The 144,179-nt window shown below is 41.4% G+C and overlaps 2 protein-coding genes, 2 long non-coding RNA genes, 1 other non-coding gene and 1 pseudogene across 21 annotated transcripts; 2 read left to right on the forward strand and 4 right to left on the reverse strand.

Annotated features, from left to right (window-relative positions):
* Positions 1–284: 284 nt before the first annotated feature.
* Positions 285–30,446, reverse strand: TMEM165 (transmembrane protein 165). Its single transcript, XM_002814783.6, has 6 exons — positions 29,941–30,446; positions 14,581–14,806; positions 9,144–9,319; positions 8,406–8,588; positions 1,817–1,922; positions 285–1,084 (listed from the first exon to the last, which is right to left on the reverse strand). The coding sequence occupies exons 1-6, from the start codon at positions 30,145–30,147 to the stop codon at positions 1,008–1,010; spliced, it is 975 nt and encodes a 324-aa protein (XP_002814829.1). The 5' UTR covers positions 30,148–30,446; the 3' UTR covers positions 285–1,007.
* On the reverse strand, positions 15,254–23,557 carry LOC129058991 (uncharacterized). Its single transcript, XR_008524527.2, has 2 exons — positions 22,685–23,557; positions 15,254–20,294 (listed from the first exon to the last, which is right to left on the reverse strand). It is a non-coding gene; the product is annotated as an uncharacterized LOC129058991 (long non-coding RNA).
* Positions 30,447–38,880: 8,434 nt separating the features above from the next.
* SRD5A3 (steroid 5 alpha-reductase 3) lies at positions 38,881–79,157 on the reverse strand. 11 transcript variants are annotated; one of them, XM_063723442.1, is made up of 8 exons: positions 78,803–79,107; positions 74,443–74,558; positions 74,136–74,253; positions 66,369–66,511; positions 61,483–61,680; positions 58,005–58,139; positions 43,307–43,370; positions 38,881–39,898 (listed from the first exon to the last, which is right to left on the reverse strand). In XM_063723442.1, exons 1-8 carry the CDS (start codon positions 79,021–79,023, stop codon positions 39,814–39,816), a joined length of 1,080 nt encoding a protein of 359 aa, XP_063579512.1. In that variant the 5' UTR covers positions 79,024–79,107; the 3' UTR covers positions 38,881–39,813. The 11 variants fall into 11 exon arrangements, with proteins under 11 accessions (XP_063579512.1, XP_063579517.1, XP_063579515.1 ...); XM_063723447.1 differs by lacking the exon at positions 74,443–74,558 and having other exon boundaries at positions 78,803–79,114; XM_063723445.1 differs by lacking the exon at positions 58,005–58,139 and having other exon boundaries at positions 78,803–79,111.
* LOC103890420 (uncharacterized) lies at positions 40,606–59,124 on the forward strand. 7 transcript variants are annotated; one of them, XR_008524528.2, is made up of 6 exons: positions 40,606–40,693; positions 42,402–42,519; positions 45,338–45,421; positions 47,988–48,150; positions 50,727–50,888; positions 58,564–59,124. It is a non-coding gene; the product is annotated as an uncharacterized LOC103890420 (long non-coding RNA). The 7 variants fall into 7 exon arrangements; XR_008524530.2 differs by having other exon boundaries at positions 40,607–40,693; positions 42,422–42,519; XR_008524532.2 differs by lacking the exon at positions 45,338–45,421 and having other exon boundaries at positions 40,609–40,693.
* LOC100462081 (rRNA-processing protein FCF1 homolog) lies at positions 72,825–73,700 on the forward strand (annotated as a pseudogene).
* Positions 79,158–130,697: 51,540 nt separating the features above from the next.
* Positions 130,698–130,806, reverse strand: LOC112133200 (U6 spliceosomal RNA). Its single transcript, XR_002914886.1, has one exon. It is a non-coding gene; the product is annotated as a U6 spliceosomal RNA (small nuclear RNA).
* Between the last annotated feature and the right edge of the window lie 13,373 nt (positions 130,807–144,179).

Below are 144,179 nucleotides of genomic sequence, written 5' to 3' on the forward strand. Positions count from 1 at the left end.
GCATAATGAATGACGTTAGGCTCTGGAATTAAACAGCCTGGTGTGACTACCATGTAACCTTTGGTGAGTGAATTTTTTTCTTTCTTAACCTTATATTAGTACCTACTACCTCACAGAACTGTAAGGGTGACGACAGTGCTTTCGAACAATGCCTGGCTCCTGTTTAGCTACTTTAGGCGTATCTCAAGTATCTCAAATATTTAATATGTTAGTGTTTTTACATCAGCTTTAGAAATTGGCCTATCAATACTGATAATTGTATACGACACACAAGGAAAAACAAGCACTGGTCATACCACTTTTATTTATATTGTTATCTATGTTACATTGTTTATTCAATATAGAAAAAATATGAATACATTCATAGTATTCTCTTTTAATTTGGTAATTCCACATTGTCAAATATTGACTGTTTTTATATTGGGTGTCCTACCCAATTAAAAAAAAAAGAGGAAGAATGACCTGGCAGACAGTTCTTGTTGTGCCATGTTATTGATATAACAGTAATATCATATATGTCTCTTTTTTTAAACACCTAATTTTGAAAAGACCAATGATTAAACTACTGCTTACTGGCTCAGGGAAATGTTTTAAGAAATAGAAATTAATTCATTCTTTCCCCAAGAAAAGCTTTAAGGTAAACATCTTAAAACACCTAAGTGATGAAGGAGAAAATTTGTATTCCTTAACAAGGGGTCAGTGCTGAAAGAAAATTGCATGGTAGACCCCACTGTACAACGGTTCTGCACCAAAAGAAAAATGAGGACCATATTAACATAATTATGCTGGAGAGAAGAAAAACCCACACTTAGAAGTCAGGTTTCTTTTAAAACTCCTTGTTACAAATAGAATCAATGAGTATATCTCAGACATAATAATGGGTCAAACTCACAAAATCAGTGCTACAAAATACAGTATTTTTCCATCACTTTTAGTTGTAATGTACACTATGTACAGAAAGATAATATTACCTATTTTAAACTAAATACAGATGAGCAAACAGCTTGTTAAAAACCAGAATCAGGGCTTATAAATAGTGCAGAAAATGCAAACGCCAAAAAAACGATGCCTCCTATGATTGTCACTGGAAGAGAGAGAGAAAAAAAGTCAAATACAGCAAAATTCCTATACCTTGATACTGTACAGAATGAAAAGGGAGCCGATGAGGCAGCCAATTATTCTTCCAATCTATTAAACTAACCTTGAAAACAAATTAGAATCACTTCAACCCCTTTTACATAGCAAGGAACAATACTTAACATGCTTGACTGTGAACACTAAGAATCAGGTTTTTCTCCAGCACTGTTTTGAGAAATGACAGGATTGTATTAAATCCAGGCAGTGCTGGCAAGCAACAGTAGAACTATAACTCATGTTAAAATCCAGTCATAAAAGAAAATGTTCAAGTCTTCTGACTAGCAAAGAGACAATTCTTCCATCTCTAGACCTAACTGTGGCTTCACAGGACATACTCAGCAGAATCAGTACATATGGTCTCCACATGATTCCAGTCTTGTAAGACACATTTTTAGAGCCAAAAACTTCTCATACTTCCAAATGACAATTGTTTTACTAAGATAATATGTTAAGAAGCAACTATGAATTCAATAAAAATGACCTTGTATTTTGCTAACTTCTACACAGGTGAAAAAAGTCCGTATTTGCAATACCAGGAGTAATACCTCTATAAGAGATGGTAGGTAATTACAAAAACCAAGTATACTTCAGCAGCAGAAATTTAAATAATCAAAGCTAACACCCTTTAATCTCTCAGTGATTCTACAATGTTATCTGATTTGTAATTTTCAAAACTTACCAGTTCTGACAGAGATTTTCTGTGCTATCATTCTTCCTCCAATTACTGCCAATCCCGTGCACAGGCAGTGCCCCACAGTTCCACCCACGGCTACACCATAGGGGTCCTGGAAGCAAGCGTCACAGCATTAATTCAAAACCAAGGTGACAACTGCTGCTTGAGAACCATAACAATTCAGAAGCATTAAAAATGGTGGCCAACGATTAAAAAGTATAATAGTTATAAAAATGCAGGTGTATAAATTTATGAAAGGTGTAATGGCTGCTTGAAGGAATACGTACCAGTTATACTTAAGACTAGACCTAAAAGTTGAAATAAAATCCTGATGAAATAAAGCTAATCGAACCTTTCAGCAGTTATTAAACTTCCTTCACAGTCAATACGTAGCACTGCTATGACAAGTGCTAGGGAGGATTTTAAGCTAGACATCCGTTCCCTCAGGTACTGCTTGGTATTATGAGAAACTCAGTCAATCCTTTACAGAATAGTATGCCTCTGCTTCCTGGGAACAGAAACCCTGCCTCAGTGCCAGGAACCAAGGATTTATCCAGTGAACACATGCTACCTGAGCAAAGCAGGCACTCAGATTAGGGGGAGAGGGGTATTTAGTAAAAGTTTCCCAGAAGACAGCCCTGAAGAATGAGCAGGGGGTAGTGAGAATGTGATTTTGTTTTGTGGGAGAAGGAACATGTAAATAGAAAGCAGAGGCCAGCAGTACCAGACAACCAGCTGCAGAGCCCTTCAGCATTTCACAAAAGGAGGTCATGAGGGTAGGTGGGAGCCCAGGTCAGGGAGGACCCTATCATCTTGGAGTTTAAACTGTGTCCTCAGACACTTGTTGGTTTTTAGCTGGAAAGTAACAGAACAGATTTATGCTTTAGAAGTCCACTAGGCCAGGTACAGTGGCTCATGCCTGTAATCCCAACACTTTGGGAGGTTTGAAGCAAGAGGATTGCTTGAGCCTGGCAGTTTGAGACTAGCCTAGGCAACATAGTGAGACCTCATCTCTACAAAAAAATTAAAAATTAGCCAGGCATCCTAGCAAGCACAAGTGGTCCCAGCTGCTCGGGAGGCTGAGGTGGGAGGATCATTTGAGCCCAGGAAGTCGTGGCTGCAGTGAGCTGTGATTGTTCTCCATCCTGGGCAACAAAGCAAGACCCTATCTCAAAAAATTTTTAAAGTCTAGTGGAGAGAAAGAACCAGAGGGGAACAAGACTAAAGGAAGGGTGATCCACTGCGATGCTACAGCAACAGCGCTGGGAAGAAACTGCATTGCCCCAGATCAGGGTAGATGACCGTAGGCAAAGAGCAGGTGAATTTGAGAGAAATTAAGAAGGCAAAATTAACATACCTCCATGATAAATGAATGATAGGCTTTATGGAAAAATATCAGAGCCAAGCATAGTGGAGCCAGCCACTCAGGAGGCTAAGGCAGAAGGATCACTTGAGGCCAGGAGTTCAAGACTAGCCTGAGAAGTACAGCGAGATCCTGTCTCTTAAAAATAAAATAATGGTGCAGTGGTTCATGCATGTAGTTCCAGCTATTCAGGAGGCTGAGATGAGAGGATCACTTGAGCCTGAGTTTGAAGCTACAGTGAGCTATGATCATACTACTATGCTACAAATTCCATCCTGGGTGACAAAGCAAGACTCCCATCTCTTATTAAAAAAAGAAAAATTGGCTGGGTGCAGTGGCTCACGCCTGTAATCCCAGCACTTTGGGAGGCCGAGGAGGGCGGATCACAAGGTCAGGAGACTGAAACATGGTGAAACTCCGTCTCTACTAAAAATACAAAAAATTAGCCGGGTGTGGTGGCAGGCACCTGTAGTTCCAACTACTGGGCAGGCTGAGGCAGGAGAACTGGCTTGAATCCAGGAGGTTGAGGTTGCAGTGAGCTGAGATCATGCCACTGCACTCCAGCCTGGGTGACAGAGTGAGACTCCATCTCAAAAAAAAAAAATTAAGCATGACACCCTAGTTTCTCTTCCACAATTCTTTGGATGAACTATGGTAAGACCAATGTGATTTTTAAAGTTAAGAGTCAGTTGAATCAGGGTGGGCAGACGGTTCACACATGTAATCTCACCACTTTGGGAGGCCGAGGCAGGCAGATCACCTGAGGTTGGGAGTTTGAGACCAGGCTGGACAACATGGTGAAACCCCATCTTTACTAAAAATACAAAAACTAGCCAGGCTTGGTGGCACATGTCTCTAATCCCAGCTACTCGGGAGGCTGAGGCAGAAGAATCGCTTGAACCCAGGAAGCAGAGGTTGCAGCAAGCCAAGATTGTGCCACCACACTCCAGCCTGGGTGACAGAGCAAGACTCTCAAAAAAAAGAGTCAATAACCCTGTTATAGAGAAAGCAGAAAGAGAAGAATGTTGAAGGCATAATCATGAGGGACAAAGGCAGCATTCAAGGAAGGACAGAGAAAGAAGGGTCCACAGGAGAAAGCAAGTGAGGTGGCCAGCCAATCACCTCTTGTAAGGACCAACGGAGGCACCATCGAAGGCCACGGGGAGCTCAAAGCACAACAACGTTCCTGGTGAGGCCAGAAATTGGGTTCCCATGGGCTAAGTATGCAAGGAGAACAGAGCCAAGGCTTATTCCCATCACAGCCAAGCCCTCTGACACTGCAGGAGGGAAAGAGTGGGATTTGCGATGTAGAATTGAGAAAAGGGGCTTTTTTTTTCTTTTTAAAGGATGAGAAAAAATTGGTACACAGAAACACTGCTCACAAAATGGCTGGGAGAAAGGCGAAATCTAAGCATATTATAAGGGTGGGATTCAGAATACAGGAGGGCAGAGGGGGCTGCCACTGTGATGGGTGGGAATGAAGAAAGGGAACTGCTGCTGCTCTGAAGAAGAGAAAGCCCGCTGTCGGGCAGTGTGTGTGCAGAGACAGGAAACTGGCTGAAGCATCCACTGTGAAGAATGGAAGACTGGGACTACATTTCCCAAATTCTACTTGTGTATTATAAACTGCTACCCACGAAGATGGTTCTATTTGAAAGTAATATTTAGGCTGGGCGTAATCTCAGCACTTTGGGAGGCCAAGGTGGGCAGATTGCTTGAGCTCAGGAGTTCGAGATCAGCCTGGGCAACATGGCAAAACCCCATCTCTACAAAAAATACAAAATTAGCCAGGCGTGGTGGTGGGAACCTGTAGTCCCAGACTCGGAAGGCTGAGGTGGGAGGACAGCTTGAGCCCAGGAGGTGGACGTTGAGGTGAGCTGAGATTGTGCCACTGCACTCCAGCCTGGTTGACAGAGCCAGACCCTATCTCAAAAAAAAAAAAAAAGAAAGAAAATATTTAAAAATTCACTAGATTAAGTAAAATAAACTAGTATTTAACTAGTTGCTTTAATACAGGATTTTTCAGTCTTTATTTGTATACTGAGTCGTCGTTTTTTTTTTTTTTTTTTTTTTGAGATGGAATCTAGCTAGCTCTGTCGCCCAAAGTGGAGTGCAGTGGCGCGATCTCGGCTCACCCGGGTTCAAGAGATTCTCCTGCCTCAGCCTCCCGAGTAGCTAGGACTACAGGCATGTGCCACCACGCCCGGATAATTTTTGTATTTTTCGCCATGTTGGCCAGGCTGGTCTCGAACTCCTGACCTCAGGTGACCTGCCCACCTCAGCCTCCCAAAGTGCTGGGATTAAACGCGTGAGCCACCACACCCGGCCCGAGTCTTAAAAAGAAAAAACAAAACACCAGGGATATATTATTTGCCAAATTTGACTCTGAATTTCTTCCTTCCCCCTCACCCTTTTTTGGCCTAGAACCAATTCAAGTCTCAAAGGACACTAGGATTATATGAAATCCAATTTGGGAACATTAAATCATGTTGGAAGCAAAGATAAAACTGCATACTAAAATGGCCTGAACTAGACAACTGCATGGTTCATAAGAAAAATTACCAACAAAAATAGGAATACTAAGGGAACAGGAAAAGACACAACATTTCTGCCATTTAAGAGCTCATTAAATATCCCTGCAGTGCAGTTAGTATGGAAGTGTGGCTAACACTGAATGTGCCATATCGGGGACCGTGCTAGATACCCTGCGTGTGTTATTCCATCTGCAAACCAATCCACAAAGCAGGTAATCCCCATTTTTGGATGAGAAAATGAAGGGAAGTGCAGTAATGTGATTATACAGCAAGAGACTCAAACCCAGTCAGCACGTGCCATACTGCTAGAAGGGACCAGGGTGTCTCGTAGGTAAGGAGCCTCAAGCCTTTCACACGTCACTCTATGGCATAGAGTCTATGCCATAGAGTATAGAGAAAAACGCACTGATTCTGCTGTCGTGATAACTCACGCTGGTAGAACCACTACCACCTCAACAAACTGGTTACTTACTTTTGAGTCCCAACTGGCAATCTGAGAGCCAATAAAAGGCTAGAAATCAAGAAGAATATAGGGTACAGCCATTAAATAAATAAATATATATATATATGTATATATGTATTTTTAAGATAGTGTCTCACTCTGTCACCTAGGCTGGAGAGCAGTGGTACCATCTTGGCTTACTGCAACCTCTGCCTCCTGGTTTCAAGTGATTCTCCTGCCTCAGCCTCCCTAGCAGCTAGGATTACAGGCACCCGCTACCACGCCCAGCTAATTAAAGTGATATTTTTAAACAAAGTTTGTTTTATGAGAATCAAATGAAAATCAGAGTTCCATTTTTTTTCCCAAAATACAGCATTTTTGAAGCTTCTCTGACAAAATAGCCTTTCCCATCTATCTTAGTCCTGGCCTTCAACTGTCTTATATTTTAAACCACAGCCTATAATTAAAGAACTTGTTCTTTTATGATAGTTCCAAGGAATTAGAAACAATCTTAATCTTATAAAAAGAGAATCTGATATAAACACAGATAAGAAATAATACTAGTTAAGATGAAAAAGAGGTTGAAAAGTGGCAGCAGTATTCCATTCCATAACCGTCTCCACGGGAAATCTTAATAAATCCGTGTGAACAATGACAAGTGCCTCATATAAAACCTCGCTATTCCCCTCAAAAGAAAAATTAAAAAATAAAAAACCAATGGGCATGTTTTAAATAAATGGCATTGAACATCTGAAGAAGGCCACAGCCAGCCAGCTTACTCCCTCACACAAGTCACCCGATCTCTCTGGGGGTCAGGTTCTTCATCTGAAGAGTAAAAGCTACAAGATGAGCTGAGGTCTCTAGCTTCCCACTCCAGAACTTAGGATTCTTGGGCTACTTAGGATTCTTGGGCTAAGACTCAACAAAAAGTTCCTACACAGAAACAAACAAGTCACCTAGGCCAGAGCAGTGACTCTCACCTACAATCCCAGAAGGATTATTTGCAAGGCTGAGGCAGGAAGTTTCAGGCCAGGAGTTCAAAACCAGCTGGACAACATGGTGAGACCCCACCCCTACCAAAAAGTAAATAAATAAATTACCCATAATAGCAGTACACAACGATAGATAAGCACTGAAATAAAAATAATGTTTTCATTTCGTTAAGTCTTTTTTGTTCTTTTTATATATTATTTATTTAATTTTTTGAGACAGCGTCTCGTTCTGCTGCCCAGGCTGGAGTGCAGTGGTGCAATCTAGGCTCACTGTAACCTCTGACTCCCCGGTTCAAGCAATTCTCCTGCCTCAGCCTCCTGAGTAGCTAAGATTACAGGCATGAGCCACCTTGCCCGGCTAATTGTATTTTTAGTAGTAGGGGGTTCTCCATGCTGGTCAGGCTGGTCTCAAACTCCTGACCTCAGGTGATCCGCCCACCTTGGCCTCCCAAAGTGCTGGGATTACAGGCGTGAGGGACGGCGCCCGGCCTTCTTTTTATATTTTAAAAGTAAACCTCCTTTAAAAATTTTTCCATGTCACTGAAATGATGTTGAAGAGTGAATATTCTAAGAGCTACACAGAGATTTGTAAACAGTTGAACCAATTTTCTGCTGGATTATTAGGCTGTTTCTAAATTTTTACTAAGTTACAATAATTATAAGTAGTCTGTGCAACACTCAATTTTAGTGTAACAGATGAACCAAAAGCTATACACTTTTTTTTTTTTTTTCCAGACTGGGTCTCCCTGTCACTAAGGCTGGAGTGCAGTGGCGCGAACACAGCTCACTGGAGCCTCAACCTCCCGGGCTCAAGCAATCCTCCCACCTCAATCCTCCTGAGTAGCTGGGACTACAGGTGCATACCACCACGCCCGGCTAGCTACACATTTTTAAGGCTTTAGATGTGAAACACCAAAATGGCCTTCAATAATATTATACTGATTTATATTCTCAATAACTATAAAAAAGTTCTATGATAAGAAAACCAAGCTAAGATGACAAGTACCACGGCATCATCTTGGCAAAACCAAAGGGAAAAGAATGAGTAAAAAGAGCCCAACTGAGCTTGGTTACAAGAATTTCACCTGCAGGTAGCAGGAACTGGGAGGAGGCCAATTTTAGAGAGCAGCAGAATTATCAGATGTAAAACAGTCTTGCCTATGAAGGAATGCTGTGGCCCACTTGAGTGTGTCCAGTGTTTTCTGGAACAAAGTAGTATTAATTACGTTTCATTTTAAACAGTCTCCTCTCAAACATCACTCACCTCTCTAGCTGCCAATACAATTGTAGTTAGTTGAGAGCGATCACCCCATTCTGCTAAGAATGTTAATGTAAGAGCTTGAACAAAAATGGGTGAAATAAAATGCAACCACTTTTTCTGAGGTACTGTTATGCTTGTACCCGTTTCGACATCTCCCGGTCCATTTAAAAGTTTGGTTCGTTGAAACTAAAATAAATAATAAACGAATGAAAGTAAGCACAGGAAGCAAATCAAAATAGCACACAAATCACTTAATTTTTCTAAGTGTTTAAATTCTATGAAATATGCTCCAAAAAAACTACGTTTATGTGACCTCCAAACCTCCCCTCTGAACCACTGGTCTCACACAGCAACAAATGCTATAGTCTCAATTCTTCCGTTTCTCCTCAGCAGAACGAACCAAACAGTATTTACTGCTCTGCTCACTTACTATCCTAGACACTACGGGAGAAACATGTAAAATTATAAAATACAGTTCCTGCTTTTCAGGAGCTTATAATCAACCTAATTAAGGAAATTGATTACCTGTGTTCAGTATTCATCTGTCAGCTTCCTTTCTCTACTACATTCACACCAACCCCAAGTCAGATCACAAACAGGTATAAGAAAAGAACAAAGCAAAAGAAGCTATTTTTGTGTAGCCCCGCATATCACACAGATGGGGCCACTGAGAAACCTCTGTAGAGTGTTTATTCCTAGTTGAGTGCCTTTTTGGTCCAGATCAACAGTGCCATGGCTTACTTCTTCATCTTTCTTCTTTAATTCAGCTTGAACTTCTTCCAGTTCCTCTTGACCCTCATCAGGGCTCATCTTTAAGCCTTCCCGAAGCATTCTAATGCCAAAAATGGCAAATAATACAGTTGAAACATAGTATGTATAGACCCTGGGGATGACTGTGGTGGCATAGCCAAACAAAACTGGAAAAAATAACAACAGTATGTTTGTTAATCGAGTGTGTATCACCACCAACTAAAGGAACAGTTAACTTCAGAAACAATAATTTATCACTGTTAAAAGAAAAATGGTTCACATTAGAAGCTAATCTAGTATGTAATAAACTCAAGTATTTCCAGATCTTTCTCTCCACCAATAATAAACCATTAGGTCTAGCCCAGGCCTAACACAGCTTACTCAGAAGCCAATGGTCCAGTTGAAGATGGCACATCTTCCTGAGAGATGTTAAGTAAGATATTGAACTCCTTTCCAGGCATGTTCAGTCAGAGGCTGGCTTGCCTTATGTTGTGCAAGGCACAGTACCTGGGGTAGAAGTTAGCTCTGAGGCCCTCTCAAGAGCTGAGATTTTATAACTGGGAAGTCACGCCACTTGCATAGTGGTATTTCTTCATCACAAATCTTTGAATTACAAACTTCTAGTGAAGAATCATGACAAGATTCTCACATAGCAAGATTCAAACTCTGCTCCTTTGTAACTATTTAAAATAAGTACATTTTATGAAAAAAATCTAAAAATTTCTTATAATATATATTAAAGTAATGTTACAACAGGCTCACACATTCAGTTCCACTCTTTCCCACTGATAAGGAAAGACATCTGTGTAAGTTATATAAAAAATGATGCCTGGAACTATATCAAGAACTCAAATCCTAATGGTGAAACACAAGTACATCAGTAATACTAATTCAGTAATTAAAACTTAAAAATTTGGCTGGGCAAAGTGGCATAATCCCAGCACTCTGGGAGGCCACGGTGGAAGGATTGCTTGAGTCTAGAAGTTCAAAACCAGCCTGGGAAACATAGTGACACCCTGTCTCATAAACAAACAAAAACAAATATGTAAGGAACAGAGGACACGACCATACGTATAATAAATACAATTACTCTGGCCAGGCACGGTGGCTCATGCCTGTAATCCCAGCACTTTGGGAGACTGAGTCGGGTGGATTACTTGAGCCCAGGAGCTTGAGACCACTGGTCAACATGGCAAAATCCTGTCTCTACAAAAAAAATACAAAAATTAGCCTGACGGGGTGACACACGCCTGTGGTCCCAGCCTACTTGAGGGGCAGAGGTAGGGGGATCACTTGAGCCCAGGAGGTCAAAGCTGCAGTGAGCTGCGATCATGCCACTGCATCCCAGCTTGGGCAACAGAGTGAGACCCCATCTCAGAAAAAAAAAAAAGAAAGACAGAAAGAAAGAAAAATACAATTACTCTTTAATTCACCAGCTCTTTTTATAAAATGGGTGCAACACTTAAAAATCTGCCTGAAAATTAAATGTATAACCTGTACGTAAATAATTCCCTACATTACAAAACTGAAAAGATGTTAAAATCATGGTTAGAAATGTAGCAAACCTATGTTTGTGTGCACATCTGTATTTAAATTATTGTGTGTGTGTATATGTATGGATGTAAATTTGTATATATGTATGTGTACACACAAGACACAAGCATATATTTTCTAGCTCTGTCCACTGAAAAAGACAAGAGGCAAAGACATCTCAGTAACAAGGAACTCAGTAACCTTGCACCTAGATCTTGGGTTATAATACCATTCTCCCCTAAAAAGCTCCTCAAAGCTCCGCTGAGAAATGGCCAGTTCCAGGACTGGGCAGAGCAGGTGCATGATCAACCTGTAATATCTTGTTGTACTAGAAAGTGAGGAGCAAAAACAAATGGGAGCATGCCACAAAGACACAGGACACAGTTTGGAGAGGCTCTCACTGCCCTAACATCGGATAATTTAATCAGCAAAACAGTTAAATAATTAATTATAAACCACTGAAAAAAGGAATCCATGAGTTTGTACTGCTAGTAAAAAGACAAACAAACGGGAAAGGAATGAGAGCTCTTGCTGGCAGTAGAATACCAAGGCTCACTGGTGAATAGGCAAGAAGTATTAGAATTAAAAGCATCATTTTGCAAGCATCAAGGAAAGATTTAATTATGCAAGAATCATCAATTGATGCAAAATCTTTGGAGAAATTTTGATGAGGAAGAGGGTATTTGTACTGTCTTTAAGTATATCCCTACAGATTAGATATTAGTTGCAAGGGAAGACAAAGACAACACAGAAAAGAAATACTGACTGGGTCACCAAAATTAATGTCACCAATGAGGAATAAATGGACACCATGTGCTTCCAGATAAGACATTCTTGGAGAGACAAAGTATCACCTATGCAATTTTCTAGTCAGGAATGCCTACCTCAATCTAACCATGAGGAAACATCAGACAAACAAAAAATGGGGAACAGTCCATTCCTGGGGTAGGGGGAGGAGGGATACACTGTATTCTCCCAAAAAAGTTGATGACAGAAAACATTTTAAAAAAAAGGCTATGGATATATTTCAGATTAAAAGACTAAAAAGATAATAAATAACTAAATGCAATATCTGACCTAGACCAAAGGGAAAAACACTGATATAAAGGACATTACTGAGGGGTCGGAGGCAAGGGGAGGGAGAGCATTAGGACCAATACCTAGTGCATGCAGGGCTTAAAACCTAGATGATGGTTTGATGAGTGCAACAAATCACCATGGCACATGTATACCTTGTGTAACAAACCTGCACGTTCTGCACATGTATCCCAGAACATAAAGTATTAAAAAAAAAGTGGTTAAATCTATAAAACTAAATAAAGCTGTAAAAGAGAAGGAAGATGTAGAAATAAAGACATATGATTTAACAGTTGAGGCAAAATAATAACATAAAGACTGTTAAACCCACTTAAATTACATAAAACTGATATCACAAGTGAAATATTTAATAAATTTTATGTCCTTTCTTTTTTTTTTTTTTGAGACAGAGTCTCACTCTGTCACCCAGGCTGGAGTGCTGTGGCACGATCTCGGCTCACTGCAAGCTCTGCCTCCTGGGTTCACGCCATTCTCCTGCCTCAGCCTCCCAAGGAGCTGGGACTACAGATGCCCGCCACCAAGCCCGGCCATTTTTTGGGATTTTTTTTTAGTAGAGACGGGGTTTCGCCGTGTTAGCCAGGATGGTCTCGATCTCCTGACCTCGTGATCCGCCTGCCTCAGCCTCCCAAAGTGCTGGGATCACAGGCGTGAGCCACCGTGCCTGGCCTATGTCCTTTCAAAAAACAAGAAAGGACATTAGGTCATTGAAAATTAAAATATGGATGACAGATTCAAGTACTGTATCAATACATAATATATATTAAATGTTGTGATTACATGTGTGCATTATGTCGCTTATAAATAATGTATGTATATGTACACACTATAGACAGGTATTTAAACAATGTGTATATACACACATTTACAATTTTATTTAGATAGAGTACAAATGCTAAAACAAATGGGATAAAATGTTAACAACAGGTGAATCTAGGCAAAAGGTATTTAAGTGTTCTTCGTACTATTTTATTTTTGCTGCTTTGTAAACTTAAAATTATTTCTATAAAATGTTTAAAAATTGTAAAATGATGGGCCAGGGGCCAGGCGCGGTAGCTCACGCCTGTAATCCCAGCACTTTGGGAGGCCAAGGCAGGCAATCACTTGAGGTCAGGAGTTTGAGACCAGCCTGGCCAACATGGTAAAACTCTATCTCTACCAAAACATACAATAAGTAGCCAGGCGTGATGGCACGTGCCTGTAGTCTCAGCTACTTGGGAGGCTGAGGCAGGAAAATTGCCTGAGCCTGGGAGGTGGAGGTTTAAGTGAGCCGGGATCATGCCACTGCACTTCGGCCTGGGTGACAGAGCGAGAGTCTGTCTCAAAATAAATAAAAAGATAAATAAATAAAAATTTAAAAAATAAATACAAGGTAAAAGAATGGGCAGGCACACATACTTATAATATCAGTACACTGGGAGGCTAAGGTGGAAAGATAGCTTGAGCCCAGGAGTTCAAGATCAGCCTGGGCAACACAACCAGACCCTGTCTCTACAAAAAACAAAAAATTTAGCTGGGCATGGTGGCATGAGCCTACGGTCCCAGCTACTCAGGAGGCTGAGGTGGAAGGATCACTTGACCCCAGGAGTTCCAGGTCTCAGTGAGCTATGATCATGCCACTGCACTCCAGCCTGAGTGATAGAGCAAGACCCAGTCTCTAAAAAAAAAAAAATAAATAAATAAATAAAAAATAGCCCTATCATCTCATTAAGAGATGTATTTCCAATTTTTTAAAATGATTATTTAAATTTGTAATATATTCTCTTTGAGTACTAATAACTATTAACAACTCAAGTCATGGAGTTAACACTTGAGAGATTTACTAGGAGAAATTTACAATATCTTTGAAAATTCAATGATATTAAATGCTTATTTTTATTGCAGGCAGATATGATGGGGTGATCCATACGTATATTTCTTTAGGCTCGTAACGTGAAGCAGTGAGGGTGGACAAGGAAGAAAGAAATCTGTAACTGGTTTGTCATCGATTAGCTGTAAACACCATCGCACTTGGACCAGCTTTGTAATAAATTTTGAAGCAAAAATTTATAATCATTAGAGTAAAATTAAGGAAAGTAATGAAAATATAAATTATAGGAAGAAAGAAATGAAAATTTCCAACTGTTAAAAAAGTATATTCACATTTGTTTTAAAGGAATGATGGTGATAGTGGGTATCAAATTGCTAATGGTATTTAGAGTCACTGGGTATATTTTAAAAACACCCTAAGTCTCTTTTTTTTTTTTTTTTGAGATGGAGTCTTTATCACCCAGGCTGGAGCGCAGTGGCGCGATCTTGGCTCACTGCAACCTCTGCCTCCTGGGTTCAAGCGATTCTCCTGCCTCAGCCTCCTGAGTTGCTGGGATTACAGGTGCACACTACCATGCCCAGCTAATTTTTGTATTTTCAGTAGAGATGGGGTTTCACCACGTTGGTCAGGCTGGTCTCGGAACTCCTGACCTCATGATCCGTCCACCTCGGCCTCCCAAAGTGCTGGGATTACAGGCGTGAGCGACTGTGCCCAGCCCTAACTGTCTTACTTTATACAATATAACAGAAATTAGATCTTTGCAATTCCTTAAATTTAAGATGAAAAATTTTAGACAACTATGCGAGAGGGGGTACAAAATTATTTTAGAGGCTACACAAGGAAAGGATACACAAGGAAAAGGTTGGAAGACCACAAATATGGTGTAAGCCAAATTCCCATATGACTAGGTTAATGACTCAAGGACTCCACGTCACACAACATGTTTTCCCTTTAATTCAGCGAATTCATGAGGGGGAAAAGCACACTCACCTGACAAGCATGTCATTAGTCCCAAGGCAAGCATTGCACCAGCCAGCACGGTCAGGCGGTTATAGCGCATTGCCATGATGGCTGCTATAAAAAAGGTCTTATCACCCAATTCAGATACAATGATAACTGATATGGCAGCGACAAATGCATGGATAAATCCCAGATTAGTTTGGGTAGCAGGATCTTCTTTATTGGTATGAACTGGAGCTGCTGGTGTAAATATTTTCTGGAAAAAAAAAATCAGTTACTTCTTAAAATCATTATTCAAAATTATTTTATTTTGCATGTAAATAAGATTTAGTTTTTTTGAAAATTTTCTTGTCACGGTCATTACACTTATTTACTGTCTAATCACTCTGAAAGCCATCAGTAATGACAGTAACCTCCGATGATGGTTGCTACAATTTGAGTATCCCTTACCTGAAATGCCTGGGACCAGAAGTATTTGGAATTTTGGATTTTTTTAGATTTTGGAATATTTATATCATAGTTGAGTACCCCTAATCCAGAAATCCAAAATGTTCCACTGAGCATTTCATGTGAGTATGTCAGTGCTCAAGTTTCAGATTTTGGAGCACTGTGGGTTTTAGATTGAGGACACTAAACATGTATAATGCAGATTTACATATAATTCTCCAAAACAATTTTAAGAACAGAGTACAGACCTGCTATATCCATGCATTAAAATTCCCTTTTTTTTTTTTTTGAGACAAAATCTCACTGTCACTCAGGCTGGAGTGCAGTGGTGTGATCTTGGCTCACTGCAACCTCCACCTCCCTGGTTCAAGCGATTCTCCTGCCTCAGCCTCACAAGTAGCTGGGATTATAGGTATGCACCACCAAGCCCAGCTAATTTTTGTATTTTTAGTCAAAACGGGGTTTCTCATCATGTTGGCCAGGCTGGTCTCGAACTCCTGACCTCAAGTGATCCACCCACCTCAGCCTCCCAAAGTGCTGCGATTACAGGTGTGAGCCACCATGCCTGGCCAAAATTACTTTATTTGTTAGGCATTTGTGATTTCAGATTTAGTTCTTAGCTACATCTCATTCAAATTTGTATTAGTAACTTGCATGAAGGACCCAGGTATGTTTAAAAAACACTTGAATGACAGGAAGCTAAGAAAAATTTCATTAACACTCTAAAGGACAAAGTAAGACCCACAAACCTCAGCAGGGTATAGAGAGTTGGTTCCAGCTAAGACAAGTTTAATACAGCTGTTTACACCGACGGTCCTACGCTGAAGTCTAAAAATATCTTAGAAGGTAAAGTGGCACGGTGGTGGAAGCCTATAATCCCAGCTACTTGGGAGGCTGAGACAGGAGAATTGCTTCAACCTGGGAGGCGGAGGTTGCAGTGAGCTGAGACTGAGCCATTGCGCGATGGGCAATGAGTGAAACTCTGTCTCAAAAAAAAAGAAGGTAAAGTGGCCTAATGAAAAAGGCAAACCAGTGTCTTGGCTGTCATTACACTGTAAATGTGACAAAGCTCCAAAAAAGCAGTAAGCTCTTCGCTTGAAGGAGTTAATGACAAGTCCAACGTTATTCTGTGCTGCTCAGATGTTCCCCAAAGTTCTATATACAGTTCTAAAGCACTGTACTGCCCTCTGAAGATTAGCAGATGTCAAAGACTCTAAAACCAGGGACGGCAAGTTACTGAAGCCAAAACCCAGCCTATAAGAGCAAAAAAATGTTTTTTACATTTTTAAGAAGTTACAAGAAATAAGAAGAAAGAGAAAGGGAGGGAAGGCTGGTGGGAGGCAAGGAGGGAGGGAAGGAAAGGAAGATTATGCATCAGAGATTGGTAGCCTGCAAATACATGGCAACTACAAAAAGTTTGCTGACTTGGCTCTAAAACAATCCCATGATGGACCAGGAAGGACGGGGTATCATGTTCCAATAATTGGGAAAGTTTATATGTGAATCTATCCAATCTATACGGTCCTAAGAGGCAGAACTAAAAAGTTAGAGATGGCAGGTTTTAACTTAACAGAGAGGAGAGATTTCTATCTCCAAAGACGCACCCAAAGTTGGAATAGACTGCTAGAGGAGGTGGTAAATACCCTTCTCTTCTCAACATCTGAGTTCCAGACAAGGGAACCACCACTCCCAGGAAATGGGCTAGAAAAGCGGTTCTCAACCAGGGCGATTTTGTCTCCCAGGGGACATCTGACAATGCCTGGGGACATTTTTAGTCGTCACAATCAAAGGGGAACTACTGGCACCTAGTGGGTAGAGGCCAGAAATGCTGCTAAACATCCTACAATGCATAGGACAGCCCTTCCACAACCAAGAATTATGTATCCAAAATGTCAACAGTTCCCAGACTGAGACGCCCTGGGCTAGATAAGCCACTTCCAAAGGTCTCTTCCAATCCTAATAACTTATTTTTAATTTTTAAAGCTTATGAATCTCTAGAAACCCAAGAGATAACAAAACAACAACTTCCTTTCTCTTCCAATATTAAGAATCCTTATATTAAAAAAAAAAAAAAAAAAAAAGGCATTTCAAATGCCAACTTGGCTCTGACACATTTTCCTCCTGAAAATGCTTTTTAAAGGTTCGTATAAAATTTCAGGATCTGAAATCCCAGAAAAATTTTAGGAATAAATATACACCATTTATGATCACTTAGCTCTAAGCTCAAACACAAAATGTTTACTTTTTAAATCAAACACAATAGTGATCAAAGCTACATAGTCTCATGGTTTTATAATTGCCAGCCACAAAACCTCAGCCACATTATTTAATCTCTGTTCCTCTGCAAAATGTAGGGATAAAATAAAATTTGCTTTAACATACAGACATGCACCACATGATGACATTTTGATCAATGATGGGCCGAATATACAGCAGCAGTCCCATAAGATTATAGTACCAAATTTTTTACTGTACCTTTTCTATGTTTTTTTACATATATAATGTTACAACTGCCTACAGTATTTAATATAGTAACACACTGTACAGATTTGTAGCCTAGAAGCCATATGCTATACCATTTAGCCTAGGTGTATAGCAGGTTATACATCTAGGTTTGTGTTGAGTACACTCTAGGACGTCTGCACAACAATGAAATTGCCTGATAATGCGTTTCTCAGAACACATCCCCATCATTAAGCGATGCATGACTGTAAAACAAAACAAAATTTTAAAAAACTACATATTCTTAAAACCTTCCTATACACAAAACACAAGAAAAATAAACTTAAAGCTTGTTACATACTAAGCTGGTCCTGGGTGGCCAAAATCATACAACCAATCATGGTGACAAGAACTTAAAACGAAAAGTATCAGGGTACTGTGAAGATAGAAGATCTTTTTTAATTAAAATATTAACAGGATTAAAAAGCGATCCATTACCATTCCTTCACTGCTATGTGCAAAGATCATCTTCTTTGTCTAATTCACCTTCACAGGGACACAGTGTAGTGGTTAAGTGTATAGGCTCTGGAATCAGACTGCCAGTTCATAGCCAAGGCATTATCAGTTACGGCGTGACCTTGGGCCAATAGGTACACCTCCCTGTGACTCAAATTCACCTGTAACTTAAGGGCTACCTATGTCTCAAAGGGTTGCTGTGAGGATTAAATGAATAAAGCCCTTTAGGACAGTGCTCAGTACACAGTAAGTGCTCAATTAGTTTTTGTAGTGCCACAAAATATGAACAGTTGAATCTTCCTGAAACTAATTTCATGTTACTTCACCGTTTTAAGAAACGTAATGGTCTTTTCATACCAAATACTTGATTCCGGTAACTATCCAACAGTTCTCACTGAAACACATACCAGGTTCCCCAAATGAACCTGCTTCTCCATCCTGAAGGATGAGCCAGAGCAGAGTCTAACAAAAAATCATGCAGCCACAAAGGTAGGCCACATAACACAATTTTACATTTTCTGGTAGCCATATATTTAAAAGTAAAACCAGGTAAAAATTTTAATAACATTTTACTTAACCCTATATATCCAAAATGCTATTTAAATTATAAGCAATATTTTTAAAACTACTGAGACATTTTAACATTCTTTTTTTCATACTAAATCTTCAGACCCTGGTAGGTATTTACTCACCGCACACCTCAACTCTGGACTAGCCATATATCAAGTGCTCACAGCCACACGTACTCATGGCTCATGGTTACAGTGCTGGGCAGTGCAGCTCGAAAGCATGACACGCTTTTGCTAATCACAAGCCTTCAGCCACACAGTCCTTTTTCCCTTCCCACCTCCTTTTCATTATCCCCCTCTTCATCCAGATTCCTCAAGGTCCAACTCAAGTAGAACCTCTTGAGAAAGGCCTATCCCAGCAACTCCAGCTCTTAATGATCCTGACCCACTACAATAAAACTGAATGCAAACTGTGGGCAACGAGTATGGGAGGCCTATTACAGAAAAAAGTTCAAGATAGGAACACTCAAGGAATTGACCTTTTCGGATTACAAATATGTATAAATGTAATGCTATCATTTGTAATAAAGAGACAAAATAACTAAATGTCGGCTGGGCTCGGTGGCTCATGCCTGTAATCCCAGCACTTTGGGAGATGGGTGGAGCCCTTGGCCCAGGAGTTCAAGACCAGCCTGGGCAACAAAGTGAGACCCTATCTCTACAAAAAATACAAAATTAGCTGGGTGTGGTGGCACACACCTGTAGTTCCCAGCTATTTGGGAGGCTGTGAGGTGAGAGGATCGCTTGAGCCCAGGAGGTACAAGTTGCGGTGAGCAGAGATCACATCACTGCACTCCAGCCTGGGCAACAGAGTGAGACCCTGTCTCAAAACAAAGAGAAAGAAAAAAACAACTAAATGTCCATTGATAGAAAACTAGTTAAATAAATGGTAGATCCACATAACGGAATATTATAGAGCTAAAAGAATAATAAGAATGTTCTATACACTAATATAGAAAATCACTAAGATATTTTGAAGTTGAGAAAAAGTATATACTAAGTATGTGTGTATGTGGATGGTGTATTATAAATACACACCAAGTCTCAAGAAACAAGTTAATGATGAATGTTTCCAGGAAAGGAACCAGAATGACTAGAACAGGGGTTGGCAAACTTCTTCTAGAATAAAAAAAGGAAAAGAGACATAACTTCTCACTCTACATTCTTCTGTATCTTCTGGAATTTTTAACTTTCACACCATTATAGACACATGCTATGTACCATTTCAAAAACCTCTTGACCCAATATCTTATGCCAGCTATGGAGGATCAATTTCTTGTAAGCTGTGACTGACTTCAGGCAGGTCCAACCAAAAAGCACTGCTCTGTATTTACTCATTCACTACCTGGAAGTGTGGGGAGTCAATAGTTGTGGGGCAACCAATATGGAAGCTGGGTTCTAAGATTCATTTCATAAGCCTCCTGGGAAGTTTCAGTGGGATTCAGTACTAGTCACTTATGGAGTGGCTAACTTGAAAATACATCACTCCTTTTCTGCATATACTATCTCTTTTCTGTACTGACAATGGGAAAGAATACAGGCATGTTCTGAGAACAAGAAGTAAACCATCAGAAGAATGGTTGGGGCAAGATGAGACAGATAAACTGGGCCTGAAATCCATTATGTTTGTGGACAAGCTCAGAGGCAAGAGGGAAGTCCTTACATATTTTTGTGTAACACATAAACACCATCAAGGTACTGTGACCAATTATCAGGGCAGAGTGGAGAGTATCAGCCACTGGATCAATCAGGAGGTCAGCTGCATGAAACCTGTGTTAAGACAAATAAGAGAAGGAAAAAATTCTGCACACGATGGAAAGAAAAATCACTAGACCTTTAAAAAAGGTAGGCGGGGTGGGGGGAATCAAAGATGGTGGTGAGGTTTTCTGGTTGGCAGAAATATTAGTACTCTTAAAATGCTATTATGTATTTAGTACTCTTAAAAGGTATGTGGGAAAGGGGAATAAAAACAAGGGGTTTGGTTTCATATACATTCCACTTGGGGTGATAAAAAGCATTTCAAATGAAGGTTTGAAAGAGGTTATTGGAAATGAATCACCACAGTTTAACCTAGGACAGCCTCAAGGTATGTAGCCTCAAGGTATGTAGCCTCAAGGTTGACAGCCTCCGTGTCCTCAATAGGTTCTTGGAAACTGCAACTTTAAGTGAAATGATGTAAAAGAAAACCAAATTTTTTCTCTCATCAATGTTATAATAAAACAACACTGAATTAAAATGACATCATTGATGTCATTTCAGTTAAAGTGACAATTTCCAAGAATCTATTCATAACATTAAGTGAGGATGTACTCTATCTGGTTGCTGGCAGCCCAAATTTATCAGCTAAAGCTCTTCAAGTAGATGAGATTTCCAACACATAAGGCAAAGAGATAAAGTTCAAAGAATGCACCTTAGAGAATGTCTTTATTTAAAGAAGGTGGAGGGAGGAAAAAATAGGAAAAAAAACTATCTTAGATATTTCGAGAGCCAGGCAGCAACTAAAGCATCACAGACCGTCAGGTTAGGGTGAGCGACTAACTAGATGCCAGATATTTTCAGACATATTGTTGCATTTGATACTCAAAAACACTTAGGAGCTGTTTTAAGTTTTAACACAAGAAAACTGAGGTCAAACAGGCTTCATTATTCTGCCAAGTTCATACACCTGAGATGGATTCTTAAAAAGTAGAGAATTAACAGTGTCAAATGAGAACTGAAAAAGATCCCTGGATTTAGCAATTTGCTAACTTACAAGATTCTTTCAAAAAATGGAATTTGTGGTGGCTCATGCCTATAATCCCAGCACTTTGGGAGGCCGAGGCAGGAGGACTGCTTGAGGCCAAGAGTTTGACGCCAGCCTGGCCAACATAGTGAGACCTCATCTCCACAAAAAAAATAAAATAAAATAAATAAAATTAGACAGGTGTGGTGGCATGCACCTGTAGTCCCAGCTACTTGGGAGGCTTAGGTGGGAGGATCACTTGAGCCCACTTGTTCCAGGCTGCAGTAAGCTATGATTGTGCCACTGAACTCCAGCCTGGGCGACAGAGCAAGACTCTGTCTTTAAAATTAAAAAAAGAATTTCAAGAAAAAGGCAAGGACTGAAGCCAGATAACAACATACTAAAGTAAAGTGAAAAAGCAGCAAATCCCCTAGTTAGAAGTTTGGTTTATAAAACTGAAGAAACTAATATGGCTGGGCACGGTGGCTAACGCCTGTCATCCCAGCACTTTGGGAGGCCGGGGTGGGCAGATCTGAGGTCAGGAATTCAAGAGCTGCCTGGCAAACATGATGAAACCCCGTCTATACTAAAAGTACAAAAAAAAAAAAAAAAAAAAAAATAGCCAGGCATGGTGGCGCACATCTGTAGTCCTAGCTACTCGGAAGGCTGAGGTTGCAGTGTGCCAAGATTGTGCCACTGTACTCCAGGCTGGGCAACAGAGCGAGACACCGTCAAAAAAAGAAAGAAAGAAGGAAGGAAGGAAGGAAGGAAAAAAAGAAAACAAAACAAAACTAATAGTCAAGTTAAGATTAAATGAATGACCTTTTTTTTCTTTTCCAAAATAGGAGAAACATATGAACATGTGTAAGCAGATATAAAGGAAGCAATGGGAAGGGAGAGAATAAAGGCACTGAGGGAGGAGAACAGGAACGTGGACACAGAGAGGAGGTACACAAAGGATGACAGTTTTGTCCAAAACATGAAAAAGGCAGAAAGTACAGGCACAGAAGAATATACTTAGATGCATACAGGATTAGATGCAGTGTGCAATTCCAATTTTGGTATTCCACTATTCAGTTATACAGTGTTATATATCACGGTAAGTAATGAGATACTAGTGTTTTGGTACAAATACCACTATTTCAGTATTTTAATAATGTCTGAAACACACCTTACTTACATCTTGAGAGCAGAATTAACAACTTAGATTTTTTTTAAAAAACTTGCTTAATAAAAACTCTTTTCTAGTTAAAATTTTAATTCCAAATTTAAAAATTGTAAAAAAAAAATTAAAAAAGCACCCTCATTTAGAAAGTATTCTTTTATACTTTCATGATCCTCAAGAGAAGGAAGAAAAAGAAAATCAAAGAAAAAAGTAATTCCTATTCTAGAGTTCAAATAAACACAAATGTGACTGTATTGAAATTGATACAGATACCTGCATCGGAATCTCCATCTATACATGATGAAACTAGAGAAGATGAAAATGCTTTCTTTGAAACAAAATCTACAGCTTGCTACCAAGAAAAAAACTGATGTCCCTGCAAAAAAACAAAAACAAAGTTGCTCAATAAGTTATCAAACAAGAGGTGAGATTATCTGAAGACAAAGGAGTCAGAAGAAAATGCTTACAATTTGCTTAACTGTCTCCTGGGCACTACTAAGTCAAAAAAAGCTTTTTTTTAGGGGCCGGGTGTGGTGGCTCATTCCTGTAATCCCAGCACTTTGGGAGGCCGAGGCGGGGGCAGATCACGAGGTCAGGAGATTGAGACCATCCTGGCTAACATGGTGAAACCCCGTCTCTACTAAAAATACAAAAAATTAGCTGGGCGTGTGGCGGGCACCTGTAGTCCCAGCTACTTGGGAGGCTGAGGCAGGAGAATGGCGTGAACCCAAGGCAGAGCTTGCAGTGAGCCGAGATCACGCCACTGCACTCCAGCCTGGGCGACAGAGCAAGCCTCCATCTCAAAAAAAAAAAAAAAAAAGGCTTTTTTTAAAAGTTGTAAAAATGTGCACAAAAATATATATGCACTTAGGCCGGGCATGGTGGCTCATGCCTGTAATCCCAGCAACTTGGGAGGTGTGGTAGGTGGATCACTTGAGGTTGGGAACTTGAGACCAGCCTGGCCAACGTGGCAAAACCCCATCTCTACTAAAAATACAAAAATCAGCTGGGCGTGGTGGCATGCACCTGTAGTCTCAGCTACTCTGGAGGCTGAGGCATGAGAACTGCATGAACCCAGGAGACAGAGGTTGAAGCGAACCAAGATCTCACCACTGCACTCCAGCCTGGGTAACAGTGAGACTCTGTCTCAAAAAAAAAAAAAAAAAAAAAACATATATATATATATATATATATATATACACACACACACACACGCACATAAACAATGACACCACAGATAAACCTGATTTCAAAAGATGTCATTAAAGATAAAATATTTTAATTTTCATTATTATGTATTTTTGTGAATGGTTTCACTATTTTTAAATACTTTATTAATGTTACTTGTTAATTTATTAGAATTTATATGTAATATTTTGTTATAAAATTATCTTTTTTGTTCTAATGAAAGTTTATTTTTATGAATGTTGTTTTGTAATGTATTTATGCACTTGAAATTTATTAAGTGTGTTTAGTTTGATTTTTTTTTTTTTTTTGAGACAGAGTTTTGCTTTTGTTGCCCAGGCTGGAGTGCAGTGGCACGATCTTGGTTCACTGCAACCTCCACCTCCCGGGTTCAAGCGATTCTCCTGCCTCAGCCTCCTGAGTAGCTGGGATTACAGGTGTGCACAACCACGCCCAGCTAATTTTTTGTATTTTCAGTAGAGATGGGGTTTCATCATGTTGGCCAGGCTGGTCTAGAACTCCTGACTTCAGGTGATCCGCCCACCTTGGCCTCCCAAAGTGGAGGGATTACAAGCGTGAGCCACTGCGCCCAGCCTTCATTGATTTTTTTTTTTAATGAATTTTTTTTGATGACAGAATACCACTAAATAAATTCAGTATTAATACAATTACCTTCTGAGAAGGTAATTATGAGCAGGCGTCCTTATAACTGATGGCCTCAATCTTAGCTGTATAGAGGCTAGAATTAGGAGGCTGGACTGGGTGGAGTAGGACTGCAACTTAATGAAAACAGAAAAAAGTTTAAAATGTTTTGTAGAAGGTACTCTCACAGCTGAAACATAATAAATAAATGAAATACCAAAAACAGTAAAGTAAAAATATGATAACAAGAACTGGCACTGAGTCAGGTAATGATTTTGTGGCTTTATTAAAAGTGCTATGCAACCAGAGTCATTCTTCTTCGGACTTCCAGAATATGCAATAAAGCATAAATGACTTTTATTAAATCTATCTGATCTCCCTCAACTCAAAGGACTTATGTTTCTTATATTACATATTCTGCCCAGGGAAGGAGTAAGAAAAAACTATTGAGTAAGTCACTAGAAACATAAACTGCAGAAAAGAATAGGATCCAAGTAATCAACAACACTTTTTATCATGGGTTTGTAAATTGGGGGTTAATCATGATTGTAAGCTTCATATTACCAACTTTTTTTTAGCCTAATTATAGAGAAAAGTACATACTCAATGTAGAATGCCCTGTTAGAAGTTCAGTCACCTTGCTTTTAGCACCCTATAAGATACAACTAGGTTTTTATAACATATCTTCCACTTGAATGTCTACTAACCAAGGAGAGATGCTTCCCCCCTCCATTTTCAGAAGCCCACTCTCACACAGTGGCACAAAAAGGTTAAATTTAAATATCCTACCCTCTTAAAAGATCTACTGCATGTAGTTGCAAAGCAAATCCGTTGAAACTTACATATTCAGCAAGGCTCAACTCTTGCTAATACTGCTGTTAAACTGTACTTTGATCATTTCTTACCTCCATCAGGTGGATAAAAATAGCAAATGACACTTACATTACATAGTTTAGAAAACATGTCCAGCATAGTACCGTAGAGGAAAAAATACTTGAGTAGTATCAAAAAGTTTCATAAAAATATAATTAAGGCCAGGCGCGGTGGCTCACGCCTGTAATCCCAGCACTTTGGGAGGCCAAGGCGGGCAGATCACGAGGTCAGGAGATGGAGACCTCCTGGCTAACACGGTAAAACCCCATCTCTACTAAAAATACAAAAAATTAGCCGGGCCTGGTGGCGGGCGCCTGTAGTCCCAATTACTCCGGAGGCTGAGGCAGGAGAATGGCATGAACCCAGGAGGCAGAGCTTGCAGTGAGCCAAAATCGCGCCACTGCACTCCAGCCTCGGCGACAGAGCGAGACAAAAAAATATATATATATATATAATATATATAATATATACACAATATATAATATATATAATATATACACAATATATAATATATACACAATATATAATATATATAATATATACACAATATATAATATATATAATATATACACTATATAATATATATATAATATATACACTATATAATATATATAATATATACACTATATAATATATATTATATATACACTATATAATATATATTATATACACTATATAATATATATTATATATACACTATATAATATATATTATATATACACTATATAATATATATTATATATACACTATATAATATATATTATATATACACTATATAATATATATTATATATACACTATATAATATATATTATATATACACTATATAATATATATTATATATACACTATATAATATATATTATATATACACTATATAATATATATTATATATACACTATATAATATATATTATATATACACTATATAATATATATTATATATACACTATATAATATATATTATATAATATATATTTTATATATACAATATATTTTATATATATATTACATATATAATATATAATATATAATACATATTACATATATTATATGTAATATATATATTTTATATATATATTATATGTAATATATTATATATATAAAATAAAAACAAGACAAGGCCAGGCATGATGGCTCATACCTGTAATCCCACCACTTTGGCAGGCCAAGAAGGGAAGATCCCTTGAGCCCAGGAGTTTGGAGCAGGCTGGGCAACATAGTGAAACCCTGTCTCTAAAAAAAAAAAAAAGGGGGGAAGAAAAGAAGACAATTATACTCTATTATAATACAAAATTAGAATAAACAATAATAAATAAATGCCTAACTAAAATGAATCACCAAGAATATATGAAAATATTAAACGGAAAAATCATATTATATTATACCCGCCCTTCTCTCCACACCCCTAGTTTTAAAGACAAGGATCCCTTCCCAGCTACTCAGAAGGCTGAGGCAGGAGGATGGCCTGAGTCCAGGAGCTGGAGGCTGCAATGAGTTATGAGCTATAAGAAGACCTTGTCTTCATAAAAAAAATTAAATAAAACTTTAAAAGACAAGAATCCTAAAGACCATTTAATATGTTTACTGGACACTGTTGCTACCACTGTGGCATTCTGCATGGCTGGATTTTTCCCAGCTTCTTAAAAAGGATATTAGTAGCTCTACACCTACCATCATTTCTATCTTAAAAATTCCAATATGACTAAAACTTCAACAAAATACCTGCAAAGTTACATATTCATAATCTCTCACTCACACAATTAATCCAAAATAGTTATTGTTTTAAAATAAACGTCATACTGGGGTAAATGACAGGGCTAAAAGATGAACACTAAGAATTAAGTTCATGAATCAGCGTTTCAGTTCAATTACTGAAGTGGACATGTCAAGTAGGGTCAGCTGAGCCCAGGAGTGACAAGCAGGGCAGTGTTAATGGGAGCCCCACTCCTAAGCATATGGCTGGGGGCAGCAGGGCAGGCAGAGGGAAAAAGATGGAGAAGCCCACTCACTACTTTGCTCTCCCCAAGTGGACTAAAGACCCTGGCTTCACATGTTAAATGATTCACACTTCTTGTACACCTTTGACATCACTGCATTATATCTCTCTGTTACTATGGGTTATTTACTCGTGAGTTCCAGTGCTTTTGATCTTCTCTTTTTCTCTTTTTTAAAAAAACTTTATAAGAGTCCCAGAATTAACTATACAGTCAGCTGAAACTAAATTGTCTAAACCAACACCAATCCAATAATGGTTACAAAATCACATTATATCCAGCAGATGATAAAAGCTTAGTTTTCTTAATTCCATCTGGTGGATCCCTTGCAACTTAAAAAAAAAAAAAAAGGTTGGATAGACACTATTAAAAATCGAGGTTTTTTTTTTTTTTCCTGGTTGAGTTTATTTTACAGCCAGTTTTTCCATAAAGGTATTTAACAGCTGATATAAACTTGACATGCAACTATTTCAACCCAGTCTTAGAAAATTACTTAATAAATGCCAAGAACAGACAAGGTCTTCTGGAATAGACAAAGATGAGTAAGCCAGAGTCATGCTCTCAAGACACCTAAAAGCTAGTAGGGGCAGATAAAACATGCACACAACTTGCAAGAACCCAAGGCAGCAAGATGTATGTGTAAACATGCCACAACATACACAATAAAGCTCCCCAAAAAAGGAGAAAGAGAAAGCTAGGCTCAAGATCAAAGAACTGCACCAGCATACAATCCAATAAACCATTAAAATCCATTAGTGAATTAAATAAATCAAAAGAGTAAGACACAATGAACGCTAATAAAACTTAGTAAGGCACAGAAGTCCAGATTCTAATTCTGGTTCTGCTGAAACTAGCTTCTAGCTCTGTGATATTAAACCATTATTCCTTCCAAACCTCCTCTACCTGTTTAACGTGCTGTTGTGAGGATTAAATCGGCTCACACAATCTTCACTTCCCAGTAACTTTATCGTCCAGCTTCCCTCCCATACCAGAATCTCCTCATAGGCAGTTAATTATTCAACTCCTTCCTGAGTACTTCCAGTAAGGGGAACTTCATTATTTCTCAATATCGATTACTACATCTGGGACAGCACTGATTCTTACAAATGTTCTTGCTTAGTGAAACCAAGATCAGTCTCTCAGAAAGTTCTATCCTATGGTCTTACACAGAAAAACAACAGAAAACTGGAAAAGCCTAAGAAAGTAACATGTAATGAAAACATGAAACACGAAAACAATGCACCGGTGTGAGAGCTCACCAGCACTTGGGAGGCCAAGGCCGGAGAAGAGCTTGAGCCCAGGAGTTTGAGACCAGACTCGGCAACATAGTGAGACCTCCTCTCTAAAAAAAAAATAAAAATTAGCCGGGCGTGTTAGCACACGCATGCAGTCCCAGCTACTCAGGAGGCTGAGGTGGGAGGATCAATTAGAGGTTGCAGTGAGCCAAGACGGGGCCACTGCACTCCAGCCTGGGCGACAGAGCGAGACCCTGTCTCAACAAACAAAAAGGAAAAAGGAAAGGAAAGGAGAAAGGAAGGGAGAAAGGAAAAGACAAAGGAAAGGAAAGGAGAAATGAAAGGAATGGAAAGGAAAAAGGAAAAAGGAGAGGAAAGGAAAGGAAAGGGTTAGAGATAAATCACCCTTAACCAAGAAATTTTAGGGAAAGCTTCAGAGTAGGTATCTGCTGGTTCTCCAAGGTGGGAAGAGTTGATCCGTGGCTTCAAACTCCAGGTCTTTTTTTTTTTCTTTGAAAAGGTCTTGTGTTAGGGAGGAACTGGCAAGAGAGCACAAAGCCTGTCCCAAAGGGCTCTTGAAGAACATTCTTTTTTGCAGATGAGCATATCCCTTTAGCATATGAGCAAGAAAGCGGTGGCTAAAAAGCCTGGAGGTGAGCTGGAGCCAGATCAGCAGAAACCTGAACATCACTCTCCTAAAAAGGCTGGACTGAAAATTAGTGGAGGCAACTCACCGACGACTTCTGACAAGATGGCAGAATTCAATGTTCGGGAAGATTAGTTACGTGGAGATGGGCTGGATGTGGCCTGGGTGGGAGTGGGGGTTTGAGTGCCACACTGGCCGGGATTCAGGGAGCAGATACTGGAAATGACGACAAAGCCCACGACTGGGAGAAGGGAGAAATATTAAAAAACTGCCAAGTGACTAAGGACTGATTCTATTAACAGATTAAAAAGTTGATTTATAGTATCTCTTAAGGGAAGGACAAAGTACAGGATTCTGTTTTACTTATAAATGTAGTTTTGGCAACCCACATCGCTGCAGCACGCTGTACTGCCGGAGACTAATCCCTCTGCGTTCCTAAAGGCTACTTCCTGCTAGCCAAAGCACATTTTAAAAAAGTGACAGTCATGGTTCATAATCCATATTTATTTGGCAAAAAGCACAGGCAGTGCCAAGTTGAATTTGGGTAAGCAGTTTGGGATAAGCTATTTCAACAATGAAATGGCCGATGTGATGATCCTCAGGGAACACAAAAAGCCTCCTAGCAGTCTTCTGTTAAAAACTTTTTGGTAGGGATAAGTCTTTCTAGCTACTCTAAGACACATCTGATCAACAAAACGCCCATCCCTGAGCAGCATCTTGGTCCTCCGGAGATCAACGTTTATAGCGGGCTCCTCTTGGACTCTCCCTCTCCCTTTCCCTAAAGGAGCTGGCAAGACCAGGCCTCACCGGAAAACAGCGCAGCCGACCGCCCTCCACCCCGGGAGCAGGGGCCGGGATCCCCTCCCCCAGCCGAGGATGGCGGAGTGCGGCGCTCTCAGAGGCCTGGAGCCTGGTACCCCCGCAGCCTCGCCCGCCCCATCCCGGCTCGCTCACCTCGACCCGGGCCGGCTCGGGGCCCTGCACAGCCACCGGCTGCGGCTGCAGCTGCTGGGCAGGCACCGGCGGTTCTTTGTTCCGGTGGCTAAGGTCTTCATCTGGGCCGGCCCGGACCGCAGCCGGGGCCCACAGCAGCGGAACCAGAAAGAGCAGTAGCAGCCGGGGCGCCGATGCGCGGCCGTTCCCCGGAGCCACGGCCGCCATCCCGCCTGCCGGGCCGGCCGCGCACGGGCGCCGCAAGAGGAAGTGCCGGCGACGGGAAGCCTAGACCCCGAACAGCCTCCGCGGCTCGTCCTCACGAGTCGCCGCCGCCGCCGCTTAGGGAGCAGTCAGCACCATCCGGGAGGTGCAAGCAGCGGGAGTGAGTTGAGGGGCAAGCCGGAGTCCGCAGCCCGGGGTCAGCGCCCGTCCTCTCCCGCGGCGGCTGAACTGGAGTCAGCCAACCGCCTCGGCGCGGCCCAGCCCCGACTCCTCCTGGCCCCGTCCCTGCCCGCGACGGCCTCCCATTGGCCCGGCGTCCGCCTTGGCGTCGTGACGTCCTCTGCCAGGTTGAGGTGCGGCGCGCGCCCTCCTCCCATTGGACCCGGCGCTCCCGGCAGGTACCCGGCGCCGCGTGTCCTTCCTCTGCTCGCATCCTCACCGCGCCGCGCCCGGGGCTCTCTTTCTCTCTCTGTGCCCCACCGTCCCAGGACTGCGGGGCCCTTCACTTCTGCTTCCTCCTGAGCCTTCCGCCGTAATGTCCGCACCCGCTGTTCCCTGCGCTTAGTCTCTCTTAGAGGTCAAATTAGTGCCAGCGCCTCTGGTTACGTGGCGCTGAGTCGCAGGCACTGCCACGCCCAGCTCTGTTCCGCTCTCCCCCGCCGAGCCTCTGTGCCACCCCTCCATGTGGCCACCTACCGCCAAAAACGTTCTTAGGAGCTCAAAATGCTGTTTTTTTTTTTAAGTTCTGAAATGGGATTTGGAAATAACATGAAATTTTTCAAGCCTTGTTTTAAGATACTGCCTGTAATTACCCCAGACCAAAAATGGCTAACGTTGCCCTTGTCCAGTATGGCCTTGACGTTTTGGGTGCATCTTGTTTTGTGCTATTCCTTAGACCCTTTAAAAATGCTGGGCTTTTGAAAAGACTTTTGCAGGATGGAGCTTTGAGTGGGCAAGACTAGAAGACAGGAAAGGATGGTTAGTTAGGCTTGAGAATATTTTTACGTCTTCCCAAAAGAAAAAGTGAGCTACTTAATTACCATAAGTTTGAGACCTAGTCCCTAATAAAAATCGATAGTGCTAACCATGTGCCAGGCACTAATCTTACACATATTTACATACAGTAAATCTGTACTCAGTAAAGAGCTAAGGAAGTTTATCACTAACTGAAACAAAAAATTAATTCACCAAAACAATCTGTGGGAAAGTGGGCAAACCTACTTTGAGTTTACCGAAGATAACAGTGTTTGTCATAGGATAATAAAATTTCCGTCTGTTTTTTTGTTTTGTTTTGTTTTGTTTTTTGTTTTTGTTTTTGAGACGGAGTTTCGCTCTTGTTGCTCAGGATGGAGTGCAATGTCGAGATCTCGGCTCACTGCAACCTCTGCCTCCCGGGTACAAGCGATTCTCCTGCCTCAGCTTCCCGAGTAGCTGGGATTACAGGCATGCTCCACCATACCCGGCTAATTTTGTATTTTTAGTGGAGATGGGGTTTCTCCATGTTGGTCAGGCTGGTCTCGAACTCCAGACCTCAGGTGATCCGCCGGCCTCGTCCTCTCAAAGTGCTGGGATTACAGGCATGAGCCACTGCGGCCAGCCTCCGTCCATGTTGTTCTGTCCGTAATTCCCCTTCTTCCATTCTCTCCTTGTAAACTCCTACTCAGACTTCCAAAACCTATTCAAACCTCCACTCTCAGAAGTTTTCCGCAACACATGGCGTTACAGAATTTGTCACTTGTTCCTTCATGTTATAGCTTTATGCATTCTTCTATTATTGTGTAAGTAGGATGCCTCCACTTACAGTTTGGGGTGTGTTAAAAGAAAAACCTTAGACAAATTAAACTTAACAGCGTTTAATCAAGCAAAGAACCCAAAGAATGATTTGCAAATCAAAAAGACCGCAAACCAAAGTAAGTTCAGAGAGGCTCCAGTCTTGCCGAGTGGTCGGAAAAAATAAAGTGACTTATAGAAAACATAATTGAGGGACAGAAACAGCTAGATTGGTTGTAGCTCGGGTTTGCCTTATTTGAACACGGTTTAAACAGTTGGCCACTTGTGATTGGCCAGAACTCTGTGATTGGTACAAGAATAGGTTACAGTCTGTTTACATACCCGATTAGGCTACAGTTCACTATGTATGGGGAAACCTTGAGGCTGAACTTAAAATACGTAAGGAGGCAGCTTTACACTAAATTTAACAGATGCAAGTATCATCCCTGGAGTGCAAATGTTTGAGCTTTCATAAGCCAGTAATAACATAAAACCCAGAAGCCCAAACTTCTTCAACTACCTCCCCTTAATGCATACAGGATTTGCTGTGCTTAAAAGGGGCCTGAAAGGGAGGCTTGAGGTCCCAAGGGAGGGACCTGAAAGGAGCAGCTTAGGCAGAAGACAGAGCCAGAAGGGTGAATGTAGCAAAACTGGCTGTGTGTCCCTCATTGCTGAAAGCTGCTTTGTTTATTTTCTAGGATGGGCTGCCCACACTCCAGGGCTTTCTCACAGGAAGGACTCCTGGCCAAATTCAGTCATCTCAACATATGAGGCAGTGAGGACTTCTGGGCTACAGCTGCAGGATGCTGAAGCACTAGCTGCTGAGCGTGCAGTGGCTCAGGGGCAAGGCAGCAAAGCTATTTGGCAGAAGATGTAACATAAATGGAGATGAAGCATTGGCGAACTGGCACAGTGGTGTCAGCAAAGCATCAGAATCTGGGCCAGAGTGAGACCTTTCTAGCCTGCCCCAGTGTCACCCTGATCCAAGGGCCTTCAGGTGCTGCCAGGCTAGGCTCTAGGAGTCTGATTCTCATGGGATCTGGTATTTCTGTTTCCACATACATCTACCTCCTGGGGTCCGTGCTCAGGCATGCTAAATCAAGGCTGGTTCCAGTTTTCACCACCTTGAGGGTTTAGAGCCATGATCCTTCTAGTCCTCATTGGTGACTAACTCCCTTAAAAAAAACAATTAAAAAACTATAGGAGCTTTCCTGTAACCTTTCTTGAAGGGCAACTGAAGCTACTTATTTGACCCCCTACCCAATAAGGATGTGGGTGGCTCAACAATTCCAAGATGATTTTTTTTTTAATCATAGCCTACACCGATACACTCTTACTAAAATGTAACCACTGTCAGGCATCCTATGGAAAGAAACCCTACTACATGTGCATTACATTGTATTTTATTTTATTTATTTATTTATTTATTTTTGAGGTGGAGTCTCGCTCTGTTGCCCAGGCTGGAGTGCAGTGGCAAGATCTCGGCTTATTGCAACCTCCGCCTCTTGGGTTCAAGCAATTCTCCTGCCTCAGCCTCCTGAGTAGCTGGGATTACAAGCATGTGCTACCACGCCCTGCTAATTTTTTGTATTTTTAGTAGAGACGGGTTCACCGTGTTAGCCAGGATGGTCTTGATCTCCTGACCTCGTGATCCGCCCGCCTTGGCCTCCCAAAAGTGCTGGGATTATAGGCGTGAGCCACTGTGCCCAACCTATATTTTATTTTTTATTTATTTATGTACAGATGGAGTCTTGCTCTGTCACCCAGGCTGGAGTGCAGTGGTGCGATCTCGGCTCACTGCAACCTCCACCTCCCAGATTCAAGCGATTCTCCTGCTGCAGCCTCCAAAGTAGCTGGGACTCTAGGCGCCCGCCACCATGCCTGGCTAATTTTTGTATTTTTAGTAGAGACAGGGTTTCACCATGTTAGCAAGGCAGGTCTCGAACTCCTGACCTCAAGTGATCCATCCACCTCGGCCTCCCAAAGTGCTGGGATTGCAGGTGTGAGCCACTGAGCCGGGCCTGCCTTGTATTTTAATGTCTTTTATTCCAACATCCTTACTAAGCCTTAAGCTTCTAGATGGTAAGGTTATGCCTTTTATCTTTATATTCCTAGCACCTAGTAGATTATATAAGAAGGTAATGGGAATGGTTATCATTAAAGTAGTAGTAAAACTTTATTGAATGCTATTCTGATCCAGTCAGAGCACTAAGTGTGTTACATGAATTATTTCTATCCTCCTTTTTGCAAATGAGAAATCTGAGACTTAGGTCAAGGAACTTTCCCCAAATTACACAGCTAGTAAGTAGCAGAATTATGCCTCATACCCGTTTGTTGAATTCACCTATGCTCCACTTACTGAAAATCTACTTTATGAAAATTTAAACATATAAGACCAGCCAATTAATTAATGGTGAACATTTTCATTAACTGTTAGAGATTGCTGTTTCTCCACTCTAGGGTTCTATGAAAAGGACTGTTTCCTGCCGGGTGCGGTGGCTTATGCCTGTAATCCCAGCACTTTGGGAGGCTGAGGCGGGTGGATCATGAGGTCAGGAGTTTGAGACCAGCCTAGCCAATGTGGTGAAACCTCGTCTCTACTAAAAATACAAAAGTTAGCCAGGCGTAGTAGTGTGTGCCTGTAGTCCCAGCCACTTGGGAGGCTGAGGCAGAAGAAGCGCTTGAACCCGGGAATTGGAAGTTGCAGTGAGCCAAGACCCCACCACTACACTCCTGCCTGGGCGACAGAGAGATGCTCTGTCTCAAAAAAAAAAAAAAAAAAAAAAAAAAAAAGAAAGAAAAGGACTATTTCCTGGCCTCTCTCAGTGCCTTCGTCATTCCCCTCTGATGATGTAGAGTCCATCTGAGCAGGGTAACTGAGCATATTGGGCTCAGCTTCATTGCCTTCTTCCTCTGGGGAGACAGACCCCTAAGGGAAAAACATTATCTGCTGTTCTCTCCGGGGCTTGCCCCTAGCCCAGTGCAGCCTGCAACTCAACAGCTCTTGATTCTGAACTTCAGTATTAGCCCAGCCCACCTGGCCACCAGACCTAAAACTATTCCTTCCAACCCGGCCTCCTGTCTGTGTCACTCTCTGTTTTCATCCTCAATGTTTCAGAAATAGGGAGAAGTGAGCTATTTCCTGAGCTCTGCTAGAGAACCCTCCTTCCCCATAATCAGCAAAGGGCCGATTAAAGTTTTTTGCCTTAAATAGTCCACAGAGCAAAGGTTGGTTAAAGAAGCCAGGGCAGGGAGATATGAGGAAAGAGGAGAAGCAAAAACCAGAAACTTCACGCTAAGAGTCAACTGAAGATCATTCAAATTTAAAGCACTCAGGCTGGGCACGGTGGCTCACACCTGTAATCCCAGCACTTTGGGAGGCCGAGGCAGGTGGATCACCTGAGGTCAGGAGTTCGAGACCAGCCTGACCAATGTGGTGAAACCTTATCTCTACTGAACATACAAAAATTAGCCGGGTGTGGTGCCGTGCGCTTGTGGTCCCCACTACTTGGGAGGCTGAGGCAGGAGATGGCTTGAACCCGGGAGATGGAGTTTGCAGTGAGCTGAGATCACACCACTGCACTCCAGCCTGGGCAACAGAGCAAGACTCTGTCTCAAAAAAAAAAAAAAAAAAAAATTAAAGCACTCAGCAAATGTAAGTGAATGACGAATACCAATTTGCGACTTGCTTGACCTTCTCAACTCTTTAAAGCTCATGAAACGAGGCACACTGCTACCCATCAGCTTGCTAAACCCCTTTAAATGATGGGGATCTGGACCCTTGTATGCGAACTTTGCTGGTGCAGGGGAAAGGGAGGGCAGCCCTTTCCCTACATTCTTGGGCTTTCCTAGGTTTCCACAAGCAGGCTGAAAATTCCAAAAAGAATGCTAAATACATGCTCCAGGTTCATTTATCCAACTGTTTCCTTGCATCTCCTTCTGGATGTTTCACAGGCATTTCCAACAGAGCAAGGGCAAAACAGGTCTTTTGATATCCCTCCAAAAACCTGTTCCTCCTTCAGGCTTTCCATCTTAGTAAATGGAACCAACATCCATCATATTAGATTACTCCATTAGATTCCCCATACCCCACATCCAATCCACCAGCAAATTTTGTCTCTAATTTTAAAATCTATCTGAATCTGTTCACCTCTATCTCCACTGTTACCACCTTGTACAAACCAGGTGTCATTTCTCACCTGGACAATTAAATGGGCTCCTAATTGGTCTCCCTGCCTCTGCCAATCTAGAATCTAACCAGCAGCCAGAATGAGCTTTCAAAATTAAAATAATTTCATTCCACTGCTTAAAAGTAATGACTTCTAAATGGACAGAGAATAAAGTCCAAAGCCCCTATCTCTGAATGAAAGTTTAATGTGAGCTAGGCTGAGTGCGTTGGCTCACGCCTGTAATCCCAGCACTTTGGGAGGCCAAGGGAGGTGGATCACCTGAGGTCAGGAGTTCGAGACCAGCCTGGCCAACATGGCAAAAACCCATCTCTACTAAAAATACAAAAATTAGCTGGGCATGGTGGCAGGCGCCTGTAATCCCAGTTACTCGGGAGGCTGATGCAGGAGAATTGCTTGAACCCGGGAGGTAGAGGTTGCAGTGAGCCAAGATTACGCCATTGCACTCCAGCCTGGGTGTCAAGAGTGAAACTCTGTCTCAAAACAAAAAAAAAAGAAAAGAAAGTTTAATGTGAGCTACTCCTGCCTCCCTGTGTGACCTTGTCTCTTGGCTTTCTCCACCTCATGTGCCATGCCCAACCAAGAGCTTATTTCCACCTCAGACTCTTCATACTTCTGGTTTTCTCTTCTGAGAACACTCTTTTTTTTTTAGATCTTACTCTGGTCATTTAGGTTAAAGTTCACTTCCTCAAGAGCAGCCTTCCCAGACCACCCATCTAAAATAGACTCTTCCATTCACCCTTGTCACTCTGTCTCATTGTTGGTTCTTTTTAAGTTTGGGGATTTTTGTAAGTTTTTTCATAGCACTTATCACTATCTGAAATTATCTTTTTTTTTTTTTGAGACAGAATCTAGCTCTGTTGCCCAGGCTGGAGTGCAGTGGTACGATCTCGGCTCAATGCAACCTCTTCCTCCTGGGTTCAAGCAATTCTCCTGCCTCAGCCTCCTGAGTAACTGGGACTACAGGCATATGCCACCACACCTGGCTAATTTTTGTATTTTTAGTAGGGAGGGTTTCGCCATGTTGGCCAGGCTGGTCTCAAACTTTTGACCTCAAGTGATCTGCCCATCTTGGCCTCCCAAAGTGCTGGGATAAAGATGTGAGCCACCACACCTGGCCATCCTGATTATCTAATTGTTTACTTCTTTTTTTGTTTTGTTTTGTTTTTCAAGACAGAGTCTCACTCTGTAGCCCAGGCTGGAGTGCAGTGTCGTGATCTCCACTCACTGCAACCTCCATCTCCCAAGTCCCAGTTGAGCACGTCTCCTCCCTCAGCCTCCTGAGTAGCTGGGATTACAGGCACGCACCACTGTGCCCAGCTAACTTTTGTATTTTTAGTAGAGACGGGGTTTCACCATGTTGGCCAGGCTGGTCTTGAACTCCTGGCCTCAAGTGATCCACCCGCCTTGGCCTCCCAAAGTGCTGGGATTACAGGCGTTAGCCACTGCGCCCAGCCTGTTTTTTTTTTTTTGAGACAGGGTCATGCTCTGTCACCCAGGCTGGAGTGCAATGGTGCGATCTCAGCTTACTGCAACCTCCGCCTGCTGAGTTCAAGCAATTCTCATGCCTCTGCCTCCCGAGTAGCTGGGATTACAGGCATGTGTCATCATGCCAGCTCTTTTTTTTTTTTTTTTTTTTGTATTTTTAGTAAAGACAGGATTTCACCATACTGGCCAGGCTGGTCTTGAACTCCTGACCTCAAACGGTCTGCCCTCCTCAGCCTCCTAAAGTGCTGGGATTACAGGTGTGAGCCAGCATGCCCGGCCTTTGTTTACTTCTTATATTTATTATCTGTATTGGCAACTAAAATGTAAGTGTCATCAGGGCCAGAATCTTGTCTAAAGAGTTCCTGGCTGTAGAAGACACTCATACATGAATGAATAATTAGTTTAATGAAATTCTGACAACAAAAAGACAAAGGCAAATCTAGACACAGACATAGTCTGGCTCAAAAATACAGATTTCTGATCTGTCACAGCTTCATCTTTGAAAGTCAGCCTCATTCCATACCCACCCCTTCCTCCCAAAAGGCCTGAAAGTTTTGAAGTGGCTTCTGTGCCTTCTTTGCCCTTGGCCTGCCTCCGACAGACAGAATTCATCTGACTTTCCACTCACTTCCTAGTGACCTTGAGTTCATTTACAGCCAAAGACAATAATGGGTCTTTAACTCACCAAGAATCCTTCAACCCAGGGCACTCCACCTCCCCCAGTTATTGCCAAGTCTGGTTTAGGTCTGACAGCAACTGAGGCTATACCCTCCATCCCCTCCATCCTCCCCCAGGTTAGGTGAAATCCTCTCTCCATTGTCAAGTCAAGGTGTGAATTTTGATGAAGCTACTCAGGGCAGAGAGGTGGTTGGAAATTAGGTGGGGGTGATACTCTTTCATCAAATTAAGGCTCGGGTATTACCAAGAAGTAGGGTCAAAATTACGTCAGCCAGAGAAATATAAATCCATTAGACTAGAGGAGGATCTTTAAAATGAGAAAAAGTTGCAGCCATGGAGTAGAAGACCGTCTGATTCCCTCTTCCCAAGCGTTGATACTAGAGCTTCACCGCCATGAAAAGTCTATGGATGCTGAGACCTGTGCTCCCCTTCTCTCTGAGGCAGGCCTACAGAATTGGGCGTGAAACAGCAAAGGATGGCCTCTGCTTCCACCACCATCAGAAATGTTACATTTTCACCAGTGCACCATAATGTAGCAGTCTCTTATTGTGAGGTATCACCTGGAGTTCTTTGTCTCATGACCAAGAAAATTAAGGAGCGTGGATGCAAATGGTGAAGTTGCAGCGAAAGTTTAATAAGCAAAAGAAGAAAGCTCTCCACAGTGGAGAGGGGACCCGGAGGAGGGTTGCTGTTTTTACAGGTGACTGCAAAGGCTTTTATAAGAACGGGTGAGGGCTGGGCATCTCATTTGCATAAGGCATGAATTTCTGGTAGCTCCACCTCATCCTTCTAGTGTGCATGTGGGCCCTTAGCTTAAGTTTTATTCCATATTGCTTTGTTCCCCTTACTGTGCATGTGTCAGGGGATGGAATTTTCCACTGCAGAAATATCTGGGCAAGTCATCTGTGTAGACTTTCATATCTGTGCGGCTGTGGGAATGTCTTAGGCAAGGCCACCTGTGCAGATCCCCTTATCTGTGCCTGCAGCTTGATTTTTCAGGCTATTCTTTTGTTTGAAAGAATTTAACCAAGGACGTACCCTAACTGATGCCTGAAAGGTTTCTTCCTTTCTCCTCTCTCAGTATCTTCCCTTGTGGACTACACCAATGTCGAAATGTTCTTGCTAAAAATGATGCAGGGAGAAAGACAAAGTTATAAAGTTGGCATCCACAATTTTTCCATCTTGCCTCGCTCCCCAATTTAAATGAAGGAAAAAAAATTGGTGAGGTCTCCAGCCCTGTCTGAAGCAGGCATCCATTATCCTGCTCAGGTCAGTTGCTGCAATGGGAAGCATGACCTCATGTTTTGTCAGATGCACCAAATTTTCAAGAGAAAAGCCAGAGAGCTGAATATTTGTGTGAAATTTCCTAATTTTTAAAAGTTGGCAATTATATCAAATTAGGATTATACTCCACTAAACATAACATAAAATCGAAAAGAACATGCAGCGTAAATGAGAGAGAAATGTTTTCCTTCATTAGAGGCAGTTCAGTGGCTCCACAGAGATCAGGGATCCAGGTTCCTTCCAGCTTTCTGCTCTATCATTCCTAGGGGGTGACCTTTATCTTCATGGCCCAGTGTGGCTGCAAGAGCTCTAGCATCCAAGTTCCCAGCAGAAGGATGGAGGACTGGCTGGAAAAACAAGGACACACAGGGTATGCATCAGGTATGTTTCAAGGGAGCTGCCACAAAACACATCTGCTTACACCTTATTGGCTAGAACTTAGCTGCATGGTGACAGCTAATTGCAAGGGAAGCTGGGAAATGTAGTCTCTATTTCAGAGGCACTTACTATAGGGGAAAAAAGGGAGAAAGGCTCTTGGGGTCAGCAATTAATAGTCTGTGTCATAGTAACTATATCAGTCAGGGTTCTCCAGAGAAACAGAACCAGTAGGAGGCATACAACAAGTCTGAAATCTTAGAAAACACCAGCAGGCTGGAAACTCAAGCCAGATTTTTACGTTACAGTCCTGGGGCAGAAGTCCTTCTCCAGGAAATCTCGGATTTTGCTCTTGAGGCTTTTAACTAATTAGATGAGGCCTACCCACATTATTGAAAGTAGACTCCTTTACTTAAAGTCAACTGGTTGTAGATATTAACTATATCTGCAAAATATCTTCACAGCCACATTGTTATTAGTGTTGTAACGAAAAACTGAGCCCCATAGCCTAACCAAGTTGACACATATAATTAACCATTACACTAATTCACAATTTTAAAAACTGTGCATACAAAACAGTAGCTATGAGCAGAGTATGACCTGCAGCCTGCCAGTTTGCAATCCTTTCTTTGCATGTCAGAGCAAGGGGCTTGGCCCTTTATAGACCTACGATGTAATAATACCCTAACCACATACCCACCATACGACTGGAATCACACATACACCGCCACAAGAGGTCTGCAGTGAAGGTCCCAGAGTCCCAGACAGTATGTAGAGAAATAGTCCTGTTTTTTGTTTGTTTTGCTTTTACCACTGTGGAATGCTATCTGATAACACACTTTTCTCACTCCTTTCTGACTCATAAAATTATTTTCACTGTAAAACCCAAACCTCAGTTGCTAGGTAGTGATTTGGAGTCACAGGAGGGGGCAGTGAGGGGAGAAGACAGGGAGCTGGGGCTAAGAAAAAGCCTAGGGCTTTGTCAGCCTATAATCACCAACCATTCCACTCACCCAGTACCACTCAGACAGAGGAATGAGACTCTTCTATGCTCGCCCCAGACAGTTCTTATCTGGTGTTCCTCTTTCAAAGTTGTCATGCTCTAAAGTTGTGTTGTCACTGATTTGTAAGAGCAGTTTATATATTGTGAATATTTATTTTTTCTTTCTTACGTGTATTGCAATTGGTTTTTCTAATTTTTAAAACATTGTTTATGATGTCTTACACTGTAATTCTTTACAGGCATACAGCTTTTCTGAGTCTATTTGAATAATATAAGTACTAGAAATGTGGCTAAAATTGGCCCATTAAAAGGATTGGGCCAGGCACAGTGGCTCATGCCTGCAATCCCGGCACTTTGGGAGGCTGAGGTGGGCAGATTGCTTGAGCTCAGGAATTTGAGACCAGCCTGGGCAACATGGTGAAATTCCATCTCCACAAAAAATTAAAAAAAAAAATAGCTGAGTATGGTGGCATGTGCCTGTAGTCTCTGCTACTCGGGAGGCTGAGGCAGGAAGATCACCTAAGCCCAGGAGATAGAGGCTGCAGTGAGGTATAATTGCACCACTGCCCTCCAGCCTACGTGACAGAGTGAGGAAAAAATAAAAATAAAAAGGAGGAAAAAAAAAGCATTGACATACTTTTTTTTTTTTTTTTTTTTTTTTTTGAGACAGGGTCTAACTCTGTCATGTAGGCTGGAGGGCAGTGGCGTGATCACAGCTCACTCCCAGGGTCAAGTGATCCTCCTGCCTCAGCCTCCCGAGTAGCTGGGACTACACACGTGCACCACCATGCCCAGCTAATTTTTACATTCCTTGTAGAGACACAGTCTCACCCTATTGCCCAGGCTGGTATTGAACTCCTGGGTTCAAGTGATCTTCCTGCCTTCACCTCCCAAAGTGTTAGGATTACGGGTGTGAGCCACTGTGCCCAGCCAGCACACAAATTATATCACCTAGAAATCGATCATTTCACTAAAAGCCAGGAGATAGAACTAAAATTATTTAGGGTAAATATGTCTTATGTTTCTTAATTCAGCAACAAATTAGTTTTATGCAACAATCATCATATAAAAATAAAAACAATTAAAATTCAGTGGATCTTTTTTCACTTTATGGGAAGCAGATTTGGTTTATCTGGCTTCAGTGCTTTTCCCTGCTGTTTACTTTTCACAAGTAAGTCATCTTTATTGTCATTTTGTTTTTACTGCAAAGTTCATTGGAGTCATCATTTTTGAAGAAACCAAAAATAGATGAGGTGGGCCCATATTGTGGTGGCCATTTCTCTGATCTTTGGAAAAATAGTTCTCCATATTTGAAAACTAAGAATGCTCATAGAAGGACAATCTAATAGGCTTGCTATTTATAAGATACCTGAATTTGACTCCCATTTGAATGGATGTTTATCACTGTCAAACTTCTGCTTTGGACAGTAAAACACATAATTTTTAAATTATTATTATTATTTTTGAAACAGAGTCCCCTCTTGTTGCCCAGGCTGGAGTGCAGCAGCATGATTACAGCTCACATCAGCCTCGACCTCCCGGGCTCAAGCTATCCTCCTACCTCAGCCTCCCAAGTAGCTGGGACTATAGGTACGTACCACCATACCCAGCTAATTTTTTTCTATTTTTTGTAGAGATGAGGGTCTCACTACATTGCCGAGGCTGGTCTTGAACTCCTGGGTTCAAGCAATCCTCCTGCCTTGGCCTCCCCACATGCTGGGATTACAGCCATGAGCCACTGTGTCCAGCCAAAACTCCTAATTTTAATGAGAATGGCATCCATTGAAGGCATTGTCCCCAATTGCTTTGTGACATCAGTCCTGGATCAAATGCAAACATATTTTTCCTTATGACAAATTCTGCACTAAAGCCCACAGTATTATTTACTCTTTTTTTCTTTCTTTCTTTTTTTTTTTTTTTTGAGACGGAGTCTCTCTCTGTCGCCCAGGGTAGAGTGCAGTGGTGCAATCCTGGCTCACTGCAACCTCTGCCTCCCGGGTTCAAGCGATTCTCCTGCCTCAGCTTCCCGAGTAGCTGGGACTACAGGCATGTGCCACCACGCCCAGCTAATTTTTGTATTTTTAGTAGAGACAGGGTTTCATCATATCAGTCAGGCCGGTCTTGAACTCCTGACCTCGTGATCCTCCTGCCTTGGCCTCCCAAAGTGCTGGGATTACAGGTGTGAGCCACTGCGCCTGGCTATATTGCTTTACTCTTAACATAGATTAAATGCCTATTACCTGATAGATTTTGTATGGCACACATTAAGAACACGCATTTTCTTGCATTTCTTGCTCTTTTTCTACCCTCCTTAAGCATTCATAGGCATGCATTGTCTACTATGATGGCTTATAACAAAAATCTGTAACACTCTTACTTGTGGTCATTGCTGGCTATATAATTCGCTGAGCCCAGTGCAAAATGAAAATATGGGACCTCCTCTGTAAAAAACAGGAAAAAAGTACAGTTAAAGATACTAATGTAATGGGATAATAGTGATACTGGAGTAACTACATGAACTTAAACATTGCAAAACTAATAGTTGTGATGTCATAATTTTATATAATACAATAAACAATAATCATTCATTAATGTGACGTCCTATTATATTTTTCTGGCTCACTTTTCTGCAAATTCATCAAAATGTATTCTTTTCATTTCACTTTCATTTTCAACAGATATGAAATTTATGTCATACAATTTCTTTACCAATAGATAAGACTGAAAGCAACACCAGCCAGTCTTGGGAAATATAAAATTGCAAATAAATTTTGATAATTTTTCATTTTGTAAAGGATCTTTCTGCTGATGCAGCTGTTAAGAGTGTTTCATAAACTGTGACACTGAGATACATTTCTGATAAATTATTTTGAAATATAAATTTTAGTACTTCTAGAGTTGTTGGTTCTTGTGGAATGATTTTTCTAAAGGGACTTAACTCCTTAGACAACTCAGTTTTATGTAAAAGTTTGAATTTAATTTTAAATATAAATTTACACAATGATATTTTAATGTTTCTGCAGACATAAGGAAATATTTCCTGAAACTTGTGGAGGTTTTACAAGAAACTGAAAGTGGCTTCATAATTTGCATATAATTCATAAGGCCTGTTTATGTATTCTGTCACTGACTCTTCAATTACAAGAAAAAACATGTTTAATTATCTTTCTGCTAAACAATTGGTTTGTACTTCCTAGGAAAATAGCATTCTTTTCTGTAGAATGTGACAATCTTTAAACTTAATTTCTGTTTCTAAGCCTGAGGTTATTTGTTTTGCCATGTTGTAGTAGTTTTCAAAACTAGACATTCTAAATCCTTTAAGAATTCTAATAACCCCCTGCTATGCTATGACAATATTCATGTATACACTTTTATTGTATACATGTTGTACTAATTTACTGAGAAGTTAGCAGAATGAGTTCCTGTCCCAGTACTCAGTGTGGAGAGTTACTATTTGTGCAGATGATGCAGGCCCAAGCTCTGGGAACGGACATGTGAGCTGGTCTCCCACTGCTGGTCCTGGTAATGTCGATATGCAGAGCCCTTTCCTGTCTTTGGAGCCACAGCCATTGCTGTCCTGACTATTACTCCTGCTGCCCGCCACCATCACCACTGCAACTGGGCCCAGGTACTGGCTCAGCTGCACTCTGGACTGCCCTGAATCATGCACACATGCATGCATTCCCAGCTGGGGTGTTTCCACTGCTCATGTGCATGCTTCATTGTCTCACTGGCTTCACTTACCAAACACAAATTCAAAGATAAAATCACTAAGAATTCCAAGACAGCAACAGCAGAGGATTAAACCAAGCATGGGCCCTTTCTGAGAGTGCAACTGCACAGCATATGGTCCTATAGATAGTCTATTAGGTGTCAGGATTTGGGCTTTGTGTAGAAGAGAGGATAAGGTGGTGAGGAAATGATGGGCACTGACAGATTTCCTCCATGATCTTAACTTAAAACAATAGGTTGTTGATAAATCTACATCATCTTCATACTGAAATGAATGCTCTTTGAGAGCAAGAATCTTGTCTTATGCAGCCCTGTATTCCCCATGGGACTGACCTCTGTGCCTTCCATATAGCAGATGTTAAGTACGTTAGGTTGAACACATAAATTGCTATTCTTCTGTTTCAGAAGGGTAACGTGTAAAGAGTTGGAAACAGGTGGTCCTTTTATATAAGGCATTAAACTGATCAAAACTGGTATAAAAAAATCTGATCTTCTTGTCTGATCCAGGAGGAGAAATATCATTAGTAAGCATTGTGTTTTCTGTGTTCTTTCCACAAATGTGCCCTGTATAAACTTCCTGAGTTTGGTAAAGGAGAATCCTTCTGGTTTTGCTTGCACATACAGAGAATCGCATGATGGATTTCATTTTTTCCCTTTTGTTTCCATGTCTTAAAAGCAAAATCATAGAAGGAAACTCTATGGACAATTTCAGATGGAGAAGAAGAAAGGATTGGAAGTTCAATTTGGCCATGACAATTAGGTGGGAAAGGGTGATGAAACTTATTAACCTAATAAGCTAAAGTACTTAAAGTAATAAGAAGTAACTTATTAAACTAATAAGCTAAAGTCCATCCTTTTCCATCTATTACTATGGGCTACATTTTGCACTGAACATTATTTACGTTCACTGCATAAGGACAGAAAGGAGGGATAACATTATAGAGGAATGAGTTATTTCCCATTTACTGGATTACATGGTTCCTGTAGCATGAATTTTTTTTAACCTCAAAGATTTTACACAATCTACATGTCAAACATTCATGATTGGCTGGGCGTGGTGACTCACGCCGGTAATGCCAGCACTTCGGGAGGCCGAGGCGGGCGGATCACCTGAGGTCAGGAGTTCGAGGCCAGCCTGGCCAACATAGTGAAACCCTGTCTCTACTGATACAAAAATTAGCCGGGCACGGTGGCAAGTGCCTGTTAATCTCAGTTACTCAGGAGGCTGACGCAGAAGAATCGCTTGAACCCGGGAGACAGAGGTTGCACTGAGCCGAGATCGCACCACTGCACTCCAGTCTGGGCAACAGAGTGAAATTCTGTCTTGGGGAAAAAAAAAAAAATCATAATCACTAGTCATGCTATTAGTTAATAGCAGATCACAGGATTATAGGTCTAGACGTGAGGAAGCAAGAAATCTCAAGGTGCTGATTTTTTTTTAAGTTTATGGGAAGAACAAATATTAAAGATCTAAGTCTCTAAGTTAAAGACTAATCACTGTCCTCTTCACCAACAGGTCTTAATCTTAATATTTTGAAGAGTAGATATATTTATTCCAATTCCCACAAATGCTGCATTTCTCTAATAAAACCTGATAAAGGCCGGGTGTGGTGGCCTGTGCCTATAGTCCTAGCTACTTGGGAGGCTGAAGTAGGAGGATAGCTTGAGCCCAGGAGGTCGAGGCTGGTGTGAGCCGTAATCATGCCATTGCACTCCAGCCTGGGTGACAGAGTGAGACCCTGTCTCAAAGAAAAAAACAAAACAAAAATCGAAAAACCTGACAAAAAGATGTGGATAAGATTGTAACAGTTTATGGATTCCTAAACATCTATTTTGCCTTTCATTTTACTTCCTCCTTGTGAGAATTGTTACCAGATTCTTGGTAATATAAATGCACAATTGGATGCATTTCACACATGTCAATATAAACTGCATTCAATCTTTGAAAGAAAGATATTGCAATTCTGCAACAGAGTAAAGTAAGCCAGGGGACCTCGTTACTTACGCAGATAATGGTAACGGAGTCATACATTTAATAAATGTTGAGTGTCTACTATATATCAGGCACTTTACTAGTGCTGGGGATATATCTGTGAACAAAACCATAAAAACAAAACCAAAAATTTTTGCCCTCATGTAGCTCACATTACATTGAGGAAACACAGGCAAAAAATAATGTACCGAAGTGTGTTGGGGGCCGAAAGATTGAGGGTCGTGATCAACTCAGTATACCACTGGAGGCTATATGAGTAAACAGCAGACTGTTCTCATAAACACAGAATGTTGGCAAACTGACAAACTGCGTCTGCCACCAGAAGGAAAGCTGAGGGCAGTCACGCCCCACGTGCTGTGTTTCTTGTGATTAGGTACATCTGAAGCCTGTTAGTAATAATATGCACCTGTGACCAATTAAGCAGCTGACCAATCGTTACCTCCTCCTCTCTGCTCTTTCTACCCAATAAATAAGAAGGGCTGTGGAAACTCAGGGGCTGCCTTTGCTCACTAGAAGCGGGGAGCTCTCTTCTTTCCTGATTCCCTTCCTTTAAAATAGTTTCTTTTGTCTTAAGTTTACATTTCTACGTCCGTCCCTTCCTTCAGTCTTGTAATGACGGTCTCAAGCAGTAGCAGTGGCAGTCAGTCACATAAGTGAAAAAGTACATTGTAGAGGTTTATTTCTACAGAACAATCCACCTCAAAACCAGGTGACTCAAAACAATAAGTATTTATTATTGCTCACCAGAGCAAAGGGAAAGGAAAATGGAAATGTGTGTGTGATAGAGAGAGAAAGAGAAAGAGGAAGAGAGAAGGAGAGGTACAAGGGGGTTGGGTTGCAATTTTAAATAAGGGGATCACCTTATTGAGAAGGCAGCTGTGGTATGCAGCCTCTTTGATGGTCCCCAATAGTTTGAATTTCCTGGGCTTCCTTGAGGTTTTGCCATGTTGCCCAGGCTGGTCTTGAACTCCTGAGCTCAAGCAGTCCACCTTCCTTGGTCTCCGAAAGTGCTGAAATTACAGGTGTGAGCCACTGTGCCTGGCCTGGAACTAGGGCCTTTAGTTCAAGAGCCCGTGGGGAATTGAATCCTGCTAACAACTATGTGAGTGGGCTTGAAGGTGGGTCCTCCCTCAGTAGAGCTTAAAGATGAGACAACAGCCCTGGGGACATCTTGACTGCAGAGAATCCTTGAGGCAGAGGCACCCAGCTAAGTTGTACCTGGAATTCTGACCCCCGAAACAATGAGATAATAGATGTTTGTTTTTAGCTCCTAAGACTTGGAGTACTTTGTTACACAGCAGTAAATAACTAATACAGTGATGTTTGAACAAAGACTTGAAGAAGCTGAGTGAGAAGGCCATGCGGATATCTTGGAGAAGTGCATTCCAGGAAGAGGAAAAGCCAGTGCAGAGACACTGAAGCAGGGCATGACTGATGTGTGTAAGGAGCTCATATATATGATCATCTACAGTCCACTGAGGAGAATAGCAGACGAGGTAATGTGTGTGACTGGGAGCCACAACATATTGGGCCTAGTGGGTTGTTAGAAGAACTTTAGCCTTACTCCGAGAGAAATTGGCAGCTGTGTTGCAGGGTTTGGGACAGTAGTGGCATGATCTCATTTATGTTTGTGAAAGATCACTTTAGCTTGTGTTGAGAATTCTCTGTACGGTATAAGGGGGAAAGCAGGGAGCTCACTTAGTTGCAATAATCTAGGCAAGAAATGAACGAAAATCATGATGGTAGTTTGTAGAAAGATGATAACAGAGGTAGATTCTGGACATGCTCTAACTGGAGACCCACTGATTTCTGGATTGTGAAAGAAAAAGAAGAATCAAGGAAGACTCCATGGCTTTTGGTTTGAGTAAGTGAAAAAACAGGAAAAATGTAGGTGGATCAGGTGTGGGGAAGAGGAAAATCAGAAATTCATGTTTAATCATGTCAAACTTGAGAACAGCTAGTGCTGTTCAAGTCAAGTAGAGCTGTTAAGTAGGCAACTAGATATATGAGTCTAGAGGTCAGGGTGATGTCTGGGCTGAATATATAAATTTAGGAGTTGTCAGCATATAAATAGTATTTAAAGTTATGAGACTGGATGAGATCACCAAGTATTGATAAAGAAAGGGACCCAGGACTGAGAACTGGGGCAAGTCAACATTCAGACATCAGGAAACAGAAGAGATCAGCAGAGGAAGCTGGGAAGGAACAGCCAGGGAGGCAGGAGGAAAATCCACAGTGTAGTGTCTCAGAACCAATTAAAGAACGCATCTCAAATGAGGTAACCAACTGCTACCATGCTGGGATGAACACTGAGAAACAACTGTAGGGTTTAGCAGCGTGGTCGTTGGAGACCTTTTCAAGAGCAGTTTAGTAAAGTTCTGAGAGCTAAAAAAAATAAAATAAAAATTAAAAAAGTGACTGTAGGAGATTTAGCGGTGGGAGGGAAAGAACCGATGTTAGTAAGAATAGACTAATCTTTCCAGGAGCTTTGCTGCCAAGGAACCAGTGAAATCAGGTGGTGTCTGGTAAGGGAAATGGAGTTAGGTTTTAAAAAGATATTTGGGGCCAGGTGCAGTGGCTCATGCCTGTAATCCCAGCACTTTGGGAGGCCAAGGCAGGTGGATTACTTGAGGTCAGGAGTTTGAGACCAACATGGTACAAACATGGTGAAACCCCGTCTCTACTAAAAATATGAAAATTAGCTGGGCGTGGTGGCACACGCCTGTAATCTCAGTTAGTCGGGAGGCTGAGGCAGGAGAATTGCTTGAACCTGGGAGTGGAGGTTGCAGTGAGCCGAGATCACACCACTGCACTCCAGCCTGGGTGACATAATGAGACTCTGTCTCAAAAAAATAAATAAGTAAAATAAATATGAAGATATTTGGGCCTGGTGCGGTGGCTCACACCTGTAATCCCAGCACTTTGAGAGGCCGAGGTGGGCGGATCACCTGAAGTCGGGAGTTCGAGACCAGCCTGACCAACATGGAGAACCTCATCTCTATTAAAAACACAAAATTAGCTGGGCATGGTGGCGCATGCCTGTAATCCCAGCTACTCGGGAGGCTGAGGCAGGAGAATCGCTTGAACCCAGGAGGCAGAGGTTGCAATGAGTCAGGATCATGCCATTGCACTCCAGCCTGGGCAACAAGAGCAAAACTCCATCTCAAAAACAAACAAACAAACAAACAAAAACACATTTGGGTCAGGCGCAGTGGCTCATGCCTGTAATCCCAGCACTTTGGGAGGCCAAGGCGGCCCAATTGCTTGAGCCCAGGAATTCAAGACCAGCCTGGGCAACATGGTGAAACCCCGTCTCTACAAAAAATACAAAAATTAGCATGATGGTGTGCACCTGTAATTCCAGCCACTCAGGAAGGTGAAGCAGGAGGATCACCTGAACCCAGAGAGGTCAAGGCTGCAGTGAGTCGTGATCATGCCACTGCACTCCAGCCTGGGTGACAGAAGGGGACCCTGCCTCAAAAAGAGATTTGTCTTCTGATGAGAAAGTGGGAATGTTGAGAAGAGGGCAAAAAATTGATGTAATAGAGGGAAGAATGGCCAATGTCCTTAGGTGAGTGAAACGGAATCCAATCTAGTGCTCAAGAGGGCTGAGTTTTGGGTATAAATTCCAAGTTTCTTTACAGTTTCAGGAAAAAAAATGTAAACGGCTGAAATGAACAAGAAATATTACTGGTGTCTTATATAGTAGTCTCTTCAAGTTATTATCTGTGTCTTTCATTGTCTTTCTGGTATTTTACAACTCTGTAAATGGCAGACAACTGATAGAAATGCAAATAATTCTCTTCCATAGACATACAAGTGAATTTTGCCCAGTGGAGGCAGTTGATTCCCCTCCCCCATTATAGAGGCCAGTTGTGCATCTATTAAGCAAATTCATTTTGACTGCCTCATACCTATACATGTATCTGTTTCTAGGATTATTTTTTAAACTGGTTCCAACATCTGAGTGGTTCCTTTGCGAGTTAAGTAAAATCTTTGGCACATGTTCATTTTATATTTACATGAGAATTTATATGAGAAACTTTTTTTTTTTTTTTTTTTTTTTTTAAAGAGGCCAGGTGCAGTGCATGTAATCCCAGCACTTTGGGAGACTGAGATGGGAAGATCGCTTGAGGCCAGGAGTGCAAGACCAGCCTGGGCAACATAGCAAGAACTTGACTCTACTAAAAAAAAAAAGGATCCTTCAACTTCAACAATAACAACACGAGGGAAGGTAATGCACACACAGATGCTTAGGTGGGTGGAAGTGGTGGTGCCAACCGGTGCAAGTTCTTTCCAATAGCTTCACTTTTCTGAGAAAAGAAAAGATGTAAAATAGGAGAGTGGCAAATGGACTAGAGAATTTTATTATGACTGCAGCATTAAACGCCACTTGAGGCCAGGCAAAGTGGCTCATGCCTGTAATCCCAGCACTATGGGAGGCCGAGGCAGGCGGATCACCTAAGGTCAGGAGTTTGAGACCAGTCTGGCCAAAATGGTGAAACCCGTCTCTACTAAAAATACAAAAATTAGCCAGGCGTTGTGACGCTCGCCTGTAATCCTAGCTACTTGGGAGGCTGAGGCAGGAGAACTACTTGAACCTTGGAGGCAGAGGCTGCAGTGAGCTGAGATCACACCACTGCACTCCAGCCTGGGTGACAGAGGGAGACTGTCTCCAAAAGAAAAAAAAAAAAAGCCATTTGAGGTTAGTGGTCATGAATTTAAAGTGCGCTGTTAATGGATTGAATTTCTCCAGGCACAGTTCAACTGCATAGGTGCACACGCAAAGGAGGGAGGGTTGAATTTAACCAGGATTTTCACTTTGCTAAGTGAGTAGGCAAAAGCAATGTAAGGAGGCAAGAGAGTTGGGGATATATATAAAGGACTGATTATAATGATTTACTAGGAATTTAATCCAGGTAAGGAGGTAAGAGAAGACTCATGAGAAATGAATGACAGTGAAAATGTGATGAGATCAAAAGACTGGAGATCCCAGTAGAGTTGAGAGATTGTTGGAGTTGCAGTACTAAAACAATGAGCTGGAAAGGCAGGTGTTAGTAGTCAGAAAGGAAGAAAACAACACTATTTCCGTTTAGGGTCAGCATTCTAGCATCTGAACAGACATCCTACTGTGCGAGGATCACTTACCTGCCAACCACCACACTCCCCTTTCTGTGTGTAGGAGGACAGGTGTTTTCCATGGAGTGCTTACTTCTTCCTCCTTCTAGTCTCTTTCAATGTGATGATTCCATGCAATCAAGTTTTTTGTTTTTTTTTCAAGAGTGAACAAAATCTGCAGACAGGCAGGCAGCATGATGAGCAGGGTCTCTGTGGAAGGTTGTGCAGTTTGTACACTGCACAAGGGACACTGGGCTGAGATCCATCCTGAGCTCTGCTCACTGACTGTGGCCCCATCACCAGCTGACTTTTTTGGCCCACAAAGGCTCATGCCCTGCCACCATGGGGCTGTTCCTTGGGTCGTGCCTTTTCTACTTCCCAGAAAGGTGCTGTGTAGGCCAGGGAGCTCTGATAAAGACTGCATATGCACCATGGGGTTTAAGCCAGAGGGCTGAACTTGAGAGAGATGTGCCCTTTTGTTGAAAAACCCCTTGTGGACTGGTATCCTCAAATTGCTTCAAGCATTCAGTCTTTTTGAAGGAAGAGACCCGATATTATACTTTCTCAATTATATGCATAAAGTAGCTCTTGACATATAGTTTCATTTGGATAATTAGGTTTGACTTCTCCCAAAACCAATACTTGGCTTTCTAAGAGATCACTGCTATTTGAGAAAAACGATGAGGTATCATATGCATTATTAATGGATCACTGGCCTCTCCACTGTTTCTTGTCTATTTATCAGGAAAATCTTAGATTAGACTAATATATTTATGAAAAACCAGTTGTATGTTGTTTTTTTTCCCCCCGATAAGTAATGTGAAAGAGTGGGCAGAAGTTGCTTAGATAGGTTACAGGGGTAAAGAAATTCGACTTGCTCATTTACTGTTTTAAGGTCTTCTTTAATATATCAGCTCATTTTGAGTGATCTCACTTATCAATGGTTCTTGAGTTTTCAGGCACCTTATGCAAATGTTGCAGTCTCCTTAAACCAAATATCTATTAAGCTACATACACAAATATCTGCGACGGTTTTTTTTTTTTTTGTAGGAATTCTAGCAATAATCACTTGAAGTAAAAATCGAATACAAGGCATAGCTTTGTAGAGACAAAATAATCCATGGTTAGAGTAAGTAAATGTTAGTGTGTAGGATGAGCTTCACAAAAACAAAGGCCATTTTCAGCACACTTTTAGTCAGCAGTTAATCCAGGGAAGGCTGCTAATGAGGTAGTTCAATGTCAATTCCCCTGACTTAATGGTAGTAGAAAATGAAAGATTAAGGCTATTTAACTAAGCCAACAGGAAAATCATGAATCTCTACCTTGAAGCTATTTCTGGGTCCTTGTGAAGAATTTGCAAAGTCCCTGATGCTCTCCCATTATGCACATGGAATATTTTCACCAACACAAAGAACAGTGCTGATTCTGACACTGCAAGCACCGCACAATTCTCAATTATTTCCCATCGGTGACGCTTTCATCAAAGGCCATGCTATGTTGTTCTGAACCCCTTTCAGGACATCACTATTTTCTCTTTTATCTTTGCCTAGAAATGTGACGTTTGGGCAAAGAAGGAAAAGGGATGAGTAAGAAACAGGGATGAGTGGGAGAGAGACAGCAGGAAACAGGGGTGGGAAACTGGACACTGCAGCTTTCTCACAACCCCTGACAGGGTGTGTCATGGGATGCTCATTATTTTACTTAAGAGTACAATGAGATTCCAGAACATCAGCCAAATCTCTAGTCTAACCTGGGCATAAAACTGCATGCTAAAATAAAATAAATTTTTCTCCAAATAATTTATTAAAAATTACACTTGATATTCATATGGAAATTAAGACCAAATTGCAATATGTTTTCCATTTCCAATGTACAAAGAGTTTTGTTCCTGAGAATGGCAAATTCTAAATGATAAGTAAAATAAATATGGCATTTATTTAAGTAGACTGATCCACAGGTTAATCTTAAGTGGTGTTTGGTTGATGGGAGAGAAAATGCTCCATCAGAATTGTTGTAAGAACTTTTGAATGTGCTTGACATGCATCTAGGAGCAGTGCCTTACACCTGTAATCCCAGCACTTTGGGAGGCTGAAGCAGGTGGATCACCTGAGGTCAGGAGTTCGAGACCAGCCTGGCCAACATGGTGAAACTCCATCTCTACTAAAAATACAACAATTACCTGGTCATGGTGGCATGTGCCTGTAATCCCAGCTACTTGGGAGGCTGAGGCAGGAGAATCGCTGGAACCCAGAAGGTGGAGGTTGCAGTGAGCCAGGATCCCACCACTGCACTCCAGTCTGGGCGACAGAGTGAGACTCCATCTCAAAAAAACAAAAAACAAAGGAATCTTAGTTTAACAGTTTCGGGTTACAGCTCCAGGGATGGGGGTGGTAATGATTGACTATGCATTTGATATGTGTCTTATTAATCATAAGGTTCTTTCCCCCATAGCAAAGTACATATAAATGCAAAGCTTTAGTGCTTAGCTGACTATAATAGGACATCTTCATAAAAGGAATAAACTTAACACCTCAGCCAATAAGCCAGAGAATCTTATGCTGCACAAGTGTGCAGTTTTAATATGCTGCTCAGGCTATAGCATTATTTTTTAAGTTTTTGGTTTTCTTTTATACCATGCATTTATTTCCTTCTGAATTAATCACAGGTATTTTCTTTAACATAAGCTATTTTAAATGTAAACTTTATTCCTGAATATCTTCAGATACATTCTGCTAGTTCAAATAAACTCACACAGACATTAATCCAATTTGAATAACTACATATGAATGAGGCTACAGTATTATTCAATCGAGTGTGTCACTTCCGTTCATGAAGGCTTGCTATGCATAAATATAAAAATATTTTATCTTCTGATGCTTTCGGTTTTGAAGCACTCCCTTCAAAGGATGTAAAAAAATATTAAATAAAAGAGCTTTCAAAGTGTTCTGTTAGGCTATGATTTGAGGGGGAGATGAATGGAAATGGCTATTGATAGTTATTTAACTGGAGATCTTTGTGGTAATATGTGAAAGTATAAACTAACTCCAACAAACTCATTTTCCCCTGAAACTTTTGGTGTAAAATTATATATTATTATTATTTTGAGACAGGGTCTTGCTCTGTTGCCCAGGCCAGGCTGGAGTGCAGTGGCGTGACCTCCTAGTGTTACCACTGTACCCTTGACCTCCTGGGCTCAAGCGATGCTCCCATCTCAGCCCACTCCCAAGTATCTGGGACTACAGGCATGTGCCACCACTCTTGGCTAATTTTTATATTTTTTCATGGAGATAGGGTTTCACCATATTGCCCAGGCTGTTCTCGAACTCTTGGGCCCAAGCGATCTGCCCACCTTGGCCTTCCAAAGTGCTGGGATTACAGGTGTGAGCCATTGTACCCAGCCTGTTATTATTTTGAAAGGTTATTCTGCTTTTACTGAAATGCAACAAAGTTATTGAGAACCTGCTATATTATTATATAGTCCATTCCTACTAGGCTACCGCAGCCATTGATGATCTTCCTTTGTGTGTGTGTGTTTGTGTGTGTGAAGCTGTTTGTATATTTTCGGTTAGTCTGCTTGTGAAGCAGCTTGGAGAAGTCTCATCTACTTTTTATCAGTTGGTTGGTTTTATAAAGCATCTCAGAAAGTGGACCCAGAAATCGCAGATCTACCATTAGTATTTATTCTTTGAAGATACTTTGGAGATTCATTTTCTTGAGTGGCACTGCCATGCTCATTCAGTGAAAACTTGTGGGGTATAGAAATGGAATGGAGAGTTTCAAACAGCTTTGCCGAAACTGTACTTTGGGCTCCAGACTTCCTTAGGCATTGAAACCATCACCTCATTCTTCATGACTGAGGTTAACTTAAAACAAAAATGGTAGGAAAGCTTTCCTACGCTTCGGGTAAGAGACAAATTTGCTTTTGTAGAATTGGTGGCTGAGAAAGGCAGACAGGGCCTGATTAAAGAAGACATTTGTCACCACTAGCCACCAAGTTAAGTTGTGGAACCCAAAGGTAACAGCCATGGAAACATAGATCATCAGCTCTGCTAAGTAGTTAGGGGAAGAAACATATTCAAACCAGTCTCCAAATGGGATCCTGTGGTTACAGTGAATGATCACTCCTGAAAGGGTAAAAGAAGATCTCATAAGCATTTAAAGGTTTGAAAAGAAAGTTTCACCACTTCACTCCCAAATCATTTACAGATTTTTCTTTTTTTTTTTTTTTTTGAGGCAAAGTCTTGCTCTGTTGTCCAGGCTGGGGTGCAGTAGTGCAGTCATGGCTCATTGTAGTCTCAACCTTCCAGGCCCAGGCAATCCTCCCATCTCAAACTCCCCAGTAGCTAGTACCACAGGTATGCATCACCATGCCTGGCTCATTTTTTGAATTTTTTGTAGAGATAGGGTCTGCCTCTGTTGCCCAGGTTGGTCTCAAACTGCTGGGCTCAAGTGATCCTCCCACCTCAGCCTCCCAAAGTGCTGGGATTACCAGTGTGAGCCAACCTGCCCAGCCCAGAAACTCTTACTTAGAAAAGAGTATCATACATGTGTGTAAACCACCATCCTGTCACACTTCTACTGTCAGTCTATTACATATTGAAAAGTCATATGCTTAGGTTAAATTGTCAACTGTCAATAGCACAAGAGAAAAGCCAGTTACTCCAGCAATCCCCCAAGCTAGTAATTAAGAGCTCAGACTACTCCAGAGTCAGACTGCACAAGTTTAAATCCTGGCTCTCCCACTTACTAGCTGTGTAACATTAGATAAGTTGCTTAACCTCTTGTGCCTTAGTTTCGTCATCTGTAAAATGAAGACTGGACCGTAGTCATCTCATGTTGGCATTCTGAAGCTATATGTAAAGCACTCAGAACACGGCCTGGGACAAAATAAGTACTTGATAAATATTAAAACTATTCAATTTTTTGGCTGGGCGCAGTAGCTCATGCTTGTAATCCTAGCACTTTGGGAGACTGAGGTGGGCGGATCACCTGAGTTCAGGAGTTCAAAACCAGCCTGGCCAACATGGTGAAACCCCATCTCTACTAAAAATATAAAAATTAGTCAGATGTGGTGGCACACGCCTGTAATCCCAACTACTTGGGAGGCTGAGGCATGAGAATTGCTTGAATCCAGGAGGTGGAGGTTGCAGTGAGCTGAGATGGTGCCACTGCACTCCAGCCTGGATGACAGAGTGAGACTCTGTCTCAAAAATAAATAAATAAAATAAATAAGTAATAGGCCAGGTGCAGTGGCACACGCCTGTAATCCCAGCACTTTGGGAGGCCGAGGTGGGTGGATCACCTGAGGTCAGGATTTCGAGACCACCCTGGCTAACATGGCGAAACCTTGTCTGTACTAAAAAATACAAAAATTAGCTGGGCGTGGTAGTGTGCACCTGTAGTCCCAGCTACTTGAGAGACTGAGGTGGGAGAATCACTTGAACCCAGGAGGCGGAGGTTGCAGTGAGCTGAGATTGTGCCATTGCACTACAGCCTGGGTGACAGAGCGAGACTCCGTCTCAAAAATAAAATAAAATAAATAAATAAATAAATACAACTATTCAATTTTTTTTTTTTTGAGACAGAGTCTAGCTCTGTCACCCAAGCTGGAGCGCAGTGGCGTGATCTCAGCTCACTGCAACCTCCACCTCCCAGGTTCAAGTGATTCTAGTGCCTCAGCCTCCCAAGTAGCTGGGACTACAGGCACCCACACCACCACACCCAGCTAAGTTTTGTATTTTTAGAAGATACGGGGTTTCGCCATGTTGGTCAGGCTGGTCTTGAGCTCCTGACCTCTAGTGATCCTCCTACCTTGGCTTCCCAAAGTGTGGAATTACAGGCGTGAGCCACTGCGCCTGGCCTATTCAATTTTTAATATTTCAAAAACCTAATGGAAACTATACCTGTGATAAGTCAACACAAGCTAACTTAAAGGTGAAGTTTCTATGCCGTGGCTGGTACTAACTCCATGGTAACACTAGCTCTCACATGCTGATCAGACGCAAAACGTAGAATCACAGAATGTCAGGGCTACTCGAGTCTAGAGAGGTCTTTCAGTGTAAGGCTCTCATTTTCACAGATGGGAAGATCAAGGCCCAGAGAAGTGTCTTGCCAAAAATCAATATTTGATACAGTCAACTAACTAGGGCAGGAAGGAAAAGCATGCAGGACCATGGAGAACTAACTTCTGAGGGTTAAAATCCATATGCGGAGGCTCTAAAAGAGGTCTCACCTGCTTTATTTTTCCTGAGATTGCCGAGAATAACATGGCACTTATACTGATGGGCAGATGACCAGATGAACATCATCATCCCAAGAATATGGAACCACCGTGCTTGCATCAATAGATTTTTCCCTGTTACGTAGGCTATAGGAATGAGAATTGTTAGCCAACACTAAACAATTTCACAGGCTCAGGGAATTAAACATATCATTTAGTTAGCAGAAACACAATTATCCACTTATTCCGTTCCTCAATATCCTAATATAATTTCCCAAGTACAAAGAGGGGAACCTGTTCCTCAATATCCCGATGTAATTTCCTGATGTAATTTCCCAATTACAGAGGGAAAAGCCCTGTCTCTCTGGACAAAGGAGATATGTTCCTCAGCTACGGGCAGCTTCAGTTCCCCTGGCAGAGAATTCCACACAGACACATTGTCTTGCTTCTTCTCTAAATGGTTCAAGCACAAAGTTCAGCTCCCCTACTGTGATCTACTTTCGCATGGTAAGACTCCTTTGTGTTTCCCTTGCTAAGTCCAGTTTTAAGTCTTCTTTCTTATGTTTTACAGTGAAGAAAAACACTTTCTAAGGAAATCTCTCTCTGAGCTACCATCCGGCTAGGGAGAGCCTGAAAGCAGAATGCTGACTTGACTAGCTCTGGCCAATAAAGGAAATCACCAGTGGAAAGGCTACCAGGGGGCTTCCTCAAAAGAGAGGGACGGTAAACTGCAAGACGAACAACTCGATGCCATCCAGGTCTGGATGAGAAAGAAGAGTCGAGAGACTGAGTTTCAGGAGTGGAAACACTCAAAGCATCATCTTCCACTTTCTTCTCTGGCTGCTAGGAGGAAGGGAAAAACAGACCTTCTGAGGACCTGCGGAGCAAACCACTGGCTTCAGAAAAGCAAACAGGGACTTCCCTCTGAGCAGCAGGAAGCAGTTAGCCTAGTCGGAGGCTTGACTGAAGAAACAAATGTATCCACTGATAATGGGCAAGAGCCTGAGGCTCTGGAGCCAAGGGGGAACCCTAAAAAGCTGATTCAAGTAAGAGAACCAAGGATCATGCAATTCCACATGGCCACCTCGAAGCAGGAATCCGTTAATGATACTTAAGGACTGATGAAAATCCACCGGTCTACCTGTGTCAGTTTATTTTAAAAGCTTATTTTATATAATCAATCTACTATAGTCTTTTATTGTTTACAAGTTTAGCCATTTAACTACTAGGTTATATTTTTATAAGTTCAAAACAGGCTAGGTACAGTGGCTCACACCTGTAATCTCAGCACTTTGCGGGGGCCAAGGCAGGAGGATCACTTGAGGCCAGGGGTTTGAGACCAGCCTGCCAACATAGCGAGAACCTGTCTCTACAAAAATGAAATAAGCAAAATACTAAAAATACAGTTTTAAATCTGACAGACTTCAAGAGCAAGTCAACAGGATGAAAACTTACAGTGTCTGGAAGTTCAAATCACTAAGTCCCTTACGCTAAATGCAGAGAATTTACCTACAGGAAAAAGGATTTGTTAAGGGTAATGCCAGAATTATAATGCAGGAAAAGGGAGGCAGGTGGAAGGCTCACATTTCCTCAGTTCTACTCAGTATTTAATTATTTGTTTATTCACTAGTTACTTAAGGAGTGCCTCCTAAGCCTGGCCCTGCTGAAGGCACAAAGGATAAAGCAGGGAATAAGTCAGGCAAGATCCCAGTCCTTATAGAGCTTACATCCTAGTTTACAGATAGTCTTCTTTTCACTTTAAGAAGAACCCTGTGAAATCAGTATGTGTCAGTAATTACTAATGAAGGCTCTGAGGCTCAGAGTTGCTCAATGAGCTGGACGCAGGCCCATCAGACTCCGGAGCCCATGTTATTTCTATCACACCCTTTGGTTGGCAAATGCCCCAATGTGTTTTCTCTCAATGAATTACTGAAACCAACTTTCCCCATATTGTCCCAAATGATCCCAGATGACCCTTGAAGGACAAGGAGGTGAAACAGAAAACAGCTTCCGAAAGGAGTGCTTAGAAAGCTATTTTTGTGGGCTCCTCCTCCTCGACTGTCTACGCAGGAGGGAAGGCAGAAGCTGAGATGCAGCCAGTAGAGGAAACTCCGGGAGAGGCAGGTAATGCCAACAGTCACAAACACGCTGAAAGCTAGCAGCCACCAAGCGCTCTGCAAAGTTCCTTTAGGGGGAGAACCAGCACTGCCCACCAGGAATGACAGCCCCTTCCATGGTACTGGCTGGCAGAATGCCACCACAGATATGCCGGGGAGGAATAAGTTCAGAGGAATCAGAGAGATGCTAGCTAAGTGGCTGGAGCCAATCAAATAATTCATGAATTGAGAAAGATCGTCAATAAATTCTCCTTTAAAATCACTCCTCTAGTCAGAGGCCTTAGGTTGAGCTACGGCAATAGGGAGACGACTTTCACGGGGCACTCATACCAAAATCTAACCTGAGGAGGAAGCTCACTCACAGATTGTTGGAAATCGCTAGACCTCAGCCTGAGTTTACAGGGATGGACAGGGCAGCTGGAAACACGGAGCCCTGGGTTTAGAGACAATGGTCATTACAGACCTACAGGGTCTAGACTGACAGATACTAAGGCTGCAAGGTCAGGTTAACCTCAGCACTATAAACTCATTCCCATCACCCCAAGTGACTTGAATTCTTTATAATCATGCACTGTTTTTACAAAAATGGTAGTCGTATGTGTTAGGTAATGTCCCCTTCTCTCCCCATAAAACAAAAATCCATTTCATTTGCTTCTCATAAACAAGGTCATGGTTTGGCTTCCCTCTTCCTGGCTAGTGAGAGCTGAGACTAAAACACAATTTTCACTACCACAGTAGTCTTTGTCCTCTCCTCTCGGGCAGCCTCACTTGAAGAAAAGCTCTGTTGTGATGGGAACAATCACAGGAACTAAGTGGCAACAAAATGGCTCCCCACCCCCTCTGCAAATCCCAACTCCATGCAAGCACCCCTCCCTTCCCTCATTTTCTTTTTGTTTCTTTTTTTTTTTTTTTTTTTTTTTGAGATGGAGTCTCGCTCAGTTGCCCAGGCTGGAGTGCAGTGGCACGATCTCGGCTCACTGCAACCTCTGCCTTCTGGTTTCAAGCAATTCTCCTGCCTCAGCCTCCCCAGTAGCTGGGACTACAGGCGTGTGCCACCACGCCCGGCTAATTTTTTTTTTATTTTTAGTAGAGACAGAGTTTCACCATGTTGGCCAGGCTGGTCTCGAACTCCTGGCCTCAAGTGATCCACCTGCCTCAGCCTCCCAAAGTGTGGGATTACAGGTGTGAGCTACCACGCCCGGCCTTTTAAAATCGATTTTAAAAGATGATTTAAAATCATCTCCTCAAATGCAAAATGCACTGGGGCTGTCTCTTACTTTTGCATGTCTCATAATGCTTAGCAGAGCACAAGCCCCGAGAGCACATCATACACCCTGGGGTGGGGAGCTCCTGGCAGGGCTGGATCCACTCACCATTCCTGCCATCCATTGGCACTTGGCTCAGCACAGTTAGGCCAACAAGGACATAATAGACAAGTCCAAAACAGTACTGCACGACGTGAATCATGACATTGGAGAAGACACTGACGTAGAGGCACTCGAAGAGTCTTCGTAAGCTGTGCAGCCACAGAAATACTAGCACTAAGAATGCAGACAGTGCCAGCTCCCCTCCTACAATTCAGAAGGTGACAGGGTCAGCATTTCTCTTCTGGGATTAATCCAAAGTTTTGTTTTTCCCTACTGTTAAGCAGAGTATTAAATCCCGTCTAACATCTTCCTTTTTGATAGTAAGGAAGAAATGGGCCAAATGAAGTCAAGGAATTTGACTTCACTCAAATTACAGTTATACAGTAAGCTAGTGACAGGGCTGGCCCAAACACCCATCCCTCAATTCTGCTTCATTGTGTGACAGCCTTCCAGGCTTCAGGGACATCATGGTCAGGAGGTCTGTGAAGAGGTCTGTGGGTTTCTGGTCCCTGGCACTAACAGCCAGATGCAAACTGGAAGAGCTCCCGGTAGCCTCTGAGTGGCCCCAGCTGTGGGATCCCCAGCATCTCAGGCACCACAGAGGCAGAGAGGGGGACAGGAACAGAAACAGAGTTATGCATTTCTTTCCACATTAAAAAAAAGAAATTATCCTTTTAGAAGGATGGTGAGCCCAAGATCTACTTCCCCACCTGTCTTTCACGACCTGCCCACCAAAAAATCTGAAGAAAAGCTGGCTTAAAAAAAACACACTTAGTTTCTCTTTTTTTCTTTTATTTTTTGTTTTTTATTTTTTGGTTAATTTTATGTGTCAACTTCTTTATTTTTGAGACAGGGTCTTGCTCTGTCACCCAGGCTGGAGTGCAGTGGCACAGTCAGGCCTCACTGCAGCTTTGAATTTCTAAGCTCAAGTGATCCTCCTGTCTCAGCCTCCTGAGTGGCTAGAACTATAGTCATGTGCCACCACACCTGACTAATTAAAAATTTTTTTTTTTTTTGTAGAGACAGGTCTCCCTATGTTGCCCAGGCTGGTCTCGAACTCCGGGCCTCAAGCCATCCTCCAGCCTCAGCCTCCCAAAGTGCTGGGATTTTAGGTGTGAGATACCACGCCCAGTCACTTAAAAAAAAAATGGGCCACGGCCGGGGGCGGTGGCTCACGCCTGTAATCCTACCACTTTGGGAGTTGGAGGCGGGTGGATTGCCCGAGCTCAGGAGTTCGAGACCAGCCTGGGCAACATGGTGAAAACCTGTCTCTACTAAAAATACAAAAAATTAGCCAGGCGTGGTGGTGTGCGCCTGTAGTCCCAGCTTCTTGGCAGGCTGAGGTAGTAGAACTGCTTGAACCTGGGAGGTGGAGGTTGCAGTGAGCCAAGATTGGGTCACTGCAATCAGCCTGGGAGATAGAGCGAGACTCTGTCTCCATTAAAAAAAAAAAAAAAAAAAAAAGAGTCTCACATACACACACACACACACACACACACACACACACACACGCATGTACACCATAAAGATGCAACTTAATTAACTTTTACAAATTAAGCCAACCAATCCCACCCATATAACAGCACCCAGATCCAGAAACAGAACACTTTAGGAAGCCAAGGTTGGAGGATCGCTTGAGACCAGGAGTTTGAGACCAGCCTGGGCAACATAGCAGGTCCCCCATCTCTAAAAACATTAAAAAAAAATTAGCTGGGCATAGTGGCGTGCACCTGTAGTCCCAACTACTCAAGAGGTGGAGGAGGGAGGATTGCTTGAGCCCAGGAGTTAAAGGCTGCAGTGAGCTATGATCATGCCACAGCACTCCAGCCTGGACAATAAATAGAGTGAGACCCTCTCTCTTAAAAAAAAAAAAAAGAAAAAAAAGAAAAACACGAAACAAAGAAAAGAAACAGGCCGGGTGCGGTGGCTCACGCTTGTAATCCCAGCACTTTGAGAGGCCAAGGCCGGCGGATCACAAGGTCAGGAGTTCAAGACCAGCCTGGTCAACATAGTGAAACCCTGTCTCTACTAAAAATACAAAAATTAGCCAGGCATGGTGGCACATGCCTGTAGTCCCAGCTACTCAGGAGGCTGAGGCAGGAGAATCACTTGAACCCGGGATGGGTAGGTTGCGGTGAGCTGAGATCAGGCCACTGCACTCCAGCCTGGGCAACAGAGCAAGACTCCAGCTCAAAAAAAAAAAAAAAAAAAAAAGAAACAGAACACAACCAGCACCCCCTAGTGTTCCCTTCCAGGCACTACCCCTCCCCCAAACTTCCCATGGGGAACAACCCCTATCCTGACCTCTATCAGCACAGATTAGCTTTGACTGTTTTTGTATTTTAAATGAACTAAAACTTAGTTTTAACTCCTTAGGAACAAGTTAAAGCAAACAAATAGAATTCCTCATATCCTCACAACCAACCCTCCAAATACCAAAACACCCCAGTCAGTCTCACAGTAAACAAACGAAGAGATGAAGTTTTAATGAGTGCAGTGAGATCCGCTGACGTAGCCTACCCTCCCAAAGAGGATGTCCACGGGTTTGCTCTTTTTTTTTTAGACGGAGTCTCACTCTGTTGCCCAGGCTGGAGTGCAGTGGCATGATCTCAGCTTACTACAACCTTTGCCTCCTGGGTTCAAGCCATTCTCCTGCCTCAGCCTCCTGAGTAAGTGGGATTACAGGCATATGCCACCACGTCCAGCTAATTTTTTGTATTTTTAGTAGAGACAGGGGTTTCACCATGTTGGCCAGGCTGGTCTTGAACTCCTGACCTCAAGTGATCTACCTGCTTCAGCCTCCCAAAGTGCTGGGGTTATAGGCATGAGTCACTGCCCACTGTGCCTGGCAGGGTTTGTTCTTTTTTTTTTTTTTTTTTGAGACGGAGTCTCGCTCTGTCCTCTTAGGCTAGAGTGCAACGGCACGATCTTGGCTCACTGCAACCTCCGCCTCTTGGGTTCAAGCTATTCTCTCTCCTCAGCCTACCGAGTAGCTGGGGTTACAGGCATGCGCCAGCACACCCAGCTAATTTTTGTATTTTTAGTAGAAACAGGATTTCATCATGTTGGCTAAAGTGGTCTTGAACTCTTGACCTCAAGTGATCTGCCCACCTCGGCCTCCCAAAGTGCTGGGATAACAGGCATGAACCACCACACCCGGCCGGGGTTTGCTCTTCTGTTTGTCATCTTTTGCAACCAGTTTCTCTGGTTATACAGAAAAGGATTGCTTCTAGGTGGTTTGGCTACTGGAACAAAGGACAGAGATGAGACTAGAACAATTTGTTTCTAATTCTGCCCCTCACACTCTGCCTGACCTATTAATTGAGGACATTTCATTGTTTTCACCTTCAATTCTTTATTTTAAAAACTGTTCTGGCCAGGTGCGGTGGCTCATGCATGTAATCCCAGCACTTTCGGAGGCCAAGGCGGGCGGATCACCTGAGGTCAGGAATTCGAGACCAGCCTGACCAACATGGAGAAACCCCATCTCTCTACCAAAAATACAAAATTAGCTGGGCGTGATGGCGCATGCCTGTAATCCCAGCCACTCAGGAGGCTGAGGCAGGAGAATCGCTTGAACCTGGGAGGCAGAGGTTGTGGTGAGCCAAGATCGCACCATTGCACTCCAGCCTGGGCAAGAAGAGCGAAACTCCATCTCAGAAAAAAAACAACAACAAAAAAAACTGTTCCACATATTCTTCATCCTGATGCTGAGGATGGCAAACTTAAAGGCTATTTTGTAATCGTCTGTTCAACAACTGTTTAGTCAATTTTATTATACTACCAAAGCCTCACAGCATAACTTTTTTTTCCATGTTTATCAAAAAGTAATTTTTATTTATTTTACTCATTTATTTATTTATTTTTTTGAGACGAAGTCTCCCTCTGTTGCCCAGGCCTGGAGTGCAGTAGCTCAATCTTAGCTCATGGCAACCTCTGCCTCCCAGGTTCAAGTCAAGCGATTCTCTTGCCTCAGCCTCCCGAGTAGCTGGGATTACAAGCGCCTGCCACCACACCCAGCTAATTTTTGTATTTTTAGTAGAGTCGGGGTTTCACCACATTGGCCAGGCTGGTCTCGAACTCCTGATCTCAAGTGATCTGCCCGCCTTGGCCTCCCAAAGTGCTGGGATTACAGGTATGAATTAAAAAGTAATTTTTTTTTTTTTTTGAGACAGAGTCTTGCTCTGTTGCCCAGGCTGGAGTGCAGTGGCCCGATCTCGGCTCACTGCAAGCTCTGCCTCTCGGGTTCATGCCATTCTCCTGCCTGAGCCTCCCGAGTAGCTGGGGCTACAGGCGCCCGCCACCATGCCCAGCTAACTTTTTGTATTTTTAGTAGAGACAGGGTTTCACTGTGTTAGCCAGGATGGTCTCGATCTCCTGACCTTGTGATCTGCCCGCCTTGGCCTCCCAAAGTGCTGGGATTACAGGCATGAGCCACTGCACCTGACCGAAAAAGTAATTTTTAAATCACATTTCTGGAGTTCTAAGTCACGATTTTTGTTGGAACGGTATAAATGATAAATGTTTCCAGACAAACCTGACAGATCCTAAAAGCTTTACCCCTTTTGTGTAAAGACTTCTTTATAAATTTATCAACAGTACTAAAAATACCAGAGGGAGGACAGCCAGTTCTGCACACAGCACAGCACTTGCTGGGAAGTCAGGAGCGCTAACTCTTGGCTCTGTCTCCTTCTCAGGGAAGGGCTTAGGGACATCCCTTTGGCCATCCAGCAATGAACCGTGCAAAGCTCTTTTTTGCCCTCATCCTCCACTTCCCAGGCCCTTCTGAGGAGGCGCCTGAGAGGGGTGACAAAATACCAAAAACTGCTCCCTTGCAGACAGGAATGACAGAAACAGGATGCAGCGTTGTCATAAGCCCAGGGAGTCCTTACCCTGGAACTGTGCTGCCCCGAGAATTCTGAGCAAACCATGAAGCCAGCTTGGAAAAGGTGCTCCCAGGAACAGAGATTGAGTAAGGCACCAAAGCAGGAAGCCATTCCACAGCACTGAGATTATATAAAAGTGGGAAAAATATCTGCAAAAGGAAAACAAGTGAGGCAATAATTAGGGTAGATCCACTAAGCTGTTATACGGGAAGATTATTTTTAGTTTCTCTGCCTTTCCCCACCCCTCCATTCCCAAAGTATACTTTTGCTTTTTAATAGAATCTGAATCCTGTAGGTGTTCAGGTTCTTAAAATTTCCTTTCAAATAATGGGACCAGTTAACTTTCAGGAAAAAGAGGCCTCTCTGAGGTTAACAAGAACACAACCAACTGTGTTAAAGTTTAGTTAGCAATCTCTCTGATTGCTGGGTAACAGAATTGGACTCAAGTTCCCAAAACGGAGGCCGCAGGCCCTTGCAAAGAGAACCTAGACTGTGCTAAAACAAGCTAAATCTGTGAAAGATTTCGATTTCTGTATCCCAAACAATATTGCAGTAATAGCCACACAACTGTTACACATGATTTGCATAATCGCAGACACTTGGGGCTAGAGGAAGTAAAAGATCTTCAGGCATGACTCAGTGTTTTTCCAAATTGGGTTGACCTAAATTACTTTTATTATAACATGACTAATACTACAATCATAAAACTAAGTATTAACTCCTTATGGTTATAATTCTCAGACAACTACAGGGCCTATTTTGCAATCAACACATCTACAAACTAAATACAAATAGGACCACAAAACCAATGCAATTGAAATTAGCAATGTTAATTTAATGTGAAAGATGATGTTGATTTGCTGAAACAAAAAAATCACCTAATATGGCACAAGGGCCTAGGGCCTAGCAGTTTCTTCTTCTTCTTTTTTCTTTTTTTTTTTTTTTTTGAGACAGGGTCTTGCTGTGTTGTCCAGGCTGGAGTGCAGTGTCGTGATCACCACTCACTGCAACATTGACCTCCCAGGCTCAAGTGATCCTCGCGCCTCAGCTTTCCAAGTAGCTGGGACCACAGGCGTGTAGTAGTCCACCATGCCTGGCTAATGTTTAAATTTTTTATAGAGATGTGATCTCCCTATGTTGCCCAGGCAGGTCTCAAACTCCTGGGCTCAAGAGATCCCTCCCACATTGGCTTCCCAAAGTGCTGGGATTACAGGTGTAAGCCACCATGTCCAGCCCCTCATAGGTTCTTTTGAGGTCTGTTTATGTATACTTTTCTATTTTTTTCTATTCAATCTGAAACCTTTCTGACTCTATTGAGCGCCTGGTGGTCATCTGGCTTTCCCTGGTCTTCAATGCTCGTGTATATATTAAATCCCACTCCTCCTTTTCTTTTTCTCATTAGTCTGTGACAATAAAAGACAACCTGGAGCCAAAAGAGGATTAAACATAATCTCAGGGGCTCCTCCAGATGATCCAGAATATGCTTGTAAGAGAATGCGCAGCCCCTGAGATCATCCCTACAAACTCAGTCTGATAAACTCTGATCCAACCTGATCATTCCATGGCAACCCACTCCACTCTGCCAATTACTATTAGCAAATCCTATCACTGGCCAGGCACGATGACACATGCCTGTAATCCCAGGGCTTTGGGAGGCCAAGGTGAGAGGATCCCTTGAGGCCAGGAGTTTGAGGTTATAGTGAGCTATGATCCTGCCTCTGCAACTCCAGCCTGGGCAATAGAGCAAGACACTGTGTCTTAGAAAATAAATAAATAAAATTCTATCACTGGATTTGCCATCTCTGGCCACACAGAACGAGAATTTTAATTCCACACAACACCTCTTAAACTATTTGAAGAGAGCCATCCTGTGATTCCCAGTTGGGATCTTCTCCAGGCTCAAGAGCCTACTTTTCACAGAAGTTCATGCATCAAGGTCAATCGCCACCCGTGGCTACTGATCTTTGGTTATACCACAGGGTCTTCCTTAAGACACACTTCCCACAACTGACCCCAGGTATAGTCTGAGCCTCGTGGAGCAGAGTGGAAGGTCAAGAACATGCTGTTCTGCAGGCTCCCAGGGAAAGGCAGGAGGGATAGCTTCTGAAGGACAATTTCTGGACCAGCCACTTTACGTACTTAATTTTTTCACAAATATTTACTGAGCACTTCGAATGTGTTGGGCAATATTCTAGAAGCTGGGGACTCAGCAGGGAGTAAACAGACTAGGTCTCTGCCTTGATGGAGTTTACCTTACAGTGGAGAGTCAGACGGTCAACAACTAAACCTGCAGACATCTAGCATAATGCTGGGTCAGGGGACAGAGGGTGCAGAGGGGAGGCTGTTCTGGATGGGCGGTCAAGGATGGCTTCTCTGGAAGTGACATTTGGCTAGAATGAGTCATCCTTGTGGATTTCTAGGGGAAGAACTTTCTAGGCAGAAGAAATAACAACTGCAAAGGCGATGAGGTGTGTGTATATTAGGGGTGTTCAAGGAACATTAAAAGACATCTGTACATTGGCATGGCCAAGGGCGAGGGTAGAAGGTGAGGCAGGAGTGGGGAGAGGACATGAAGCCTTGTAAGGCCACTAGCTTTTATAATGGGGAGCCATTTGGGCAGATGAGTGACTTGAGGTAGCAACTTATGTTTTAAAAATCCCTCTAGCCTACCCGGGAGACGGAGGTTACAGTGAGCCAAGATCGTGCCATTGCTCTCCAGCCCGGGCAACAGAGCGAGACTCTATCTCAAATAAATAAATAAATAAATAAATAAATAATCCCTCTAGCCTGAGCAACATAATGAGGCCCCATCTCTACTAAAAAAAAAAAAAAAAAAAAAAAAAAGAAATAAAAAAATTAGCTGGGTGTGATGATGCATGCCTGTAGTTCCAGCTACCTGGGAGGCTCAGGCTGAGGCTGCAGTAAGTGGTGATCATGCCGCCACAGCACTCCAGCCTGGGTGACAAAGCGAGATTCTGTCTCAAAACAAACAAACAAACAAAACCCTAAAAATCTCTCTGGCTGATGGACAAGTTCTGGAGATATGTGGTGGTGATAGTTGGATAACAAGATGAATGTATTTAAAGCTACTTAACTATATATTTAAAAAACATTAAAAAGGCAAAATTTAAGTTATGTGTATTTTACCACAATAAAAACATTTTAAAAGGCAGCAAAAGAGGCCAGGTGCAGGGGCTCAGGCCTGTAATCCCAGCACTTTAGGAGGCCGAGGTGGGCTGATTACCTGAGGTCAGGAGTTCGAAACCAGCCTGGCCAACATGGTGAAACCCTGTTTCTACTAAAAATACAAAAATTAGCCAGGCATGCTGGCATACACCTGTAATCCTAGCTACTTGGGAGGCTGAGATAGGAGAATAGCTTAAACCCAGGAGGCAGAGGTTGTAGTGAGCCGAGATTGCACCACTGCACTCCAGCCTGGAAGACTGAGCAAGACTTTGTCTCAAAAAAAAAAAAAAAAAAAAAAAAAAATGGAGGCAAAAGAAAGCATTGGTCATATATTTCATTATTCTTTAAGTGAAAAAATATCCCTCTGGTAACGAGGTAGAGAATAGTCTAGTTGTGGGGGTAAGGGGTGCCAGGTAGAGCATGGCAAAACAGTTAAGATTATTTAATTCATCTTCATAACAATCCTGTGAAGCTTATGTGGTTATCTTTGTGTGGCAGATGAGAACCCCAAGGCTCAGAGAGGTTAAGTTACTTATTCAATGTCACACACTAAGTGACAGCCCTGATGACTGTGAAGTTAAAATCATACTATTGTGCTCTCATTCATGCAACCTAGGCGTGCCTGAACCTGCTTTTCCAGCCTTATGTTACACGTTCCAATTTATATCAAGCCTAAAGTCAAGCACATCACTCAAGTGGGTTTTGTGTAAGTTGCTAGGCTACACCGTGCTGTGCTCTACTCGTGTCATGGTGTCTTTAATTCACAAGCATATTGTGTTGCTTTTCATTCCCACATTTTGTTTTGCTTGCCTGATTTCCCTCTACACATTTTCTATTCTTTTTTTTTTTTTTTTTTTTTTCAGACGGACTCTCGCTCTGTTGCCCAGGCTGGAGTGCAGTGGCACGATCTTGGTTCATTGCAAACTCTGTCTCCCGGGTTCATGCCATTCTCCTGCCTCAGCCTCCCCAGTAGCTGGAACTACAGGCGCCTGCCACCACGCCCAGCTAATTTTTTGTATTTTTAGTAGAGACGGGGTTTCACCGTGTTAGCCAGGATGGTCTCGATCTCCTGACCTCATGATCCACCCGCCTCAGCCTCCCAAAGTGCTGGGATTACAGGCGTGAGCCACCGCACCCGGCCTATACATTTTCTGTTCTTTAGAGCAAGTCATAGCTCTTGTTTGTTTTTAAAGACCCAAGTTGAGCCTCCAAAAGCCGATCTAAAATCTCCACTGCCTTCTGTTTTGGACACACTCCTTTTTTCCTCCTTTGGCACTTTGCTTACTTGTAGCACTGTTGTCCAAGCCCTTGTAAGCAGGGGTAAGGTGATCTTTATAGGATAATACAAGGTGCTGAGTGAGCACTCCCTTGCTTAACAAACATTTGAGTGCTTACTTTAAGTCACAACTGCTCCAGGCTCTGAGGATACAACAGCAAACACAACAGACAATTCCTGCCCTCATGGAGCTTACACATGCGTATGCGCACACGCACGCGCACACACGCACACGCACGCGCACACACGCACACGCACGCGCACACACACACAGTAAATTTTATAGCATGTCAGGTGATAATTGCTACTGAGAAAACTAATGCAGAAAAGAGGAAGGAGGAATGCTGGGATGGCAGAATTATAATATCAAACACAATAGACAGGGAGGGGTGTCTCATTGAAAAGGTAATATTTGAGTAGAATTACAGGAAGTGAGGGGATAAACCATGCGGCTATCTGGGGAAAGGCCTTTCCAGGTAGAGGGAAACAGGCAGTGCAGGTAGGAGAGAGAACTAGCAGAGAGGCCCTCAAACCTGGAATAGAGCCAGATGGGACAAACTAGAGACAAAGTCAGTAAGGTAGTGGGAATGAGACCATATGAGGTCTTGGGCTTTTACTGTGAGTTAGAAGCTACTCTATGGTTTGGGGCCTAAAACACAATCTATTTTTAATAATACATATTTGCTGGCCGAGCGCAGTGCGTCAGGCCTGCAATCCCGGCACTCTGAAAGGCTGAGGGTGGATCACCTGAGGTCAGGAGTTCAAGACCAGCCTGGCCAACATGGTAAAACCCCATCTCTACTAAAAATACAAAAATTAGCCAGGTGTGGTGGCACACCCCTGTAGTCCCAGCTCCTTGGGAGGCTGAGACATGACAATCACTTGAACCCAGGAGATGGGAGGCTGCAGTGAGCCCAGACTGTGCCACTGCACTCCAGCCTGGGCAACAGAGCGAGACTCCATCTCAAAACAAACAAACAAACAAAAACTATTTGCTGACTGCTGGAACAGACTCCAGGCCCCAGTCAGAGGCGTTATGGGGTTAAGAAGGGGAATTAATGTTTACTGAGTTCTGGCTAGATCCCTGGCCCTGTGGCCAGCTTTTAGTCCTTTATTTGGCCCCGCCCACATCCTGCTGATTGGTCCATTTTACAGAGTGCTGATTGGTCCGTTTTTACAGAGTGCTGATTGGTGCATTTACAAACCTTTAGCTACACAGAGCGCTGATTGGTGCATTTTTACAGAGTACTATTGGTACGTTTACAAACCTTTAGCTAGACACAGAGTGCTGATTGGTGCATTTACAAACCTTTAGCTAGACAGAAAAGTTCCCTAAGTGCCCACTCGACCCAGGAAGTCCAGCTGGCTTCACCTCTCACTATTATGCTAATAATCTAATGCACACCATCACCATCTCTTGCCTGGACCACCACAGTAGCCTCTTATCCAGTCTTTTCCACATGATGGCCAATCATCCTTTAAAACATAAATCACACAATGCAATGCCTCCCCCTCCCACACAAAGCCCTCAGTAGCTTCCACTCACTCAGAATAACATCCAAATTCTAGCATAGGCTGCAAGGCCCTGGCGAGCTGCTGTTTCCCCCACCCCATCCATCCTTCTATGTTGTCACTCACGCCCACTTCAGTCTTGCTCATGATCAAATAACCCTGCTGGATTTCCTCTAAAGCACTTACAGTCATCTGAAATTATCTGGCTGGTTTTACAATATTTATTGACATGTTACTGTCTGCCTTCCTAGAAGATAAGCTCTAAGGAGCCTAGAATGATTCCTGGCACACAGTAGGTATCTATAAACACTGGTTAAATAAATGAATGAGAGAAGGTAAGCATCTCTTCCAAAGTTACTCTCAGAGTAGGCATCCAGTTAATCAACAAACAAATTAAACCTCAAACACACTGACCGAGGTCCTTATTACCAGTCAGGTGTTAAGCTAGGGATATGGTAGCAAACAAGACAAATATAAACTCATGAAACGTTTACAGTCTAGAGCAGGGGTTCTCACCATTTCTCCATCATGGACCCCTTTGGCAGTTTGGTGAAGGCTACAGCCTTCTCAAAATATTATACAAGCACAGGAGTGTGGTGTGACCATGGGGAAGCAAAAGAAAACAAGGAAGTATGCGACCATGAAGCGAATGCTTAGTCTCAGAGATCAGAGGCTTACAGAAAAGGATAAATTAAAACCTAAAAAGAAAGAAAAGAAGGATCCCAGCATGTTAAAGGAAAGAGAAATTCCCCAACACCCTACCTGCTTATTTTTCCAATATAATACACAGCTAGGCCCACCTTACCACATCCTCATTGATACCAACCTTTATCAACTTTTCCATAAAAGCCAAACCAGACTTAGTGCAGTCAATGATGGACTGTCTGTATACCAAGTATATTCCTTGTATAACTGATTGTGTAATGCCTGAAATTGAGAAATTGGAGCAGAAGTATGGAGTGGCTCTAAGGATCACCAAGGATCCAACATTTGAAGGATAACCATGTACACACAAAGGAACCTACGCAGATGACTGCTTAGTACAGACAGTAATTCAGCATAAGTGTTATATTGTGGCCACAGTTGACCGGGACCTTAAAAGAAGAATCCCTAAGATTCCTGGAGTTCCTATCATGTACATTTCTAACCATAGATACAACATTGAATAAATGCCAGATGATTATGGAGCCCCTTGATTCTAATTCTTATAAGACACAGTTCCTCTGCCTTTCTTCAACCAGCTTTCTCTTGTTGCCAGTTCATTACACATGCAAGAGCATGAATTATTATTCTGTTGACCTATTTGCTCTATTATGAGTTGAGGATGGTTAAATATGCTCACCCTCTTTTTTTTTGAGATGAAGTTTCGCTCTTGTTGCCCAGGCTGGAGTGCAGTGGCACAGTCTCGGCTCAATGCAGCCTCTGCCTCACAGGTTCGGGCAATTGTCCTGCCTCAGCCTCCCAAGTGGCCAGCTAATTTTTTTTTTTTGTATTTTTTGTATTTTACATCTTTTCAGTACAGAAAAATATGCCTCAGCCTCCCACGGTGCTGGGATTGCAGGTGTGAGCCAACATGCTTGCCCTGCTCACTTTTTGATGCTGTTTTGAAATTGATATTTTGTCTCATAAAAATGTTAGGCCAGGCCAGACACGGTGGCTCACGCCTGTGGTCCTGGCGCTTTGGGAGGCCGAGGTGGGTGGATCATCTGAGGTCAGGAGTTCAAGACTAGCCTGGCCAATATGGTGAAACTCCGTTTCTACTAAAAATGCAAAAACTGTCCGGGCATGGTGGCGCGTACCTGTGTTCCCTGCTGCTGGGCGGCTTAGGCAGGAGAATCGCTTGAACCTGGGAGGTGGAGGTTGCAGTGAGCCGATATTGCGCCATTGCACTCCGGCCTGGGCAACAAGAGTGAAACCCTGTCTCAAGAAAAAAAAAAAAAATTAGGCCAGGCACACGGTGACTCACACCTATAATCCCAACACTATGGGAGGCCAAGGTGGGCGGATCATCTGAGGTCAGGAGTTCCAGGCCAGCTTGGACAACATGGCGAAACCCCATCTCTACTAAAAAAACAAAAAAAATTAGCTGGGTGTGGTGTCACATGCCTGTAATCCCAGCTACTGGGGGTGCTGAGGCAGGAGAATTGCTTGAACCCAGGAGGTGGAGGTTGCAGTGAGCGGAGACTGCGCCATGGCATTCCAGCGTAGGTGACAGAGTAAGACTGTCTCAAAAAAAAAAAAAGAAAAAAAAAAAAAAATTTAATGATGGTCAGAAGGTACAAAATCTCAGACAGGAAGAATATGTTTTATGCTTTTTTTGAGTTACGTTATACAGTGTGTTGCATATACTTAATAATGGAGTGTTATACATTTCAAAATTGATGTTCTCATCACAGAAGTGTATTTGAAGTATTAGATATGTTAACTAGCTTGATTTAATTATTCCACATTGCATCCACAATTTATGACATCACTTTGTAACCTATAAATTTATACAATTATAAATTGTCAATTTACAAAAAAAGTTATACAAGCATAAAGTAAAATGCAGCAGGCTTACAAAGGAAACCAATTATAGTGACATACAAGTAATGCAACTACTAAAAAACAAATTTGCAATATAGTAATATGTATATTTCTTTCTTTCTTTCTTTCTTTTTGAGACGGAGTTTCAATCTTGTCACCCAGGCTGGAGTGCAGTGGCGTGATCTTGGCTCACTTCAACCTACACCTCCCAGGTTCAAGCTATTCTCCTACCTCAGCCTCCCGAGTAGCTGGAATTACCAGTGCTCGCCACCATGCCCGGCTAATTTTTGTATTTTTAGTAGAGATGGGGATTCACCATTTCGGCCAGGCTGGTCTCCAACTCCAGACCTCAGGTGATCCACCTGCCTCAGCCTCCCAAAGTGCTGGGATTACAGGCGTGAGCCACCGCACCCAGCCTGTAATATGTATACTTCTTAATGTGTCTACTAACAAGATCTAGTGATGAAAGACTACAGTGTTCTCATAACGAGGAAAACAGTAATATTTTGAGGTATCATCAATATTCTTAATATAAAAAAACTATCACAGAATTACAGATACTGCTAATTCTACCGTAGTTTGTAGATTATATTCATAATTAAGGCAATGCTAAATTTCAGCTAGAGGTTAGTGAAAATAAAGACATAACTTTCTTCCAATCCAAGTTTGCCCTGAATTCTATCCACAGATCCTCTGAACCTCCAGTTAATGCTCCCTGGACTCCAGTAGGGAAAGTCTGGGCAGCTCTTTTTGCCTCTAGAGCCCAATTCAATTCCAAAGCTTCGATACCATTTGGAATCATTTTGAAATTTAAGAAGTTCTTCTACATTCACTGTGCAACCCAGAGCATCATGATACATGTTCGATGTCGCCTGTTTATTCAGACTTCCTGGGAAATCAAAACTCTAGGAACCAAAAGGAAAACAAAAAAAAGCAACCATCACCTTAATTAAAAAAAAAAAAAAAATCTACCAGACAGGAGTCATGGAAACAAACATTCCAAGAACTGATTTCAGGTTTTACTCTTGCCTCCGTAGGAAAGAAAAAAATAATCCCAAACAAAATTACCTACATACTGCCTTATTTGCAGAAATGGGATTTACAACTGCCTATTTCTAACTGTAGCAATTATGAACTTATTTTCATTTTTAAGAGTACTGCTAGAGGGCCAGGCGTAGTGGCTCATGCCTGTAATCCCAGCACTTTGGGAGGCCAAGGTGGGTGGATCACTTGAGGTCATGAGTTCAAGACCAGCCTAGCCAAAATGTTGAAACCCCGTCTCTACTAAAAAATACAAAAATTAGCCAGGCATGGTGGTGTGCACCTCTAGTCCCAGCTACTCAGGAGGCTGAGGGAGGAGAATTGCTTGAACCCAGGAGGCGGAGGTTGCAGTGAGCCAAGATTGAGCCACTACGTTCCAGCCTGGGCGACAGAGCGAGACTCCATCTCGACAAAACAAAAGAGTACTACTAGATTTTGCACAGGAAAAATATTCACATATAAGTATCAAGGTTAACGTTACCAAATGATTTTAAATTTGGATTAACCAAGATATTTACTAAATGCTACCATCTGGGATAATTCCATTCCCACTTGATCTTTCACACAGATTGAGCTTCACATGGTACAAGATATTTCCCATGAAGTATACGAGAGGATAAGAGCTTGGGATTTAAATTCCAACAGGCAGGGTTCAGGTACCACCCTTGCTAGTACTAGCATCATTGCACAAGTGCTATCTTCTAAGCTTGAGTCTGCATGTGTGTAAATGGGAATAATGACAATAACATCTCCCTCACAGGTCTACTGTGAGGATTAAATGGGGAAAGGCATGTAATCCTTAGTGGTCATCACATAAATCATATATGTAAGCATTTAGTCAATGGTGGTTACTATTTATAAACCAGTAAAATCTCTCCCACATGCTCCTTAGCCATTAGCACATTTTTTTAAATGATAAAAGTGATAAGCATCTTGTGAATGAAGACATTTTGGAAAATACAGAGACGTATAAAAAAGAGGCCACAGACTCTTACCTCCACCCAACTCTAACTATCTCCCTATTTCATATAAACAGGGGTACAAAATTTAAAAAGAGAGTAATACATGTATTAATTTTTTGGAGACACTGCCAGTTTTGATGCAAGTTATCTTTTTTTGTCGCAATAAAAATGCCTTTCATTATTGGTCTGGATGTTTTGTACCTTTTCCAGTACTAAAAGAAATGTCTGTTTAAATTTAGAGAAGTCGGGGAAGGGCACTTGAACACTATGGGAGGTTCTACTGTAGAATTCTGGAAGAAGAAAAAGGTGTAAATTATTTCACAATACAGTAGAAATTACAGGAAGTCCAAACAGAACAAACTGTTACAGTAATGAATAAGGAAAAGGTACCAAGTCTCTTTCTTGGCTGTCATATAATAACAGACTTGAGTTGCAACAGCTGGGGTGTATGCAAGTTCAGGGGATGATTTTACACGTGCCATTTAATCCAGGTACACTAGACTAGTACCTTTCTCAAAACTCAGAAAATAAATTGCTGTGAAGTATAAAAGGATTCAACCCTGATTACAAATGGGGTAACAGGTAATTTTTGCTTAAAAAGAGCCTCTAGGAAACAGGAGGTTTGATCAATTTGTTTCATGTACTTCTACTTCTTCCCTTTAGGGTGCCTCAGAATGACCTAGTTCTCCCTTCTCTGTGTTAACACCTGACACATCTTTCTCTGACAGTCAAAACTCGCAGATTATCCAAGTTTTAGAAGCCAAATTATACTTGTCCTTTTGTTGCCTGCGGACCTGGGGCACTGCCTATGAGTGTTTCAAGCGACAACCCAGATGTTTTTAACCTTTAAAAAAAATTTTTTTTAAATACAAGGTATTTCTCTGTTGCCCAGGCTAGAGTGCAGTGCCATGATTATAGCTCACTGCAGTCTCCAATGCCTGATCTCAAATGATCTTCCTGCCTTCATTCCAAGTAGCTGGCACTACAGGCACACGCCACCAAGCCCTGCCAATTTTTTGTATTTTCAGGAGAGACGGAGTCTCACTATATTTCCCAGCCTGGTCTCGAACTCCTGAACTCAACCGATCCGCCCGCCTCAGCCTCCTAAAGTGCTGGGATTACAGGCGTGAGCCACTGCGCCCGGCCTAAGATGCATCTTAAGAGGCACTGTTCTATTTCTACCATCTCGAATAGTATTTGGCCAACTCTTTCCAGCTATGTCATGAATTCAAAGTGGAAAAAGGAGAAGAAGAAAATTATAACAGGTCTCTATTTAAACCCTGACGATTTAATCCTTCGCTGAACTGGGTTACAGAATTTTTCGAAAGTCAAATGGAGCTTCGGGACTGGTCTGCCTATGACGTGCACCTTGGGCCACCTTCCCCAGGGGCACCTGCCGAGGTGCAGGTTAGGGCGACTCAGTCCTTTGTCCCCACTGCGAGGGTTGGGGAGAGAAACGGGGGAAGCCGAGGCCGAAGAGCCGGCCTGACTTCATTTCCACAAATGATTCCCGGTGACCTCAAGTTAGAGTATGAGCCACTGGAGTGCAGGGGACGGGAAAGAGGAGAATTTGGGGCAAGGGGGACTTCAATTTGCCGCCTAAATTCGGAATGACCAGGCCTAAATTCGGATGCGTTGCCATTTCCCCTCAGGGAAAGGCTCCGTGCGGCTACCAGTTCACATTCCTCCAGCTGAGTGCAAGCGGCTCCGCTCTCCCTCGGCGTCCGCGGACACCTGGGCACTGCTCCCCGGAGCCACGCAGCAGCCCGGGAATGGCCGGGGCCAGGCCGAGGGAGCGCCGTGCTGCGCCAGGGAACCCGCCGGGGCCTCCCAGGCCGGGTCCCGCCTCTGCTGCCCCCTGCCGGCTGCCCGCGAGCCGGGGCGCCATGAACTCTCAGCGCCTTGACCACCGCGGCTCGGGACCGGGGCGCGGTTACCTCTTGGGGACATCAAAGGCGCGGCAGGCGGCGGGGCGCGGCGGCTCCCCACACTTGGTTTTCCCATAGCGGATCAGGTCCTGGAAGATCGCGCAGCCCGGGAGCAGGCCGGGCGGCAGGAGCTGCAGCAGTAGGGTTAGCAGGAAGGCGGCGGTCAGCGTGAGCCACACCGCGCGCAGCGGGTCCAGCGCCGAGAGCTCGGCCTCCGCCCAGGGAGCCATGGCCCGCGTGCCCGCCTTCCACGCTGCTGGCGCCCCCACCGCTCGCCCGCGGAAGAGCGGCCACTAGCGCGCCGCGCGCCGGTCTCAGCCTAGCGGGACGTCGGTGACGCGGCGCGGGGCGGGGACTCGCAGAGCCCCTCCCGGACTCGCCGCTCAGCCGCGGAGGTCTTTGGTCCCGGTCGCGCTGGCGCTGGGTGGTCGCTCGCAGTCCCTAATGTGGGCATGGGGTTGCTTAGATGGAGCTCTAGAATATGATTCATCAGAAGCAAAGACGCAAAACAGACGAGACCACGTGTCTGCCACTCTTATCAGCATTATCTCCAAAGCAAAAAATGGAAACCTTACATGTTCCATTTTAGTTTATTTAGCTAAATTATGGTACACTGACATGTTAGAATATCATGCAGTCATTGAGAATTATTATGACTAGTGTAGAAACACGGAAAGCTGTTTAGGAAACAATATGTGAAGTGAAAAACAAAACCAACCATAAAAATACATAGCTATGATTGCAAACAACTATATTAATATGAATGTGTGTATATATGGATAAAGAAGGCAGATCACACACAAAAAATGAATAATTGTGTTAGGATGCTGGAAATGTGTTGGATATGTGTATAATGTAAACATGTAGACACGTAATTGCACATAATAATAAAAATTATAGTGGTAAAAACTGTGTTTAAAAAACAGCAGTCGCTTCCCAATAGGGTTCCAATCCTTAGAAGCAAAGTTTTTAAATTCCATCAGCTGTTTCCTGTAACATTTATCTCAGATAGTGACAATGCTATTTATTGACTCATTGATCTTAAACAACACTGATTTTATTTACTATAAGTGAAAATCTAGCTTTTTTAAGTATTTAAAAGCCTTTAAAATGTTAATTCTGAAATATTGTATGCCTACTGTATGACAGGCATCATTTTGGATACTGAGGACAGAGGGGTTTACAAGACAATTGTCACTGCCTATTTGGAGCTTACATTTTTGAGATTGGGTGGTGGGTGAGAAGTGGAAGAGGGGAGAGGTAGCCAACTCATCACCCTTACTCCAATGAGATACCCAATATGTGTGTTGAATAAACATCAGGGTGGGTAGGTTAGTGGGACTTTGGATTGTTAAATGAGCAAGGTTTTAAAGTTTTGCTTCTTTGTGCAAAGACACCTAAGGCTTTATCAATCCTTTGACAGCCAGGTGATTAAGGATGGATAAACTGGCATTCTAGCTAGGACAATGAGGCCTTATTGAGTGATCCTGGATCTCTTTTGTGGGAGTCACCCCTTTCACTGTTTCTTTTCTTTTCTTTTTTGAGATGGAGTCTCGCTCTGTTGCCCAGGCTGGAGTGCAGTAGCCTGATCTCTGCTCACTGCAAGCTCTGCCTCCCAGGTTCACACCATTCTCCTACCTCAGCCTCCCAAACAGCTGGCACTACAGGCGCCCTCCCGCCACGCCTGGCTAATTTTTTATTTATTTATTTATTTATTTTTGTATTTTTAGTGGAGACGGGGTTTCACTGTGTTAGCCAGGATGGTCTTGATCTCCTGACCTCGTGATCCGTCCGCCTCGGCCTCCCAAAGTGCTGGGATTACAAGCATGAGCCAACGCTCCCGGCACCCCTTCACTGTTTCTTTATTTTTCTTAGGTTAACTCCCTGGAAATGCAGCTGGGCTGTCCATGATCTCTTTCTTTTCAGAGAAGCTACTTGTAAGTGCATTGCAGGGACTCAGTTTCCTGGGTAGGAATTTCTCTTACAGTTGTCTGAACTGGGGCAAGATTGAAAACAAGATAAGTGTGTGTGCATGTGTGAGTATGTGTGTAGTGGAAACAGGAAGGGTTGAGGAGGCTGGAGGGGAAAATCATCCCATGTATTTTTTAGATTTTTTTTTTTTTGAGACCAAGTTTCACTCTTGTTGCCTGGGCTGGAGTGCAATGGCACGATCTTGGCTCACCGTGACCTCTGCCTCCTGGGTTCAAGCTATTCTCCTGCCTCAGCCTCCTGAGTAGCTGGGATTACAGGCATGTGACACCACACCAGGCTAATTTTGTATTTTTAGTAGAGACGGGGTTTCTCCATGTCGGTCAGGCTGGTCTCAAACCCCCGACCTCAGGTGATCCGCCTGCCTCGGCCTCCCAAAGTGCTGAGATTACAGGCGTGAGCCACCCTGCTTGGCTATTTTTTAGATTTTAATCAGCATGCACAGTTTATATTCAGAGAAGCCCCCTGTAGATGGCAGTGGCTGAACAGAAAGCCATAAGTTAAACCCTCCTGGGAGTATTTGTAAATGTAAACCCTTACTGGAGTGAGTTAGTTCAAAAGTGGAATACCAGGCTAACATCTGTTAGAAAGATCATTGCTAATAAATATCAGTGAGCATTTTTGTCTTTCTTCATTTAATTAACTGCACTATATGTTCAACAAACTACTGGTCTTGCCTGCAGTAAATGGCAAAGCCATTTTTCCAGTTGCTCAGGCCAAAAACCTTGAACTCAACCTTGATTCCTGTCTTTCTCTCACAGCCTAAATACAATCTGTCAGCAAATCCTGTTGGCTCTACCTTCAAAATATGAATCTAAATTCAATCATCCTTAGAGTCAGTGCTTTAAGTCCCTAGCCATCTCAATAAATCAGAAAAAGAAATAAAACATATAAGGACTGCTAAGTAAGAAATAACGCTGTCATTATTTGACAGTTATATGAAACTCCAATAATAGAAACTCCAATGGCATCCACAGATAAGGTATCAGAATTAGTAGGCAGTTTGGGGAGGTTGGTGGAGATAAAAATCTGTTCATAAATATTATTTCTATTTCCCAGCAACAAACAGGAAATTGTACATTTTTATTTGTCAGCAACAAACAATAAATTGTATGTTTCAAAGGTACAATTCACAATGGCATAAAATATATGTCTAGGAATAAATCTAATAAGGATATGTGAGATGTTAGAAATACCAAAATTGTTAGAAATAGATAATCAGTGCCATGAAGAAAAGTCAGCACAGAGGCAAAAGATCTCTCAGCAAGGCCATCTTTACTTTCTGCAGGAAGGGTGCTCAATCGCAGATGGAACAATAGTGAGAGCAAACTTGAACAAAGGAAAATGAGACATATTTATCCCTCACGCATTTGGGTTGTCCTTATTGCTGTGTCCTGCATCCATTGGCTGTATTGGGACCTCACCATCTTTTTTTTTTTTTTGGGGGGATGGAGTTTCACTCTTGTTGCCCAGGCTGGAGTGTAGTGGCACGATCTCGGCTCACTGCAACCTCTGCCTCCCAGGTTCAAGCAATTCTCCTGCCTCAGCCACCCTAGTAGCTGGGATGACAGGCATGTGCCACCACATCCAGCTAATTGTGTATTTTTAGTAGAGATGGGGTTCCTCCATGTTGGTCAGGCTGGAACCTCACAATCTTAAACTGATACCTGATTTGCTAATAACCTGAAACTTTCCTAAATAGGTAAGTGCAGGGAAGAACAAATAAGTTGCTTACGAAAGGTTTAAGGAAGCAATAACATTTCCAAATAAGGAAGGGGCATAGGCTGTGAGCTGGAACCTGCCTGTGAGCATGTCCAACAGTTACATAGGATAGGGCTTAATGAAGAGTTATTAGCACAAAGCAAGGAGGCTTGAAGAAAGTTAGTCTTTAAAAGAAACTATTATGTCTAACACTTACGATTTATTCTTTAACAAGAAGGAAAACTTTGAAGAGGAAAATTTTTACTTTTTACAATCCCTCCTCTTTCAGTTTTCCTCTTCAAACTTGCTTAACATATCTTGGCTTAGTTGTTTTGATTAACTCCTGGATGTATGGTACAACATAATACCTAAGAAGAAGTATACTTCCTATAGTTGTTAAAGAGGTAAGAATTGAGGTTACGGATTTTTTTCTTTTTCTGTTGATGAAATGCCAAGGTAAAAGGGATAGCCAATTGAACTAGAGCATAAGTACTGCTCTAATTATTTGGCAGAGTGTCCAGTAAAGTCCTCCATAATACTACCATACATCCGCTCAGGGATGAATAAGGGCAGACTGATGGGTCAGCTCTTGGAAGTGCCTGACTTCACTGCATCCTGTTAAGTCTCCAAGGAATGCCAAAATTTTCCTCTTGTCATTAGAGACACGAAGTAAAATTGGTTTTGGAAGATGGAGGCTGGATGGCCCTCGGGGGCTGACCCACAGGGTGTTGAGCTTCAGGAAATAGCAGAGAAAGAGCTTGGTACAATTTGTTATTCCAGGCAGTGGAATCTTGAAAAAGAGCTACCATGCACTCCATGTCCGCTTAATGGTGAGGATCATCCCAGTGGAAAGGGAACAACCTGGGCCTTTGGCCTACTGTGCGCACAAGCCTAACAGTCGCTTTTGTTTGAAGTGCAAACGGAATATTTAATCCATTTTAACCAGGCATTTACATCTTTATACCCTGTTTCAATGGCTATGGTTTACCTTAGGTCTCCTATTTCTACTACTGAGACCTTGCTTTTGTCATTTGGCATGAGGCGAGGCATAGTTCGATTTCATAGGTTTAGGAAAGGGGCATTTGTAGGAGGTGGAGGAGGGAGAACAAAGCGCATCTTAAAGAAGCCTATAGGATCCTTTCCAGTGACCTCTGCTTCTAGACCACAGAAACGCTTTAAAGTGGGGTTAGAGTTGCTAGTGGTAGGAATAGTAATGGATATAGGCACTGGGTTAGGAAAGGAAAAGATAGATAGACTAAGCTTTTCTTAGCTTTTATTTGGTAGGGCTTGATCCAGGAACAGTGGCCCATGATTCTTATGATAATGGTGCTTGCTTGACTTGGGTGTGATGTGTCCATCCCCGTTCTGCTGTAGGAACAGCAGTCTTGGTGGGTAGCAGCACAAGATAGGGTCCTTCCCAGGCTGGCTTGAGCTTCCCTTCTTTCTACCCTTTGATGAGAACATGATCCCCAGGGTGGTGCTGGTGTACTGGAAACTCCAAGGGCGGCGCCTGTGCTAAAAGACCTTTTGTTTTAAGGGAAGAGAAGGTGCAAGATAAACCAAGTATATAATTTCCAAGAAATTGATTTCTTGTTTTAAATGTGGGGACATCAGCAGTGGACTTCATAGTCCTTATTGCCTTCTTGCTGAGAAATTTCCTTTAGCACCTATTTTTATTAGTTTTTAGGCCAAAGAAAGCCAAACACCATTTTATATTTGACAATGCTTCCTGCATGATTTTATACCAGATAAGCTGAATTTTACCTTTATATTAGTGTGTTATTAATGTTAAACTTAATTTTAATAAAACTTTGTGGACATATTTATCGAATTTTAATGTCTGACCATAAGGTAAGATTTTTATAGACTCTTTTTAACCTTTTAAATTGTTGTTAAAGAGCAGGTTGGTGCTTTAAGAAAAATCTGTTGTGCTTTTATTTTAATGTCCAGTTCACAGAAAAACTGGATGATACCCCTTTAACTTCAGCCAATGTTTACACACAGAATTTCCCTTACAATTAATATTTCAAAACTTGCTTAAACCTTTAAAACATTTTTTTTTCTCTCTCTCTAAGATGATAAGCATTCTTTTCCAAAGCAAACTTTCTTCATGTCTGTGGACTGGACTGCCTAAGGCCACAAGATTAGAAGTTAGGATAATACATGTGACACTTAACTTTTAGGAAACTTTACTTTCGTTGAAAACCTTGTAAGTTTGGGATTTCAATTATCCTTTGCGATTAATAAGACCTCATTTAGTTCAAATTTAACTTAACTCTACTTCTACAGGAGTTTCCCTATTACTTACTGAATACCCACGTCTTTTTCCCTCAATCACCCGGGAGGAAACATCTATTGTCCAGTCCTGAAGGGAGTTCCTTCTAGGTCTGGTCGGACCTTTGTATGGTAATTAATTAAGATTTAGATCCCCCCCTCTCCCCCGCCTTAGAAAACCTGCTGGGTTAAGGGAATTATCAGTGGTTAATGTTAAATCATCTTTTTCTAAGAGACTAGCCCCATACTTTAAGGTTCTTGAGTCAGTAAGCTCCCTTTTTGCTTCTTTTTTTTTTTTTTTTTTTGACTTAGGATAGTTGTGACCTGGTGAGGTGTGCTCACAATGAGGTTTCCTCTAAAAGTTATTTTTCTACTTTCTTCTGTTAGCAAAGCAGTTGCCGCTACAGATTGAATGCATTTGGGCCATCCACGGGTTACTGTGTTAAGGATTTTTGATTAGCGTATTTCTAAGGCTATGCCCTTGTTTACACTGACAACAAGGTGGAATGGCTGCTTTAGGAGGGTAAAGCTGGAACAGCAGCTGCTGTTACTTGTTTTTGGTCCTTTCATTATCCTTCTAACATTTTAACATACGCCCTAAAGGACTACCAGAAGGAATCTGATCACCTTCACCTCTCCCGGAGTCAGCTTTACTCCCTGTCCTCATTTTACTAGAAACGTTTCCCATGTTGCTTACTGGTAAGGTTCAGTCTCCTGAAATTAGTGGAAAGCTCAACCCCTCAAACCAGGGATGTCTTGCCTTGCCTGCCCTGGAAGGCTCAACCCCTTAAACTAGGGGATGTCTTGCCTTTCCTGCCCTGGAAGGCTCAACCCCTCAAACCAGTGATGTTTTGCCTTGCCTGTCCTGGAAGGTGCAACCCCTCAAACCAGGGGGTGCTTTGCCTGCCCCAGAAGGCTCAACCCCTCAAAGCAGAGATGTATGTCTTGCTTTGCCTACCCTGGGAGGTTGACCTGTTTCCTCCCTTTCCTTCTCTGAAGGTCCCTTGCACACTTCCCACTCATGTTGTCCTCTCTGGCCGCTCCCCCGAGGGAGAATTAGGCCCCTCTTAGTGTTGGCATGCCGGTATAAATCCAACGGCAGGATCCGCCCTAAGCCATATGAGGTAGCTAGGGGACTGTGGAGAGGACCCACTAACTCTGTCCAGCAGCAGGACTTGTCACCATCCACACAAACAACACTGCAAGCAGGGTTGTCTGTGATCATTCACACACATACACATTCAGCCCTCCGGAATTTCACCACCACGGAAGTACTTTATCGACTCCCGTGGCTTCTCCTTCGTTGGTCTGTGCACAGAGTCGTCGCCGCGGTATATGAGGATCCTTTACCCCAGGTTACTGGCCAGTTTCTTTCCATGTTGCTGAGAGTCCAGATTTATTCATCACACCGGATAGGTCTCAGCCCCTTACCCCTAAGGCCACCACAAGAGGCGGCGTGGTGCCTCATGAGAGAGGACTAGAGATGCTCCGGAGGAGAGTGTATCCCCGTACAATTGCCACCAAAATTGTTAGAACTACCAAAATTGTTAGAAATAGATAATCGGTGCCACAAAGAAAAGTCATCACAGAGACAAAAGATCTCTCAGCAAGGTCATCTTTACTTTCTGCAGAAAGGGTGCTCAATTGCAGATGGAACAATGGCAAGAGCATCCTTGAACAAAGGAAAAGCAGACATATTTATCCCTTATGCATTTGAGTCATCCTTACTGCTGTGTCCTGCATCCATTGACTGGAGTGGGACCTTACAATCTTAAACTGATACCCAATTTACTAATATCTTGAAACTTTCCTAAATAGTTAAGTGCAGAGAAGAACAACAAGAAGTTGCTTACGAAAGGTTTAAGGAAGCAATAACATTTTCAAATAAGGAAGGGGCATACGCTGTGAGCTGGAATGTGTCTGTGAGGACGTCCAACAGTTACATAGGATAGGGCTTAACAAAGTTATTAGCACAAAGCAAGGAGGCTTGAAGAAAGTCTTTAAAAGAAACTATTATTTCTAACACGTGATTTATTCTTTAACAAGAAGGAAAACTTTGAAGAGGAAACTTTTTACTTTCTACATAAGACTTCTTCAAATAAAATAATAAAATGTTGCTGATATTAAAGAAAATGTGTTTAACGGAAGAGGTATATTAAGCCTACAAATTGGAAGACTCCATATAGTTAAGATGACATTTCTTTCTAAACTTATTTTTGTAATAAATATAATCCCAATCAAACCCCAATCTTTTGTGGAACTTAAGCTGATTCTAAACTTTATATGAAAATAAGAAGGGCTCATGGTAGCCAAGGCACTCTTGAAGGTGAAGAAAAATGTTAGATGTCTTACTCTATGAGACATCAAGGCTAATACAGAGTGTCACTATGTGTAATTATGTCAGTGTGGTAAAGGAAGCAGGAACAGACAAATAGACAATGGAACATAATGGAGAGTCCAGAAAAAGACACCCACATGTGTCAACCCTGGATGTATGTTTGAGGTTGCATGATGTGTCAGTGGGGAAAGGATGAACTTTACAATAAATGAGGCTAGGACAAATCAGCAAACTCTGAGAGATAGAGATGGAGATAGAGATGATAGAGATAGAGATAGAAAGAAATGAGACCCTTTCCTTACTCCATTTATCAAAATAATTCTAGGTGGGCTAAAGACCTATGTAACAGGTAAAATGAAATCTTTTAGAAGGTAATATAGGAGACTATTTTCTGCTTTTTTTTTTTTGAGACAGAGTTTTGCTCTTGTCATCCAGGCTGGAGTGCAGTGGCTCAGTTTCGGCTCACTGCAAACTCCGCCTCCCGGGTTCAAGAGATTCTCCTGCCTCAGCCTCCCCAGTAGCTGGGATTACAGGCGTTGGCCACCATGCCCAGCTAATTTTTGTATCTTTGGTAGAGACGGGGTTTCACCATGTTGGCCAGGCTGGTCTCGAACTCCTGACATCAGATGATCCACCCGCCTCAGCCTCCCAAAGTGCTGGGATTACAGGTGTGAGCCACTGCACCTGGCCTAGGAGACTATTTTCATGACTTCATGGTAAGGTGTTCTTATTCAAGATATGAAAAGCAACTAGAGGAAAATATCCAAACATTCTGCAACATTAAAATTAAAATCCTCTCTTCATCAAAAGATACCATAGAAGGCCAGGCGCAGTGGCTCATTCCTGTAATCCCAACACTTTGGGGAGGCTGAGGCTAGTGGATGGCTTGAGCCCAGGAGTTTGAGGCTGCAGTTAGCCATGATTTTTTTTTTTTTTGAAACAGTCTCGCTCTGTCGCCAGGCTGCAGTGCAGTGTCGCGATCTCGACTCACTACAACCACCACCTTCCAGGTTCAAGCGGTTCTCCTGCTTCAGCCTCCCGAGTAGCTGGGATTACAGGCACCCGCCACCACCCCTGGCTAATTTTTGTATTTTTGGTAGAGACAGGGTTTCACTATATTGGCCAGGCTGGTTTCGAACTCCTGATCTTGTGATTCGCCCGCCTTGGCCTCCCAAAGTGCTGGGATTACAGGCGTGAGCCTCCTCCCTTTCCTTGGCCAACCACACGTACAATAAGGAACAGACAACATGGCTCCAGCCAGGTAGAGACCCCACAGGCAAAATGAAAGATTAGGGTGGGGTGGCCAGCTTCTTCCCGTGCTATGCAAATAGAACTCCTGCTCCAGCCAATCTTTGGGCCCTATGTAAATCACACACCGCCTCCTTAAGCACGTCTATAAAACCTGGTGCATTTCTCTACAAAACCGGAAGATACCCTTGGGCGCCTCTCTTACTCTGCTGGAGGGAGAGTTGTTCTCTTTTCTTCCTTCGCCTGTTAAACCTCTGGTCTTAAACTCACTTCTTATGTCAGTGTCCTTGATTCCCTTGGTGTGAGACAACCAACCTCAGGTATTTACCCCTGACAACGACGCTGCTTCACTATTTTCCCACATTTTTCAGTTATCACAGTGGTCATAGAATTCATTCCTATTTGTTTTCCGCCGTCACGGGCAGGGGGCAGTTATTCTGTTGAGAGAGAATAGCCCACTGACAGGAGAACTATGAAAAAGATCACATGAAGAAGTGTATGCACCAAAAGCCTGGACTTCTTTTCCCACTTTAAACACTGAATATTACCCATTTTGCTTCTCAAATGTAATGGAATAAAATGTGGTACAATGTGGTTAACTGACGTTTTCCCTGCAGCTGTTAATCTTTCCTATTTGAGTTGGAAGATAACGCGCAGGATAACCCAGTGGGTGGGGGGTGGGGAGAAGTGACATAAAAGAGCTAGAGAATAAAGATGTCACTTCTTTTTGGCTTAACCTCAAATGTTTAGATTTAGGCAAAAGTGGGCGTGGTGGCTCACGCCTGTAATCCCAGCACTTTGGGAGGCCGAAGCGGGTGGATCACCTGAGGTCAGGAGTTCGAGACCAGCTTGGCCAACATGGTGAAACCCCATCTCTACTAAAAATGAAAAAGTTAGCCGGGCTTGGTGGCATGTGCATGTAATCCCAGCTACTATATCCCAGGCTGAGGCAGGAGAATCGCTTGAACCCGGGAGGTGGAGGTTACAGTGAGCTGAGATCACACCACTGCTCTCAGCCTGGGAAACAAAAACAAACAAACAAACAAAAAAGATTTAGGCAAAGATGAGGAGGAATGCTTGTTGAACATTTCTCTTCCCCTAGCATCAGACATTAGGTAAGGCTGATGACCTGAATTGGGGAAGGAGAAAAAATTAGGTAAATGTGTGTGGGAGTTGTTGACTTAAGGACTTGGGGTTTTAGCATTCACATAAAGACAGAGAGAAGGTCGTGGGACCTTGTGATGGAGGGGATTGGAACTGATCTTCTCTTTCTATACAAGGCTGGGACCCTCAAAAGTTCACAGGATAAATTGTAGATAAATGTGTTAAGGTGATAGACTAATAGACTCTTTGGTATTCTTTATTGCAATCTCTTGTATTTTTTTTATGGTTAGTATTTTTGAGTCATATTTAAAAATCTTCACTTATCCCAAGATCATGAAGATAGTCTCAGTGTTTTCTTCTGGAAGTTTTACTATTTTGCCTTTCACATTTAGGTCTATGTTTGATTAAAGTACAAGTGTTAATGCTAAGTAGTTTATTTATTTATTTATTTATTTATTTATTATTTTTTGAGACGGAGTCTTGCTCTGTCACCCAGGCTGGAGTGCAGTGGTGCCATCTCGGCTCGTTGGAAGCTCCACCTCCCAGGTTCACGCTATTCTCCTGCCTCAGCCTCCCAAGTAGCTGGGACTACAGGCGCCTGCCACCATGCCCAGCTAATTTTTTGTATTTTTAGTAGAGACGGGGTTTCACCATGTTAGCCAGGATGGTCTCGATCTCCTGACCTCGTGATCTGCCCGCCTTGGCCTCCCAAAGTGCTGGGATTAGAGGCGTGAGCCACTGCGCCCGGCCAATGCTAAGTAGTTTTTTATTGAGGCATGACATAATAAAGTATGTCAGGTGCACTAATTGAGTTTTTCATTCACCCATACACTCATGTAACCAACACTCAGATTAAGATAGAAAACATTTATAACACCTAAAAGTTACTCGTGATCCTTCCCAGGTTATACGTTTCCCCAGCAGTAACTGCCATCCTGATTTCTATCCTCATAGAGTTGTTCCCTGCACTTCATGTAAACGGAATCATTCAGTTTATATTCTTTATGCCTGGCTTCTTTCATGCGACTTAATATCTGGGAAATTCACCCATGTTATATGTAACAATAATTCATTCTTTTTATTGCAGTGAAGAATATACTGCAATTGATGCATTCTCCTGTTTTTGGGCATTAGTATCATTTCCAGTTTAAATCTATTATGAGTAAAACTGCCAAGAACATTCTTGTATAATCATTTTGGACATAAGTACTCATTTATTTTGGGTATGCATTTTTAAGAAGAGTTTCTGGTTATAGAGTAAGAATATGTTTAGCTTTAGTAGAAACTGCAAAGCAGTTTTCCAAGGCCATTGTACCATTTTCTATGTCTATCAGTAGTTTCACTTGCTCCATATCCTGGCCAACTGGATAAATTATTAATCTTTAAAAATTGTATTCATTCTAGTGAGTTTGTAAAGGTATCTCATTGTAGTTTCATTTGCATTTCCTTGATGAATAATAGAGTTAGCACCTTTTCATATACTTATTGGTTATTTGGCTATCTTCTTATAAAGGGTCTGAATTTGCCCATTTTGAAATTGTTTTGTCTCGTATTGGTCTGTAGGAGCTTCTTATATATTCTGGATAAAAATCCTTTGTTGCCTTTTTGCTTTCCTAATGGTATCTTTTGATATCTAGGAGTTTTAAATTTGATGATGTCCAATTTAACAATCTTTTTTTTATGGTTAGTGCTTTTGATTCATATTTAAGAAATCTTTTCTTATCCTAGCATCATGAAGATAGTCTTCTACGTTTTTTTCTAAAAGTTTTTTGTTTGTTTCCTTTTTTTAGACAGAGTTTTGCTCTGTCACCAAGGCTGGAGTGCAGTGGTGCTATCATAGCTCACTGCAGCCTCGAACTCCTGGGCTTAAGTAATCTTTCTGCCTTACCTCCTGAGTAGATGAGACTACAGATCTAAGCCACCACGCCCAGATAATTTAAAAATTTTTTGTAGAGATGGAGTCTCACCATGTTGCTTAGGCTGATGTTGAACTCTTGGGCTCGAATGATCTTCCCTCCTCGGCCTCCCAAAGTGGTGGGATTATAGGCTTGAACCACCATGCCTGGCCTTCTAGAAGTTTTGTTCTTTTATCTTTTACATTGAAATCTATGATCTATGAACTATCTCAATTAAATTTTGTATATGATATTAGATGAGGGCCAAAAATATGTATGTTTTTCTCTGTTGATACTCAATTGCTTCAGCACCTTCTGTTGAAAAGACTGTCTTTCTCCCTACAGAATTGCATGGATCTTCACCATAAATCAAGTAACCAATATGTGTTGGAATCATTTTTATTCCATATATCTATGTATCCTAACACTAATGCCACATTCTCTTAATTAGTATGGCTTGATATCAAGTCTTGAAATATGATAATGTAAATCCTTCAGCATGGTTTTTTTTCAACATTATCTTGGGCTATTTTAGGCCCTTTGTTTTCCATATATACTTGAGATTCAGCTTGTCAGTTTCCAAAAAATTCTTGCTGGGATTTTCATTTCAATTACATTAAATAATTTGATCAATATGGGAGCAATGATCATCTCGACAATATTAAATCTTCCAAAACATGAACATGATTTGTCTCTTTATTCTTTATTTTTCCTAGCAATATTTTTAAAATTTCAGTGTAGAACCCTTACACATCTTAAATTTATTTCTGGGTATTTGATGTTTATGACAGATATTTAATAATGTCATTTCCAACTCTTTGTAGGTTGTATGTAGAAAAACAATTGCTTTTTAAAATATTGACCTTGTAGATTGTGATCCTGCAAAATGTAGTTATTGGTTCTAAGAGGTTGTGACTACCTTACGATTTCTATATTTAAAATCATGTCATCTGTGAATAAGGGCTAAAACTGTCTTCCTTTACCATCTGAATGGCATTTATTTATTTTGATTGCCTTATGTACTGAGTGAAACTTCTAGTACAATGATGAATAGAAGTGATGAGAGCAGATATTCTTGCATTGTTCCTGATTTTAAGGGCAAAGCATTCAGTCTTTCATCATTAAGTATAATGTTAGCTGAAGGTTTTTCACAGATACCATTTATCAGGTTGAAGAAGTTTTTTTTTTATTTCAAGTTTGTTAAGAGTTTTTTTTAATCATGAAAGATGCTGAATTTTATTATATACTTTGATGTATTTATTGAGATAACCACGTTTTTCCTTTCATTCTCTTAATGTGATTAATTTCATTGATTTACAAAAATTATACCAACCTGCATTCTTGGGATAAACCCCACTTGGTCATTATTTAATATACTTTTTAATATATTTTTGGGTTTGATTTGTTAATATTTTGATGAGGATTATTTGTATCTTTGTTTATGAGGAATATTGATTTGAAGATTTATTTTCTTGTAATGTCCTTGTCAGGTTTTGGTACCAGGGTCATATGAGTTCATAAAACAAGCTGGGAATTATTCCTTCTTGTTCTTGTCTTTGAAAGAGTTTATATATGAATAGATTAATTTTTCATTAAATGCTAGTAGAATTTACCAGTGAGGCCACCTGAGCTTGAGGATGTTTTTGTAGGAAGGTTTTAAATTATGGATTCAATTTTAAAAAACAGATATAGGACTATTCACTTTTTGTTTTTGTATCAGTTTAGGAAAGTTGTGTTTTTTTCAAGAATTTTATCGATTTCTTCTAAGTTGTTAATATCTAGTTATACAGAATAATCTTGTATCCTTTTAAATGTCAGTAGAGATCTAAAGTTATGTCCCATTTTTCTTTTCTGACATTGATAATTTGTATTTTCTTTCTTATCAGTCTTGCTAGAGTTTTGTAAAATTTTATTAATCTTTTCTGAGAACAAACTGTTGGATTTGTTGATTTTTTTTCCCTATTTATATTTGTCTTTGATTTCATTGAATTTTTTTTTTTTTTTTTTGCTCTGATTTGTATTCCCTTCTTTCTAATTTCTTGAGTGTAATCTGCCACTTTTTTCTGGCTTCTTTTTTTTGAGACAGGAGCTCACTCTATCATACAGGTTGGAGTGCAGTGGTGTGATCATGGATCACTGTAACCTCCACCTCCCAGGTTCAAGCGATTCTCCCACCTCAGCCTCCTGAGTGGCTGGGACTACAGGTTTTTTGTGCTACCAGGCCCAGCTAATTAAAAAAAAATTTTTTTGAGAGACAGGGTCTCCCTATGTTGCCCAGGCTGGTCTTGAACTCCTGGCCTCGAGCAGTCCTCCTGCCTTGGCCTCCCAAAGTGCTAGGATTATATGTGTGAGCTACTTTACAAGGCCTCTAGCTTCTTGAGATCGAAGCTTAGATCATTGAAATAAAATATATATGTTTTTTAATGAGCATTTTAACTATTGTTTTTCCTCTAGGCATTGACTTAACTGCATCTCACAAATTTTGATAGAAAATTTATTATTATTATTATTATTATTTTGAGATGGAGTCTCGCTCTGGCGCCCAGGCTGGAGTGCAGTAGCGTGATCTTGGCTCACTGCAAGCTCCACCTTCCGGGTTCATGCCATTCTCCTGCCTCAGCTTCCCAAGTAGTTGGGACTACAGGCGTCCGCCACCACGCTTGGCTAATTTTTTTTTTGTATTTTTAGTAGAGACGGGGTTTCACCATGTTAGCCAGGACAGTCTCAATCTCCTGGCCTCATGATCTGCCTGCCATGGCCTCCCAAAGTGCTGGGATTATAGGCGTGAGCCACCGCGCCGGCCGAAAATTTTTTATTATTGTTTAGTTAAGTAAAATTTACCATTTCCATTGTGACTTCCTCTCTCAATTTCCACCATTTTTGAATTCTTTAGTTATCTTTCTGTTACTGATTTCTAGTTCAATTACACTGGTCAATAAATATTTTTATATGATTTCAATCCTTTGAAATGTATTGAGTCTTGCTTTATGTTCCAGAATGTGGTGTATTTTGTAAATATTTTTGTGTACTTGAAAAGAAAGTGTGTTCTATAATATTTGAGTATAGTATTTTGTAAATTTCAATGGAATCAAGTTGGTTAGTAGTACTCAAATATTTTATATCCTGTTAAAAGATCAACAGGTTTATATGCCTACTGCACAGTAACATACAAATACACGGAGACATCAGGGTTTGCAGCAGAGAGTTTAATGATCACAGGGTACTAAGTGAGGAGATAGGAGGAGACCCTCAAATTTATCTCCCCAAGGACTTCTGGGCTGGAGATTTAAAGGGGACAATGAAGGGGAAGGGACTGCAAAATTGGTGTCATTGATTTGTTGGGGTAAGGGGGATGAAATCATCACGATGTAGACACTGCATTCTTTGGAGAGTCAGCTCCTTGTGGGGTCCTTCAGACCAGCTGATGTCAGTAGTTTCACTGGTACGCAGGACCTGAAACTATATCTCAAAAGGAAAACTTAATGTTGCATAATGTTTAATAAGTTTTGTTTATAGAGCAGTTAAAGAGAACTATAATCTAGGGCCTACATGAGTCTAAGACAATAGGCAGACAACTATGAGGAAGTGGGTCAGAGAGGAAGCTGATCTAATGATTAAATGCTAAATGTGTTGCAAGCTCGGTTTATTTTTGTTCCTGCCTCTCCCTTCTTTCCTGATTTATTTTATAAAGTTCATAGGGACGGTTTTATCCTTACTGATATTCTCGTCTGCTTAGTCCACCATTTCCTAAGGGAGATATGTTAATATATGCAGCGATTATGGATTTGTCTGTCTTTCGTTTTATTTCTGTCAGTTTGCTTTGTGTATTTTGAAGCTGTGTTATGAGGTGCATAAGCATTAAAGATATTGCATCTGTCTATTTAATTCAGTTATCTGTGTATCTGCTTCTAGTGTCTGTTTTTCCTTTGATTATAGGTCACAATTTTTTGTGCTTCGCATTTCATACTTTTTCATTATATGTCAGACATTATGTATAAAAGGACCATAGAGATTGAAGTCAGTGTTTTCCCTCAGAGACTCCACCCTTTACTCTTACTCTTGTTGCACATAGAGCAACAGAATAGAAGTGACTGACAATTTCCTAGGAAGGACTTCTCCCTCTCTGGAATTTAATTTCTCTAGATTTTGTTTCTGTAGTTTTTTCAGTGTCTTAAAATATGGTTTTTGTTTTTGCTTATGTTTTTCTCTTCTTTTTTTTTTTTTTTTCTTTTTTTTTTTGAGATGGAGTCTCACTCTGTTGCCCAGGCTGGAGTGCAGTGGTGCAATCTTGGCTCACTGCAACCTCTGCCTCCCAGGTTTAAGCGATTCTTCTGCCTCAGCCTCCTGAGTAGCTGGGTCTACAGGCACCTGTTACCATGCCTGGTTAATTTTTGTATTTTTAGTAGAGACGGGGTTTCACCATATTGGCCAGGCTGGTCTCGAACTCCTGACCTTGTGATCCACCCACCTTGGCCTCCCAAAGTGCTGGGATTACAGGCATGAGCCACTGTGTCTGGCATGTTTTTTTCTATTTCTTTCTTATGGCAGGAGTGTTAGCCTGCTGCTATCATCTATATCTTAAACCAATAATATATAGTTTATAAGATTTATCTGGAGCCTTCTGATTTAAAAAATTTATAAATATGAGTCAAAAAAAAAAAAAACTCTACTCACTGGCAGAGATAGATTTTAAAAATGGCTTGTCTGTAGAAGCTTGGACTATGGGAAGGGGAAAAATATCAACCTGTCTGCTCTCTAGTTGTTTACCTCAGATCTAATTTCCTGGTTACCGGTTCTGTCATTAGTCATCTTTCTCAGGTGAGAAGGTAACATGAATATCAGTCTAAGCTTTTGATAGTTCTGTCTAGCACAAACAAATACCAAACCACTTGGAAAAGATGGTCAGAGAGAAAAAAAAAAAACCCTCACATTAAAGATGAGTTCCTAAAAAGGCACAGAACTCATGGGGAGGTGATCTGCTATGAGTGATAAAAATCAAGAATACAGAACACTAAGAAACTGAGACAACTGAATGACAGTTGGAAAGAGTATAAAATAAATATGTTCAAAAGGATCAAAGGCACACTAGGAGAATTTAAAACCCTAGCAAAGAATGCACTATTAAGAAAAGACCAAGCAGGTTTTATAGATCCAAATATAACTTCTTTTTTTGTTGTTTTTGAGACAGAGTCTCGCTCTGCCACCCAGGCTGAAGTGCTGTGGTGCGATCTTGACTCACCTTCACCTCTTGACTACAGTCTTTACTTCCCAGGTTCAAGCAATTCTCTTGCCTCAGCCTCCTGAGTAGATGGGATTATGGGTGCCCACCACCACACACGGCTAATTTTGTATTTTTAGTAGAGACAGGGTTTCGCCATGTTTTCCAGGCTGGTCTCAAACTCCTGACCTCAAGTGATCTTCCCGTCCTGGGCATCCCAAAGTGCTGGGATTACAGGCATGAGCTACTGTGCCTGGCCTCAAATAGAACTTCCAAAAAAGAAATAGCTGGGCAAGGTGCTGTGGCTTATGCTTAAAATCCCCACATGTTGGGAGGTCAAGATGGGAGGATCGCTTGAGGCCAGCAGTTTGAGACCAGCCTAGGCAAGATGGCGAGACCTTATCTCTACAACAAATTTAAAAATTAGCTGATTGCAGTGGCGCATGCTTATAATCCTCGCTACTTCGGAGCCTGAGAAGGGAGGATTGCTTGAGCCCAGGAGTTCCTGCGGTGAGTTATGATCATGCCAGTGCACTCCAGCCTGGGTGACAAAGTAAGAACCCATCTGAAAAAAAAAGCAACAAATTTAGAAAGTAAAACATGAGTGGTGATTGAATAGCTAATAAGGGATACTAGAGAACTAGTGATCTAGAAGCTAAATCTTCTGGTAGATACCCAGAAAGCAGCAGAGATTAACAGAGATGGGAAATGAAATAAGTTAAGAAACATGGAGGAGAAAAGGGAGAGAGCCAAACAGTATGATGCCAGAAGAAAAAAAGAAAATGAAGAACAGGTAAAGTTTGAAAGGGTAATGTTTGAAAATTTCCAAATTGATAAAAAATGTGAATCTCAGCCAGGTGTGGTGGCTCACGCCTGTAATCCCAGCACTTTGGGAGGCCGAGGTGGGTAGATCACGAGATCAGGAGTTCGAGACCAGCTTGGCCAACACAGTGAAACTCCGTCTCTACTAAAAATACAAAAATTAGCTGGGCGCAGTGGTGGGCACCTGTAATCCCAGCTACTTGGGAGGCTGAGGCAGGAGAATTGCTTGAACCCGGGAGGCGGAGGTTGCAGTGAGCTGAGATCGCGCCACTGCCCTCCAGCCTGGGTGACAGAACTAGAACAAAATTCACAAAAAAAATGTGAATCTTGCCTGGACATGGTGGGTCATGCCTGTAATTCCAGCACTGGGAGGCCAAGGTGGGAGAATTGCTTGAGCTCAAGAGTTCAAGACCAGCCTGAGTAACACAGTGAGGCCTCATCTCTACTAAAGATAAAAAACATTAGCTGGATGTGGTGGCATGCGCCTGTAGTCCCAGCTACTTAGGAGGCTAAGGCAGGAGGATCTCTTGAGCCTTGGAGGATGAGGCTGCAGTTAGCTCTGATTGTGCCACTGCACTCCAGCCTGAGTGACAGAGAGAGACCCTGTCTCAAAAAAAAAAAACAACTTCATATTTAAGACACACAATGAAATGAGCAGAATATATAAATACAGGTATCTAGATGCAGAAGTAAAAATGAGTATTAGAAACAAAGCACACAAAAAATCTTAAATGCACCCAGAGAAAAAGGGCAAATTACCTAGAGGAGCAGTAATTAGACTTGCAACAGCAATATTAGGAGCCAGAAATAAATGGAATATTGTTTCAAAATACTAAAGCAAAGTGTCAGTTAGAATCTATACAAAATAAACTATCATTCAAGAATGATGACAAAGTTTTTTTTAAATTGATAGAACAAACACAATTCATCACTTATAGGGTCTTGTTGGAAAAATGCTGTTGCTTGTCCTTCAGGAAGAAGGAAGTTGAACCCAAAAAAAGATTGAGGTGTAGTGAGCAATGGTAAACAATGTAATTGGCAAATGAGTATTTAGTTAAGTTACTAAGTAAATACTGTAAAAAATGACAAAACTTTTAGAATGTGAAAAATAAAGTTGGAATAAAATACTAGATAATCATTAAGATGGGATAAAGTGATAAATTCTTTTAAGAGCTCTGTGTTTGGGAGAAGAATAAGAACTATTAATATCATGTTTGACTTAAAGCCTCAAGTTTATGTTAAAAAGGTAAGGTCCATTGTAATAGAAATAGGATCCAAACCAGTCTGTGTGTGGTGAGGGAAGGAATAAAGAAAAATATAGAAATGGCCAAGAAGCACATCAAAAGATTCTCAATGGGCCGAACGCAGTGGCTCATGCCTATAATCTTAGCACTTTGGGAGGCTGAGGTAGGCTTGAGCTTAGGAGTTGGAGACCAGCCTGGGCAACACGGTGAAACCCCATCTCTACTAAAAATACAAAAATTAGCCTGGTGTGGGGGCAGATGCCTGTAATCCCAGCTACTTGGGAGGCTAAGGCATAAGAATCACTTGAACCCAAGAGGTGGAGGTTGTAGTGAGTTGAGATAGTGCCACTGCACTCCAGCCTGGGTGACAGAGTGAGACTCTGTCTCAAAATAAATTAAATTAAATTAAAAAGATCCTCAACATTGCTATCCACCAGGGAAATGCAACAATCAGAACCTCAATGAAGACCTATCTACTAGCACGACTATAGTAAAGTGTTGGCCAGGATTTGGGGAAACTCGAAACTTCATACATTGTGGGAATGAAAAATGGTGTGTCCACCTTGGAAATCAGTCAGAAAGCTCCCCAAAAAGTTAAACACAGAGATACCATTTGATCTAGCAATTCCACTCCTAGTTTCACACCCCAAAAAATTAAAAACATATGTCTACACAAGAACTTGTGCCTGAATGTTTATAGCGGGCATTATTCATCATAGCTAAAGGTGGAAACAATCTAAATGCCTATCAGCTGATGAATAAGTAAACAAAATGTGGTATTCCACACAATAGAATAGTTCTTGACCATAAGAAGGAAGGAAGGGTGGATACATGCTCCAACATGGATGACCCTCGAAAACATTATGCTAAGTGAAAGAAGCCAGCCACGAAAGACCACATAACAATACATCGAGGTCTGAGAGAGGGTAATTTATCACTCCCCTGTCCCTCTCCTGGCCCAGAAATGGCTATCTCACTTAGAACTCCAGCCTCTCCTGTAAAAGCAACAGTCCAGAATCTACTGAGCCTTATGGTTTCAATTTCCTTTCTCAAATTCATTCATTAAACAGGTGGAGAAGTAAGTGATGCGGACTGAACAAAGACCAGTCTCCCATACTTTTTCCTTTTTTTGTCTCCCTCCCTTCCTCCCTTCCTCCCTCCCTCCCTGCCTCCCTCGCTTCCTTCCTTTTCTTTCTTTCATCTTTCTTTCTCTCTCTTTCTCCTCTCTTTTCTTTCAACAGGGTCTCACTCTCTCACCTAGGCTGAAGTGCAGTGAGACAATCATGGCTCATTGAAGCCTTAACCTCCCAGGCTCAAGCAATCCTCTCATCTCAGCTTCCTGAGTAGACAGGACTACAGGTGCGCACCATCATACCCAGCTAATTTTTTATTTTTTCTAGAGACAGGGTCTCCTTATGTTGCCCAGGCTGGTCTTGAATTCTTGAATGCAAGCGATCTTCCTGTCTTTGCCTCCCAAAGTGCTGTGGTTACAGGTGTGAGCCACCATGCCTGGGTTCCCATAATTTTTCTTCCTTAATCTTGGTAACTCCTTCAAACATTGCCTGGTACACCCATTTATTCACTCATTCACTAAATATTTACTTAGTAACTACCATGGGCAAAGTGCCTAGTGAATACAACAAAGGCATGGGCTGTAGCCTCAAGGATCTGACATTTTGGTTGAGGAACAACAACACTAAGCATCTGAACAGTTAAACAATGGCCAATTCCTTGTGGTGTTGGATATTCCAAGACTCAGTTGTGAAAAACCTTCTTGGTTCCATCTACACTCCTTTGGTGATCTCATCCAGTCTCAGGATTGAAATAACACCAAGGACTCCGGCCTCAACTTCTCCCTTGAATCCTGATCTTATGTATTCAATTAAAAAAAAAGAATAAGTAAAAGCCATTTTAAATTTATCTCCAAAAGCAATGTCTGATCATTCTCCTCCTCCCCTCACCCAAATCTACTCATGTCTGTTTTCCTGGGAACTGGTATCTCTATTCTTCAAATTGCTCAAAAAGCTTGACGTTTCCTCTTGTCTTCTTGTATACCACATCTAAACCATCTTCAAATCCTGCTAGTTTGACCTTCAAAATATGTCTAGGATTTGATACCATCTTATTATCTTCACCACCACCATCCTGATCCAAGTCATCATCTTCTCCTGCCTGGATTATTATAACAATCTTCTAACTCACCTCCCTCTTCCGCTGAGGCCCCTAAGATTTATTTCCAACACAGCAGTTAAGTGATTCCTTCCAAAGATGTTATTAATAGATCATGGACGTCTCTGCTAAACCCTCTAGTTAGTGGCTTTCTCTCTCACTTTAGAGGAAAATCCAAAGTCCTTACAGTGGCTGCAAGGGCCTGGCTGATCTGGGCCCTGCTACCTCTCTGGCTGTGTCCACTCCACTCCTCCCTCTACGTTTTTCCTCAACCTGCTAGGCATGCTCTTGCCTTGGGGCCTCTGTCCTTCTATTCTATTAGCAGCTCATCCCCATATATCTGCATGGCCTCCTCCCTTGCTTCTTTCAAGTCCCTACTCAAAATTCCCCTTAAGCAAGACCAATTCGAGTAAAACAGCTCCTCTGCCTCCTTGGCATTTCCCCCTTAGTGTTCTCCACGTCACTTACTACATTCTGATATGCTGTGCGTTTCATCATTTATGCACAGAATCCAGGAGGGAAAGACTATTTTATTCCCTGCTGTATTTCTAGTGACTGTGTCAGTGCCTGGCATATAAGTTCTCAATATATATTATTGAATGAATGAATTATTCAATATACATTCAAGACAGTGATAGAGGAAATGCTGTAAGGTATTGCCAAATTAATGATATATAAATTAATATTTTGGTTTACTATTTATTATTATTACCATTATTATTACCATCTCAATAATTGTATGTGACAGTAATCCGTTCATTATTATGTATAACAAGTAGGATTGATGTCCCATTATTTTATTTAGGTTAATGACAAAACATGACATGAGTAATGGATAAAACATGAGGAAATGGGACAATTGAAAGGAAGAGAGTGGGAGTTAAACTTTCCTTCCTATATGACTTACATCATAAAAAAAATCATTTCATTAAGGTGCTTCCTATTCTACTTAGTATATTCAATTTATATAACACAAAACTTCATTTCCTAAGTTAAATCTACATTTTCCATTTGGTATTCAAAAAAATGCTCTCTTATGAGAGGAACATTTGATTCATATGCACAGCACACTGCGAATTGATTAGGCTTGATTAATCTGTCTTATAACAATCTTTACAAAGATGAGTGAAAATATTTTAACCACTTTTGCCCCTTGGAGTTACCTGCCCATATTATTTTAATTGGAACCTCACCTTTCTATGCAATGGATTTTATTTTCACAACCAAAGCTAACATTTATTTGAATTTTCTCTTAACAATGTGCTTAGTTACAAAGAGATTTTAGCATAAAATCACTACTAGTTTTAGCTGTGGTTCCTAGTTAAGTATTTTCCTTAGTTTCTTTACATTGTTACTAGACAATGTAAAGAAGGGGATGTTTCCTGAGGTATAGACCCAATAAACAGAAATGAATGTTTTCATTCAACAAATAGTTATTCAAAATCTTGTATGTGCTAAATATATTGTGGGGAGCTGGACACTGGAAGAATGAATAAGACTTTCCCACAGGGAACTCAGTTACAAAACTATAATTCCTTCTTACTTAGCATAAAGGAATCAGTCTTCTTTAAATTGATTTTACTGACTCAGTGATTGGAATGCGCACTATTGATTCTGCACTCTGGCCTTTTTTCATGGCCAAAATATGTTATTTGTAGTAATAGCTTAGACAGCAGAGGTTTTCTAAGTGTAGTCACTGACTTACACAAACACTGAATACCCTACAATTCTGTTACAAGGATCCCTAAGGACATCACATTTTCTTGTATATTTACAATAATGTGTTTTGTTTGCCAATGAAGCAGTAGTTTTACTTTATTTTTACTCTAAGCAGTAGATGGGTCCTCAGGAGGATGTATTATAAAGCGGATATTTAGTAGTTTCGAGATCACTGGGGTTTTAGGGTCACCAGGTAGATAACCATGAACGAGCCATGCCACCAACACGGGTCTTAGTTTGCGCATTTGTAAAACAAGGGGATTGGATTACATCAGCAGGTTTCAAACTTAATGTACATACTAGTTACCTGGGGATTTTGCTGAAATGCAAAACTGATTCAGAAGGCTGGGGATAAGGCCGGGGATTCTGCATTTCTAACAAGCTCCCAGGTGATAAATAACCATGCTGCTGGTCCCCGGCCCACATTCTGAGCAGTAAGGGTGAGATTAGTGTTGTCCAATAGAAAGATAACGGAGCTACAGATTTAATTTTAAATCTCTAGCCACCACATTAAAAAGATAAAAATAACTAGGTAAAATTAATAATAATTATAATAATAAATATTGTACTTAACATTATATAATCAAAAATATTATTTTTATCATGTCATCAATATAAAAATTAGGAATGAGATGTTTTACATTCTTTTTTCCATCTTCAAAATCTGGTGTGTATTTTACAGTCACGATACATCTCAATTTGGACTATCCAAATTTCAAGTGCTCAGTCGCCACCTATGTGCTACTATTTATAGCCACACATGGCCCTAATGACCATCTCTGCTACTCCTTTTAGTGCTAATGTTCTTCTAAGATTCAGGTCTGTCTTACGTTTCAAATAGACTTCTGCCTCGAGGTGGCGCTAATGTTCTTTGTTTCGTCCCTGAAAACATGTTTTTGGATAGGTGAGAATTCTGCAATTCTTATATTATTTATTTATTTACTCATTTATTCCTTTCTTCCTTCATTTATTTAATAATTTTTGTTTCTAGAATCTACTGGCGGTAAGTATATTATATTCTCTGTAAGCTTGTCCAATAACTAACGTCTAATAAAGTTATTATTAATTATGCCAAAGTAAATTATAGAAGGAATACTTAAAGTCATTGTTATCCATTCTTGATAGGGAGCTGCATGAGATTGAGTTCTGATTATATAATATTTTTAGATATAGGACGGTGACGAGGTATTTCATAGAGCCACAGTGGAAACGGTAAAATTGCTGACTAGTGTAGGTCAGATTGAAATACGTTTGTGACATGATTGTTTATGAGAAGGAGGAAAACATTTCTCCATCTTCAATTTTATCTAACGCAGGATGACTGTTGCTTTGTATTGGTGGCTTGTGCGTTGAGTTTTCTGAAAGGGAAATGATGAATATGAAAAGTAACCTCAACCTCAACTGTAATTTTGCCTATACACCAGGGATACTATACCTCAGAGATTACTTTTTTCTGGAAAAATGATTTTAATACTCACACTTAGTTTTAAGAAGGTATGCCCACTGTGCATTTTTTAAAAGCCTGATATTTCTTTTGCCTGAGTGTGCCTCTAATGATAACTAAAATATGTTAGGTTTTGTGAACAAGTGGGTTACATGAGTTAACTCACCTCCACAGTAAACCAATGAGGTGGATACTTTTCTCATTCCTGCGTTTCGAATGAGAAAATGGGTGCTCTAGGTATTAAATAACTTGTCCTGGGCACATAACCATTAAGAGGTAGAATGTGAATTCATATTCAGTCTGTTTGATCCTAAGGTTTGTTCTCTTAACTACTACACTGCATTGAGGAAGCTCTCTTCCTGTCTCTTAAGCTAAATTTAACAGTCAGTCAACAAAACAGTCACCAAAACCACAATCTACAATATCCAAGTCTACATATCCATGATGGGGTGAGGGTTGTCTTTTATAATGATAACCCATAACATGCTTTAAACAAGGCCAGAGAGCCAAAAGCTCAGGTACCTTTGGTCATAGTTCTCATTTAACTAATGACTCCCTAAGCCAAGTCACCTAAACTCATTTTTTTTCGAGACGGAGTCTCGCTCTGTTACCCAGGCTGGAGTGCAGTGGCCCGATCTTGTCTCACTGCAGCCTCCACCTCGTGGGTTCAAGGGATTCTCCTGCCTCAACCTCCTGAGTAGCTAGGATTACAGATGCACGCCACCACGCCCAGCTAATTTGTTGTATTTTTAGTAGAGACAGGGTTTCACCGTGTTAGCCAGGATGGTCTTGATCTCCTGACTAAACTCATTTTCTAAGTGTATAAGAATGAATAAGAAACCTCTTTCATGAATATATAGATCGAATTCATCACCTGATTTCATGACAACTCACTTTACAAATATAAATTCCTCCCAGTAATCATTGTAAAAGCAAACTCATTATATTTTATCACACATAGATTTCCCAGCAGTTTTTTCATGTGCTCCCTTTTTGATGAATCCAAACAAAATGGTGTGTGTGTGTGTGTGTGTGTGTGTGTGTGTGAGATAGAGGCGAATTCACTTCCACCTACTGGCTCTGTCATCTTGGGCAGCTTACTGAATCTCTCTTGGAATACCAGTTTCCTTAACTGAAAATCAGGGTTGAGATATATTTTTTTTCCTGAGGATGTTTCATGAGAATGAAATGAGATGATATATGCGAAGTCTCTAGCACATAGTTAATCTTCAATAAATGTTAATTTTGCAGAGCAATAATAATATAGAAATATGAGTAAGCTACTCGTATGCCTGCTTACTTGAGCTTTTAGAGGAATTTGATATCTAGTGACAAATGAAGGTGAAAAGTGAGACTATTCCCCAGGCAAAGAAAGTCTACTGCCTCCAACGCCCCCAAATTCTCAATTCCTTGACGAATTTAGGCCAAGTGAATCTAAATTATGCGGCAAACTACTTCAGTTCTTTGCTTTGTCAGTGAAAGCCACTTTTCTTAGTAATATCATGGAAAGGGGCTTGTAAAGACATTGTGGTATTTGGTTCCCGATCTTATCCAAGTCACCTAGATGAAAAATTTTTGTCTTTCCTTCCCATATTTCAGACAGAAGATTTACAATTACTTTAATATATTATTGATGCAGGAGATACTATGAAAACGTGATTCTGGGCTGACTTTTCTAGGTCTTGATTTGGAAGCGTAGCTTAAGGCTCACAGGCAGGAAAAAATATGTTGTTTTAAAAATGTCAACATTTCCTGATATAAAAGTGTTTCTTTTTTTTTTGGTTTCCTTTCTTCTTTTTATCTCTCCTCCTCCTCTTCATTCTTTCCCTCCTCCTTTTTCTTCTTAGTCTCTGTGTGACTCCATCTGAGAACATGCAAATTCTGAAACTTTTCACCAGGTTCTTGAAAACCAGCCCAAATGATTTTTCCTGATCAAATTTCCTCTTTTATTTTTGGCCAGGAACAAAGCCACCTAGGCCAAGAAATCACAGTTCACCTCACATGTAGGAAGAAGGAAAATCGATTTCAATAGATTCACGGGGAAAGCATGATCTCAGAATATTCCCTCAGGACTCAGAAGGAGCTCAAACAAATATAGAGTATAAAAATGCCCCTGTTTCCCATGTTCGTAAAAGGAGCAGAGAGCTGGAGATGGAGAGGCAACTTTATCAGGGAGAAAGGCAGACAAGGACCTGACATGAATGATATCTTAATGCAGCAGAGAAGGACGATTCAAGCCTGATGGTTTTGGATTATATAAAAGGTTGAGTTGAGAGAATTTTCCCACAAAGGAAGTTGGTATTTGTGGTCCTTTCTATAGAGTAACTATAAAGCAGACTGTTTCCTGTGTTAAACTGGTAGTGGGAGGGGGAATCAAGAAATGATTATGAAAGGAGAAAGAGAAGGAGGAGGAGGAGAAGGAGAAGGAGAGACAATTGCCCTTTACTCTCCTCATCTACTCGCCTGCCTGTCCCACACCCACTCCACCTGCACGGATTTGCTCATATCGTTGAGGGACCAATGGTTAGGGTAAGGCACAGCGGTGCAGTGGAAGGAGTACAGGCTTTGTAATTGAACGAAACTGAGTTTGAATCTCTGCTCTACTCCTAAATGACCCTGGCAAACCCCTTAACTTTTCAGCCTTAATTTCCTCCTGTGGAAATGCAAACATCATCTGCCTTGATAACCTTAAGTTGTGGTGAGAGTCACATTAGGTAATGGAAAGGAAAGTGCTTTGTAAATGGTTGAGTGCTATAAATGTAAAGTCTAATGATAATAGTAACATACAGAATTAATTCATCTTGCATCGATGGATTTCTGCAGATCTGAGGTTTGGCTCACTGATGAAATCTTGTTTCCTTTTCTTTGTTAAATAACAGATGGGAGGACTTTGTCAGCCTCCATCAGACGGAATTAATCATATTCCAACGTAGAAGAGCCAGCCAGCACCTTGCTCTCAGGGCCTCAGCTCTTACTCTCTACATATCTATATTGTGAAAAGTACACAGTGCAGTCCCCACCCAAGCCACATGCTAGACAACTTACTTAGGCTTTCTTACAAACTCTCTGGTTTACAGGAGAGAAAACTGAGAATCCAAAAATGAAGATACTCAAGTTCACACAGCTATCAAATGATAGGGCCAGGATTCTAAGATAGGGACTCTTTTTCTCATGGGGAGTATAGAGGTATGGTTTTCCCTGCCTTACCTTCCCCTTCTCCTTCCTCTTCCTCCTTGCCCTCTTCCCTCCTGCTCCCTCTCTTCCTCTTTCCCCCTTCTTCTCTTTCTCATGATATGAAGCTTTCTTCACCAAAGAAGCAGGAGAAGTTTAAAAGAATGAAAACACAGGTGAGCCTGTGGAAAGCAGGAAAGCAGTTTGGCAATTTCTCAAAAAACTTAAAACAGAATTACTATTCGACCCAGCAATCCCATTATGGGGTGCATACCCAAAGGAATAGAAATCGTTCTACTGTAAAGACACATGCACATGTATGTTCATTGCAGTACTATTCACAATAGCAAAGACATGAAATCAATCTAATATCCATCAGTGGTAGACTAGATAAAGAAAATATGGTACATATACATCACAGAATACTATGCAGCCACAAAAATAACAAGATCGTGACCTTGGCAGCAACGTGGATGGAGCTGGAGGCCATTATCCTAAGCGAACTAACACAGGAACAGAAAACCAAATACCACATGTTCTCACTTATAAGTGGAAGCTAAACATTGAGTACACATGGAGACAGAGAAGAGAACAAGAGCCACTGGAGCTTACCTGTGGGTGAAGAGTGGGAGGAAGGAGAGGGTTGAAAAACTACCTGTTGGGTACCATGCTCATGACCTGGGTGATGAAATAATCTATATGCCAAACACTCACAAGACATAATTTACCTATATCACAAACTTGCACATATACCCCTGAAACTAAATAAAAGTTAAAAACAGACAGGTGAGCAAAAGTTGAAACTCTTTGCTAAATATGGCTTTTCCGGTATCCTGAGGAAAGCACCAAAGAAGTGAACCTGTGAATACATGGAGTTTCTTGGTGAGCATATCCCACATGGGTTTGTGACTTTCTCCGTAAGAGCTTCTTTCTTTTAAAAATGTTGTTCATATTAATTGCATAACAATACATGAATATGTTTTCATTGTAAATTTTAAAATTGAACATTACAGGTAAAGTTAACATCTCTTTTGACCTCCTTTTTCTCAGTCCCTTCCCCAGAGGTTGCTGTCATTTTAGTATGTATGTTTTTAGAACTTTAAAAGTTAGTTTATACACATTTATCTAGATCTAGATAAATATATATATATATCAATTGTGTATGTATCAATTGTACTTATCATTCTATAGTTTGTTGAAAAATATTTATTCAATAACATAATTTGGAGATATTCCCACATCTGGACACAAATATCTGCTTCATTCTTTTACTGACACATAGTGTGAAGCCACTGTAATGTAAGCATTTCCCTATTGATGAACTTTTTTTTTTTTTTTTAGACAGAGTCTCGCTCTATCACCAGGCTGGAGTGCAGTGGTGAAATCTTGGCTCACTGCAACCTCCACCTCCCGGGTTTAAGTGATTCTTCTGCCTCAGCCTCCTGAGTAGCTGGTATTACAGGCACGTGCCATCACGCCCAGTTAATTTTTGTATTTTTAGTAGAGACAGCATTTCACCATGTTGGCCAGGATTGTTTCAATCTCTTGACCTTGTGATCCGCCCACCTTGGCCTCCCAAAGTGCTGGGATTACAGGCATGAGCCACCGTGCCCGGCCTTACTGATGAACTTTTAAAGGTGGTTTTCATTCTATTGTAAACAGTGCTCCAATGAAAAACTTATACACATATGTGAGTGTTTCTCTAAGGTGGATGCTATAATATTGGTTGGTTGGCTCCCATCCTCCACTTAACCTCTGTTCTCAAAAGGGAGTTACCATGATCCGTTGGGGTTTTCTAATTTCAGCAAATTGTCAGTTGCGTACATTATAATTTTCATGATCTTTATTTTTGTGCTTTTGTGATAGTACAGATTGAAAAATATGGTTTGCATTACTCTTAGAATAATCAACCCTGCACTTGACATGGTTGAGGGGTGTGTGTGTGTAGTTTATAGATTAATAGTATAGTCTGAATTGCCCTCCAAAGTGGCTATACCAACATATGCTCCTGCCAACACTGTCAAGAAAACTCATTTCCTCAAACCCTCCCCAACACCTGATATTTTTCGACATTACACATTTTGCCAATCTAATGGAATGAAGAAAAATAACATTTCATGGCCGGGCGCAGTGGCTCACACCTGTAATCCCAGCACTTTGGAAGGCCAAGGCAGAGAGATCACTTGAAGTCAGGAGTTCGAGACCAGCCTGGCCAACATGGTGAAACCCCATCTCTATCAAAAATACAAAAATTAGCTGGGTGTGATGGTGTACACCTGTAATTCCAGCTACTCAGGAGGCTGTGGCAGGAGAACTGCTTGAACCTGGGAGGCAGAGGTGGCAGTGAGCCAAGATTGTGCCACTGCACTCCAGCCTGGGTGACAGAGTGAGACTCCGTCTCAAAACAACAACAACAGCAAATTTCGTTGTTGGTTTAATTTGCATCTTTAGTCTACTTTTCTTCTTATGGCAAAAATGTCCTCATTAGGGAGTTCTTATGTCCTTATCAAGCAGTGGGGAGTCCATCCCCAGATCTGTTCTATCCCAGCACCCCTGGGTGTGGGCTGGAGAAGATGCCTGGAACGGTGGGGAGGTCTGGAGCTCCACATGTGCACACCTCTCCCCCAGGGCTCAGCTCCTATTTTGGAACTTCTCATAGCTTGCCTATCCATGATCCAGCTCTAGAATATTAGGATATGTTTAGAAATGCTGTAAAATGATCACATACCAGCTCTCCCCTTGTTTGTTTTCCTATTTATAAGTATTGTATGTTATGCCAAATATGCCAATTGTGTTTAAATTGAGGACCTACACTGTGGAATTTTTTTTTTTTTGAGATGGAGTCTCACTCTTTCGCCCATGCTGGAGTGCAGTGGTGTGATCTCGGCTCACTGCAAGCTCCACCTCCTGGGTTCACACCATTCTCCTGCCTCAGCCTCCCAAGTTGCTGGGACTACAGGTACCCGCCACCACGCCCGGCTAATTTTTTGTATTTTTAGTAGAGACGGGGTTTCACCATGTTGGCCAGGATGGTCTTGATCTCTTGACCTCGTGATCCACCCGCCTTGGCCTCCCAAAATACACTGTGGAATTTTAACAAAACAAAAGTTTTGTGATTATGAAAGTACTAAGTGTACATTATTTAAAACTTGAAAAGTTAAAGAAGTAGAAAGCTATTTTCCATGTAGAGGCAACCATTGTTTCATCTTAACCATTGTTAAAATGAAAATAGATGTTTTGAGGAAAACACAGTTTCAGGTACAAGCATATCTACCTTTTATCTAGATTTTACAAGTGCCTGCTATAACCATTTTTTAAACATTCAGGAAGGTCATTTTCTTTTTCCCCTATTAGGTTGTTTATGAGTGTGTTTGTGCTTTGCTCATTCCGATTCTCACACAAGCTTTAAAAAGCTCAATAATCCGTGAAACATCTTGACTGAGCTGGACTTCAGACCCGGAGGTGCCACATGTCCTAGGAGCAGACAAGCCTCTTAAACTTCCCTAGAGGGATAGGAGAACTTTACAATTGTCTTAGAGCACTCTCAGGGGATAACCCCTAATTTGCATGAGGCCCAGGAATCCCAACTGGAAAGAATATGCGACCCTTCCTCAGTTGGTGTTGGAAAACATAGATGTGCCCTAGATGCCTGGGAAAAAGTCTAGCAACACGGACCAGATTGAATGTAGGGAAGCAGTGGCTCCAAGTTAAACATGAGCCTGTGCCTGCCCAGTGTCTCAGCTGCATTTACTAAGCTCCTAGGTCGTGCCAACTGAGGAGACAAAGACACCTTCTTGCTTCCCACTGTCTAATGCAGCCAATGGGAGAGGCAATTGGCTGTTCATTTTGCACACCAAATTCCTGGAGAAAGGTTTTCTTCAATAAGTGCAAAAGAATATTGTTTATCATGGTGAAGATAAATGCACAAGGCTGCATAATTTTTCACAGTTGATTAAGAGACATGTTGAATTAAATGTTTGGAATAATTTCAGTTCTATTATGAAAATTATTTGTTGGCTACTACTTATTTCCTTTTCTAATCCACAGTTTATATAATTGACTCTGAATATTAAGCAGTGATTGAAATGGGTTGCTTCAGAACAGATGGTTTCCTGCTATTATATAGAAAGTGCTTTCTGAAATCCACTGCCTTAGGAGCTGTGATGCCCTGCATCTGAACAGTAGCCTACACTACCTTGACATTGGCTGCAATAAAATAACTCATGATGGGATGGTGTATTTTGCTGTCATACTGAAAAGCAATACTACCCTGGAAATAATAGATCTGCCTTTTAACAGAATAGCAAATGTAGGCACTATCTCAGTGAAACTCTTACTTCACACATGAGGAGTCTTAAAGTGTTGTCAGTAGTCAGCAAAAACATGGACGGAGAACTTGTTGCACTTTCACAATCAATGAAAACAAATTCCACATTCTCTGTATTAGTTCGGTTTCATGCTGCTGATAAAGACATAACTGAGACTGGATAATTTATAAAGGAAAAGGAGTTTAATGAATTCACAGTCCATGTGGCTAGGGAGGCCTCACAATCATGGTGGAAGGCGAAAGGCACATCTTACATGGTGGCAGGCAAGAGAGAAAATGAGATCCAAGTGAAAACGGAAACCCCTTATAAAACCATCAGATCTCATGAGACTTATTCACTACCATGAGAATAGTATGGGGGAAACCACCCTCATGATTTAATTATCCCCCACTGGGTCCCTCCCACAACACATGAAAATTATGGGAGCTACAATTTAAGATGAGATTTGGTTGGGGACACAGCCAAGCCATATCATGCTCTAATATCTACATTTGGGGAAACAAACAAATTTGATAAGGCTATATGCATGGCATATTCAGACTTAATTCAGATGGGCCATCTAAAAACAGACAATGTGGATGTGGAGCCATTTGTGGTGACAAACGCATGTATCTTACAGAAGTCTACAATGGCCTTAAAAGGCATTATTACTGGACACCAACCTAGGGAGAAGCTTACAACCATTCATCTCATGTAAGTTTTGCTCTTGTTCCAGTAGGTCAACATCTATGGAAAAGAAGCTCTAAAGTAATGTTCATGCATTTGTCTTACTACTTTCACAGAGATTAATATTTTATAGCCTATTCAACTTTTCTTTTATAAATTAAAAATAAAATAAAAGTTTTTCTGTAACAAGTAACCAAAAAAAGCTCAACTTAAAATGGCCTACAAAAAAAGGGGAATTGGTTCAGTAAATGAAAAGTCCAGGGACACAGCAGGTGCATTAGCTTGCTAGGGCTGCTGTAACAAATTACCAAAACCTTGGTGGCTTAAAACAATAGCAATGTGTGCTGTCACAGTTCTGGAGGCCAGATGTCTGACGTCAAGGTACTGGCAGGGTAGTGCTCCCTCTGGAGGCTCTGAAGGAATTTGCCTGTTTAGCTTCTGCTCAACATTCTTTTGAGTTCATTGGAACCAAAATTGGAGTGTTTGTGGCTGTGTTCCAAACTCTTGTCTCCATCTTCACATTGTCTTTCTGTCTGTCTGTGTCTAATCTCTGGCTTATAAGGAAGCATGGGATTGCATTTAGGGCTTGGATAATCCAGGATGAGCTCCTCCCCACAAGACCATCAACTCAATCCCATCTTTTGCCATATAATATTCACTTTTTTCCTCCTAATCCCATCCAGGGATTAGGATGTAGACCTATCTTTGTGGCCACCATTCAGCTCACTGCAGCTGGCTTGAGACATGCTGGATCAGACCCAAATTATGTCATCAGCACTTTGTTTCACATTATTTTTCAACTATCTGCTGGTGTGTGGCTTTGAGTTCAGTCTCCATTTATTGTACAGTGGTGGCAACGGCTCTAGATTTTATATACTCTCAGCTTCAAATCTGGTTGAAGCAAATCTTCTCTTCCAGATGCCTCAGTGAGAGTCTCATGGGGCTTCCTTACATCTCAGGAGTCACCTGTCTGTTCCCAAACTGATCCCAGTAGCCGGGGGAATCTAAGGTTGTGATTGACATGGCCTGAGTCATATGATCGTGACATCAGCTCTTCTTCATCATCTAATCACATGGACTGGGAGTGGGGGAAGTGTGTGGGTTGTTACCACAAGAAAGGGAAGTTGATGCCGGGTGACAAGATAAAGAAACAAAAACAAATCGAAACAACAAACCCACAAATGTCCACAACATCAGCCTTGTTGATAAGATGCTTTAATAGGACTCCTGCGCATATAGAAGGAAGCAAATCTATGTAATGCAGGATTGCAGTGGGGAGAGGGTATCTGGTGAGTGGGGCAGGAGGAGAGACTTACTTGAGAAGGGTTTAATTGAGATTTTGTAAAGCTGTGTTCTGTGTGAGGTGACCCTTCCATGGGCCTCCGTGAATATTTAATAAAATCTAGAAAAATTACAATATGCTTAATTAAACCAATTAATTTCTCATTAAAATAATGAAGGGGTTGAATTTGCATCAAATTTGGGCATTGGCCAAAATAGAGTCAGCTCTTGTAGATGAAGCTTGGAGTGCAGACCTGGGTTACATGTAAAATAGAGCCAATGCTCTCTCTTCATAGGGTTGTGAGGGTATGAGATCAAGGGTATGAAAATGCTTTGTAAACCATAAAGGGATACACTCCTATGAGTTACCCTTGAGTTGTTTTCATGACTTTCCTCCTAAGTTCATATTCATGTAGGCCTATTAGTTTCCCTCTGACCACCCCCAGACACTGTTGGCCATCAGGAATCAGTCAAGAATGTGGATAAATCTCCTGAAATCCATCTTTCCACCAAGAAATACCTCAGAGCACATCCCTGCTGATGGTAAGGCATCATAGCGAACAACGCTGCCAGCTATGACTTGTTATGTAGACAGCAATTTCAGAGCTTTAGTCAAGCTTCAGTAAATCAGACAAAAGTTGACTTCTTATATTATTTTATGTCAGGGCCTTTTACCTGGGACACATTGATAGGCGTGATTGCATCTGTTTAATCTTATGAAACAGTATGCAAAATGTGTGTGTGTGTGTGTGTGTGTGTGTGTGTGTGGGTGGATCCATGACATGCTTCTTGCATTGTCCTGGGAAGAGGGTCCATGGTTTTCAACAAATTCTCAAGGGAATCATGACCCCACCAAAGGTTAAGTGCTACTGACCCATAGTGTTTCTAGTGGGACTTTGTTGAAAGGTGAATGAAGAAATGTGAGAATTGTAATCCCACTCAGTTGTCGGCTTACTTCTACCATCTCTTTTCTGAGGCTCTGTGGTGCTGCTCTGATACAACATCTTAGGAAAAAGCAAAACATTTTGTGTGCGTGTGTTTGTGTGTGTGTGTGTGTGTGTGGTACTTGTTCTTTCTTTTTTTAAGAAAGACTTATTTTGTGTTTATGTTTTTAATTAGAAAGATAATCGTGCTACTTTTAGAAAAATTAGAAACTAAAGAAAAATAGAACTTGGTTTCTGCAAAAATCATTCAAAAACCTCATGAAAAAGTTGGCTGGCAACATAGCCTAGTGAGTGTCAGATACAGTTGAGTTAGTGTTCTGTGAAATTTTGGGAATGCTCCTTAATCTCTGTGAGTCTGTCTTCTCATTAATAGCATCGAAATAATCATTGTATTTACTTCATAGGGTTCCTGTGGGTTAAATGAGAAAATGAACGTACAGTATGTGCCTGGCATTCAGTAAGTGCTTAATACATGATAGTGTTTGGTCATGACTATTGTTCTCTTTCCAATTGTGTTTGCATCATTGAGATACTGTGTTTACGATTTTGTATCCTGTCTTTTTCTCTTTTCATTGTACTAATTCCCCATGTTATGTTGTACTTTTTATTAGCATTAGTTTCAATGGCTACATTATATGAAACACAGGGGATACACTCAAATTTACTGGACCATTCTCCTGTTGTTAGATATTGAGTGTTTTCAATTTTTAACTACAGTCATGTGCTTCATACCACATTTTGGTCAATGAGGGATTGCATATATGACAGCGGTCCAATAAGGTTATAATGGAGCTGAAAAATTCCTATCGCCTAGTGACCTCATAGCCTTCTTACTGTCATAGCACAATGCATTACTCATATGTTTGTGGTGATGCTGGTGTAAACAAACCTATTACGCCGCCAGCCATATGAAGCATAGCATATACTATTATGTACAGTACATAATACTTGATAATGATAATAAATGACTATGCTACTGGTTCGTGTATTTACTCTACTATGCTTTTTATGGTTATTTTATTTTTCTTTTATTTTTTTCTGAGATAGGGTCTCACTCTGTCACCCAGGCTGGAGTGCAGTGGCACAATCGTAGCTCACTGCAGCGTCTACTTCCTGGGCTCAAACTATCCTCCTATCTCAGCCTCCCAAGTAGATGGGACCACAGGTGTGGGCTACCATGCCCAGCTAATTTTTTTTTTTTGTTAGGGATGGAGGTCTTGCTATGTTGCTCAGCTGGTCTTGAACTCTTGGGTTCAAGTAATCCTTCTGCCTCAGGCTCCCAAATTGTTGGGATTAAAAGTGTGAGCCACTGTGTCTGGCCTTTTAAAAAATCCTAAACACTAGACTACCAGGGATATTTTTATTTTAGAGTATATTCCTTCTAAGAAAAAAATTAACTGTAAAACAGCCTAAGGCAGTTCCTTCAGGAGGTACTCAGAAAAAGGTATTGTTATCATAGAAGATGACTACAGCTCCATGTGTGTTATTTACCTCAAAGACTTCCAGTGGGATAAGATGTGGAAATGAAAGACAGTGATAGTGATGATCCCAACCCTGTGTAGGCCTGGCTAATGTGCGTGTTTGTTTGTGTCTTTGTTTTCAACAAAAAAACTTTAAAGTAAAAGAAAAATGTAAAAATAGAAACAAGCTTATAGAATAATAATATAAAAGAAGAAAATATTTTTGTTCCATTGTATAATGAGTTTATCTTTCAAGCTAAGTGTTATTACAAAATAGTCAAAAGTTAAAAAATTTAAGTTTATAAAGTAAAAAAGTTACAATAAATTAAGGTTAATTTATTATTATTGAAGATGGATTTTTTTTTTTTTAATATTTAGTGCAGCCTAAGTGCAGAGTGTTATAAAAAGTCTATGGTAATCTACAGTAGTGTCCTAGGCCTTCACATCCAGTCACCACTCACTGAGTTGCCCACAGCAGTTTCCCCTCTTGCAAGCTCCATTCATGGTAAGTGCCCTATATAAGTGTACTCTTATAGAAAATTTATATATTAAAAAGAAAACTTTTATACTGTACTTTTACCATACTTTTTCTTTTTTTTTTTTTTTGAGACGAAGTCTTGCTCTTGTCGCCCAGGCTGGAGTGCAGTGGCATGATCTCGGTTCACTGCAGCCTCTGCTTCCCAGGTTCAAGTGATTCTCCTGCCTTAGCCTCCCGAGTAGCTGGGATTACAGGTGCCTGCCACGTGGCTGGCTAATTTCTGTATTTTTAGTAGAGACGGGGTTTCACGATGCTGGCCAAGCTGGTCTCAAACTCCTGACTTTAGGCAATCTGCCCACCTCAGCCTCCCAAAGTGCTGGAATTACAGGCATGAGCCATCGCGCCTGGCTACTGTATTTTTTCTATGTTTAAATATATAAATACTTGCCATTGTGTTATAGTTGCCTACAGTATTCAGTACAGTAACATGCTGTACAGGTTTGTAGCCCAGGAGCATTAGGCTATACCAAACAGGCTAGCCGTATAGTAGGCTAAACCATCTAAGTTTGTGTAAGTACACTCTATGATGTTTGCACAATGATGAAACTGCCTAATGATGAATTTCTCAGAAAATATTCCCGTCGTTAAATGACACATGACTATACTATAAATGAATGATGTCATACACAACTTTGGATTTGTTGGTTTGTTAGAACTCAGATTAGATAACTCATTAATATATTTTAAGCAAATATGCTTTAGGACCCAATCTGTTTATGCAGAGCAATGGGGGATTTTTGTGGATATATGTGATTGCTTGAAGATAGTTGAAAGACTAGAAGATGGAAAACCACTGTGAATTTTACTTGTAACTACTCCTTTTGGCTACTGGAAACTCCCAATTCTGATAGTTTCAACTGAAAGCAACAGGAGGAAAAAACAAAATAAAACATAAGAGAGACCCAGAAGAGGGGCACCTTGGTTATAGAAGGATAAGCATTTGCCAGGTGAAACAGACAGCCCCAAATAACAGTGGCTTCAGTAAGTTAGTTTACTTTTTTTCTCGTGTAACAGTTCCAGTGTAATAGTCCAGCACTTGTTTGGTGGCCTCAGGGACCAGGCTGCTTTCATTTTGTCCTCATTGACATAGTCCAGGATGGCTCACCCATCTGGCTGGTGGGAAGGGGAAAACGAGAAAGAAGACAGTTATAGGCCGGGTGCGGTGGCTCATGCCTGTAGTCCCAGCACTTTGGGAGGCCGAGGCAGACGGATCACTTGAGGTCAGGAGTTCAAGACCAGCCTGGCCAACATGGCAAAACCCCATCTCTACTAAAAATACAAAAATTATCTGGGTGTGGTAGCATGCACCTGTAATCCCAGCTACTCAGGAGGCTGAGGCAGGAGAATTGCTTCAACCCCAGAGGCGGAGGTGGCAGTGAGCCAAGATGGTGCCACTGCACTCCAGCCTGGGCGACAGAACAAGACTCCATCTCAAAAAAAAAAAAAAAAAAAAAGACAATTGTCTACTCTTCAGGAAGTATTAAGCTGTTCTTGCCTTGCTATAAAGAAATACCTGAGACTGGGTAATTTATAAGAAAAGAGGTTTACTTGGCTCTTGGTTCTGCAGTCTGTACAGGAAGCCTAGCGCTGGCATCTGCTTTGGGGGGAGGCCTCAGGAAATTTACAATCATGGTGGAAGGTGAAGAAGGACCAGGTATCTCACACGATGGGGGCAAGAGAGAGAGAGGGTGGTGGGGGAAGGTGCCACATGCTTAAACAACCAGATCTGTGAGAACTCACTGACTATCTCGAGGACAGCACTAAGCCATGAGGGATCCACCCCCATGACCCAAACTCCTCCCACCAGGCTCCACTTCCAACCTTGCGTATTACAGTTCTGCGTGAGACTTGGTGGGGACATATATTCAAACTACATTAGCCCACTTCAGCTCAAATTACATTGGTTACAAAATGGTCCTATGGCCACACCAAGCTGCACGGGAAACTGGGAAATGTAGTTTTATCAGGGGTTCTAGTTCCATAGGAGAAGAGAACAGATACTGAACCGTGACTAGCTGTCTCTGCCACATGGGGGTTTTAATACAAAAAGTAAACCTGCAAAGATCCAAGGTGGTGAATGAAGGAGAGGCGAGAGAGAGAAAGGACGGCTTCCAGAGCAGTGCACGTGTCTGGAGGGTGCATCGCATTTGCCTGGGTATTACCCTTCCTCCATCTTACTTTGGCTCAGTTCTGTTCCAAACTAGATACTTGCCCCCAGTTCCACCTGTGCTTTCTTGCCTACTTGTTGGTATCATTCCTCTACCCATCACACCCTTCTGTTTTGATAATGTCTTTTTCATTCAACAAGAATTTGGGGCCAGATGCGGTGGTTCACATCTGTAATTCCAGGACTTTGGAAGGCTGTTGAGGGAGCATTGCTTGAGCTCAGGAGCTCCAGACCAACCTAGGTCCTCCCTTTTCTCTCTACAGGAAAAGAGAAAAATTAGCTGGAGGCAGTGGCATGCACCTGTAGTCCCAACTACTTAGGAGGCTGAGGCAGGAGGATCCCTTGAGCCTAGGAGGTCAAGGCTACAGTGAGCTGTGATTCTGCCTTTGCACTCCAGCCTGGGTGACAGAGTGAGACCCTGTCTTCCCCACCCCAAAAAACTAGGAAAGTGCTGGAGATGCTAAGTTACACCCTTATCCATGGAGGGGTTGAGGAGCTTACAGTCTGGTGGCTGAGATAGACACACAGACAATGAAGTACAATTAGGATGGCTCATACTCTGACGGAAGCCTGTGCGGAGTATTGTGGGGGCTCCAGGGAAAGTGGGTCCTTTTCTAAGTAGGATGAAATTGAAGAATGATGTAGAAAGGTTTCATAGAGAGGTGGTGTTAGTACTAAAACTGGATCTTGAAGAGTGAGAACATGCTTATCACACTGCTAGGGCATAGTGAGGAGAAGAAACAGAATGAAGCACAGAAAAGCATCCTCCCTGTGTGTGACAGTTAGAAGATAATAGAAGACCAATATAACTTGGCTTACGCATAAAGAGTGAATTTATTGGATCCCATAACTCAAAAATCAGACAGGGTGGGAAATACAGATTCAGCTGGATTCAAGCATTCCATGGATGTTGTTTGGCCCAAATTTCTTGCCTTCTCTTAACTCTACTTTCTACTCTGTTGGCTTCATTTAGGCATGATCTTCCCAGGAGGTAGCAGGGATGGCCACAAACACTCAATATTAAATGTAGGCTCTGAGATGCCCCAGCAGAAAGATAGTTAATTTTTTTCTAATGGTTCAGGTTAAAGCTTCTAGTTACCTCTGATTGAACTGACTTGAATCCTATGCCCAGTCCTGAAAGTGAGTATGGCGGGGCAGCCCCAAGCAAACCACAGAAACTGAAGGTGCATTGGCTGCTGTTTCCTGAAGGGAAATGGGTGATAGCTGTAGAAGAAGGAAAAGCAGATGTTGGGCAGGCAAGAATGACAGATGAACATGACGGTCTGCTTAGGGAGCTTCTAGTAATCCAGAATGGATAGAGCAAGAGACCAGGTGATGAAAGCTTTGGATGCTACTGGGCAGAGTGTGGACTTTATTTGGTGCAAGAAGGTGCCACTGGAGGGTTTAAATCAGGAATAACATGGTTCTTTGACATATTATTACTAACTGAAGTCCACATGAGGCTTCACTGTATATGTTGTACATTCTATGGGTTTTGAAAAATGGGTAACAGCATGTCTCCACCATTATACTTCATACAGAATAGTTTAACTGGCTGGGCATGGTGGACCATGCCTGTAATCCCAACACTTTGGGAGGCCAAGGGGGGTGGATCACATGAGGTCAGGAGTTTGAGCCCAGCCTGGCCAGCATGGCAAAACCCCATCTCTACTAAAAATACAAAAATTAGCTGGGTGTGGTGGCATGTGCCTGTAATCCCAGCTACTCAAGAGGCTGAGTTAGGAGAATGGCTTGAACCCAGCAGGCGGAGATTGCAGTGAGTTGCGATTGTGCCATTGCACTCCAGCCTGGGAGACAGAGTGAGACTCCATCTCAAAAAAAAAAAAAAAAAAAAAAAAAAATAGTTTGACTGCCCTAAAAATCCCTTGTTCTCTATCTAGTTATCCCATCCCCTCAAGCCCTCGGCAACCGATGGTCTTTTTGCTCCCTCCCAAGTTTTTGCCTTTACCAGAATGACACATAGTTGGAATCATACAGTATGTAGCCTTTTCAGATTGGCTTCTTTCACTCAGTAATATGCATTTAAGGTTCCTTCATGACTTTTTATGGCTTGAGAGATCATTTCTTTTTATCGCTGAGAAATATTCCACTGTATGGATGTATCACAGTTTGTTTATGCATTCTTCTGTTGAAGGACATCTTGGTTGTTTCCACATGTTGGCAATTATGGATAAAGCTGCTACAAATATGCATGTGCAGGTTTTTGGGTCGAAATAAGCTTTCAACTCTTTTGAGTAAATACCAAGGAGTATTGCTGGGTCAAACATGCTCCTTTGCATAACCCTCTTTTATTTGCAATATACTTTCACATTCATTAATTTACCCAATTTTCACAGGACCTCTCTGAGTTAAGTGAAGCATGTGTTTTTATTCTTACATAACAGATGGGAAACTGAGGATCCAAGAATTTAAGTAAGACGTACAAATTCAACATAGTTGGTGAGTGTGTAACCACAACACTTAATCCAGCCTCTTCATACAGCCTGAAGTTTACAATAAAGCAATTAGCTGTAGGCAGAATAATTCTCATGATGTCATCCTACACCTCTCAAACAATGAGACCAGGCCAGTCTTAGAAAAATGGGGAAGTAGCAAGGTCCTTTCACTGTCTTCCTGGGCCCACACCCAGAGTCTGTCTTTCAGACGTCCTCTGGCTTTTTCTCCAGGATCAAAAGCACCCTCACTACCACCCTGCAGACTGCCCAGAAACAGGCCAGATAACTCGATGAAGTCATTCAAGTAATTGTTATTATTAATGACTCAGAGTGCTGCCCCTCCCAGATGAAATATGCATTTCATAGTAGTTTAAGGACTTATCTCAAAAGAGTGAAAAAATGTGGCAATTTTTAGCACCCTGGCAGGACTTGGAGGGTGGAGAGAGATGAAGTGAGATCTCTCAGTGCTCCTGAAGTTATACCTCATATTTGGTTCAAACAATATGTCATACCTACAGGTAACGAGTATGATGGGGTAACTTCCGGACATTGCCATGGCATTTATTCTTTCATTTCATTCCAAGTTGCAGAAATTACCCCCAGAGAATTAGAAGAAGGTATCAATGGGCAAAATGACTTAAGTATAGTTACATTTCCTTTCAGTACCTAGGCCTTAATTTCCCCTTCAGTTTTATATATATATATATGCATATATTTTAAGTGAAAGCAAGTTTATTAAGAAAGTAAGGGAATAAAGAATAGCTACTCCATAGGTAGAGCAGTGACATGGGCTGCTCAACTGTGTATACTTATAGTTACTTCTTTTTTATTTTTGGAAACATAAAATTTTGTTAAAAACATACAACAAACAAAAATTACTAGAGGAAAGCCATAGGACTTGTTGCTGAGACATAGTGAGAAAAATGACTGTTAGTCAGAAAAACTATTGTTGAATGAGGCGTGAACCATCTCTTTTCTTTTTCATTATACTTTAAGTTCTAGGGTACATGTATACAATGTGCAGTTTTTTACATAGGTATACATGTGTCATGTTGGTTTGCTGCACCTATCAACTTGTCATTTACATTAGGTATTTCCCCGAATGCTATCCCTCCCCCAGTCCCTCACGCCCCAACAGGCCCCAGCGTGTGATGGTCTCTGCCCTGTGTCCATGTGTTCTTTTGTTCAACTCCCACCTATGAGTGAGAACATGCGGTGTTTGGTTTTCTGTCCTTGTGATAATTTGCTTAGAATGATGGTTTCCATCTTCATCCATGTCCTTGCAAAGGATATGAACTCATCCTTTTTTATGGCTGCATAGTATTCCATGGTGTATATGTGCCAGGTTTTCTTAATCCAGTTTATGATTGATGGACATTTGGGTTGGTTCCAAGACTTTGCTATTTTGAGTAGTGCTGTAATAAACATACATGTGCATGTGTCTTTATCGTAGAAAGATTTATAATCCTTTGGGTATATACCCAGTAATGGAATCGCTGGGTCAAATGGTATTTCTAGTTCTAGATCCTTGAGGAATCGCCATACTGTTTTCCACAGTGGTTGAACTAATTAACACTTCCACCAACAGTGTATTTCTCCACATCCTCTCCAGCATCTGTTGTTTCCTGACTTTTTAATGATTGCCATTCTAACTGGCGTGAGATGGTATCCCATTGTGGTTTTGATTTGCATTTCTCTGATGACCAGTGATGATGAGCATTTCTTCATATGCCTGTTGGCTGCATAAATGTCTTCTTTTGAGAAGTGTCTCTTCATATCCTTTGCCCACTTTTTGATGGGGTTGTTTGTTTTTTTCTTGTAAATTTATTTAAGTTCTTTGTAGATTCTGGATATTAGCCCTTTGTCAGATGGGTAGATTGCAAAGATTTTCTCGCATTCTGTAGGTTGCCTATTCACTCTGATGGTAGTTTCTTTTGCTGTGCAGAAGTTCTTTAGTTTAATTAGATCCCATTTTTCTATTTTGGCTTTTGTTGCCATTGCTTTTGGTGCTTTAGTCATGAAGTCTTTGCCCATGCCTATGTCCTGAATCGTATTGCCTAGGTTTTCTTCTAGGGTTTTTATGGTGTTAGGTCTTACATTTAAGTCTTTAATCCATCTTGAGTTAATTTTTGTATATGGTGTAAGGAAGGGATCCAGTTTCAGCTTTCTACATATGGCTAGCCAGTTTTCCCAGCATCTTTTATTAAATAGGGAATCCTTTCCCCATTTCTTGTTTTTGTCAGGTTTGTCAAAGATCAGATGGTTGTAGATGTGTGGTGTTATTTCTGAGGGCTCTGTTCTGTTCCATTGATCTATATACCTGTTTTGGTACCAGTACCATGCTGTTTTGGTTACTGTAGCCTTGTAGTATAGCTTAAAGTCAGGTAGCGTGATGCCTCCAGCTTTGTTCTTTTGGCTTAGGATTGTCTTAGCAATTGCAGGCTCTTTTTTGGTTCCATATGAACTTTAAAGTAGTTTTTTCCAATTCTGTGAAGAAAGTCATTGGTAGCTTGATGGGAATGGCATTGAATCTATAAATTACTTTGGGCAGTATGGCCATTGTCATGATAATGATTATTCCTATCCATGAGGATGGAATGTTCTTCCATTTGTTTGTGTCCTCTTTTATTTCATTGAGCAGTGGTTTGTAGTTCTCCTTGAAGAGGTCCTTCACATCCCTTGTAAGTTGGATTCCTAGGTATTTTATTCTCTTTGTAGTAATTGCGAATGGGAGTTCACTCGTGATTTGCCTCTCTGTTTTTCTATTATTGGTGTATAGGAATGCTTGTGATTATTGCACATTGATTTTGTATCCTGAGACTTTGCTGAAGTTCATCCTCAGCTTAAGGAGATTTTGGGCTGAGCCAATGGGGTTTTCTAAATATACAACCATGTCATCTGCAAACAGGGACAATTTGACTTCCTCTTTTCCTAATTGAATACCTTTTATTTCTTTCTCTTGCCTGATTGCCCTAGCCAGAACTTCCAACATTATGTTGAATAGGAGTGGTGAGAGAGGGCATCCTTGTCTTGTGCCAGTTTTCAAAGGGAATGCTTCCAGTTTTTGTCCATTCAGTATGATATTGGCTGTGGGTTTGTCATAAATAGCTCTTATTATTTTGAGATATGTCCCATCAATACCTAGTTTATTGACAGTTTTTTGCATGAAGGGCTGTTGAATTTTGTCAAAGGCCTTTTCTGCATCTATTGAGATAATCATGCGGTTTTTGTCACTGGTTCGGTTTATGCGATGGATTATGTTTGTTGATTTGCATACATGGAACCAACCTTGCATCCCAGGGATGAAGCTGAGCTGATTGTGGTGGATAAGCTTTTTGATATGCTGCTGGATTCGGTTTGCCAGTATTTTATTGAGGATTTTTGCATCGATGTTCATCAGGGATATTGGTCTAAAATTCTCTTTTTTTGTTGTGTCTCTATCAGGCTTTGGTATCAGGATGATGTTGGCCTCATAAAATGAGTTAGGAAGGATTCCCTCTTTTTCTATTGATTGAAATAGTTTCAGAAGGAATGGTACCAGCTCCTCTTTGTACTTCTGGTAGAATTTAGTTGTGAATCCATCTCGTCCTGCACTTTTTTTGGGTGGTAGGCTGTTCATTATTGACTCAATTTCAGAACCTGTTATTGATGTATTCAGAGATTCAACTTCTTCCTGATTTAGTCTTGGGAGGGTGTATGTGTCCAGAATTTATCCATTTCTTCTAGATTTTTTAGTTTATTTGTGTAGAGGTATTTATAGTATTCTCTGATGGGAGTTTGTATTTCTGTGGTATCAGTGGTGATATCCCCTTTATGAATTTTTATAGCATCTGTTTGATTCTTCTCTCCTTTCTTCTTTATTAGTCTTGCTAGCAGTCTATCAATTTTGTTGACCTTTTCAAAAAACCAGCTCCTGGATTCACTGATTTTTTGAAGGTTTTTTTGTGTCTCTATCTCCTTCAATTCTTCTCTGATCTTATTTATTTCTTGCCTTTTGCTAGTTTTTGAATGTGTTTGCTCTTGCTTCTCTAGTTCTTTTAATTGTGATGTTAGGGTTTCAATTTTAGACCTATCCTGCTTTCTCTTGTGGGTATTTTGTGCTATAAATTTCCCTCTATACACTGCTTTAAATGGGTCCCAGAGATTCTGGTACGTCGTGTCTTTGTTCTCACTGGTTTCAAAGAACATCTTTATTTCTGCCTTCATTTCATTATTTACCCAGTAGTCAGTCATTCAGGAGTGGTTGTTCAGTTTCCATGTAGTTGTGGTTTTGAGTGAGTTTCTTAATCCTGAGTTCTAATTTGTTTGCACTGTGGTCTGAGAGAGTTTGTTGTTATTTCTGTTCTTTTCTATTTGCTGAGGAGTGTTTTACTACCAAGTGTGTGGTCAATTTTAGAATAAGTGTGATGTGGTGCTGAGAATAATGTATATTCTGTTGATTTGAGGTGGAGAGTTCTGTAGATATCTATTAGGTCTGCTTGGTGCAGAGCTGAGTTCAAGTCCTGGATATCCTTGTTAACCTTCTGTCTTGTTGATCTGTCTAATATTGACAGTGGGGTATTAAAGTCTCCCATTATTATTGTGTGGGAGTCTAAGTCTCTTGTAGGTTTCTAAGGCCTTGCTTTATGAATCTGGGTACTCCTGTATTGGGTGCATATATATTTAGGATAGTTAGCTCTTCTTGATGAATTGATCCCTTTACCATTATGTAGTGGCCTGGCCTTCTTTGTCTCTTCTTATCTTTGTTGGTTTAAAGTCTGTTTGATCAGAGACTAGGATTGCAATCCCTGCTTTTTTTTTGCTTTCCACTTGCTTGGTAGCTCTTCCTTCATCCCTTTATTTTGAACCTATGTGTGTCTTTGCACATGAAATGGGTCTCCTGAATACAGCACACCAATGGGTCTTGACTCTTTATCCAATTTGCCAGTCTGTGTCTTTTAATTGGAGAATTTAGCCCATTTATGTTTAAGGATAATATTGTTATGTTTGAATTTGATCTTGTCATTTTGATGTTAGCTGGTTATTTTGCTCATTAATTGATGCAGTTTCTTCATAGTGTTGATGGTCTTTACAATTTGGCATGTTTTTGCAGTGGCTGGTACCAGTTGTTCCTTTCCATGTTATTTATTTATTTATTTATTTATTTTTATTTATTTATTATTATTATTATTATACTTTAGGTTTTGTTTAGTGCTTCCTTCAGGAGCTCTTGTAGGGCAGGCCTGGTGGTGACAAAGTCTCTCAGCATTTGCTTGTCTGTAAAGGATTTTATTTGTCCTTCACTTATGAAGTTTAGTTTGGCTGGATATGAGATTTGGGGTTGAAAATTCTTTTCTTCAAGAATGTTCAATATTGGCCCCCACTCTCTTCTGGCTTGTAGGGTTTCTGCCGTGAGATCCGCTGTTAGTCTGATGGGCTTCCCTCTGTGGTTAACCTGACCTTCCTCTCTGGCTGCCCTTAACATTTTTTCCTTCCTTTCAACCTTAGTGAATCTGACAATTATGTGTGTTGGGGTTGCTCTTCTCGAGGAGTATCTCTGTGGTGTTCTCTGTAATTCCTGGATTTGAATGTTGTCCTGCCTTGCTAGGTTAGGGAAGTTTTCCTGGATAATATCCTGAAGAGTGTGTTCTAACTTGGTTCCATTCTTCCAGTCACTTTCAGGTACACCAATCAAACATATATTTGGTCTTTTCACATAGTCCCATATTTCTTGGAGGCTTTGTTTGTTTCTTTTTACTCTTTTTTCTCTAATCTTGTCTTCTCACTTTATTTCATTAATTTGATCTTCAATCACTGATATCCTTTCTTCCACTTGATCAAATCAGCTATTGAAGCTCGTGCATGCATCACGTAGTTCTCATGCCATGGTTTTCAGCTCCATCAGGTCATTTAAGGTCTTCTGTACACTGTTTATTCAGTTAGCCATTTGTCTAACCTTTTTTCAAGGCTTTTAGCTTCTTTGCAATGGATTAAAACATGCTCCTTTAGCTTGGAGAAGTTTGTTATTACTGAGCTTCTGAAACCTACTTCTGTCAACTTGTCAAACTCATTCTCCATCCAGTTCTGTTCCCTTGCTGGTGAGGAGCTGTGATCCTTTGGAGGAGAAGTGGTGCTCTGTTTTTTGGAATTTTCAGCTTTCCTGCTCTGATTTCTCCCCATCTTTGTGGTTTTATCTAACGTTGGTCTTTGATGTTGGTGACCTACAGATGGGGTTTCAGTGTGGATGTCCTTTCTGTTGATGTTGATGCTATTCCTTTCTGTTTGTTAGTTTTCCTTCTAACAGTCAAACCCCTGAGCTGCAGGTCTGTTGGAGTTTGCTGGAGGTCCACTCCAGACTCTGTTTCCCTGGGTATCACCAGCGGAGGCTGCAGAACAGCAAATATTGCTGCCTGATCCTTCCTCTGGAGGCTTTGTCCCAGAGGGGCACCTGCCTGTTTGAGGAGTCTGTCGGCCCCTACTGGGAGGTGTTTCCCAGTCAGGCTACATGGGGGTCAGGGACTTGCTTGAGGAGGCAGTTTGTCTGTTCTTGGAGCTCAAATGCCCTGCTGAGAGAACCACTGCTCTCTTCAGATGTGTCAGACAGGGACATTTAAGTCTGCAGAAGCTGTCTTCTGCTTTTTATTCTACTATGCCCTGCCCCCAGAGGTGGAATCTATAGAGGTGGTAGGCCTTGCTGAGCTGTGGTGGGCCCCGCCCAATTTGTGCTTCCCACCTCTTTGTTTACACTGTGAGCTACTCAAGCCTCAGCAATGGTGGACGCCCCTTCCCCCACCAATTTGCAGTGTCACAGGTTGATCTCAGACTGCTGCACTAGCAGTGAGCAAGGCTCCGTGGGTGTGGGACCCATCGAACCAGGCACGGGAAGGTATCTCCTGGTCTTCCGGTTGCTAAGACTGCAGGAAAAGCACAGTATTTGGTCAGGAGTGTACTGTTTCTCCAGGTACAGTCTGTCACGGCTTCTCTTGGCTAGGAAAGGGAAATCCCCTGACTCTTGCACTTCCCAGGTGAGGCGATGCCCCGCCCTGCTTCGGCTCACCCTCTGTGGGCCGCACCCACTGTCCGACCAGTCCCAATGAGATGAACCAGTTACCTCAGTTGGAAATGCAGAAATCATCCGTCTTCTGTCGATCTCACTGGGAACTGCACACTGGAGCTGCTTCTATTCGGCCATCTTGGAAGCCAGTTATTTCTTGATTATATGCTAAACAAGGTGTGGATTGTTCATGAGTTTTCCTGGAAAGGGGTGGGCAATTCCAAGAACTGAGGGTTCCTCCACTTTTTAGACCATATAGGGTAACTTCGTGACATTGCCATGGCATTTGTAAGCTGTCATGGCACTGTTGAGAGTGTCTAGTGTATAATGAGCAGTGAGGACGACCAGAGGCCACTTTTGTCACCATCTTGGTTTTGGTGGGTTTTAGGCAACTTCTTTACTGCAACCTGTTTTATCAGCAAGGTTTTAGTGACCTCCTATTTCATCCTGTGACTTAGAATACCTAAACTTTCTGGGAATGCAGCTCAGTAGGGCTCAGCCTTATTTTACCCGGTCCTATAGTCACTCTGGTTCAAACACCTCTGACATATTCCCTGTTACAAGGGAACCCTTAATCCTAAAGATTCTAGAGGGACAAAGATCCATCTTCTGTAACTTCTTCAAGGCTCCCATCAGTAATCTTTATCACCCTCATAGGTTAATTACTCTGAATGAAATATATCACATTTCTTGTGGGGGTAGAGGTGGCATGTCACAAGAGTAATAGGAGTATTTTAGTTTCCTCTCTATAATCTCCACACCACTACAAATACACATATAATCTGAATACAGGCTACTAGTTATCCAAAGGCAGCTTCATGACAAATCTCTTCCAACCTGGTTGCTGCCTCTAAACCCCGTCCTTGTAGAGACTTTATGGCTGACACAGAGAAAGAATTCTAAAAACAGTTTTAGAAAATAAAATAAACATTCCGGCATGAATTTTGACACTATTCCTCAAATGTAGGAAGAGCAGTGCCCTGATAGTTACAATGAGGGGCTGGCCTCTATCCAGCATGCTGTATTTTTATTTTTTACCACAAAATTACTCAAATTCCTTCCTTTTGCCATTAAAATTTTAGTAGTCAACTGGCTTTGGGCACCTCTGATCTTGAATAATCTTAGACATCTTACAGTAAATGAAAATATTGCTTGCCTAATTATGATTCCAATTTTTTTTTAAGATTGAGGATTTCTGGGTCACTGTTTTATTTCTTTCCTGAACTGCAGAGAGGCTGTTGGCTACCTCTGTACAGCTTTTGGGTGAGGACAGCATAACTTAGAGCCGTCCTCAAAAGGAATCATCTTTGGATGTTAATGATTTTCCAAGGGGAGATTTTAATTCAGTTCATTCTGGGTGCCAGTATCAGGATGAGATTTTCAGGGTTCACCCAGAGCGATCATTTATAACAATACCGGTAAAGCATTTAAGTCAGTATATCTTTCTATGGCCTTCCATTGCCCTCAAAATAAAATCCAAACTTCTTAACAAGCTTTAAGGCCCTTTACAGTCTATCCGTATAGCCAATCCAGTGGTCCTCTATCCTTGGGATCCTTGGGAACATGTCACTTCTGTCGAACTTGAGTCTGCAGTGTAACAGTTGCTTACATTCTATCTCCCCCACTAAGTTGTGAGCACTGGACTCTCATTCCTGAGCATAGGACATTGTGTTCTGTAGCAATCCATAAATATCTGATGAATGAATTAATGAATGAAAAGAATTCAGGCCAGGTGCAGTGGCTCATGCCTGTAATCCCAGCACTTTGGGAGACCGAGGCGAAAGCATCACTTGAGGCCAGGAATTTGAGACCAGCCTGGCCAACGTGGTGAAATCCCGTCTCTACTACAAATACAAAAATTAGCTGGGTGTAGTGGCACATGCCTGTAATCCCAGCTACTTCTGGAGGCTGAGGCACGAGAATCACTTGAGCCTGGGGGGCAGAGGTTGCAGTGAGCTGAGACTGTACCACTGTACTCCAGCCTGGGTGACAGAGTGAGACTCTGTCTCAAAAAAAAAAAAAAAGAAAGAGAAGAATTCATTGATGAACCCACACTATGGAATGAGCTATGAGTACTTTACTAGACAGTTAGCTTAGGCAAATGTAGTAATATAAGCCTGTGAAGATCATTGGTCTACTATTAACTTGTTTTTCCTCACTATGAAATCAGTAAGCCCTTCAGTGGAGAGAGGCCAGAAGAATTCATTCTGCCCTGGCTCCATCTACCCGGATAAATTTTCTTTTTTGGCCCTAGCATTGCATTATCTCAAAGCCTCTTGTCAATGCCTCACTCCTCTGAATCCCACGCTTATGTGCACTCGAATGGGTTCTTTCCTTTATGAGAATTTTAATAGAAATTGCTAGGACTTCTCAGTCTATCTAAATGAAGTTGTACAAAGTTTACAGTCTAAGGATGATCCTTTTTCAATAAGCTGGACTCTTGGTGTTTCTAATTTGCTATTGTAAGACCTCTGTGTTGCCTGACCTTGAAGAAGCCTGACTTCCTTTATTGTGCCTTCTGCAGAAAGCAGAGTTCTGCTGCCTTTTCCTGAGGCATATTTTTCTCTGTCCCATTCTGTCTCTTAGCTTTATGCAGGAGCATTGGCAGATATAATCAAAACCACCACCACCCCTGTGCTAAGTACTCCATCCATATTTAATATTTTTATTTTCACTTAAACATTTTTTTTTGGTAAAAAGTATGTAATGCTTCATGAACTTGTGTGTCATCCTTCAGCAGGGGCCATGCTAATCATCTTCTCTTATCATTCCAATTTTAGTATGTGTGCTGTCAAAGTGAGCACTCCATCCAAGTTTATTCATGGAATCCTCACAACAGCCTATGGAGTAGGTGCCGTTATTATAAACTTCTTTTTGCAGATGAGGAAATTGAGGCATAGAAAGACCGATTTGCTCAAGGTCACGTCTAGGGACCCTTGTGGCCTAGCTCCAGGACATTACACTCACCTGGATTTTTCTTGGGACCACTTCTCCTCTGTGTGTTACACTAGCAAATATTCTGCATCCTCCACCATCCTTGCTCTAGCAGCCAGAGCTTTTTTATGTCATACTGACCTTCCTGTGGACTTTATAGGCAGAGCCATGAAAGCAAAATGCTTTCCTTTCATGTGGTCTTCATTTCTTCCGTCTGCCTTTCCTTCTTGCTGACAGTCAGCCCTCGACCTTGTGCTGAGTGATCTGTGGGTATTCAGCACTTTTCCCAGTCATAAGAGAATCCTGCTGGAGGAAGGATGATGTGATAGTATGAAGCAGTGGGGGTTAAGTTTAGGTTGCGGCACGTTCGGGAGCCTGTCGGGAGAAATACAGTGAGAAAATGTCTGAGACCCTTTGGTAAAATATTGCAGAGTCATGTAGGCTTCATACCATCCATGTCTATCACTGTTTAGAATTTTCAAAAACAGAAACAGTTTTGTGAGCCAGGCGGGGTAGGAATTATCATTATTATTTATTTTTTGGCTGAAAACCGCAGCTCAGAAAGCAAAATGATTGGCTGTAGGTCATCCAGCTACTAAGCAGTGAAGCAGGTTTAGCACTTCTGTTTCCTTTCCCCACAGCACCCTGTTTCTCTGTGATCGTACAAGCAGACGATGAATAAAAACCAACATCCTCTATCTTCATAATTGAAATTTTTCTTTTGCTGCTTTCCCAGAAAACAAATGAAAAATGAACTTGGAGTCCCTGTTGACTGGCTATTGCTACTACCTTCCCTCTCACTGACAAATTCTAGTGTGCTAGGGTGGTGACTGTGATGAGCAACTTCAGAGGGGCCAAGGCTCTGGTTGATGGACCAGTGATCAAATCGTTTTGTCTGGAAATTCGGCTGACTCGTACATGAGTCTGGATTATTGAAGCCATCTGGCTTCTATGACCGTGAAAATGTCACCTTATTGCTCTGTTCTTATTTCCATCTCTCTTCCAGGCTATGGGAAATTATTATATGCTGCTTGAAGTATAGCGAAGTAGGAAAAGAAAGATTATTTTGAAACTTCCAAATGATGTAATTTACTTCCATCCTGCCATGGAACATTCCACCATGTGTTTGTGTGATATTCACTTTTACTTTCCCCTCTCCATCCTTCACCAGGTGTTATTTTTTTCAGCATGAGAATGTATTATTTTTATTTTTTTGAGACTAGAGTTTTACTCTTGTCGCCCAGGCTGTAGTGCAATGGCACAATCTTGGCTCATTGCAACCTCTATCTCCTGGGTTCAAGCAATTCTCCTGCCTCAGCCTTCCAAGTAGCTGGGATTACAGGCACCTGCCACCATGCCTGGCGAATTTTTGTGTTTTTAGTAGAGACAGGGTTTCACCATGTTGGCTAGGCTGGTCTCGAACTCCTGACCTCAGGTGATCTTCCTGCCTCGGCCTCCCAAAGTGCTGGGATTACAGGTGTGAGCCACTGTGCCTGGCCTAGAATGTATTATTTTTATATAAAATGGCCTGCAACAAATTAACTCTGCTCTATTATTGTCATTATTACTATTTTTGAGAGAGGGTCTCACTGTGTTAACCAGGCTAGAGTGCAATGGCACGATCTTGGCTCACTGCAACCTCTGCCTCCCGGGCTCAAGCGATCTTCCCACCTCAGCCTCCCTAGTAGCTGAGACCACTTTTGTATGCCACTACTTTCGGCTAATTTTTTAAGGTTTTTGTAGAGACAAGGTCACACTATATTGCCCAGGCTGGTCTTGAACTCCTAGGCTCAAGTGATCCTCCCTTCTCAGCCTCCCAAAGTGCTGGGATTACAGGAGTGAGCTATTGTGCCCTGCCAACTCTGCTTTAATTGTGACTTAAGCCTCCAAAGTGGAATGAAGAATGAGTGCCAAATTTGCTTTATAATAAGGGAGAAAAAAACACACCCAACTATAAGCAATCTTTGCATTTCTTCCTCTATTCACTTGTATACATTGTCTATTTTACTTAAAGAAAAGTTCTTTATATTCATTTTAATTCACTAAAACTTTGTTCCATGCCTACTTTTGGCTTTTTCCTGGTTGATTCTCCAAACAATGAGACACAGTGTCCGTCCTCATAGAGGTGACAAATTTGTGATGAGAAATGACAAAAATGTTGGTTTTCCAAAGATTCTCTGGAGGCAGAAACAGGATTGTGACACACACAGAATTGCGGGGCTTCTAGGCACATCTCTTTCCAGTAGTGCTTTGCCAGCCCCACAGTGTCTGCCCCTGTGCAGAGGTAGGTTGCTGGTCAACCGGATGTTCTGACCCTGGAAAATGCTGCCATCTCCGGCTCTTTCTCTGGCTGGTCCAGCTCACTGTTCATTTGAGCCATTTATTCCCACAACTTTCCTCCACTTTCACAAGAGGGAAAAGCATCCATTATCCCTAACCCTGTTATACTCTCACACATTGATTACAAAGCAGAGGTACTTTGTGTTTTCCCTGCTTTATAGGAATGCTTCAAATTATAAATTGTAAAACTTCAAATTGTAAAAAAAAAAAAAAAGTAGACAAAAACAAAATTCATTCACTTTTTATATTGCAACTCCTCTTTTTTTTTTTTTTTCTTAGAACTTCCACTAGACTTTAAGTTAAACTCCCTGAGGTCAGGGACTGGGTCTCTCTTATTTCATCTCCTGCTGCCTATGTCCAGTGCAGAGCCTGGTCCATATTAGCCACTCAATAAATATTTTGCTAAATGCAAATGGATGACTCCGTGACTCAGGCATGCATCCCTGTGAACGTGGCCAAGGACAAGCTGAGTGGCAGACACCATGCCGTACTAAAAATTATCCCTTCTTCTGACACTGGCTGACTTTCCTTGGAACGTGTTAGTGTGACTTGGCCCTCTCTTCCTTCAGGATGAGTTCATTTCCCAAGAGGCTTCTCAGACCCTCATGTAAGTAGAACCTTGGCAGACCCACCCCAGGGGCCCTCCAGACTTGGCCAGGTCCTGCCTGGATCCTGGAGTGAAGGCAGCCTGGGCTCAAGCCAGGGTTCAGCTACATAAACAATGACAGCTGGGATGTCAAATGGAAGGACAAGAACTATGAGAGAGAAAAACAGTTACTTCTGACTGGGAAGGTCAAGGAAGACATCGGGCAGGTGATCAGAGGAATGCACCAGCTGCAGGAGCACAGTCACGGGGCACAGAGGAGCACAGTGTTCCTGGGGAGTGGTCAGAGGCCAGCTGTGGAGAATAACACTGGGAGACAAGAAAATAAAGATTGTTTGGGGACAGTTGTGGACTTTATTCTAGAGGCCAAGAGAAGCAATTTGACCTGAGTTTGGGGAAGCATCACTATGAAGGCTGGATTGAGGGGGAGAGTTGGAAAATTGCTTAAAAAGCTCCATCAATAATCCAAGGGAGAGCACTGAAGATGACCAAAGCCAGGGCAATAGGACCGCAAAGTCCCCTCCACTTTCCAGTATTTACTTATTTTTGTATCCACAACACTTCCAAACCCAGCGTCAGGCCCAGAATAAGTGGTCGGGAAGTATAGAACACTGGGTAAATAAAGCACAAATAAAGAAGACATTGGGAATGTAGAATCAATGAATCCATAGGTTGTGAGTGTAAGGGGGCTGGTGAGGGGAAGGAAGAAGATGAAGATAAAATGAGGTTTTGGGTATTATATCTATACGATTGGAACATTCCTACAGGAGTACAACGGAAAGCAGAAGCAGATGGTGTTTGAGAGGATTATGACAACCTCTAATGAAGCCTTACTTGGTGGCAGGCATAACTCTAAACGCCTTCCGTGTAGTAACTTATTTCATCCATATGATAACCTTATGCGGCGGATGCCGTTATTCTTTGACAGATGAGGACACCAAGGCACAGGCAGGTAAGATAACCTCCTGAAGTCACACAGCTAACAAGTGGCACAGCCAGAATTTGAATTTTTGTCTCTTGGTTTGGTATCTGTTGTATTGCAGATACCTGTGAGATGCCTGTGGTTAAATTTCGCAGGCCTAGGAAGACAGCCTGCATGCAGCTTTGCAGATGCTCTTTTAGGTCCTTTGGTATCAATGTCAGTTCTGTGATTCTAACTAGGTCTATTAGTCATGGTCCTTCAGAGAAACAGAATCGACAGGATGTATATGTATGTATATGTATATTCATCCTGTTGTAAATGTGTGTATTTATATATCTAATCTATATCTATATCTAATCTAGATCTATATCTTGAGAAAGAGAGAGAGAGAAACACAGGGATAGAGAGAGATTATTTTAAGGAATTGACTTATGTGACTGTGGAAGCCGGCAAGTCTAAAATCTGCAGGGGTGGGCTGGCAGGCGGGAGACGCAGGGGAAGAATTGAACTTTGGTCGAAAATCCACCTTCTCCCAGGGAGGACAGTCTTTTCTATTAATGTCTTCAGCTGAGTGGATGAAGCCCACTACATTATGGAGAACAGTCTGCTTTACTCAAAGTCTACTAATTTAAATGTTAACCTCATCTAAAAAATAGCTTCAGAGAAACATCTAGAATAATGTTTGACCAAATATTTAGATACTGTGGCTTGGCCAAGTTGATCCATAAAATTAATTAATCATCACACTAGGGCTCAGAAATAGGGACTTCACTGAGCCTAGTAGGTGGCAAGTGCTGAGCTCCCACTGCAGTAGCCTTTGTGGAAGCAGGCATTGAAGTGTGAATCATTCCTTGATGAATTTGGAAAATTTTAGTCCTGGATTATCAACACTGATCATCTTTAGAACAATATATCTAAGCCAGGTGCAGTGGCTCACCCCTGTAATCCCAGTACTTTGGGAGGATGAGGCGGGTGGTTCACCTAGGTCAGGAGTATGAGACCAGCCTGGCCAACATGGCAAAACCTGGTCTCTACTAAAAATACAAAAATTAGCCAGGCATGGTGGTGGCGCTCCTGTAATCCCAGCTACTCGGGAGGCTGAGGCAGGAGAATGGCTTAAACCCGGGAAGGGGAGGTTTCAGTGAGCCGAGATCATGCCACTGCACTCCAGCCTGGGTGACAGAGTGAGACCCTGGCTCACTGCAATAATCATGGAAGTGCAGATATCTCTTTGATACACTGATTTCCTTTCTTTTGGGTGTATACCTACGAGTAGGATTGCTGGATAATATGGTAGTTCTATTTTTAGTTTTTTTGAGGGACCTCCAAACTGTTCTTCATAGTGATTGTACTAATTTACATTCCCACCAACAGTGTATGAGGGTTCCTTTTTCTCCACATCCTTGCCAGCATTTGTTATTGCCTGTCTTTTGGATAAAAGCCATTTTAACTGGGATGAGATAATATTTTATTGTAGTTTTGATGATTTGCATTTCTCTGATGATCAATGATGTTGAGCACCTTTTCATGTGTCTGTTTACCATTTGTATGCCTTCTTTTGAGAAATGTCTATTCAAATCTTTTGCCCATTTTAAAATCAGATTATTAGTTTTTTTCCTGTAGAGTTGTTTGAATTCCATATATTGTGGTTACACTTGTCAGGTGGGTAGTTCACAAATATTTTCTCCAGTTCTGTGGGTTGTCTTTTTACTTTGTTGTTTCCTTTGCTATGCAGAAGCTTTTTAACTTGGTGTGATCCCATTTGTCCATACTTACTTTGGTTGCTTGTGTTTGTGGGGTATTACTCAAGAAATCTTTGCCCAGACCTATTTTTATTTATCTATTTATTTTTAGAGACAGGGTCTCACTTTGTTGCCCAGGCTGGAGTATAGTGGTGCAATCATGGCTCACTGAAGCGTTAAACTCCTGGGCTCGAGTGATCTTCCCACCTCAGCCTCCCAAATAGCTGGGACCACAGGTGCACACCACTGTGGCTGGCTAATTTTTTTTTAAAAGTTTTTTTTTTTTTTTAGAGATCTATCTTACTATGTTACCTAGGCTGGGTCTTGAACTCTGGGCCTCAAGCAATCCTTCTGCCTTGGCATCCCACAGTGCTAGGATTACAGGGCTGGGCCACCATGTCTGGCCTCCAATTTATTATGGTAGTAAAAAGAAGGCTGTTTTAGATATGTGGAGTGCATTTCCATCCCACTAGAAGTATATGAGTTTTATGCCTGACCCAGACTTCTCAGGTAATAGTGAGCAGCACCAGCCATCATAGGCAGCCAGGCAAGGCCTGAGCTAAAGTCTTATCCCAGCTCGATCTTAGCATCAAGTTACTTTCTTCTTCTGAATCAAAACATTCATATTCCCACATATTTTCTCTGTGAGCATTTTTGATGAATATTTATTGGCCTGGGTTATATTGCCTTCTCCCTCAGTATATATTTGCTGGGGTTAGCACTTTTAAATTTTCAGAACTACCACAAGTATTGACATTTATTTTCTAGGCTCCAAGAAAATATTATCTATGCTGTTTGGAAAGACATTATTAGGTGTCTGGTTAGTTAAGAAATGGAGACATTGAAATCTGATCTTAATTTGGGCTCCTAAAACTCCTTTTTGAGAGTATCATTTTTATTTGTGTATAAGAATATTTTAAAAAGAAAAGTATATTTAGGCTTTACATAGTACATTATAAACATGAATTTATTCTTTCTTATATTTTGAGTAAAGTCAGTAAAACCCTTAAAAGGGTAAATTGGCCTAAATTATTCAGTGGTCAAACCAGGAATTAAACCTTCAGCTCCAGATTCCCCAACCAGGGCACTCTAGCAGGCAGTGGTGGACTGGCTGACATCCAGGGAGGTCTGATGGAAAGAGCACAGACTTTGGAGTCATCGGTTCAAATCTCTGCCCTACCCCTTATCAGCCGCATACATTTGGACAAGTTACTTGATGTCTCTGAGCCTTATTTACCTCATTAGTCAAACATACATCCATCAAGGGTTTTTTTGTGAGCACTCAATGAGTTAACTATATGTCTGGCACAGAACACACATGCAATGTCTGTGCCCTTTTTCTCTTGCCTCTGGTTAATAATCCTATGCATGCTTCTCTCACAGAGGATGAATGTTTCTCATTTTGGATCACTCAGGAAAAACCCTGCTCTGAAGATAAGGAAAAATGTCCACTGATTTTTTTGCAAGTTATCTTGGACTCTATTAATAATACATTCTCTGGTATTATTTATGAAATAACTTTGTATAACATGTATTTGAGCAGTATTTCCCACTAAACACTAATGCACTTAAAAAAAAGCACTTCTTACCTATCACAATCCCCCTTTTCTATCCTTGATAACAAAAGTTGCAATATAGATTCTTTTTTTTCTTCCTTCCTCCTCCTCTTCACCTCTGGGGCCCACAGGGGTACTCAGGAAAGAATTCACTTGGTTTTCTCTTTGGTTCATTGTTAAATTTGGGATGAGAAACACAAAAATAGAATATTAAAAGTTTCCCCAACCATACAGGATGATGCTCAGGAGCCACACTTTTAGCCACACTAAAAAGTAGAGTAGGGTGTAAAGAAAATCTAGACAGGAGGTCCTTTCTGGTGGATCTGAATGAATCTGCATGTGCCCTGTCACTTAAGATATATCTAATCAGGAAAACTATCAAAATAAAACAATTACAATTACAATTTATTTAATAATAATATCTACTATTTATTAAGTATTTACTAAGTACAGGAAATGTGATAAGCATTTTATATGCTTTATCTTATTTAAACACAAGGCTACTATTATTCTCAAGTTACAGGTGAGGAAAATAAGATTTATTCAAGCTTGCACAGCTTGTAGTAAGTGGCAGAGCTAGGCTCTGAATCACCAAGCATATCATCTGTCTTCCAGTAACAATAACTATCATTCTTGGAGACCTGATGATGTGTCAGGCATCATGCTAATTTCTATTCATACATTATCATAACATTCCCATGATGTAGGCATTAATATCTTCATTTTAGAGTTAAAAAAACTGAGACATTCTAATTATATTAATGACTTATTAACTTGTACTTCAATCATGTGTCTGCACATTGATAAATGATGTTCGTAATTTGAGATATTGTTAAATCTTTAAAAGTATTTAAAACAAAAATAATTAAATGAAAGTAATTGATATACATGCTTAAAAACAAAGTAGAACAAGGAGCTTGTAAAAAAAAGTCATAGTCCCTAGCTCCACTGATCTCTACTCCGCATTCATTCTCCAGAAGCAATCAGTTTCAACAGTTTCCTTGTGTTCTTTTGGGATATCTATCCATAAATCTAGAAGATGTATTTACAGAATTAGTTCTTAATTTATCCAATTTAGACATTTTCTGTTGATAATTTAGCTCACTCATACTCTTACCTCATCCATCCTTATTCTCCTCTAGATACAGTTGTATCTCTATATTCAATTTCAAAAACAAATTTAAACCTTCGTTTCCTTTTTATTCCTTTTTTGGGCTGGAGGATATCCTCCTGTAACTTCTTAAGAAAAAGTGACTCTTTTCCTTGATATATTTTTGGATGATCAAATAAGGCTTTTATTTTTTCTTTTCTGATTGATTATTTGACTAGGTATAAAATTCTAGATTGAAAATATTTTTTTCTCTAAAATTGGAAGGCTTTGATGTAATACAAGCAAGACAGGAATAGGAGTTTTCAGCCCTCATGCTCCCCATAGAAACACTGATTCTGACAATCACCCATGGATGAGAGTACTCAAGAGTCCAGTAGAGGAGTCCAGTGGAGAAATCCCAGTGCCTATTGGAACATACAAACAAAAAAATCTAAGAATAGATGTATTGAAGAGGCTAAGAAAAACAGTTTTGAACACTTTACCCACATCATCTATCCAATGTGGCACATCTTGGTGCCAAGAGAAACTCCTTCAGCCTGAAATTTCTCCTACAGGGGAATGTGACAGCATAGTGAGAACTGGCTTCCCCAACCATGCAGGATGATGCTCAAGAGCCACACTTCTGTCTTGTTCCACTCAGATCACTGGGAATATCAGCACAGATGAATAATCATGGGATAGCAAGGAGCAGAGGAAAAAGGTGGGGCTCACAACAAGTGGGGAGTGGAATTCAACAAAGGGCCATGGTTTCTACTAACTGCCTCATGAACTTCACTAAGAGGACTGCCCACAAACCTCATAGAACACATCATCTGCAGCTCCCCTAACTGGCCAACATGCATCCCCAGCACTCTAAGCCCCCCACTCCTGTAGCTGGCATTTCATGCATGCCCTTACAGATGGTGCATGTGAGTCTCTGCAAATTATGCACAAACACATGCAGACAGTCAGATCAACTCTGCAGGATTGGCAGAAGGTGTAAAGGTGTTTGATCTTAAACACTTCAGGGAACTGCCCCAGGGAAAATAAATGGGAGGCTCACTGCACCTGGCCTGCCTTTGTGGGACCAAAAGAAGTCATACAATTCTAAGACCCACCTCCCACCCCACCAACCAAATAGGGGCAAGAGAAGTGAAGCAGGTACATCCATAAAAAAGGTCTGAGTGACCCCAGAATTCCTAGCTGGGCTGACTGGTGCAGGTCCTTCTATCTTGCAGTCAGCCAGCAAAGACTGAAGGATGTCACTGCTTCTTCAAATGTAAAGAGAGCAATGTAAGACCTCAAGAAACACAAAAACAAAAAATCAAGAAAGCACGACATCACCAAACAGCACAGTAATTTTTCAGTAACTAACCCCAAATAAATGGAGATCTAGATATTACCTGATGAAGAATTCAAAATACTTGTTTTAAGGAAGCTCAGCAAACTACAAAATAACACAGAAACTCAGTAAATTCAGGAAAATAATACATGAACAAAGCTAGAAGATAAGCAAAGAGAAATGTAAAAAAAAAAAAAATTAAACAAATTCTGGAGCTGAAAAATACAATGAGTGAAATGAAAGGAGCAATAGAGAGCGTCAACAGCAGACTTGATCAAACAGAAGAAAGAATTTGTGAACTTCAAGATAGGTCATTTGAAATTACCCAGTCAGAAGGGGGGAAAAAAGCAATGAAAAAGAGTGAAGAAATTCTGCAAATTTATGGGACACCATCAAGTGAACCAATATATACAATTAGGAAGTCCCAGAAAAAAGAAACAGGAAAGAGGGCAGAAGGCTTATTTAAAGAAATGAAGGCTAAAACTTTCCAAATTTTAGGAGCAATATGAACACAGAGGTTCATGAAGCTCCAATGTCCCCAGTAGAATCAACCCAAGGAAGATTACACCAAGACACATTATAATAAAGTTGTCAAAAGTTAAAGACAAAAAGAGAATCTTGAAAGCAGAAAGAGAAAAAACAACTTGTAACATATGAGGAAACCTCCCTCCAGAAGGCTATAAGCAAATTTATTGGCAGAAACCTTGCAGGCCAAGTAACAGTGGGATGATATATTTGAAGTGCTGAAAGAAAAAAATTGCCAGCCAAGAACATTATACCTGGCACAGCTGTCCTTCAGAAATAAAGGAGAGCTATTTTCCCAGACAAACAGAAGCTGAGGGAATTCACTACTAGACCTGCCTTATAAGGAATGATAAAGGAAGTTCTTTAAGTTGAAATGAAAGAATGCTAATCAGTAATATGAAAATATATTAAAGCATAAAACTCACTGGTAATGGTAGGCATATAGTAAACTTCAGAATACTAAAATACTATAATGGTGGTGTATAAATAACTTTTAATTCTAGAACAAAAATTGACAAAAGTATTAAAAATAACTACAGCTAAAATAATTTGCTAATGGATACACGATATAAGATGTAAATTGTGACATCAATAACATAAAATGCATGTATGTAGAAGTAAAAGTGTATCGTTTTCTGTGCAATTGAAATTGTTATTAACTTAGAATAGACCATTATAATTATATGGTGTCTTATGCAAGCCTTATGGTAACCATAAAGAAAAAACCTCTAGTATAGACACAAAAGATAACAGGAAAGGAATCAAAGGATACTACCACAAAAATAAACAAACAAACCATAAAGCAAGACAGCAAGAGAGGAAAAAAGGAACAAAGAAACAGTCATAAAACAATGACCAAAATGGTAATAGTAAGTCCTTACCTATCATTAATTATTTGAAATGTAGATGAATTATTCTCTAATAAAAGAGCTGGAGTGGCTGAATGGATAAAAAACAAGATTGAACAATATGCTGTCTACAAGAGATACATTTTAGCTTTAAGGATACAGATAGAATTAAAATGAAGGGATGGAAAAGACATTCCATGCAAATGATAACCAAAAGAAAGCATGAATGACCATACTTATATCAGACAAAATAGGCTTTAAATCAAAAAATGACACAAGATGCAAAGGAGGTCATTATATAATGGCAAAGGGATAAATTCATTAAGAGGATGTAGCAATTATAAAATATATGCACCCAACATTGGAGCACATAAACATAGAAAGCACATGTTAACAGATTTGAAGGGAGAAATAGAGAGTAATAGTAGGGAACTTCAGTACCCCCATTTCAACAATTAATAGATAATCTAGACAGAAAGTCAATGAGAAAACAGTGGACTTAAATCATACTATAGACCAAATGGCCCTAACAGACATATACTGAACATTCCATCCAACAGCAGCAAAATACTCATTCTTGTTAAGAGCACACACAATTTTCTCCAGGACAGATCATATGTTTGGACCACAAAACAAGTCTAAATACATTTGAGAAGACTGGAATTATATCAAGCATATTTTCTAATCACAATGGTATAAAACTAGACATCGATAACACAAGGAAAATTAGAAAATTCATGAATATGTGTCCATTGAACAACACACTCTTGAACAACCAATGGATCAAGGAAGAAATCAAAAGGGAAATCAAAAAATACCTTGAGTTAAAAATGGAATATACCAAAACATATGAGATACAGCAAAAGCAGTTCTAAGAGGGAAGTTTATCATGACAAAAGTCTGCATTGAAAATGAAGATCTTAAATAAACCACCTAACTTTACACCTCGAGGAACTAGAAAAAGAACAACAAACTAAGTCCAAAGTTAGCAGAAAAGGCTGGGCATGGTGGCTCATGTCTGTAATCCCAGCACTTTGGGAGGCCGAGGCAGGCAGATCACTTGAGGCCAGGAGTTCAAGACCAGCCTGGCCAACATGGTGAAACCTCATCTCTGCTAAAAACACAAAAAGTAGCCTGGTGTGGTGGCACATGTAATCCCAGCTACTCAGGAGGCTGAGGCAGGAGAATCGCTTCAACCTGGGAGGTGGAGGTTTCAGTGAGCTGAGATCGTGCCACTGCAGTCCAGCCTGGGTGACAGAGTGAGACTCCGTCTTTAAAAAAAAAAAAAAAAAAAGGTTAGCAGAAAGAAGGAAATAATAATGATTAGAAAAGAAAAAAATGAAATACAGACTAGAAAAACAATAGAAAACATCAATGAAACAGAGTTGGTTTTTTGAAAAGATAAACAAAATTGACAAATCTTTATTTAGGCCAACCAAATAAAAGAGAGAGAAGATTCAAATAAATAAAACAATGAATGAAACAGGAGACATTTAAACTGATAACACAGAAATAGAAAAGAGCATAAGAGACTACTGTAAACAATTATATCCCAATTAATAGGATAACCTAGAAGAAATAAGTAAAATAAAAATCCTAGAAACGTATGTATCAGGGGATCTGCCCCCAAAATCATGTAGGTTCTTTTCTAGTTTCCCTAAGCATCGGCTGGCTTGAGAAATAAAGGGACAGAGTACAAAAGAAAGAAATTTTAAAGCTGGGCATCCGGGGGAGACATCACACATTGGTAGGATCCGTGATGCCCCACAAGCCACAAAAACCAGCAAGTTTTTATTAGGGATTTTCAAAGGGGGAGGAAGTGTGTGAATAGGTGTGGGTGACAGACATCAAGTACTTAACAGGGTAATAGAATATCACAAGGCAAGTGGAGGCAGGGCGAGATCACAGGACCACAGGACCGAGGCGAAATTAAAATTGCTAATGAAGTTTCGGGCACCATTGTCATTGATAACATCTTATCAGGAGACAAGGTTTTGAGATCAACTGGTCTGACCAAAATTTATTAGGTGGGAATTTCCTCTTCCTAATAAGCCTGGGAGCACTGTGGGAGACTGGAGTCTATCTCACCTCTGCAATCTCGACCATAAGGGACAGGTACGCCCCGTGGGGTCCAGTTCAGAGACCCACCCCCAGGTGCGCATTCTCTTTCTCAGGGACGTTCCATGCTGAGAAAAAGAATTCAGCGATATTTCTCCCATTTGCTTTTGAAAGAAAGCTCACCAGCAGTCAGAGTTTAAGGTTATCTCTCTTATT

This window comes from Pongo abelii, chromosome 3 (assembly GCF_028885655.2).
Source record: "Pongo abelii isolate AG06213 chromosome 3, NHGRI_mPonAbe1-v2.0_pri, whole genome shotgun sequence".
NCBI lineage: Eukaryota > Metazoa > Chordata > Mammalia > Primates > Hominidae > Pongo > Pongo abelii.

Coding starts and splice junctions, on each gene's coding strand:
- TMEM165 (XM_002814783.6), bottom strand. CDS start 30,147: ATGGCGGCCGTGGCTCCGGGGAACGGCCGCGCATCGGCGCCCCGGCTG. Junction 9,320..14,580: donor ACTAATGACATGCTTGTCAG/GTGAGTGTGCTT, acceptor TATTTTTTCCAG/TTTTGTTTGGCTATGCCACC. Junction 1,085..1,816: donor GAAAATCTCTGTCAGAACTG/GTAAGTTTTGAA, acceptor TCTCTCTTCCAG/TGACAATCATAGGAGGCATC.
- SRD5A3 (XM_063723441.1), bottom strand. CDS start 79,023: ATGGCTCCCTGGGCGGAGGCCGAGCTCTCGGCGCTGGACCCGCTGCGC. Junction 74,559..78,802: donor GCCTTTGATGTCCCCAAGAG/GTAACCGCGCCC, acceptor TTTTTGAGACAG/TCTTACTCTGTCACCTACGC. Junction 55,897..58,004: donor TCTCAGGAAAAATAAAGCAG/GTGAGACCTCTT, acceptor TTACCCTTTCAG/GAGTGATCATTCACTGTAAC.